Consider the following 144,179-nt stretch of genomic DNA (forward strand, 5'->3'; position numbering starts at 1 on the left):
GTTTTGAAGAGTATATTGGTCTCTTCACATTTTATATCATTTCCATCAATTATGCAACTTTCATGAGCCAAATCTTAATTTTTGAGTCCAACCGGATCCAAAACACAATTGTCCCACATTCTAATTATCCCATTTAAAAAAAGAGTAAAATTTAGTACCTTGGACAAGATACATGTGAAGATGTTTATGTTTGAGCCAAGGTGGAGATTGTTGTAAAGTGTCTCAAATTTTCTTTTGGACTTATTTCTATGTCTTTGATAGTTCCATATTTGAATGATATTTTGTAAAAAATTCCTTATTGTTGTCTATAGGTGGGATTTTATTATAGAAATAAGTTTATCCCCATATCAAATATTTGTAAGAAATTGGGAAAGAATATAGGAATATATTTTAAATGAAATTGTGAGTTCGAGTGTAGTTGAGACTCCTGGAATTTTTAAGTTCGAGGGTTATAATTACTGGTTTGAGTGTTTCACTCTTCTTGGAGATGTAGGCACAATGTTGAATCACATTAAGTCTTAGGTTCATGGATTATTGTTTCATTTAATTTTTTGTACAAGAGTAGGTGGTCCAGAATAACTGATCATCAAGCCACCTAGTAGCAACTTGTGCTTAGTGGCTCTTCTTACAAGTAGCAATATAGATGGAACAATATGAAAATTGAGCATGGCCAACAACCAACCATCAAGACAATGAAAACAGTAGCTGCCAGAACCAACAGATTACAGAATAACAAAGAAGATATGGTGTGAAAAATTAGCAAGTTGTCTGTATGCTTCTAGGTTAGTTAGAGTAGACAAGATTACAAGAGTAGACAAGATTACATGTAAATTTTGCCCATGTGATTTCATGTATGGGGCATAATCCCTGAAAATTTAGTAATAAAATCTGCAAAGAGTCTAATCCTCTTTACATATGGTGTTGCTTGTTGTAGTATAGGAGAAAAATGTCAATACCAGTATGCCATGCTGCAAAATCTCCATGAGGGCAAGATAGCCACCCTATAGCTCTGCATGCTTGTGTGTTTTATTGAAAGATGTCTTACACCAGTCCCCTTGAAATATCTTTGTGTCTCTGTCTGTGGTTCATGCAATCACCAACAGTACTTTCTATTCTGTGACTGTTTGATCTTCGTTATGGAATGTAGTGATGAATTTGAAGACTAACAGGATCAGAAAGGACAAATTTTTTTGGTGGGATTGGGGTGTTGGGGAGTTCTTAAGGTAGTTTTGATGCATGTTGGTGAGTTTTCATGGAGGAACATGGCAATGAGGGGATTATATAGCATTGACTAGAGCAGTGGTGCTTGATTTTTCTCTTAAAATCACTTCACCTACCATATTAAAAAATTGTGGTCTAGTGTAGTATTCTGGTTCCATGTCTCTAAACCTCTTCTTGTTGTCCTGATGAACAAGAAATTGCCAAGATGGAAGTCTCTGCAAGTAAACTTCTTGTGGCCTTCATCGCATTCTAAATCAATTATTAACTGACATTCTTTTGGAAGAATTTTCTGAAATGATACTGTACCAATCTAACATGAGCACAATTCATAAGGGTAAAACCCCCCCAACACCCTTCACACCTGCCTGCATTAGCAAGGATTAAAATGTTGAAGGCAAGACCCAGTTGGCTTGATTAACAAATGAATTATGTGGCACAAGAAATAGAAGTTTAAGACACTGATGAGCACTGAGCAGTTAGATATTATGTGGAGATAATAACAACAGAAAATGTTGATTAGCAACATTGAATTAAACAGAGAAGGAGTCTAAATTACAATAAATCAACAATTAAATCAACCTAAGTTAGAACTAGATGGTGTTTCATCCATACACAAAAGTGGAGCCACACACAATAAAGACTAGCAGAAGACAGGGCTTCATTTCAGCATCACAAAGAAGTGACCTGGGGTTCCTAATTCTGGAGAGGGGTCCAATACAAGGCTTAAAATGCAGCATCATGGAGAAGAAACCTGGTTTCTGATTCTGCTTGATCTCCTAACTGGAGTCACCACCTCTTCATCTCCACATCCCTTCAAAATCCAGCGCAAGAGCAACAACATATAAGAGACAATGTGGGTTATTGTGCTTCAAATGTTTGTAAATACTGAACGAAAGTAAAATACTTACATGCTTAATGTGAATTTTCTCATATGATGTAAAACTCCCATAAGATGGTGAACCCGTTGAGTATTCTGATGACGAAGCAAGGGACTCTCTTTTGTTGCTCTTCCTCAGCCCCCTTTCTTGGCTTTGAGCTTCACTTGCCCCCTTAGATCCTTTTTGGTTATAGGATGGTGAACCCATTGAGTATTCTGATGTAAAACTTGCCCCCTTTGATCCTCTTTTGCCATAGGATGTGCTCCTTTGGAAGCTGCTCATCTCAGATGGACATGACTCGCCAACCATATCAACTTCGGTTGGCCAATTCCTAGAAGACAGCCCTTGGTGAGTGTTCTCCACACTTGCTGTAGGGATAGGAGCCAGTTTCTTGGCCAGCAACTGATCCATGGGAATTGCAGCAGGACTCGGGGTAGGAGGTTTTTGTTGCTTTAGAAATATGAAAGCTGCAGCTACTGTTAGAATTAGAATGAGCAAAGAAATCCCCAAAACGTTAACAGCAGAGGATTTTTCTTTGAGTGACAGATATAGTTCCTTGAAGCTTTGTGAATTTGCTGTCCAAGCTTCTGATTCTGAGCTTTCAGGTTCGAAAACTGCTCCACTGGACTCAACTTCAGTATGGGAAATTAGTTTATTTTCTCCGTGGAGTTTCTCAGCTTGAGGCACTTCAGTCTTGATTTCAGAAACCTGTGGAACTTGAACTTCCTGTTCGTTTTCAGCTATGATACTCTGTGCCTCAGGGCCAACATGAGAAGCAACACTACTTTCCTCTTCAATCTGCTGCACTTCAACTTCAGCACGGGAAACCAGTTTATTTTCGCCCTGGAGTTTCTCAGCTTCAGGCACTTTTTCAGGCTCAATTTTAGAAACCTGTGAGACTTGAACTTCCTGCTCCTTTTCAGCTATGATACTCTGTGCCTCATGGTCAATATGAAAAGCAACACTACTTTCTTCTTCAGTCTGTTGCACTTCCGAATTATGGGGTTGTGCCTCATGGTCAATATGAAAAGCAACACTACTTTCCTCTTCAGTCTGTTGCCCTTCCGAATTATGGGGTTGTGCCTCATGGTCAATATGAAAAGCAACACTACTTTCCTCTTCAGTCTGTTGCACTTCCGAATTATGGGGTTCCGCGACTTCAGCTTGTAGAGGGAGATTTGCTTCTTCTAATTCTGTTTTACCCTGTGAGGCCTGCTCAAGCTCAGTATGAGAAGCAACGTGATATTCCTCTTGAATCTGTTCCAATTCTGAATTATCGGGTTCAATTACTTCAGCTTGCAAAGTCAGCTTAGCCTCTTCAAATTCTGGGTTAACTTGTGAAGCCTCTTCAACTTTTTCATATGCTTCAGTGACCATATTACCCTGCTCTTTCATTTGAACAATTCCAACCTCTAGCTCCTTCATAGGCCACTGCAAATTTTGTTGATTTTCCTTCACAAGGTATGCACCGCCCACAATATCTACTTGTGAATCTGTGAAGTTACCAAACCGCAAGAAACCCAATTCATTTGTTTCTTTTACAATGGGAATCATCTTGGAGAAATAAGACACTGTGTTAGCTGACCACAGCCTGAAGTTTCTAGTCAGCCCATCAAAATTTGTTCTTGCAAATTCAGCGAGCTCAGCTGGTTCATACAATTTAGTGAAGCTTGACTCTTCGCCGACAGAGGAATCAATGACTGAGATAATGAATGGAGAGTCAGTAATTGGTATACACAAACACCCAACTAACAGGAGCAACAGAACAAAAATGGGCTTCAATCTGAAAGAGGAATATGACTTGGACACCCCTTTTGCCTCAAGGGCCCTCCCATTAGAAGTGCGGATGTCAATGGGATTTGGTTCAGACACATTGGGTTCTTCTTGGGCTGTTTCTGTCAAAGCTGCTTCACTTTCTTCTACCTCTTCATTTTGTCCTTCCAGTTCAACGGAAGAAGAATCTTCAGATTGGGTATCTTCAGGGGTTTCAGTATCAGACAGGCTTTCAAAGATAAAGCTATCCTCAAGTCGCTTACATCCCCTCAAGCCGACCTCTTGTTTTTTGTTGAGTAACTTTTGAATTCTTGGGTTAGGCTTGTAGAGAAGGAACTGAGGCCTGGGTGAAAGATAGTTTGTTTTGGGATCATAGGGAGGAGGTGATGGATTAGCATAGTTTGTTTTGGGAACATAGGAAGGAAGTGAGGGATCACAGGGAGGAAGTGATGGATCAGCATCAAGTGGTGCCAGAATAGAAGTTGATGAAGGAGAAGGACTAGGCCTGGTCTTTGAACAATCATCAATACCAACACAGTCTGATCCCATGGTTATGGTCTCTGATAAGGATTCAGAGTCATTCTTGGATTTCAAAGGCACCGGAAAATCAAGGACTTCATCGCCTTTGGAAGCTTTGGAAGGAGAAGGAGCCACAGGACATTCCTTCCTTTTTCCGGGATCTACCATAGTTGAATCAGAGGAAGCTGACTTTGAATCAGAATCTTCAACCACTTCCTGGAGATTCAATGGACTAAGAGGACTTTTCCCATCTGAAAATGATGACAATGAAGTTCGAATCAGTTCGTTCCTCTCAAGCAACACTTTCTTTTTGGGAGAGGCAGCAATCTTGGAAGCAGCAGAGATAGTTGGGGACATGAAGTTCTTTGTACCCTTTGAAACAGCTGGTGATCTGATTCTCACTGGTTTTGCATTCTGATCTTTCTCATTCTCTTTCTCATATTGGTGTGGAGGAACACCACCTTCTTTTGCAATGGAGTATCTTCGTGGAAAATCTATGACAGTATCAAGAAACAAATCAGAGTTCTAATTCCACTACTGAAGCAAAAGAAAATAGGACATCTTTCAAATGCCACCCATGATAAAATTAGAAATTTCAAATGTCACACCCAATCTAACCCTTCCCATAATCAAACTAGATTTTTTTTTTTAATTTTCTTTTTCTCATTTTCTAAGCAACCAAACAGGCGGTGCTGTAAATTTAGAACAAAAAATAAATAAAGAAAGAAGAAAAAAACCCTTGAACCTGAAGGAAACTTTTCAGCTATAACCATACTAAAACTCTCCCCGGCCCCCATCCCACCACCCAAGATGAAGATCTTGTGAATGGATTTCCTCTGAAACTCCATCCACCAAATTTCTTTTATTTTCCCAGAAACCAAACAGGCAGTACAAGAAATCTTAGAATAAAAAAGACACTAAGAAGAAAAACCGAATTAAAACTACTACTATTCACAACAAAGAATGTCCAAAATTTTCCCGACAGACAAACATAAAGCACAGAATTTTAAACAAGAAAAGAAATTAATAAAAAGTAAAACACAAGAACCTGAAGGACCGTTAGCAGCTGTAGCAGGATTAAATCCTTTCGTGTTAGCGACAATTGAAGGCTTGGTGAAAAGAAATTTTAAACAAGAAAGCACAGAATTTTAAACAAGAAAAGAATAAAAAGAAAACACAAGAACCTGAAGGACTGTTAGCAGGTGTAGCAGGATTAACGCCTTTAGTGTTAGAGACAATCGAAGGGTTATTGAAAAGAAATTTTAAACAAGAAAAGAAATTAATAAGAAAAACCCAAGAACCTGAAGGACTGTTAGCAGGTGTAACAGGATTAAAGCCTCTCGGGTTAGCGACGATTGAAGGCTTGGTGAATGGATTTCCACTGAAACTCCTTCGGAGAGTATTGTTGATTTCTGAGTTTCTTGAATTGGGGTTTGATCTGCTTGTGACCGGCGAAGGTGAGGGAGACCCGTTTGAAGAAACAGCCATGGTTGGTGATTTCAGGATGGAATGAAGAGTCTTCAGAGAGCAAGAAGGCAGGAGGAGTTTGCTTGAGATCTTGAAGTGATTTGAGTTTTTGGATGCGTTTCTGCAGAGATTGTAACGGCTCGTTCTGGAGAGTTTGAAAATTTAAATAGTGTTTTTTTTCGACCGTTGGAGAAAAAAATATTCCCAAGATCAAGAAAGGTGCTGAAGCCGTTGGATCATTATGATCTGCCTATATTTCAAAACGGTAAATATTTTGGAGATGCAAATTTAGCCGTTGATGACTTTCACTCTTATGGAAAGTGGTGAGTTATGAATAGATTTATAATGATTTTTTTTTTTTAATGTTGGATATTTTACTCAACTTACCAAGTAAATAATATTTTTTTAGTTTTTAAAAATAAGAAATTGTTTCTAAAAATATATGACACTATTTACCTATTATTCTTTTAAAATATTAAAAAAAAACAAACCGAATTTTCACAAAATAAATAGAATTTGTTTTTACTTATATTTTTTTAAAAATAAAAATAAAAATAATTTAAAGCCCATAAAAAGCACATGAAATAGAATAGGATATCTTTCTCTTTATATATATATATATATATATATATATATATATATAAAATTCTTCACTAACCAATATTAAAAATTTTGGAATATGAAATAATACATTGAAATTTTGGTTGAAAATGAGTTATGACTTTGTTTTTCTTGTATGCATATTAAATTTTAAATCAAATAAGAACAAAGACGTAAATGCTTTAGATTCTTTAATAAATTTATTGATTTTAAGAATAATTTGAAATTAAAAAAACTTAATGAATTAGTTGTAGATAAGATCAAAACTACTCTAGAATACTTTTTTGTAATCGAATAGTACTAAATGTGAATATGTAATAAAAAAAAATTGATTTATTTAGATATAAAAATTTAGATATTGTTTATTTTTAAGTTCATTTTAAATAAAATATTACTGGTCAATGTTATTTTTAAATTATTATTATTTATTTTTAACAAAAAAAATTATGCATTAATGAATATGTTAATATCCATATTTTATCATATGTAGTAAAGTAATATATTTTTAATAAAAATATAATTTATGAATTTATTAAAAATATTAGTATTCATAGTCTATTAAAAGTGATTTATAATATTATAAAATTATTTTATTTCTAATAAGGCTTGAATTAAATTGAATTATTATAATATAAATTTAATTTATTTTTATTTATAAAAATCAAATTTTAAAACAATTAAAATCTATTTATCCAAAGGAGTTTTTTAATATTTTGAAAATGTTTTTTAAAAACAACTTATCAAACACCCTTATTTTAGAAAAGAACAAAAAATTAATTTTTGTTTTTTAACTTAAAAATAATTTTTAAAAACAAGTTTTTATTTTATAAAAAAAATCAAATGAGCCATAATTTTTTTTAAAAATTATCCTTCATCGTTTTTTCATATATATAAGTCTTTACTAAAAATATGTGATTATATATATATTTTAAAAATTTAATATGCGAGATTAAATATTTTGGTTCATATATATTATAATATATAGACATATTTATCATATAGTTTTTTAGGTGTGATTTCCAAACTTGGTAAATTTTTTATAAGGGTTTGCCTTTTATTTTAAAAATGTTTTTTATAATTTTAAAAATATTTTAATTTATTTTTGTTAAAAAATTTAGTATCATAAATTTCTTATATTAATTATTTATTTTGCATCTATTGTGATGTATAATATCTTATGTAAACAAGTTTAATTTAAGTTCAAAATTATAATGTTTTCATTTAAATATGTATTAATTTGTTAATTATCAAAATATAAAGAACTTATATACCATGTAAAAGAAAATACTATAAAGAAAAAGCAGACCCGATACATGTCGAACAACTTTTTTAGTGTTTTCTATTTATTAAGTCTAAAATCATAGTTGTTAATTATAATTTTAAATTAAACTTAAAATCATAATCGATGATTATAGTTTTAAACTTGTACTTAAAATTACTGTTATTAATTAGATTTTAATTTTTATCCCCAAGAAAAAGGGGAAATCCCAACCCACGTGGATTACCACGTGACGGAGAAACCTAATTTGAGAATTTTTTCCATTGGAGGGTTATTTGAGGGATTTTTATTTTTTATATAAAAAAATAAAAAATAGGTCACAGTGGTTTCAAGCCTAAGAAAAAACAGGCATATTCCTACACCCCACCTCCAGCCAAACAGACCCCTACTCAATCCTTAAACCCTTCCATCCTCAACGCCACTGGTAGCGTAAAGCCCCCACTGTCATCTCTATCTCCACCGTCTCTCTAGCCATGTCCTTGTTTCTCAGAGCCTTTCCTCTCATAGCTCTTCGCTCCAAACCCTTCCCTCTCTGCCGCACCATTTTCAAACTCAATCCAAAACTACTCCCGAACAGAACCATTTCCTATGCTTCTGCTTCTTTTTCAACAGAAACCCAAATTTCCGATCCCAAACCCTCCATAATCCTCAAGGACACTCTTCAATGGGTCAGCCGAACCGGATTTTGCGGCGAATTATCTGTTGACGATGTGGGCAAACGGGTCCGCATCTGTGGGTGGGTTGCGCTTCACCGTGTCCATGGAGGTCTCACTTTCCTCAATCTACGCGACCATACCGGTATCGTTCAGGTATCTGTCATCGCTTATCTGCGTAATGCTTTTGCTTTCCCGAAATTCAACTATTTGGGCATGAAATTGAAGTACTGTAATCATAATCTTCGTAATGGGGCAGTTCAACACATGTAATTTTATATTAGAATACATTAAAATGGTCTTTTTCCTCTAAGTTTGGCCTAAAAACTATATGAAATTGAGTCGGCCCGTATTGGTAAGAGTTGAATGGGAATTTTGGTTTAATGTTATTTGTTTTAAAGCCAGATTATTTTCATAGTTGTTAAGTGATGTTAATGTTATATAGTGGGACTGGTGCGTGAGGATTTGTTTGATATTCCTGGAAATTGGATGAGAATTTGTAAGAACACCCAAGAGGACATTGTTTTTGTAGGTTTTCTATATGAATTATTCCAATTCAAAAATTATTGTCAAAATGTGAATTTTATCATCATGAATTGATTTGATAGCACTTCTGTGTGATGTTAATGTTATTGATTGATTGATTTATTTGCTTTTAATTTTCATTATATTCCTAATAGTTCCCAAAACCCAACTTTGTCACCAATTGTGTTTGGTTGCTTGAAATGGGTATTGGGAATTTGGGCCTTGCTTGCTTAATATCCTAATGAATTTGGCCTTGTATTTAAATTCAAAGAAAATTCACAAAGGATTCTGCAGTAAATGCAGAAATTTAGAAACATCCAGTACCAGAACTTCAAGTCAAATATAATTTTATTCAACCAAATGCTGCTTTTGTTGATTTTATGTCCATTTTTTTTATTTATTGTTATATGATGTTTTGCATTGTTAATTCATAGGTTACAACCCTTCCCGATGAGTTCCCCAAAGCACATTCTACCGTGAATGAGTTGAGACTTGAGTATGTGATTGCTGTAGAAGGCATTGTTCGATCTCGGCCAAGTGAGTCAATCAATAAGAAAATGAGAACTGGCTTAATTGAGGTATATTTCATTTTAATATGTTATTATTTATTTTTGTTGAAGATTGCAATTTCTTTTTTCTTTTCTGTCTTGATTGTACATCTGACACTGATGCTATTTAAGTGAGATGCCAATTTTTGTTTTCCTCTCTTTCTTTAGTACCACCCTTTTTCAATAGTTTTGTTGTCTTATTTAAATGCTGTATGCGGCAAATGTCCAGTTCAAAAAATTCAGTATCTTTCCAGTGTAATCATTCATCAAGCATTTCAGGATTGGTTTGTTGGTCTTGCCTGAGCGCATGATTAGTGATTGCACCTGAAATTGGAAGTGATGGACAGGAGCCAGAACTTTTCAACACATGCTTGCCCCACCCACTTAAGATCAAACTCAGGCTAGTCTGAACCTTACAGATTCGTACTTCATCAATGCCTGTCAGAAAGAAAGAAGAAAAAGAAAAAGGTTTATAAGTATTCCATTGATGTATTCAGTGGATTTTGGTTGTTGAAAGGGAAAAAAAAGCTAATGCATTGACTTTTATTACAGTGTTATTTGATTCAATAATTCGGTCAGCAAGAGTTTTCAGTCCTAAGTAGTAAGTACCAGATCTACAGTCAGATCTAAAAGGAAACGGAACAAATAGAGAAGATAAGAAAAAGAATTAATCAAATAATGAATAATGATACATACCAGGTCTCCATCACCCATGGAAAAGAGATTTGAAGGAACAGCTTCTTCATTTTCAAGACAGAATTCTCCTCTTCCTTAAAGATGGGCCTATTCCTCTCCTTTCAAACACAGAGCATGTTAAAAATGGAGGAGCTTTCTTCCATCCATTCTTGTATCTCTTCCTACATAACAACTGTGTGAACTTGGAGTAAATTTTAATTGAACTATCATGAACCATGCCGCTCCATGCAAAGACAGACGTCCACAGCTTACTGATAACACCAAAATTGAGGATTAGGTGAGTTTCTAATTTGACATTTCTCAAGAACATAGAACACCAACTGCGAGTATTTCTTCTGGCATCTTGTTTAAGAATGGGTTACCTACCAAGGGTTTGTTGATATATAAAGAAACAAATGGGTCCTAGTTGCGCTAACTGTGGGGAGGACCCAGAGGATACTGATAATTATTATTATTATTTTTTAATTTTTCCAAATTTTAAGTTTGATATTGGAACATGGAATCTCATTAGAGAGATATGTGGCTTTTCCCTAATTCTGACAATATGGATGCTATTCATTGACAATTGACAATCATAGCTTAGAGACAATGAATTTAGAGGTGAAAAATTGCTAATATTCTTTTGGCTAATCTGGTGCAGTAGTGTTGGAATTAATTTCTAAAACAAAAATAATAATTATTATTTGTCATTAAAAAAATAACTTATATATAAAGACTAAGTTTAAGTTTAGATAAAGGCATTATTTGCAACATTAGGGACAACAAAAGGTCAACCTGGCTTGGCACAGACTGAATGGAAAAGAATAAGATCCTGGTTCCAGTGTTAGAAATCCCTGGTTGGAGGGAATGTATTCTTCTGGTTAACAATAAAAAAATTAATAAATTGACAGTTGAAGGGGCTCTAGTCATTCTATTTCTATGAGAAAATTAATCAAAGTTCATTACATTTCAAAGATGTATATTTGATTTAGTTTCCTTAATTGAATATGGATACTTAATAGTTCTAGTTTTATGGCTAAATTAATTCATTGTGCTTGAAAGATGTATATTAAGCTTTACAATGGGGATTTGTCTGTGTTCTATTGTTATATATTAAGTTTTGGTCCATAGTGTTTTTCCCCCCTCAAGTTTGGCATGTGCTTTATTACGGTTGCAATCATATAGCTAGTCTTTTATGCTTCTTTTTTATGCATGCCAGGTTGCTGTGGAGCATGTCCAAGTGTTGAATGCTGTGACATCTAAGTTGCCCTTCTTGGTTACCACTGCAGATGATGCGAAAGATACTGTTAAGGAGGAGATCCGTTTGAGGTAGCTTGCTTAAGATCGCTCTCATTAAATCACTCTCATCTAAGTTACTGTGACATAATTTATATTTGATACTCTGCTATCCTTATGCCTTCTAGTTTTCTTGTTAGTCAGGCCCAAAATAACACTTATTCTTATATTTCAAGATTCATGTGATTCTTCTTATCACTGATCCTAGTTTTCTAGCCCCCATTCTCAATGTTACTGCTTTAAATATGCTAGTACCTTATTCTTTGAAACACTTTTGATCAGACGTGTTAATGTCTTAATGACAAGAACCCTTATACAGGAGATCTTTGTAGCAGCTTTTCCATTTTACAATTATGCATACAGCTTCTTTAAAGATGGTAACGGTTATCAAGACCCTGGAGTTTGCTTCAGCCTTCAGGGTTACTGTGTATTAGTCATGTTCCTGCTATTTTTTGAATTCTTAATGTCCATTTTTTGATTTTAGCATATGCTGAAACTGTGGTATAGGCAATGAAATTGCCAAGGAGGGCTTTGATAATTGACGGGAAGCTTGTTGTTTGAGGGAATTGTTTTTTATGGATTCGCTTAACTGGTGTAAATTTTTCCTTTGATTATCAAAGTCCCTTGGTGGATTTCCCCAAGGGTGTCCTAAAGCTCCTCCATCAAGCATACTGCAGTCTATGGAACTAAAGGTGTCCGTTGGAGCAAAAATGTGAAGACCCTTAGAAGCCATGACCAGAACACTAGTAGAGAGATCCAATCTTTAGTGAAATAAATGCTGTAACTTTGGTCGTTTCCAAAAAAACTGTTGTGTGATAAAAAAGAAAAATCTCTAACTGATGTCTCTTTCTCCTTCAAGTTCACCAAAGTCGACATGTAATAAATTAACAAAGCTCAAAGTGGTGTATTTTCTCCTTCAAGCTTACCTATTATATTACCAAGTGAGTGTGATTTCCACTGGATATGCACAATGCTTTAGATAGTTCATGAAAGTGCATGCCATGATTCTTCTATCTATCAATCAATAACTGGCATGTGTTGCTGCATGATGAATGCTAAGAAGTTGGGTTTGTCTCAGCAATGATGAGTCAAGCTAGTGTTTCCAAATCCTGAAATGCTGCAGAGTTTTTTGAACATCATTTTGGTTGTCCTCACCAGTGCTTGCACAGTTGTGATTTAGTGTTTCATGTAAAAAAAAATAAGCTTATTGTTTTCTATATGAACCTGGTGGTTCACAAAGGATTTCAAAATTCTTTTCTGATTTTGTGATTTTTGGGTTTTTTCTTCTCCTCTCCAATTAATATGCGTTCTTGTAGCTTTATTAATTGAGATGATTCATATATATGTTTCTAGATACCGATGCCTTGACCTACGCCGGCAGCAAATGAATTCCAACATTATGCTAAGACATAGAGTGGTGAAACTCATTCGAAGATACCTAGAAGATATACATGGTTTTGTGGAGGTATTATCCTTTGCAGTTTTAATTACAGTTGAACTTCTTACTTCAAATATTATATTTTATAGGATTCACTTAAAATATTATTTGTTTGGATTTATGTTTAATTTTCATACTATATTTTGATCGTGACTTTTGTAGAGTAGATTGAGACTCCAATACTCTCTAGATCTACTCCAGAGGGTGCTCGGGATTATTTGGTGCCCTCAAGAGTTCAGGTACTTGACTTGTATCCATCTGCCTTTAAATTTGAGATTTTGCTCTTAATCCATTTCCAGTTGCATGTGATCAGGGATTTAGTATTTCTTTTCCTTTTTGAATTATGTTTTCTTGCAAGTTGAAAAATGAGACTCAACAAAATGCACAAATATAAGTCGCCGATACTTGTGACTGCACTTATCTGGTAGCTGCCTAAGTGGTTTATCGCCACATCATTGCATAAAAAGGGCCTTGTGGAGGTGGAAACTGTAATCACCCTAATTGGGCACAATGTGAATTCCATTAGGCTATGTGCTTATCTAGCACTTGTGGAATCGCATGTTCTCCTGCATTAACCATCTCAAATTTTTTATTTATGTTCTAAATGATTGGGTGGGCATAAAAAAGGGGCTGACTTATGCTATACTGACAACTATAATTGTACCTTGAACCATGATTTTTACTCCCTGCTTCCTGGAAAGTTTGTAGAGGACATAATGATTTGGTTTGGATTCCCCTGTTAGCAATATTGCTAGTATACAATCATATGTATGGGTTCACATGAATATTTTGTACATATATATTATGGGTTCACACATGTATATTTTGTGCATAAACACATAGTTAATTCATAAAACATATCATGTCTCGTTTTTCTGTTTTTCCATATTATATATCGTATTGTAATATGTATCATAAGTTCTTTTACATAATGCAAAAATAAATAGAGAAATATGCATACACATGTGAGATACATAAATACGTGGGAGGCATGAAGTATAAAGTAATATGTAACAAAATTCATGAAAACTAGAAGGATTTAAAGAGTTGAATTATGTCATATGATATGAAAACATTGATTACTAGAGTTTTGAAAAATTTAATTTAATAAAATATAAGTTTAATGCATAGGCTCATCACAAGGTGTATCAAAATAAACTTTTTGAATCTTTAGATATGATTTTTAGTTCCAAATTTTAACTAGGCATTGATACTTACATTATTGATATGTGCATCTTTATGTGTTATCTCCAAAGTTCTGACTTTTCGCGTTTATCATTATTCCTTTCTCAAAAAAAAAAAAAAAAAATGGAAAAAAAAACTTATAAAGCCTTTAGTCCTAACCATTGCACAATATGTCTGAGGAGTAAAGAATCAATTGATTATCTCTTTTTCTAAATTGTCCGAGACCGTGGGTTGTGGCACAAGTTATTTAGATTAGTCAGGTTAGGTTGGGTTCCTCTTAGAAGTATAAGTGAGTCAGTGACATGATGACCTCTCTTTTAGGGAGTTTGAGAGTACTCTCAAAGGTAGAGTACTTGGCATATTGCTCGTCTCATATTGATCTTGATGGTTTGGTGGCAAGCAATGTAAGAATTTTTGAGGACAAGTGGAGGATTTAAGAGATTAGATGGGATCTAATTTATTATATTCCTCTTTTTGGTCCTCTAATACTATAGCTTTTGAGGGCACTTTTCTTAGAGCTATACAATTTAATTGGGGTATGGTATGTAATTGAAAAGGTTAAAATGGAAGTTACTCCCTATTTAGGTTTCACCATTAGTGGGAAGTTAAATTTCAATTATTGTGCTTTGGGTAATTTTGGTCCGTTGGAGATTGGAGGGGTGATTAGAGACCATAGTGGTTTTGTGGTTAGAGGTTTTTCAAAAATTGTAGGAGAGGGTTTAGTCATTGAGACAAAGATTTTAGCCCTTTTAGAGGGCTTGCTACATGCTAGGGCTCTTAGCCTTTCTAACCTATATGTGGAAGAGGACTCTACTATTTTGATATCTTGGGTGGCTAAATTTGAGAGACGGTCTTGACCATACAATGAGTGGCTCTATTAAATTCTAGATGTTGCATGTACCTTGGATTGTTCTTTCTTTGTCTTCTTGTTTATTTAATAATGTCACTGATCTTTTGGTAAAGAGAGGAACAATGCATCAGGTTCATTTTATGGGGGATCTTTTACCCCTATAGAAGTGTCTAGTTGCTTTTCTTTGTACAGTTTCATGTGGTGCTCTTGTGATGTCTCTCTATGCTTAGAGAAGTTTTATCCATCTCTTCTTTTGATAAGATTTTGTATACTTCGGAAGGATTGTCAATCCTTCATTTGTACTTCTAAATTCATCTCAATGAATTTGTTCGTTTCTCATTAGAAGAAAGAGGAAAAAAACTGATATATTAAATAAAAGTTTTTATTTATCACTCATCATCATTTCCAATGTCAACATTGAAATCATATAAATGATGATTCCCAATATTCATTGTTCAAATAAATTTACATGGAACATTTTATGTATAGTTCGGTAACAAGAATATAGCTTGTCATGTAAGACTATTTTACTTTTCTCTCCCTTTTATGATCAATTTTTAATTTTAAAGTGTTTTGAACAATTTATGCAATAATTCTTCTAATCTTTTAAGGAAAAAGAATTTCAAATTTGATTTTTCTCATAAACTATGAAAGATAATTAAAATGCATGTATTGTTGTATCATGTATCATGTATTGTAGATGTGTCATAAGATATGCTTAAGACAAGATACTTGGCTGTACGAATCGATTTTCATTAAAGAAATTGTGTCATATGATTGTATCATATTGTTTATCATAAGTTTTAAACAACTATGTATATGCATGCGTAAACTGTAAATATACTTATACTTTGTTAATTTATGTAGTTTTGGCAATATATGTACCTAGATGCATGTGATTTAGTTTGGACATTCTTTTGGAATCTTGTTTTTTTTCATTTTTGTTTCTTTTTTATTTACTACATATGATGATATGGTGGTATAGTGTAGAAGAGTGGGCCCATGACACTTGGGGTTTGCTTTGTTGACGGTTAGAATAAATGCCTCACTATTAGGCTGGATTCCCCATTATTTAACCCAAAAAAGATAAAAAAACAAGAAAAAGAAAAGGAAAAAGATGATGTAGTGGTTGGATAAAGAAATGCATGCTTAGAAGGGTATGGATCTTCCTTTCTGAGGAGGTGTTATTGCCATAGATGGATGCTCAATATTTTCATGTTAAGTCTCTTAGTCTTGTAACAAAACGTTTGCATTCCTGGTTTTGTGTGAAGGAGAATGTTTTATTAGGAGATAAATCATCTATTATTTTGAAAACTTTTTCCTGGCTTGCAGGTCTGATTCACTCTAATGTGTATTTTGAAGCCAGGGACATTCTATGCTTTGCCCCAAAGTCCACAACTGTTTAAGCAAATGCTAATGGTCTCCGGCTTTGATAAATATTATCAAATAGCAAGGTAGTTTTTTTATTACAAGCTGTTTTTGCTGGATTCAGTCCTTGTATGCTTATTGCTTATTTCTACTGTGCTATGAGTTTTCTGCTTCCAGTGAAGATATAGCTCTACAGTATAGGTTATTTTCGTTTATAATGATTAATGAGTCAAGACGCCTATAAAAAAAAAACAAAATTAAAGTTTGCTTTTCTTTGTTTACAGATGTTTTCGAGATGAAGATCTTAGAGCAGATAGACAGCCTGAGTTCACACAGTTGGATATGGAATTGGCTTTCACTCCTTTGGAGGATATGCTGAGGCTCAATGAAGATTTGATAAGACAGGTTAGTATTTCTGGTGCAGGGCCATCAGAAGACCATTCTGTGGATTAAAGAAGAAGACATGTCATTGTGATTCATCTCATGCTTGATTTGGGCTGAGACAAGTTTGTGTCATTCCAGTTTAGCTCATTAGCATCTGAATATACACTTGAGCCCTGACTTGAAGTAGGTTTTTATGTGTGTGTCTGTGTGTGTGTGTGTTTCGGTGGTCTAGTTTAGTGCTTGTATAGCCAGAAAGCATTTTTTTGTATCTCACTATCCATGTATTCAATATTGCATGTTTCTTAATTTTACTTTGAATGTTCAGAATTCTGGTTTGAGGAACAGCCTCTTATTATCTGCACATTACAAAGCATGATGACAAAAATTGCAGGTTTTTCTAGAGATTAAGGGCATCCAACTACCCAACCCTTTCCCAAGGCTCACATATGCTGAAGCAATGAGTCGATATGGTTCTGATAGGCCAGATCTTCGTTTCGATCTTGAGTTGAGAGAGGTATTTATTTCTGTTAATTTATCTATTTACACTTCTGATAAAAAAAATTATTTAGACTTGACCATTTTTTTTTGGGTAAAAGAAGAAAATAGGACTGTGAGAGAATGCACGGCTTCTCTCATCTTCATTCATAATCCTAAAAACTTCTCTTGGCAGAACATAGACTATGTACTTATTTTAGTTATACTTTGTACTCATTTAGTTATCTATTGCTTTATCATGTGTTACTGATATTCGATTTATCCTATGTTTATTTCTTTCTCCTTTTGTTTTCTGATTGGTAGTGAATATCATTAGTCTTTTTTTTGTTGTGGTCCTAGATAATGTGAACATGGTTCAAAATTACGGTATTGGTCATTGATTCGGAAGGCACCGAGGAACATCGATCTTGGTAACTCGGATCAATATCAGATGATACTCAAAATATGCTAATTTAATATAATTGCTCAAAAATTCAAAAAAAAAAAAAAAAAAAATCAATATGATAAACAGTTATATTTTTATTAATTAATTATTAAAATATATTGAATGATATCTTCTTATATGAATTTTATCATTTTTTTTAATTATTTTTCTCAATTTGTAAGTAGAATAAACTCAATTAATTTATTAACCGTTTATATTTATAACCATATAAATATCCATGTTCTTACCTTTATGCCCATAGCCATATAAATATCCCCATTTATCTTCCGTAAATATTTTTGAAATCCTATCTTCAGCCCATACATCTAATCAGTAATGGACAATGCCAGATAATACTATGATATAATATCATATATATTATTGGTGTGTAAAAAAAATATCCAATTCCCATTCTTTTCCCAAATCTAAGTCCTCTTCTTCAGCTAAGGGTGAATCTTGTTTTAAAGCTTTCAAGGTCCATGAAGTACAACCAAAGATATCTATGCAAGAAAAACCAAGGCACCAATGAGATGTCGTCACCAGCAAACAATCTACATAACCATTCAAGATGTTGCCAATAGCAAAAAGGATTTGAAGACAATGATTGGAGGAAGAGGGAACATTGGTGTTGGATTGTCATTCAACTTTAAGTTGCTACAATAGTAGTAGCAGGCAACAAAGAAAGGTGATTTTGTGGATGAAAAAGAAGAAGAGAGGGATTTGTGATGTAACTTGGGGTGTTGGGGTCGAATTTGAAACTTCGTCTAGTCAAATGAGTTTTTTTTTTTTCTTCAAAAAATCGGTTGAGTTAGACGATTGAAGGCGAGTTAGTACCGTGTCAATATTCAATGTTGAAATTGTAACTTGGGTATCGAAATCATCTCGGACCTAGCTGAGGCGGGTATGACTTGGCTGAGTCGTACCAGACTTGGCCAGTATTTTGAACCTTGAATGTGAAGGTTTCTATATAATTTTATCACCTGTTATTCCCCTGTTATGGATCAACAACTATCTAGTAGTCATAATTGTCTTCCTCATTTAATTTAGATTTAAAGTTATTTGACTATCAAAAATATATTTTCAAAGTTACTTCATCTTGCTGAATTTAATCTTTCTTTTGTTCATGGATTAAGGAAATTCATTGTTTATTAAGTATTACTTAATTCTCTGTAGCAACCATACCTATAAAAAAAAAAAAAAAAAAAAAAAATTTCTGTAGCAACCATGAGTTTGCTGCTTAATTCCATTCAAGTATTATTTACATCCTATGTTGTCATGAGCTCACAGGTGAAGTTAGTCCATGCTAAGCCTTTTCCTGTCCGACTAGTATGAGTTCTGGCAATTTGCTTCCATAATTAACACCTAATCGTTCCTTTCTTTTTGAAAATTTATATTTAATTTTATTCCTTACTGTAGAACTATTCCATTAATTTATAAATAGCTAGGGGAACCTGAAGGTAGCATTTTCGCTTTCTAAGTTTGTTCCAATATCTGTTTTTGGGTCTTTCCAGTAGTTCAAATGGATGAATACCACATCTCAACCATGAGATTGTGATTTTAAGTCTGACATTTTTTTTTCTTCCTCTGTTTAAGTTTGAGGTATAAGCTATACTGTTGCATATTAATTACCAAATTGAGAGAATTTTTGTCATTCACCATAAAAAATTAGTTGATGTTGGATTATCAAATTCATGATTTAAATTATGTTTAATTTTATTAATTGGAACTGCAGGTGTCTGATGTTTTCTCAGAGACTACCTTCAAGGTGTTTGCAGATACTTTGGCAAGTGGGGGAATTATCAAAGTCTTATGTGTGCCTTCGGGCGCAAAACATTATTCAAACACGGCTCTTAAAAAGGGTGATATTTACAGTGAAGCAATCAAATCTGGAGCAAAGGGTTTGCCCTTCCTGAAGGTCTTGGATGATGGTAAAAAGTGGCAATGATGGCATTTTAGTTATTTTATTTATTTCTGTGGTGTTATTTGAGTAGATGTTGTGGTTCACCATTGATGGTTTTAGTGTTGCTTTATTTTAGGGGAAGTAGAAGGAATTCCTGCACTGGTATCAAGTTTGGATCCAACAAATAAAAAGCGGTTACTAAAACAATGCTCTGCAGGATCAGGTGATCTCATATTATTTGCAGTGGGTGACCATGCTTCAGTTAATAAAACTCTAGACAGACTTAGGGTATTTATAGCCCACGAACTGGGTTTGGTTGATCATGTAAGTTTGTATCCCACCTTCTACTTTGAAATGTGTATACGACACAGTTTTTTGCCCTGTGTCTGACATTACTTGCTTTTCCCTCTCTGATATATAGTCCAGGCATTCAATTCTGTGGGTGACCGATTTTCCAATGTTTGAGTGGAACAGTGCAGAGCAGAGGCTTGAGGTGTGTCTCATGTCCATATCATGTCACATGCAATTTTAGTAAAAGAAAAAAAAATTGTTACCGCCTATGAAAGAAACTTACTTGTCACTATGGACAACCTCTGCCTTATTTAAGGAATTAACTAAATACATCACTGCTATGTTAAACTGCTCAATTGATTGTCATTAGGGTAGATCTTGCCATTGTAAATTGTTAGGAAATTTTGTCTTCGTGCGGAAGTGCTGAGGTTTGTCACATGTCTATTATATCTCTTGCAATCTAGTGAGATCAGTGTTATGCATCTCTATGCATGAGAAATCTACAATTCATTCTTTTGCAAATATATGTTTGTTAATGATATTGATTGAGAGTATATTTGAACCGGTGTTTTACCTTGGAAACTGCGGGATTATAAATGAATATGTGAGAATGTTATGCTATCTAGATGTTGTAAAGTTAATCTATGTGATTCCATTTTCTTTTTTCACCAAAAAATTGTTCTATTATGCTATGAATCTTCTGTACCCTTATCGGGGAAATGACCATGTTGTCACTTTACCTAGTTAAGCTTTTATGTTACCTTCTGATGGGATCTGTTGCTATGTTAAAGAATTTAAGTATTGTGCTTCTGCCTTTGATATTTTGACCAATGGTATTAAATTATACTTGCTATTGTTAAATTGTTTTTATATGGAAAAAGAACTGTGTATGGCATTTTACCTGGCTCTTTTTTCTGCTATTAATTAGATAGGAGCTTTTCTGACAGGATGTTGGGGGAGGGATAGAGAGGTCTTTTTTTTAAGTTTGAATTTGAGTGCTAACAAGTTAAAATTTAGTGTAACTTGTCACAAGTCCTTTTCTTTAGTACATTTTTCTTATTTATGCATGCGTTTGGAGAGTAAATTTTCTTTTTCAGGCCTTGCATCACCCTTTCACTGCCCCAAATCCTGAAGATATGGAAGATCTTTCCTCAGCCCGTGCCTTAGCTTATGACATGGTTTACAATGGTGTTGAGGTATTTATATCCTTTCCTTTTGGTGCTCTTTTTCCAAATTTTTTTTCTGATAATCACCTGCAAGTTAGTAACCAATGTGTTGCATCACCTGCTTCTATGGTGTCGTTAGATTGGTGGAGGAAGTTTGAGAATTTTTAAGCGCGAAGTCCAAGAAAAGGTTTTGGAAATTGTTGGAATCTCACCTGAACAGGTGAGGGGGCCAAACCCCTATTTTTAATGTTTAGTTTGGTCTGCTTACATTTTGAAATTTATTTTGGCTTCTTTTTGCATGTTATGGGCCAGTGATATTTCTTGCTACACCACTATGCATTAAGCAACCATTTGTTACAGTCAAAACCTCCTAAAAAGGCCTCAAGCTTATGGAAAAGTTTTTTATTTTAAATAAAAAGAAAAGAAATAGAATAATCTCATATTTGAATAAATTGAAAATAGGAGATTGATTTGTTTGATTGTCATTTTTAAATGGAATTGCAATAATAAAATTTTCACCCCCAATCTGGGATTTGATCTAGTTATGGGTTGTTTAGTAGAAAAATGGAAGGGAGAAAATGGAAAAGAAAAGGATTGAGAATTTCTAGACTTTCTCTACAGCCCACACTGCTCTTATAATTTGTATGCCAAAAGGTAATGGGAAAATACAAATATCCTCTTTTATTTATTAATTAGCTAGACTCTCAACAGAAACACCAACTGATTTAGTGTATAGCTTAAATCTTTATTTGGTGATCTAGTTTAGTTGAAAACTTTTCAATGGATGGTCATGGGACTATTTTCCCTTGATTTGGGGGTTTGATGAACTAAGAATAAAGATTATGTGGGGTTGTTGGGGCTACATCATTCCTGAAAATCAGGGTTTTAATTATGCTTCATTTGAAACAAAAATTCTGGACTGCGGTTGACAGAAAACGTAATCCCAAAATCTGGTGTTTAATTTTGAAAGGAAGCAGGATTGCATGGGTTGGTATGTTTGGTTCCTTTTTTTTTTTTTTGATAAGTAAAAGCAATTGAATTAAGAAAGCCTAAAGAAGTAGACCTGAAAGTATACATGATGTATACAAGGCGATAAGGCCAAAAAGATAAGGAAAAGAAAAAAATCACCCCCTTACTTACATCCCAACCAATTAATGAAATCAAATAAAGGCCATGAGCTAAAATTAGGAACTACCACCATTGGAATCAACTCGTTTTTGTCTAGGTTGATTTTTAACCCTGATACCACTTCAAACCACATGAACACCGAACTCAAGACCTTCACATGCTCCTTGCTTGCATCACAAAAAACTAAGGTATCGTCAGCAAATAAAAGACGAGACACTGTCACACCCTCGCCTCCTCTCCCACTAGCCAAGAAGCCCTCTAGAACACCTCCTTGTAAAGCCCTCTTCAATATACAGGAAAACACCTCCATTGCTGAAATGAAAAGGAAAGGAGAAAGAGGATCTCCCTGTCATAGGCCTCTAGAACTTTGAAAAAAGCCTATTGGGGATCCATTAAACAAAATCGAGAAATGAGTTGAAGAAATATAGCCACCTCATCCAATGTACCCACTTAACCCCAAGCCCCATTTTTTCCATGATTGCTATTAAGAACCCCAATTCACATTATCATAAACCTTTTCAATGTCCATCTTGCAAATAATTCCACCTTTTCCGCTTTTTAGTCTTGAGTCAAAGGCTTCATTTTCTATAAGAACTGCATTCAACATTTGCCTACCTTCAACAAAGGCATGTTGGGAATTTGAAATCACTTTCCCCACCCCTCTTTTCAATCTATGTGCCAAAACTTTAGCTAAAAGCTTGTAAAGGCTCCCCACCAAGCTTATAGGGCCAAAATCCTTCAAATCATCTCTTCCCCCTTTCTTAGATATGAGAACAATAAAGGTGAAGTTTAAACTTCTCTCAAAGTGGCCTAATTCATGAAATTCAACGAAAAAGCCCCATTACTTCATGTTTGACTATATCCCAAAAAAATTGCCAAAAAAAACCAAAATGAACCCATCCAGTCCAGGGGCTTTATCCCCACTCAGAGAGTGCAGTCTGGATCTCTTCCTCAGAAAAAGCAACCTCAAGGAGTGCCGCCTCATCACTGTCCAAAGAGGATAAAGGCAACCCAATAATTCTCAGTCTCCTGTCCCAGTCTCTGACAACATATTCTGAAACGCGTTAACCACCCCCTCCTTTATCTCAGCCTCCTCAGTCAACTTCCTACCATCCACCATACCAGAAGACAAAAAATTCCTTCTTCTCCGGCATTAGCCATCTTATGAAAGAACTTTGAGTTTTTATCGTCTTATTTCAACCATAATTCTCTTGCCTCCAAGAGATCTCTTCCATGCCTGCCCACTTGCTGAAGTCCTCCACTGCGCATCTTCTAGCCTCAGATTCCTCTGAATAGAGACCAGTCTTTTTCTTTGGCCTTCCAAAAACCAATCCGACTGAGAGCCTTTAATTTACTAGCAAGAATATGACTGCAGGATCCCCTGAAATTATAGCCCATCCACCAATTCCTGACAAGTCTGTAAACCCCTCCACTTTCAGCCACATATTTTCAAAGTGCAAGGGAGTTTTTCTGCCTGTGATCCCTCCTCCATCCAGCAAAATAGGAGCATGATCAGAAGTGGGTTTAGGCAACAGGCATTGAAATAGGCCGCAAAAGTGACTCTCCTAGTCTTCTGAGACTAAGAAGTGACCACACCAAGTGAAGGAGCCCCCGGTGAGAGGCAAATCCCTCAACTGCAACTCGTCAATTACCTCTGAAAAATGCCTCATTGCCAGAGACATCTTCAAACCCTCTAGTGTACACACTTCCCCATTTCATAAATCTTCCTGATCCCAGACTTCTCACTACCAAAACGGACATGAGCTGGCTTTTTTGTCTCCTGCAAACAAATTAGGTCTGCCCTTTGCGATCTTAAAAGGGCCTTCACTGCCTTCCTCTTATCCTTATCATTATGTCAAGGGAGGATTCTAATTCACATCAATACACCTCGAAGACTCCCCAACATTTTTTCCACTCCTTTTTCCTGAACTGAAGAGGACTCTTAATTAATGGATCACTCTAGCTTTAACTCTCTCAAATCTGGACCTGAGGAAAAAAACTCTTTTTTTCCTCCAGGAGCAGTATCTTTGCCCCTTTTCTACATTCCAGTCCTGGTAACAGTGTCAAGATTTCGTTCTTGAAGCCCTCCAGCGGCAACCCCATGAATCTACTGAACGAGAGCAGTTTTCCAAAAGCATCGTTGGATAAGGCATCCTTAACCATACCTACCATGACTTTACCCCCAAAATTCACTTGGTGGGTTGGCCTCTGTACCTCCAAGCCATCTAACTGAACAATACGCAAAGGCCTTGGCTCAAGAACATCACCATCCACTGAAAAACCCCCGGATCCTCCCAACATAACAAGTGTCCCGCAGCTTTAACACTGGAGGGCAAAGAAGAAGGAGAAGATCCCACAGTCCCCAAAAGAGGAGTAAGCGGAGTTCTGACCTGGAAAGCGAGTGGTCTCCTCCATCAATACGTCATTCGTGGCGCCTGGACTCAAGGCTTCAGAAGCGTCTGGGGTTCGCAACTCAAGAGCAAGCCTGACGTCCTCCTTGGAAATAAGAGGAGGGGAATCGCGAAGTTTGACCTGAAGTGGATCACCGTCTGTCTATAAATCCAATCCCTCCCCCTGCATAATGACAGCATCTTTAGGTTGGTATGTTTGGTTCTATTATCTTAGTAGAATGCAGTAAGCTAGTTTCAAGTTATTTATTTACTTAATTAACCGATAGATGAGGAATCATAAACCTTTATATCCTTGAAATGTTAGTTTCATAGTTCTGTTTTAATATTCATGCTAAAAAGAACGAAAACAAAGGTGAAAAAAATGAAAATATTCTGAATTTCTAAATTTAGCATTCTGTGCTGGATTGTGTTGTGTTTTGATAATGAGTTTCAAACAATTCATCAGGAAGGCATTAGTATTTCTGGTCACCATGCTTTAGAATGTGCATTTATTGACATCCATCTGCCCTTGCTATACTGTACTATGACATGCATGTGATAATAATGAACAAAAACAGCTGCTCTTATGTTGGTTTAAAATTATTAGCTTTTGAAATTTGTACATTTTTTCTTCTCTGCCAAAAAAAGAAAAAAGAATTTCGTAGATTCTCATTTGGCAATTTCTTCTTTTGTCTCCAGGCTGAGGCAAAGTTTGGCTACCTTCTAGAGGCTCTGGACATGGGTGCTCCTCCACATGGTAAGAAACACATTCCCCTAGCCAGAGTATTGTTCTTAAGTGTAATGGACTAACAGATGCATGTCCCTTGCATAGTATGATTCCTTCTCACGAATAAATGTTCCATGTTTGTACAGAGGTGTGTATTGTCCACTGCAACAGGCACCCAAATAATAGAAAATGAAGCCATTAAATTGCAAAGTAGACATGGATATAGGGTGATGTAGAATATATGCACATCTTTTTCTGATGGAAGATAGAATTACAAAAGAAAGATTTTAGAGATGAAAAATGAAATGAAAGAAAAAAGTGAAGAAAAGTAGAAATAGGTTTAAATTTTCTAAATTTTTTTGGCATGCCTGTTCAAGTATTCCTATTTTTTCCTCTATTAAAAAATGAAGAATTTGAAAATATAGAAGTTCCAAAATATTTTTCATTGTGCTTTATTTTCTTTCATATTTTTCATAGTAGAATAAAGATAATTTGGAATATCTCCTACTTTCTTTTTACTCCTTTTCGTACTTTTTGTAATCCAAATGGAATCTTTAATAAATACTGAATAGCCTGGGAAAAGAAATGAGTTTGATCATTTCTGAGAGTTGTTGAACTTAAAGGCTATGTTTGGTTCCCAAAAAAATTGAAGGAAAATATAAAGGAAAGAAAATAAAGAGAAAAAGTATAAGGAAAGAAAAAGTGAAGGAAAATACAAAATAGATTTAAAGTCAATAAATTATTTTTATTTTTATATGTTACTTTAAACTTATTTCACTATCTTTTTGATAAAAAAATTAAATAATTTGAAAATGCATGAGTTTCTAATTAATTTTAAATATATTTAATTTTTTTTTTTTGGGAATTTGCCATAGATAACCAAACATGAGAAAATCATTTCCTTAATATTTTTTTTTCTTTCCTTAGTACATTCTGGAACCAAACATAACCAAACAAATGTTGTTGATGGTCTAGAAAACAGATTTTCCTTTTGAACATCTAGAATCCAAATGGTAAATTTCTATGGTTTTCCAATTTAAGTTCTAAAGCCAATGCCTCTCAGGAGATTGGATCTGGAAATAAAATTTGTTGATTTTTTCCATGTTCCTGGTATCTTGATATTTTACAGATTCAGGAAGGTTCTTTAATGTTATGGCACTTGTGGATTGCTGTATGGGTTGGATTTTTGAGGAGTGAGTTGGCTTTTTATTAACACTATGGATTGATCTGAATCTGATGCATTGACTGGTTAAGCATCATGGTCATGTACAACCATCTAGTTCATTTGCAGTCTGAGCGCCTGATTATTATCTCAATATTTGGAGTTATAGTTAAGTTGTTATTTTTTTTTCCTGGTGCAGGGGGGATAGCTTATGGACTGGATAGGTTGGTGATGCTATTGGCAGGTGCTAATTCCATCAGGGATGTTATAGCCTTCCCAAAAACCACAACTGCTCAGTGTGCCCTGACTAGGACACCCTCAGAGGTGGATCCTCAGCAACTAAAAGATCTTTCATATCAGACCCAATAGTTACTCATTTTGTTCATTTTCTTATCCATTTGCTAACTTAATTTGGTTGCCCATTTCATTAGTATTATTCATTCACTAGAAGATCATTCAACTCCAGGGCTGCATCCAATACAGTTTTGGTTCACAAGGTGTATAATTTGGAGAAAGATTTGTATTACATATGGATTTTGCTATTTATTTCTCATCATTATTGCATTAAAATTCCTGTCTTAATGCTTGTTTTTGAGATTCAATTGCCTCACTCAGCAGTGTCAATGTGGGGTTTGCTAATAGGGATGGTAATGAAGTGAGTTTTTTCAGATACCCATTTCACTTGTCTTTATTTGGATGGTTTTTAGAATATGATATATTACGGGTAGATTATGTAAATATATATATTTTGCCCATTCATATATATAATTCAATAAAAAATATTTTTATTTATTTATTTTTTATTATATTTATTTGTAAATTCTAACTTGATTATAATTTTTAAACTTATTTTTTGGATGGGGATAGTAATAAGTTTAAATGATTGAGACAGGATTGGGATCAGGGTGAGCCCCATCCTAGCTGCCAACAGAAAAATAAAAATAAATTGCAGGTCTCATCTTCATGAATAACATGAGTACAAGGCCTTAAACAGTTGGGACTCCCCTTATTGGTTAAGGTTCAACTTGGTCCAACATGTTAAAGGGTGGAAATTATTGATTGGACCTTAGGCCATGTTTGGTAAGGCAGAAATATGAAGGGTAGGTGAAAGAAATTTGAATTTTTTAATTTTATTTCTAGTAAGTCATCTAATGAGGACACTCTAGGGTGCTAAACATGTGAACTAAAATGTTGAGATTAATTATTTTGTTGAATTTCAGGCAAATATTTTTTAAAAGACCATTGCCAGAAATTTGCAACCTTTGTTGAAAAGTTGAATGAAATGTGCTAGTTTGTCTGTGTATACCTTACAATTCCACTTATTTATTTTTCATTTTCTCACTGCTCTAAAAGTTCTCTTATTTGAGATACTAAAAATTATTATTATTTTATTTAAGTACATCAATCCAACAATTGTACCGAGATTTGGTACTTTTTGAATAAAATATTCCATTTTTCATTTTAAGTGAACGGATGATTAAGAAAGAACTCCATAGATATTATTTGTGTATATGAAAGTACTTTTAAACTTTCTTTGTATATATTGATTGATGAATTAATACCTTATGTGAAAAGTGCTTGCTTTGTAGATTGAGACAAATTTATTTTTCTAAGATATTTCATTTCAAATTATTTCTTCGAATAACTAGTCATTGTTCTTGTGAGTTCTTCAAGAATTTTTAATAAGATGCAAATCATCCACATGTTTTGATTTTTTAATGAAAATGCATGGATAAATTTGATTATTTACACTTATTTATTTTTGAAAAATACTTAATAATAATATGAGAATTCTTCCCATGATCACTTCTAAGGCTAAGTGACAAACTAGTTTTTTTTTTTTTTTTTTGAACTTTTTAACATAAGATATGAAAAACTTCATCTTTATGATTTAAATAATAATGCTTAAGTACATTTAGGAAATCATTAAAAATAACATAATCAAAATATATTCTACCAAAACTAATTCCATATGTAAAAACTTTAAAGGTCTTGATATCAAATTATTTAAAATGGATTCTTTATTTACTTTTCCATTTAATATGCTCTACAATTTTTTTCCTACTTCAAAATTAATTTTTGGAAGATGTTTTATAAGTTCATTTTTATTGAGTTGTGTAATTAGTTCGTATTAGCATGTACTGATCTCTTATGCCATAATAAATTCTAAGCATGTATAGAAGGAAAAAAATATTTATCATGGTTATTATATATTTTTAATGTTTTAAATTTCATGACCAACAAAAATGATTGTCATTTTTAATATCATGCGAAAGTAGGCTAAAAAGTATGTAAAAATAACTTAAGAGGCATAAATCATATTAAGAGATCATTCTTTGTAACATGTATCATCACTCGGTAAGGACATTCGCAATTTTTTTTTTTTCCATTTTCAAAATTTTGAAATATTTTTTGCAAATTTATATTTTCTTCCTAATAAACTCCATTTTTTTGAAACATTTACTCCATCAACGAAGTTTAATCAAAGGATACGTATTCATCCATCTTTAATGATGTCTTAAAGTTCATAGCCCAAGGACAATAAAAGCCAAGTCTTTTATTTTTACAAAAACCATAATCAATTTCATTAAGAAGTAAAGGTAATATTTCTAAATTTGTCTTAAATTTGAATAGAAATAGATGCAAAAATGTGCATTTAAACTTTGGGTTTAAGATAAAAGTTCTAAATGACTTTTATTGAAACAATTATTTGAAAATAAAATTCAACTTAAAGAAAATAGATGTTAAATAAACATCTCAAGGGCCCATTTGAGATAGAGTTTTATTTTTATTTTTAACTACAAGTTGAATTGTAGAAGTTCTATTAAAATTAAAATTTTAGCAAAATAATCCAAAAATTAAAATTTTAGCAAAATAATCCAAAAAGGTACTGGCTCTAATTAAACTTAACAAATAAGTTTTAACTTCTAAGAAGTTAATCCAAATAAGGCCTAAGTTTATTTTATTAAAAAAAAAAAAACCTTAAGTCTATTTGATAAAAGGTTTAGCTTTAATATCGATTGTGGTTATGGTCTTTCCTAAGATAAATTTACATAAGAAATCATTGAAGAAGTGGTGTAAATTGGGTTATTGAAATCTTTTTCAATTTAAGCACAAATATTGACAATTAACAATAATGTGCCAAAAATTTAAAATAAAGAACATACAAATTAGAGTTTATCATGATTTGGCAAACCCACTTATATTCAAGTCTTTCAGTTCAATCCTAGCCTTGGAGATTGCTCCACTAATTCTAAGGCTATGTTTGGTTTCGAAAAAATTGAGGGACAAAAAATAGAGAAGAAAAGTTGAAGGAAAGAAAAAACAATGAAAAATAAATATTACATTTAAAGTCAATAAATTATTTTATATGTTTTATCAAATTAATATATAAAGATTAAATAATCTTAAAGTGAATAAATTTATAATTAACTTTAATTTGATTTGATTTGATTTTTTTTTTTTCGTATTTCTTTTGATAAAACCAAATATGAGAAAATCATTTTTCTTAACATTTTTTTTCTTTACTTAACATTTTCCAAGAACCAAACATAATCTAAGAGTCTTTAACCAAAGTTTTTCCTCTTTATACACTTTGTTTTTTAAGTATCCACGAACTTTTACAATTCTCAATGTCTCATACACCAACAATTCTCGAAATAGTTGAAGTTCTACCAAGAGATCTCTATGAAAGAATAGATTTACAAGAGAACAAATCTAACTCAAATGCATTCAATGAACTAAAGATTCTTAAAGGCTTGGGATCTCAAAGTTAATTATGATTTGCGAGTGTTAGGCAATTAATAAATGAGTCCCAATTACTTTGTTTACTGGTTCTAGAAAAGTATTAGTCACTAGGGAGTAGGGGCACTTCCATGAAGAAATGGTAGATGATCACATGGGGCTATGCACTGGCTATTACTAATAAATGTAGTTGTAAATGACATTAGGAGTCTAACAACACAATTAGTTGGGCATCTAATCGATCGGTGCTAGGCAAAGTATAGCAAGTCCATTTGGCATACTAAACTAAGACGGCCATTCGGTTGACCTATTTCCTCTCAATAGCTCTCATATGTGCTTTTTCATGAGCTCAAATCCTGATTAGTGGAATGGCTAGGGTTTGAGCATGTTTTAAAGCCCCTTTTTTCACTTAGAATGCCGTGGTTAATTCAAATTAAGTTCCCTTCAAATTTTTACCTTTTTAAAAAAAGAAAAAGAAAAACCTAGTTAAATATGATCAATATGAATATAAAAACAAATAAAATTTAATTTTTAAGATATAAATGAACCAAAATTTCATTATATGCATATATTTGTTACTCAATTACGAAGATGATATTCTCAATTATTTTATTTAATTTATAATTAGTTAATCAGTTTTTAAACTTCAAATTATTCTTAAAAATTACAATATTTATTAAAGAATTTAAAGTATTAATTATGTCTATTATTATTATTATTATTATTATTATTTAATTATATTCCTTATATATATATATTTAAATTATTTTAAAAAATTATTAAATTTATTGATAAATTCAATACAAAGTCTTATTTGATTAGAAATTCATTTTTTCTAATTAAAAAAAAACCAGAGGAATAATTCTCTATTTTACTTTATTTTTAAAAATTGTTTCTAAAAAACAACCAATTATAATGATATAAATTCTTAAAAACAATTTTGTTTTTAAATAAAAAACAAAGACAATAATTAAAATCACTAAATTCATTTATATTCAAGAGGGAATAGGAATGAATTTCATTCCCATTCCTTATTCCTGCATATCAAATATGCCAATAATGTTTTTGATTATATTATAAGGGGGTTATAGTTTTGGTATCCAAAATTATTAACTAATAAATCAAATATGCTCGATACATTTCCTATTTTTTGGCGTTTTGATAAATTATTAATTAAAAATGTTGGAAATTTTATATGAAATGTAACATACTTTATGTAATTGACAACACTTTTTAAAAATGTTAAAATGCAAGGAAGTGAAAAATTTTGGCTTCAAATTTTTAAAATTTTGAAAGGACTTTTAAGGATATATAGTAAACTTCTGCCTTTTGTAATAGAGTTCTTATATTTTATATAAGAATTTCAATTTTTAAAAATAAAAATAGAAAGAGTATCCAAACATCACCCTGGTTTTCAAATTATGAAATAAAAAATTAAATACAAGGAAAGCATTGGTAATTTAAGATATTGGTAGCAAACTTAGAAATATTGAAACCCTTTTTTATAATCATATTTTCTCATCAAACCTCTTTATTATAACATGCTAAATATAGTTAGGTTGTCAATTGTTTCTTACAAGTATACCTAATATGTTTAAATGTACTCATAATGTTTATGACCATACCATAAGAGACTAAGATTTTGGCATTCATGCTACTAGGAAAATAGTTAAATACAAAGATTGAATACTATACATTTGGTTCCAAAATTTACTAATTTTAGATAGCATTGATAACAAATGTAGAGAAACCCCTTTAATTACTCATATTTTTCTCCTCAATCTTCTTTATCATGAGATGACAAATATAGTTAGGTTGTCATTTGTTTTTAACAACTACAACTAAGATGTTTAAATATATTGGTTATCTTATGGCTATATTATAAGAAGCTAAGATTTAGGTATCTAAATAATTAGGTAAGTAATGAAATATTAGGAATGGGATATGACTTCAGATACTAGAGATAGTAATTTTAAAAATAATTCTTTAAACCCTTATCATAAGATGGTAATATCAATCGGTTGTCAATTTTTTTTTCCTTTTTTAACAAATACAAATAAGGTATCTAAATTTGAATTGCATTTATGGCTATATCACAAGAGATGAAGGTTCTAGTATCCAAAATTTTAAGTAAGAAATTTAATGTAGAGTATCCAAATTAATTGGTAAAACATTAATTATAAGGAATGCAATATAGATTTAAACAAATTTATGGGTCTTATCATGGTATTAAATAAGTGTATTTTTTCAGTATTTATTGCAAAGGTTCCGTTAATCAGGTAATGCCATGTGTGTAATTGATCTTATTTTGTACTCAATTTTTTTTTGTTTGTATCATATATAGGGATCTGATTACTTTGTACCTTAATTTTATCCCATGATACTTTAGTCTCATTTATTTATACCTTGATCTCATCATATTATATTTTAGTCTAGTATATTTGTACCTAGGTATCACTTCATTATACCTTCACTTCTTTTGTTGGCGCCCTTATCCCATATATTTGTAGTTTTGTTTGACAGTCCAAATTTTATTATATACTATTAGTGGCTCATATTAAAAAATTCAGTAGGTATTGAATGATACCTTAATATTTTTTCAAATTTAAAAAATGGAGAAATGTTTAAATACTCACGTATTTATACTCTTAACACCTTTGTCATAAGATGGTAGATATGGTTAGGCAGTCAATGACTTTTTTAACATACTGAAATGTTTAAATATATTTATAATGTTTATGGGTATACCATATATATAAGAGGCTAAAATTTTAGTATTCAAATTATTTACAACTATAAATTCGGGGAAAATATATATTTTTAAACACAAGATGTGGTAATTTAAGAGAGCATTGTCAGCAAATTTAGAGGGAAAGAAACCCTTTTAAATACCTGAATATTTCTCTACAAAATCGTTCAATCTTGATTATGAAATGCCTTGTGCTTTCTCTCGTTTTCTTCTCTGTGGGAAGAAGTAAGGGTAATAAGCAGGAGGCTGAGATGATGAAAACGGAGGAAGAAAGTACCTTGCAGGTTACTTTTTCTACACACCTCTTTGCTTCTCCCAGAAAGGCTAGTGAGCTCTGCACTCATTTTGATTCTGAAACCACAGTATTTGTCAACACACCAGCTGAAAAGGTATATTCCTTCGGCCACCCATGTTTAGAATCAATCATAGATTGGTTCTTCACTCAAAACCCTCTGCCAAAGTCTGGTGCAATATGGGGGTTTGAGGTTGGCCGCAGTGCTATCATCTTTGTGAGCTCCATATACAGCTCAAACAGAAGCTTCACCGGTTAGAAGCACAGAAAGAGTACAGTGAAGCATTTAGCCAATTGAGGAAAGCTTCTAGACACGATGTTTGAGCGGCCAGAGCAGATGAGGAACATGGCCAGGCAAACTGAAAAGTCTATGACCAAAACTTCAAATCCTCTTATGTTTTATTTATTTATTTTTTAATTTTTTTTAAAAAAAACTTTTTTTACCTCTAAATTCTATTAGAGTAGTTGCCTCAATGATCAGATTCATCATATACATGTCTTATTCAAAAACCCATGATGTACGAACCCATTTCTATTAGGAAAACTATGACTTCATTATAAAAAGCTGCCTAGTGTCCACAATGGAAGAAGTAGGCATGGTCAGAGATATGATGTGTGAAGCGTTTGATAATTTGATAACAGAAGTGTTTCATTCTATTACTTATTTTTAAAACTTTATAAAAGAATGTATGGTGAGTTATACAAGAAGATTTATAAAATTAAGGGAATCAAATATTGTTATATTTGATTGATTTTGATTTATGTAATTATTGATAGGAGCGGATTCCTACTCATTATGCATTTGATTTTGGATATCTCATTGATTATTTCTATTCTTTGTATCTCCTCGATCATTTCCCTTAATATGCATTTGATTCTATGTATCTCCTCACTTACTTACATTGTGTATCTTCTTGATTTTTTTCTTAATATACCTCTTTAAGTTGGAATAAGAAAGAATATGAATGTCTGGTTTGTCATGAAACATTGAAAAGACATCATTTCGCAAAGACTTAATAGAAATATTAGCAAGTTGAGAATGTGTGAGAATATGTGAGTAAAAAAAGTGCCCATAACAACCTTCTCTCTAATAGTGATAATCGAACTTGATGCATTTAGAATGAGAATGAAATGATGAACGGGCATATATGTACAACATTATATTAGCCTGCCTAAAATTGTTACCGGTATTTTGATATTTTGGTTTGAGAATTTTAATGCCCTATAGATATGAAGTCTCTTCCTCTTGAATTGAAATTTTCTCTATCCAAAATGAGTAAAAGTTTTAGAAATATTTTCTCCTCCTTTTGGTATAGTGAGTGATTGTTCATGTCCTTCAATAGTAGAAAGAATAAGGTGGTTTAGTAAGTATAGTAACTCAAATATTTTATTGTCTTTATTTAAGTTATGAGTAAATTGGAAACTTTGTCTTGGTTTGCAACTTTTGATTTGGGTAAGATTGTCACATATATTTTTGAATATTTTTTTAAATATTCTTTAAGAAACCATGACCTTTTATTTTTTATTTTTTATTTGAAAGTCATCAACCTATTTTTTTAGAGTTTTTTTCTTTCTTGACTACAATAGGGAGCAATTTCTATTGAAGAGAAGTCTATCTCATATATTGTTTTAACACAAAGAATCATGCTTAAAATGTCTTTTTCCTTGGATTCAAGAAGCCATGAGTGAGAAGCACCTCATTGTTGATCCATAGTTGGTTTTGTGGGATTGGACTTTTGCTTCCCTCATCAGCCTTAATTTCTTCTACAAGTTTTTCTCAACTTAAGATGATGGAGAACACTAAGGCCATGAATTAAGGAGGTGATTTGGTTTTACCATGATAGAGAATTTATGGTATTTAGCTTGATTGAAATTAAACTAGGTTATTGATGGAAAACTTAGATATTAAGGTTCATTCTCTCCTAGCTTTAATGCCATGAAGTTGGACAATTGATTTTCTTAAAAGTTTAGGGTTTGTTTGGTAATTGTTTTAAAAAACAGTTTCTTGTTCTCTAGAACAAAAAAGTAAGAAAGTATGTTTTGACAACTAGAATATGAAAACAATTTTCTTTTAGAAATAAGGGGCTTGTTTGACAACTATTTTCAAGAATAGTTTTCTTGATTTTTTTTCTTTCTAGAAAACAAAAAATAGGGTGTTTTCGAAGAACATCTTTTAGTGGTTTTATACTGTTTTCACTTGTTTTCTAAGGGTTATTTTAAAAAATTATTATACAAACATGTAAAATAATTAAAAATAAAACAATGGATATAAAAATTATTTTAAAACATATTTAAAAATATTAAAAACATATTAAAAATATTTTAGGTTTCCAAACAAACTTTTGATCTACAAAACATCATAAAATAGTTTTCAAAAGCTATTTTTTAGAATTTTTTTTAAAAATAATTGCTAAAAGGGCCAAAGGTGTTTTTAAATAACATCTTTTAGTTGTTTTAAGTTATTTTCACTTGTTTTTTTATGACTATTTTAAAAATAATTATACAAATATAGAGAATAACTAAAAATAAAGCATTGCATATAAAATTATCTTTAAAACATATTTGAAAGTATTGAAAACATGTTAAATTTCAAATTCTTAAACAGACATTTGTTCTAAAAAACATTAAAGAACAATTTTTAAAACCTATTCTCAAAAACTATTTTTTAGAACTATTTTAAAAAATAATTACCAAATAGGGCTTTAAACTTTTAGTATTTGAACCAATAATGTATATGATGCAACTTAGATATTGAGGTTCATGCCTTCTCTCCTATCTCTCTAATGGCACAAAGTTGGACAATCAATTTTCTTAAAAGTTTAAGCTTATAGGATTTGAGCCCACAATGTACATCATTCTCTCTAATACCCTTCATCACGTGGAGCCTATTTTCTTTTTAGGCTCATACGTGGGCTCAACAAAATGGGAAAATGAATATATGGTGAGGTTTGCATACATGACCTCCCATCAAACATACTGTGGTACCTTGTTGGATAATCAATTCTCCAAAGGTTTAAACTTATTGGATTTGGGCCTGCAATGTATATTATACTCTCTATAATGTGGAACATGAACTTATGAAATATAATTTCATTCTTTATATCATTAGTTAGAATAAAGGATGTTTTCTCATTATAAAAAAAGTGAATTGATAGGATAAATACAAATCCAATTCTTGTAAAAATAGCCTAGTATAAAAATGATTTTATTTGACTTTAATGTAGACTAGGAAAATGTTTTTTCTCTCACAAAGCTTTCAATGGATTCAATACATGTCCTACATCAAGGTAGTCCCTACTATATTGGGTTAATTATATATTTTCTTTTTATTTATTGAGAAATAGAACTAATTAATCCCAAGGATGGTACAAGGCCAGGAAACTCACAAACTTCGACAGAAGCCTTCTTTTCACATGATTATGAATCATAGTTAGATTTACTACTACGTGTGGTAGCTTGGATTTATTTTTATTTTTTTAATGAATAGTTAAGGTCAATGGTAAAGGTTTTAGATTCTAATTTAACCTTAGTTATTTTGTTCATTTTCTAGTTTGTGTACTAAATGGTGTCTTTTCATAGATTGATATGGAAACAACAAGTTGATGACAATATTCTCCATGTTGGGTGTATGATAATTGTCTAAATCATGATACACTCACATGACTAGCCCATAGGGCAATGTACTATGCATGGAATATATGCCCCATAATCGTACTTATGTTATCCTTACCTATCCACTGAATGTAGGTCATGCTTTATCAAATAAGATGGAGGTATCTCTTATTGGAGACTAAATTGTTGCAAAACTTGCTCTAATTAAGGCCACTCGATAATGTCAAAGCAGATAAAAGGTGACATCACCTACCAAATCTCTTGGTTTGCTATACATGTTGTTGGAAGATATGCAACCAAGCCTCCCATGTAAGGTTCCAAGACCTATAAATACTAACATTTACATTAATAATGTTAATGCTTAAATGGTTAACAATAATACATTACACGTGATATGTACTTAGTCATGGGTTTGTGCATCTAATTGGTCTCGATAAAATGTCAACACACGTGATGGGTTATGAACTCATGATAAGTGTATAGAGAATATTTAAATTACTCCATTCCATATCTCAAGATCAATTACGGTGCAAAATTAGCTTCCTAGGATTCTAGATCCTAAAAATGGAAGCATTAGATATAGCTAAAACTTTATAGGAGCTAAAGTTTAGTATTTTACCTCAAATTTGAATGCTCCTAGATGAAGACTATGCCAAATCCATAAAATGTCTCATAAACTTAGTAGTCTTCCTCTCAATGGCTTTTTCCAGATATTGTTATGGAGGGGTGGAAACCTTTTGGAGGATTGGTGGCTAGGTCTCTCTTTCTCTCTCTCTCTCTAAGTGAACAAGAAGAATGAACTGTTAAGAGCAATATTTTTAGAATTGGATCGGTCATTAAACATGAAAAGTTACCGATTCACGATTCAATGGTCGAACTAGTGGTTAAACCATGGTTGAATCAATGATGTCATAAATATATATTTTATATATTATTAAAATAAAAATAATTATAAGAAATTACAATATATGTAAATAATTAAAATTTTTAAATACATTTCATCATATAATCATCATTAATATTGATAACTTAAATTATGTTAAGAATAAAACAAAGATTTATTAAATTATTTGTATTTTCAATTTTATTAATATGTAACTTTTAATTATTAAAATAAATAAGATTTTATTATTTAAATTTTATTTGGATTTAAGTAGATATATATTTTACAATTTTGAAAATTATTAATTCTTTTATTTATATTATTTTGATATTTATTATAGATAAATCATAAATATTTGTATTCATTTTGTGTTTAATGTATATATAGTTTTTAAATGCTTTATGGTAGAAAGATGTAAGTATAAGAGGGTGGTCCATACCTTTGAACCTAGGTTCAAATTATGGCTTTTTACCCCTTACCAACTTATCCTAGTAGCCTAGACATGAAATTAGGTTACTGGTATGGGCTTTAAAGTGGGCCTTTGGGTTTGAAATCTTTGCATGCCTCATGTAAAAGAAAAATAAAGGCCAACCCATGACTGGGTGGACAAGTTCAATATCGGTTTAACTCATTTTAAGCCCAACATGGTGAATCAAATTAGATTAGGCTAACATTGGTCAAGAGTTAAGCCCTAACCCCTAAGGGAGTTTATATAGGCTTATAGTGGGCTTAAATGATTTAAGCCCATTATGGGCTTGGTTCGCTTGAACTAGCCCACCACATGGGTCTTAATTGGTTCATTTGTAAGTTAAATCAGTTTTTCAAAAGGTCCAGATTCTGACCTGTTTTTGACACTCGAAAGTGTTTTTGTAAAATATTAGCTCATGGATTTTAAAATTATTTTTGATATTTTTCCTATATAATAGACTTCTTCAATAACCCTTTAGGGTTTGGTTTCATTCAAAAATAATTTCTTAAGCTTAATATTTAATTTAATCTTGCTATGCCTTCTATGCTAATTTGAATCTATAGTTGTGATTTTTTCTTTGAAATTTGGGATAACCTATGCATGTTTAGGCTCTTTAGGTATTTTTCATATAATCTAGATACTTCAATTATATTGTACAATTTTTTGGTTTTATTTTATCTCACTTCTATGCTTGTTAATAAATTCAATCTTTGTACGACGCATTGTTCTATCTTATTTTTGAGCATTGATAAGTTTGATCAAATCTAGGATAAATAATATATGATTAGGCTCTTTGTACTATTGGTTTTGTAGGCACTCTGAGGATGTTTTGGAATTTTTTATTTATTTATATGATTTTATCAAATCTCTAATTATTTATTTCGGGTTTATTTTATAAATACGTGTTATGTCCATTTGTTGTATACCTTATATAATTGTTTTATTTTGGTCATCTTTTGCTGTTTTTGTTTTTATTTTTATTTTTATTATTGATTTGTATTATAGACATCTTATACATGTTAGATTAGCTCACCTTAATTTGTATTATATCTACCCATTTGCAATTTTATTGGGATTTATTTTGAGGTTGTATATATGCTATTAGTTCTGAACCACGTACATGTTTAGCATATATTTTAGTCCACCTTATCCATGTTAAACATCCCTTGCTTCTTGATTTGAATTGTATATTTGTTGTACATGTTTGATAGTTCTTGTTGTTATTTTATATCTCTTATTTTACTTGTGGACTAACCCTCTTCCGTATGAGGGTGTTGCCCCAATTTAGGGTACTTATTGAGGTACACTTCTTTTCCTTCTTGATTGTTTGATATGCACGCGTTGCCCTTTTTCTATGCTCTCATTCGATTATCTCCATAGCCTTATTCTTGGCTTTGTGTCTTGGTATCCATTGGTTTATTAATCAATTGCCTTAGTTCCCTCAACTTATTTAATAGAGACCCCATTAGGACTTAGAAGAGTGCTGCTATCTTATGATACCTTCTTAATAAGTAACCTAAACCTAGAACTTGGATTTGGTTATCATAGACATGCTTTTCCTTCCATGAGGAGTGACTCTTATGGTTTTATTTTTAATTTTGTTTTATTCTTTTAAAAATAAACAAAAATAAATGCTAACTCCAATTTTTTTCCAAAAATAAAAATTTTCACAATAAAAAGTGAGTCTCATAATTGAGTAGGGACACACGTAAAAAATGCGGGTCCATACTAAGTCCATGAATTGATTGAGAACAAATCATGTATTTGCAAGGAACTCATGATTTGAATCTTTCGTACAACCTCTAATGCATCTAAGTCATGTGCAGTGAAAAAATGCCATGCCAAAATGCTTATAAGTATAATGCATGAAACACAATAAATATGAAATGGGAAACTAAGATCTTATTATAAAATAATAAATCCAATAAATGTTACATCATGTTATGCTTTTAAGGACTTTATACTAATAGAAGGTATTCTTTTCTTAAGTTCCAAAGGATCAACTTGCCATGTCTTGTCTAATGATGCCTCATCTAGTAATCCTTGGTCTTCATCCAATAATCCTTGGGGTATATCAATAAGATCCTCAATTGGCAAATCATTGATCTCATCATGATCTAGGGAAATTGACCTCAGTTATTGGGATGACGTTTCTTGACATGAGTGAAAGTATTTATAAATATTTATTCATGACCTCATTATTTATTTAAGAGGACTTTCAAATTGAAACTAGCTAGATGTCAGACGTAAGTTATAACTCAATTGATTGATTAGGAAGTTGACTAAAAACTAACCATTAGAGTTTTTTTAGTGACTGTTTGAATATAGAAACCTTGATCGGTTGAGGTCCAACCTCAACCCCCCTTTCTCTGTTAACCACTAATCAAAACCACCCTCAACTGGTTGATTAAGGGGTCGACTGCTTTGGTTCATTAACAAAAAATGTAGAAAATTGTTGCACAAGTGACATTTAATGGTTTAGGTTGATTCAAATTAAAAACTTAGGATTGAAAAACCTTTATTAATGATGAAAAAACAAGTTAAACATGAGTTTTTATTCTATAATATTGGGTTGTGTAGCTTTTCTTTTATTTTTTATTTTTATTGATCAAATGTAATCTTGTTTTCTAAGGGTTGCTTGGATTGAATTGGTAGGGTGTTGCATGTGATTGTTTATTGATTAATTTTAGGCTTTTTGTTTAAAAAATAGATGACACACACACACACTCACACACATACATACATAACATACGTACGTACATACATAAATATTATATGATAGAATATATGACAATATGGTTTCACTTAATGCCAATAGTTTATATAAATTACATTCCATTAGTTTCATTTAATCCCATAATGTCAATAATTTATATATATTCTCAAATTATATATATATATATATATATATATATAATATAACGACATATATGATGGTAACAATTTGGTTTCACTTAATGCCAGTAGTTTATATAAATTACATTCCATTAGTTTCATTTAATACCATCATGCCAATAATTTATATATATACTCAATATTAATATGATGGTAACGATTTGGTCTCACTTAATGCCAATAATTTATATAAATTACATTCCATTAGTTTCATTATATATATATATATATATATATAATATGATGACATATATGACGGTAACAGTTTGGTTTCACTTAATGCCAATAATTTATATAAATTAGATTTCATTGGTTTCATTTAATATCAAAATGAGAACTGATGTGGTTTTATGACACTTGAAGATGAAGACCATCTAGAAGTAGATAATATGGGTACAGTGACATAAAATTTGTATAATATTGATTATAAGCCACATTGTGCAATAGTATAACATGAATTTAAATTTTGAAAGTATATACTCAATATTAATGTGACGGTAACATTATTTAGTTTGATTGAATGTTAATACTTTATTATAAAATAAAATTATAGTGACACTGGTTAATCATAGAATATGCATCGATAACAAAGTGAATATTGAACATTAATGGGAAGATAATTCCACAAAAGATGCCATGAGGTCCAAAGATACTTAAAAATGTTAACAATTATAGATACATTCTTTTCTTGCCTTTTTAATGTAGTAATTTTTTTTAAAAAAATATTTGTAATTATGTTTATGTGTTTATAGTTGAATTTAAAACACAAGTGATAACTTTTGAGGATATTGTTAGGACTTTTTTTTATTTTATTTTTATTTTTATATATTTGTAATATCCCATTTGATGAAATATGAATATGAATAAAGAAATTAAAATTTATTTATTTATTATTTTGGTGGTAAAGGGGTGGATTAAATTTTTTGGTTCTGAAAATTAGTCCGGGACAACAAGAACAGGATTTATTTATAAAGGGAGATGCATGATGACAAAGCCTTACCCTTTTTCCAAACCATATATGGCTGACCAAAATTGGGCAATATTTGTCTGCATAATTTGCATCCTTCCTATTTAGATAGATCTTCATAATCTTACAGAATCAGAGGAGAGATAAACATAATTTCATTTTTCCTTTTATTTATTCATTCTTGTTTTCAGACATAAGAAGTAATATTTAAACTAAAGGTTTACTATTTCCAATTAGATAGTAAAACTTTTATCACAAAAATAGAAAAAGTTTGATAATACATAAACTTATTTTCTAATCACTTATTATAAATACATAGGAATGACAATGTGGAGGGACGACAATGTGACAGGTTTTTAGAAAAAACCAGCCCCTTTCCACCTCTAATAGGATGAGTTCAGGATAAGTATAAACAGGTTGGGGGTAAGCATAGGAAAATTTAAATTGAGATGGGTTTGTAGCAAGTTCAAGTATGACTTTGTCTCACTCATGTTCACTTCCCCGCATACACACATACCAAATGAGAGGTATACACACAACGTGTGCTAAATGAGAAACACAAATATACCAAATGAGAGATATTGTGTTGTATTTTTTATGTTACTTTATTTCCCCATGGGGGCTATTTATTTCCTTTTTTGGAACTATCATGACTATCTTATATATAAAATTAATTTTGGCGACCTAGCCACTCAACTCATAGATTTCTAAAAGCCCAAGAAATCTAAATAAAACACACTTTAGAATTGGTTTAATGGTATTTGATAAGCATTGAGATACTTTTCCTTTTATGAGTTACAAACATTTGAAAACTAATTAAGAAAGCTAACACGAAGATGATCTGTAAATTTATTTCTTTCTTATGAAAAAGTGATGATAATTTCAATTTGGATTTGACTAATGATACAAAGAAAATTAACTTATCAAGTCATAGAGCTTCCTAATTCTTACAAATTCATCAAATCTAGATAAAAATACACTTATGGTATATGCTAAGGGTTATAGGCTTGCCTTTGATAAAAATATACTTATTGTATTGGATGGGAGTGGACGGATAGGTGTATAGATTACCTTTTGTCCTAATTTGAAAGAATAATTAATAATATGCTCATCTTTGAATTAGGAAGAGTTTATTTTGATATTGATTCGCTCCCATTCCTAGATTTCGCATTAATTTCTTTTTATAAAGTACAACAAAGATGTTTAAATACTGGTAATTTTTATGGCTATACCCTAAGGTTGAGATTTTGGTATCCATATTATTGGGTAAGTAATTTAAGTTCAAGGAATGAAATATAGACTGACACAAGAGGTAATAATCTTAGATAATATTGACAACAAATCTAGAGGTGGAGAAACCCTTTAAATCCTCACATATTAGTCCTCAAAAATCACTCAGTTTTGCCAAGAAAAAACCAGTACCATTTCCTTTTCCTCTCTTCTTTGATAGGCTAGGAAACAGCTTTCCTTTGTTCTGTATTCTTCTCCTTGATGGCTCCAACGAGGAAAAGTAAGGGTCGCCAAAAGGTTGAGATGACTAAAATGACAAAAGAAAGTAACTTACAAGTTACTTTCTCCAAACGCCGATCTGGCCTTTTTAAGAAGGCCAGTGAATTATGCACACTTTGTGGTGCTGAAATTGCTATAATAGTCTTCTCTCCTGGGAAAAAGATGTATTCCTTCGGCCATCCTGGTGTTGAATCAATTATAGATCGGTTTCTTACCGGGAACCCTTTACCCCACTCTGGTGCACTGCAGCTCTTTGAGGCTCATCGTAGTGCAAATGTTCGTGACCTTAATATGCAACTCACTCAAGTTCTCAACCAACTAGAGGGTGAGAAGAAGCGCGGAGAAGCACTTACACAGATGAAGAAGGCCAGCCAAGCACAATATTGGTGGGCAGCTCCGATTGAGGAGCTTAGCTTCGAACAACTCGAGCTTCTGAAGGTGTCGCTAGAAAATCTTAAAAGGAATGTTGAAATGCATGCAGACAAGCATATGATGGAGGCATCGAATCCTCTGACTTTTTTTCTTTCGAGTTCTGTTGGAGCAGGTGTGCCTTATGATGCGCACATTGCTGCATTTGATCCTCTTAACTTTAACTTTGGTTATGGGGGTCATTTGCACTAAGTTTGTAGTGTGGTTCAATGTACGTTTGTGTTTTATGTTAGTCATTTTTTTTTTGCCTTTTTTTTTAGTTAGGTATCGTTTGGCTAGATTTTTTGTTTTATTTTTTTTTAAAAATAGAGAATGATGGTGTAACGATCTACTCCCAATTGTATAGACGCGCTTTAAAGTTACAATCTTCTCTTTAGGTTTAGAATGAAATCTATACGGTTGTGAGTGAATTTCACCCCTAACTATGTAGATATGTTTTAAAGTTGTGAAGACTAACATGGTTAAGGGTGGGTTGTTACATATAGTAGCTTATATATATATATGTAAAAACTCTTTAAGACTTACCCTAAAATGATTTTTACAAACGGTTTGACAAAATCGAGCTACTAAAACATTTTTATTATCATTTTGTATTTTTTAAAAAATGAAAACAAAACATGTATCCAAACGGGAGTCACCTAAAAATTGAAGTTTGTATTAGTATTGTGTTTCCACACGAATAAAAGGATTTGTTTCATGTATTATTATTTTGACTTTGACATTATTAATAATTCTTTTTGTTGCTAATGGTGTAACTTGGGTGGGTAAAATTAGATAGAGGTTTACGTCTTTATAAGCAGAATGGATTAGTACTTATGGCTATAAATTCAACTTAGATAAATCCTATTAGTATGTACATATGGTTATAAACAATATCTAGCCCCTATCTATCTGGTTGGCAACTATGGATATAGACCATACTTGAATGCAATTTAGAACCTTTGCTTGAATGAAAAGTTGGTACTTCCTGTTATAAATTTAACTTGAACCCAACCCACATTGTTAAACTTACAGTTACAAAATGTACTTTAATCTATTCTGCAATAAGGTATAATTAGCTTAAGTAAGCAATTTGAAAATCAAAATTATAGAACATAAAAAATAAAAGAATGAAGGGCAGTCCATATTTAGATTATAATTCAAATAAAACCTATTTATAATCAAATGCAAGAGTTGTTTGAAATGGAAACAAGCAAAACCTATTTACATATTGTGTTTGTATAACATATTATATTAGGGGAAAAGTTTAATATAAGAAAATAAAACTGAATGAGGTTACAAGTGATATGTTAGTCTTCATAATTTTAAAACATATCTACATAGGGATTTTAATAAATCAACCATTTATAGTTTTTTAATATGACATATATAAATGTAAGGGATTTTCTTATTATGACTAAGGAAATATTTTATTATGAAATCTTTTTTTGGAATAGATATCCTTGACAATTATACAATTAGTTTCTTATATCGAATATTTCATATAATTAGGAAAATATATAAGAAAAGATTTTAATTTAGAGAAAAAATATCTTTTGAGTTTAATTGGGACTTTAGAATTTGAGAGTTATAGGATTGTAATCTCTTTTAGCTTATGGATGGAGGTTGTATGCCAAACCACATAAACTGTGGTGTGCTTAATTTTTGTATTTTTTGTTTTCAATATTTTATTTTATTCTTATTATTTTTATTATTCATTGTTGTGGTCTCCAAAACTTTATGAGGTTTTTCTAATCTCTTGAATTTTATTATGTCAAATCATGTGAACTGTGGTGTGCTCAATATTTTGTCTTGAATTGTTTTTCTAATCATCTATTATTATTATTATTATTATTATTATTATTATTATTATTATACCTATTATCCTAAAAAGAAAATTTAGAAAACCTTTCAAAGAAAAAATGACACACACAGGCAAGTGCAAAGAAGTAGAAAACTATTTAGTTTTTCCATAATCAAATGGTACATAAAAAAATGCATTATAGAGAAAGTTAGTGATACAAATGAAGACATCTAAATAATGGCAATATAAATAATTTATGAAGGAATCAAAGTTTTATCAGACAAATACATCTTGATTAGATAGTATTGATTGGATAGACTTCGATGCAGAATTGTGAGACAATAAGTTAAATGAAAAATCATATACACACAGATGCAGAATTATGAGACCAAATATGTTAGATGAAAAATCACATACACACGCAGATCTTTCACAACGTTCTCTTGTTGTGACAGCTATCAATAGGAAAACTCACTCAATTGTTAATTAGGTCATATGAGTGTAGATTAGAGAGGAAAGGAGACATAGCATTCTAATATTGTTTATATGGGTTGTTCTATGGTACCCACTCTTCATTTTGGGGGTACCTACCCACATTTGACCCCAATAAAAATATGACATGTGTAAAGTACATATCATTAAAAAATTTATAAAAACTTATCAAACCGGTAAAGATGACTTGTTGGTGAGAAATAATCACATGCATTTCATATATATCTAAATATTACAATTATTTATAATTTATTATTAAATATTAAATATAATTTGTTATTTAATGCATTACCTAACTCTATCTAAAAAAAGAAAATCTTACCTACTACTCTTATACTCTCATTATTCATATATAAAAAAAAGGATAGTAATTTAATATGAAAATTAAATAATTTCAACTACCAAATTACAAAATATGTAAGATGTATTTTGATGAATCAAATTTCAAGATCAAGTTCAAAACTTTTTGAGAGAGAAAATTTAAAATTTGTATTATATGAAGAAGATGAAGGATTTCAAGTGATTACAAGTGTCAAAGGTAATATTTGATATTTTTTTATCCAAATATAATTGTTGTAGGAAGAAATGTGATGTTAAATAATGATTTTAGAATTTTTTATGAGTTTATTATAAAATTTTGTTATCAAATTGTTATTAATAATTTTTTATAATTTTTTTTTTGTTCATAAATTAAATTTGAAGATGAAGCTTTATATGTCTTGAAGGATGTCAAGTGATTACAAGTGTTAAAAGGTAACATTTGATTTTTTTTTTCCCATTTACATATACCTATTGTAGGTAGAAATGTCATGTTAAATGACATTTAAATATGTAATGATTTATAATATCTAGATTTTTTAATTTTTTTCTGAGTTATTTTTAATCAAATTGAGAGCATTTAGTAATTTGTTATGAAATTGTCATCAATATTTTGTAAGAGATGATATGAACTTTCTAAGGGTGGGTACGAACTTTCTAAGGGAGGGTACGAACTTTCTAAGGGAGGGTACGAACTTTCTAAGGGAGGGTACGAACTTTCTAAGGGTGGGTACGAACTTTCTAAGGGAGGGTACGAACTTTCTAAGGGAGGGTACGAACTTTCTAAGGGTGGGTACGAACTTTCTAAGGGTGGGTACGAACTTTGTAAGGGAGGGTACGAACTTTCTAAGGGAGGGTACGCACTTTCTAAGGGAGGGTACGAACTTTCTAAGGGTGGGTACGAACTTTCTAAGGGAGGGTACGAACTTTCTAAGGGTGGGTACGAACTTTCTAAGGGAGGGCATGAACTTTCTAAGAACTTTATAAGGGAGGGTACGAACTTTCTAAGGGTGGGTACGAACTTTCTAAGGGAGGGTACGAACTTTCTAAGGGAGGGTACGAACTTTCTAAGGGAGGGTACGAACTTTCTAAGGGAGGGTACGAACTTTCTAAGGGAGGGTACGAACTTTCTAAGGGTGGGTACGAACTTTTAAGGGAGGGTACGAACTTTCTAAGGGTGGGTACGAACTTTCTAAGGGAGGGTACGAACTTTCTAAGGGTGGGTACGAACTTTCTAAGGGTGGGTACGAACTTTCTAAGGGAGGGTACGGACTTTCTAAGGGTGGGTACGAACTTTTTAAGGGAGGGTACGAACTTTGTAAGGGAGGGTACGAACTTTGTAAGGGAGGGTACGAACTTTGTAAGGGAGGGTACGAACTTTCTAAGGGTGGGTACGAACTTTCTAAGGAAGGGTACGAACTTTCTAAAGGAGGTACGAACTTTCTAAGGGAGGGTACGAACTTTCTAAGGGAGGGTACGAACTTTCTAAGGGTGGGTACGAACTTTCTAAGAGAGGGTACGAACTTTCTAAGGGTAGGTACGAACTTTCTAAGGGAGGGTACGAACTTTCTAAGGGAGGGTACGAACTTTCTAAGGGAGGGTACGAACTTTCTAAGCGTGGGTACGAACTTTCTAAGGAAGGGTACGAACTTTCTAAGGAAGGGTACGAACTTTCTAAGGGAGGGTACGAAATTTGTAAGGGAGGGTACGAACTTTCTAAGGGTGGGTACGAACTTTCTAAGGGAGGGTACGAACTTTCTACAAACTTTCTAAGAGAGGGTACGAACTTTCTAAGGGAGGGTACAAACTTTCTAAGGGAGGGTACGAAATTTCTAAGGAAGGGTACGAACTTTCTAAGCGTGGGTACGAACTTTCTAAGGGAGGGTACGAACTTTCTAAGGAAGGGTACGAACTTTCTAAGGGAGGGTACGAACTTTGTAAGGGAGGGTACGAACTTTCTAAGGGTGGGTACGAACTTTCTAAGGGAGGGTACGAACTTTCTACAAACTTTCTAAGGGAGGGTATGAACTTTCTAAGGGTGGGTACGAACTTTCTAAGAGTGGGTACGAACTTTGTAAGGGAGGGTACGAACTTTCTAAGGGAGGGTACGAACTTTCTAAGGGTGGGTACGAACTTTCTAAGGGTGGGTACGAACTTTCTAAGAGAGGGTACGAACTTTGTAAGAGTGGGTATGAACTAGATAATGTAATTTTCTAACTACTCTATCTTTTATATTTTAGTTTCTTCATAGATACGATGGACAAAGGCAAAGAAAAGGAATTTATCATTGATTTGAACGATGAAGACTTTGATTACCAATATGATAGCATTGTTAAAACTGAGTCTGATGAAGAGGCCATTCTAGTTTCGGACAAGATTTTTAATGATTTAACTATTGAAGATATATGGAAGATGAAGTTAGCTCAGTAGAAGAGGCAGAAGAATTTTATAATTTATTTGCTAAAGTTACCGGATTCAGTGTTAGAAAGGATGATGTGAAACGAGATAAAAATCAAAATATAGTATCTCGTAAGTGGGTTTGTTCGAAAGAAGGATATCGACATAGAGTGTGTTTAGAAAATGAAAATGGAAAACGAGAACCTAAGGCAATAACTCGAGTTGGTTGTGAGGCAACATTTCGGATTGGGTTTAACAAACAAATGAACAAGTGGGTTGTGAAAGAGTTTATGGCTGATCATAATCATCCTTTGGTGGAACAAAAAAATGTCCAATTCCTTCGATCCCATAGGGTCATTAAAAATGCAGATAAAGCTCAATTGAATGCAATGCGAGGTGTTGGCATAGGAACTAGCCAAATTATGGATTACATGGTGCAACAATCAGGTGGATATAACAATGTTGGCTTCACAAAAAAAGATCTATATAACCATGTTGATGCTGATCGTAGAGTTCATCTAAGAGATGGTGATGCAGAGGGTGCTTTAGCTTATTTGTGTGGAAAGTTTGAAATGGATTCATCATTTTATTACAAGTACAATGTTGATGAAGACAACCATCTAGCAAACCTGTTTTGGGCAGATTCTACTAGTAAATTGGATTACAGTTGTTTTGGAGATGTGTTAGCATTTGATACAACTTATCGGACTAATGCTTATAAAAAACCGTTGGTCATATTAGTTGGCATTAACCATCACCATCAAACTATAGTGTTTGGATCTGCATTATTGGTAGATGAGAGTCTTAGCACTTATACTTGGGTCTTGGAGACTTTTTTGGACGCAATGAATAACAAGAAGCCTCTTTTTGTTATTACTGATGGGGATAAAGCAATGCGTAAAGCCATCAAGAGGATATTTCCAGACTCTTGTCATCGATTATGTGCTTGGCATATTCAACGCAATGCATTCACTAATGTCCATGTCAAAGATTTTACTAATCATTTTTCTAAGTGCATGTTCATGGAAGGCACCGTTGAAGAATTTGAATGTGCATGGAATGACATGTTGGAAATGTTTAATCTTCATGGACATAAGTGGGTGACAGATATATATGCTAAGCGTTCTAGATGGGCAGAGGCTTAGGGGGCATTTCTTTGCTGGTATGAAAAGCACACAAAGGTGTGAGAACATGAATGCATACTTGAATTGTTTCCTTAAAACTCGTTTGAAGCTGTTTGAGTTTGTCAAGCATTTTGATAGAGCACTCTCACGTATTCGTCATAATGAGGCAAAGGCAGAGTTTGAGACACACCATTCTTCAGCCGTTCTAACAACCAAACTCTATGCACTTGAGAAATATGCAGGGACTGTTTTCACAAGGCAATCTTTTCTAAAATTTAGGGATGAGATGAAGAATGCAGAATTGTTTTTCTCTGTCAGTACAGAAAATCATGGAGGTTATCGTGTCCATACATTGACCAAGTTTAGAAGCCCTGACAAGATTTGGAAAGTATGTTATGGTAATAGTGATCGGTCTATGAAATGTACTTGTATGATGTTTGAGTCAGTTGGTTTTCCATGTCCCCACATGATTGTTGTAATGAAGATAGAACACCTTGAAGAAATACCTGAGACTTGTATTATGAAAAGGTGGTCTAAGTTAGCAAAAGAAACGGTCTAAGTTCATCATGACAATGAAAGTCAAGGTGATGCGACTAACATCATACGATATGGTGCACTCAGCTCTATGTGCTCACGGATGTCTTATTTCACATCTCAATCGAAAAAAGCTTTTAAAGAGGCTAGATGTGAAATACAAAGACTCACTTGTCAAATGGAAGAACTTTGTAAAAATTCAGTGGAAGAAAGTGAACGAGAAGATTTGAAAGCTACAAAACACCATGTTCGAGATCCTATCATTGTGAAGACGAAAGGTAATCCGGGTAACTTAAAAGGCAAATTTAAGAAACCAAGGCATTGTGGGAAATGTAAGAAAGTATGACACACTGTTCGAAAATGCCCAGAGTTCGTCAACACTCACAATGCATTTATCAACATTGAAGATTCAATTGAAGATATGGTATGTTCAAACACACATTCACTAAATTCATTAATTATTCACTTTATAGTAATTTTTATTTGATTAAATTGGTTGAAATAAAAAATTGAATTCTTTATATTAATACAGGGGGACATGCCTTCATTACTAAATCACAACATGGAAGGTGGATCAAGACACGGGACAAATGAATTTTCTCAAAATGTAAGTTTAACATTTTTTAAGTAATTTTTATTATGATGTGAAAAATATTACTTATTAGAGTAATTGAAAAATTAAATCATATTACAGACAACACTTGGCACATTTCAAAATGGTCCAGAAACAAGCTTAAATGATTCATGGCTCGGGTTACATCCACCAAATTACTTCACAAACCAAGTAAGAGTCATAGAATAAATTATTTACACCACATATCATATATCTATATATTGACAGAAGTTCCTTAACATTTAGTATTTAATCATATTTCAAAATATTATGTATAATTGTAAATATTTTCAATGTAGGTCACCATGAACCACTTTACATCCGGAATTTCGGGAGCAAGTTCTACATATCATAACCAATGAGTTGTACTACAATGCAAAAAATTATGTACAAAAAAAAAATCAACTCTTGATTGTATTCTATACTCTTCTTCTCTTTATTTTTGCATGATTCTGAACTTTATCTAATATTATAGCTTTCTCACTATTTTCATCATCAAGAAGTAATTCGATTGCCAATTTGTGTCTTATAGCTGTAGAGTCCCAATGGGAAGGGGTTGAACTTGAGTCCATGAAATCGGATCTTCGCATATGATTAATGACATGGACTCCACAATCCCACCTAACAAATGAAATGAGCAAACATTTATCTAGTTCGTACATACAAATATTATCTTGAACACATTATCTTGAACACATTAGTACATGCTACCAAGAGTCCATGAAACAATTATGCTTGCTTACCCATTGGCTTGCACATCTACCCATGTAGGTCTTTCAATGGGAACACTTGATAAATTCTTTAGATGCCCATTGAGATTAAAAAAATGTGCACACTCTTCAACCTAATATTCATATCGTTATATCTTTTAGCAAAATAAAACATGCTATTTAACAACTAACATTAAAAAGTAATAAAATTCATTAAAATATAAGACATACCACAGTTCTCATAGATGAAGTTCGCATGTCATCCCTTTCTATTGATGGTAATGAATCCAATATATGAATATTATGTTGATGAAGATTTATAACACACAAATACCAATGATCCTGACATGTATCGTGCATCGGGATGTATATCTAAACAAAACACACATTTTAGCATTGATAATTATTTACAACTATGCTATGAATCCAACTTCAAATATGTACCTTATTGCAATCATTCATTTCATCCATGTGTTTGATAATATGTGTGAACATCTTGGTAGCAGTTGCCAATTTTCGACCACCATGTAAGATTATTTGCTATGCAAAAAAAAAAAAAACATATATATATATCACAATATTTATTAGGTTTATTTTTTTTCTTTAATAAGAAATATAATGGATGAACATATTCTTTAATAAGAAATATAATGGATGAACATACCGCAAATGTGGTGGGTAAGTAGCATCTGGTAGGTCATATTCCTTTGAATTTGTTCTCAAAACTATTAAGTTGGCATGCAAATACATTTATGATCTAAAAATGAAACACAAAAAAGTTAACAATGTTAATTATGTAATAGAATTAATAAGAATTGGGTTTATCCTTGTATTACTCACCACATCGAGTAATTCTTGTCTAGGCCCTAAAGTCAAGAAATCTGCTCGACTTGCATGCTCATATTGAAAATTAACAAGAAGTTCACTGCAAAATATAAGATATTTAATAAGTATAACTTTTAAAACATGACATACATAAAGTATAGTCAAAATAATTGGTTTACACACCTTTTGTCCAATGAAACATCAAACACATAAGCAACAACTAGAGACTCAAGTGTACTCAAGGAATGTGAATCCTCCACGTTCGGCAAAATGGACATGGGGATTATCTATATTGAAAACATCTCTAACAAACATTAGTTATCGTTCACTATATTATTAAGTATTTTAAAAATACTACACCAATGAAGTAACATATTACCTCTAATACCTTTTGTGATCCAACAACTATGCTTGGGAATCTCTTAGGCTTTGGCATCTTATTGGATTGATGAATGTAGGGTGACACCTGATTCATGCCCAATTGGTGTCTCAGCTGATTCGTGTTCAGCTGGTGCTCCTTGATTGAGGGAGTAATCAACAAAATTTATTATCTATAACACCATACACTAGGGTAGCAAAGAAAAAGCTACTATAGTATAGTGGCTCTAGGGTCGTTCACTGGGAATGATTAACAAGCAATCAATGATACCAATTCCAAGTGAATTGGCCTTGTTTCATTTCAAGGTTAGCTTAAGAAGTAAAACACAAACTTTGATTGGTAAAGGTTTAGACTTAAACTAACTAACTTAACAGAAGTTTGGAATAATTTAGGAAGAAAAGCATTCCTTGGAGATTTAGGTTCACTAGGGTGGTTCCTCATGCAAAAGACACGGCTTTGGTCAGATGGTTCATTTCCTCGCATTAGAGATTCAACATATAGTCAATTCTCTAACCGGTGATGTATAGAGACTCCTTCAATTAGATTTCACTTTAATTCTCTCACTGATGCAACTTGCAATGGTTTAAGCCTCTCACTAAGCATTAACCATTCAAGGTGATCTTTAACCTTGGATTACCCGTCAAAAGCTCGCAAGAGATAACTAATGGATGTCTCCTAGGAGTCCAAAAGCTTACCAAGTGTTGGCTATTCTAGAAAATCCTACCCTGAAGTCACCTACCAGAGGCTCGCAAGGGGTAAACTAGTGCATTTCCATGGTTGGAAATCACTTGCCTTACCAAGTGTTGGCCCAGGTGACTCCAAGGTGTTTTAAGTTAACTAAAAACATAGAAATCATTGAAGGATTTCACTTCCTCTTCATTACTAGCTAAAACCACAAAGCTTTGCATTCTTGCACTTGGAACCTTCCCCGACAACCTTAGCTCCAAGGAATTAGAGATTTAGTTACTCATTCTCTGGGGAAAACTCCTCAGAGAATTCATAACTTAGAAATAAAATGAAAATACAAAGTGAGAAGGTAAGGCAGTAGAAAGAAAATAGACTTTACTTGCTTACCCAAATGTTTACAGAAGGAACTCCTCTCTGAGAACAGGCTCCCGAGAGGTATATATATCAACATAATATAAAACTAATTATTACAAAGATATTTAGTCTTTTTACTAACTTAAAAACTAAGGAATCATGTAATTGGTGGTTTACAAGGAGTATTTTGGGATTTAAACAACAAAAATCTAATGGAAAATATCTCCCAATGTCGGTAGCAAATATCGGGAGGCTTCAGGAACCATTTCGCAGGAGAAAAATGGTGTCTGCGAAATTTTGCAGACACCCAAGAGGGCTGCGAAATTATTTCGCAACACCAAGCTATCTTCACAAGGCTGCGAAGTTGGCTTCCACCTTGAGGTTCCCAGCTCCCTTCTCGCGGCATGGTTCGTGCATCGTCAGAAGGAGAAACACCTTACTGTACAAAAATGCTGCGAAATCACTTCGCAACAAAAGGGTGATTTCGCAACACTTTGCAAAATGCTTCCTTCAGCTCAGAGTGATTGGCTTGTAATGGCTGCAACTTCTTCGTTTCAACTCCGAATTGCACACCGTTTGAAGCATTGGATTGTTGACTTCCTGAGCTTTGAAATGGTATATATCATGCATCATTTGGACTTCAGAAAGTGCTCCAAAAGTGGCTGCTACGACTGTTATCAAGAATAGGCTTCATGGCAGATTCTCTTTGCTTTTTCTCCTTGCAATCCGGATTCACTCTTGGCAAATGACTTCTAAGCTTTGCCCAAGATTCCTCATAGCTCTCCTCAGCCTTGACTTGCTTTGGTGATCAAAATACTAACAAAAACACCAAAACTTACACAAAGTGATCAAAATTGCTTTAAAGGATCCTTAACATGCCAATTGAGTTAAAAGGCCTAAACTACTACTCAAAAGTGTTTAAAAGGATTAATTATAGGCTATCAAATAGCACTTTTTGAGTAGTAATCAACACCTTGAATTTACTAGGCTTGCGTTCCATTGTTGATCGTGTTTTCTTCAATTGACATGGGAGCACCACCAATGAACTTAGTTGTTCTTCTTGTTTTTCAACATATGGAACATCAACATTAACCTATCACGTATTTGAAAATTAGTATATATATATATATATATAGAACTTTGTAAAAAACTAGGTCTTCATAATATGCAAATACCTTTTCATCGTGACATTGATTGTTGACAATGGGAGAAACATGTAACTCCATGTCACCACATGAGTCATTCTCACTCAATCTCTCTTCTACGACAACATTGCTCATAGGAAAAAACAAACGTTTCAATTCCATATATTTTTCTTCAAATTCTCTAAAAGTTGATTCTTTACAACTTTCATCCATATTAGAAACATTTGTTTGTAGCACAAATTTTTTCAACTTCTCAAAAGCTTCCTCCATACCCATCAAACTTTTTTCTTCAACCTAGTAACAAATAAAAATTTCCAATATCATGAAAAAAAAGTTTGAGATGAATAAACTAATGTATATAAATATAGTATGAAAAAGTACCTTATGCCCTTCTTCTTGTTGTTCATGAACTTTTGCATCTTGTTTATCACCATCTTCTACATTTCTCATATCATTATCTTTATGATCACTTGTTATCTCATCTTTCTCAACCACCTTCATTTTTTCATCATTTTCATTTTCTGCACCATTATTTTGCTCTATATCCACACTTTGCCCAATTTTTATAATCCATATCATGACCTATAATTTATCCATAAACTTTATTATAATTGCAACATCACATAAACAAATAAGTTTTTCAGTTAGTAAATGTATCTTACCTTTGGATCATCATAACCTCCAAGTGTTTTGATTTTACGTTTCATCCTAGAAACCTCATCATCTCCCCATTCATTTATACGAGGGCTATATGCATTAAAACGTAAGTTCATACCCTTCTTTGTGGAAATGTGGTCTAGGTAGAAAATCTGCAAGAAATAAATTCCAAAATAAGTATAGAGTTGAATATATCACAAATCTATTATTGTTAAAAATATCATAATATATCAACTTTGTTAAAAGTGTATTACCATTAGAAAAAATAAACATCTAGAAATCCCACTGCTTCGTTTCTTGGATTTAAAGTCGTTTATGCCTCGTACAAGGAAGAAGAATACTATTTGAGCCCAATTTATCTTCTTTATTGATGCGGTGTCTTGAAGGAGATGGAGGAAGGAAGGCTTGACACTAACTTTCATCGTTGGACATAACAAGGCACCCAAAACAAATAATACAAAACGAATTTTAAATTCATCCCCACATTTCTTTTCTTGTCGTATTTGGTTTTCTAACATCAACAATGGCAATTTTTCCTTCCCATCACAATACATGTTGTATAAATCATTTCGTTTACTTGTGCATCTCTCTATATCTACCTCCACTCCCTTAGCCTTTAAGCCCAAAATTAACTCAATATCCATTGGGGATAATTTAATGGAAGTGTTATGCACACTTAATGTGCATGAAAGAGTGTCAAAATTCTCTACCAACCAATGACATAAACTATGATCAAGTTTAGTACATCGCAATCCTAAAATACCTCCAAACCCTATTTCTTGTATGACGGCCTTTTGATTAGGTTGCAAGTGTTGAAGTAGTTTATACACCCGATCAGGCGAACAACGCATGTGAAGATATGACTGGAAGTCATAAATATACATAAGCATATATATTTTAAATTGAAAGGAAATATTATCATAATTTAAAAACATAAATTTCGAATTTCTTACCTTTGATGCATTTTTTGAGTTTCGACCCTTTTGTATTATATATTCATGAGGGCATTTTTTAGACTTCTCTATGAACTCTTTTTTTTCTCCATTTGAAAGGGATTGCCACTTTTTCCCAATCTCTTTTCGCAACTGTAATATTAAATTAGTTAGTTATCATATAGAGTATAAAGGTTGACTAAAAAACATATTATGCAAATATTCATTTCTTTTCTTACATCATTATTTATTATCAATTCCTTGTTATCTTTTTTTCTTGCCAGTACTTGTTCTTGATTGCAAAAAACATCACATAAAAATGATTATATTTTCAACATATGAATAAATATCCAAAATGAATTAACTATATATGTATATATATTCTTACAAATAATAAAGCCATGAACCCATAGGAAGTTTTGGGTTTGAAGGGGGATCATTCTCCTCAAATGATTGTTTGCTCCTGTTTAAAACTCAACATTATGAATGTAATTTACAACTAATTAAAACTATGTACTATATTCAAATAATTAAGTGACAAATATAAAATCTTACATATTTGGCTTTCTAAGTCAAGATGCAGTAAGACTGCTCAAAATAAGATAAACTCCTCTTATATTAAGCAACTGTGTAGCCTGCAACATAGTGAGCATACCGATAAGAATTAAGTTTTGAATTTGACAACAATGAGTTTGAAAATATTTGTAACAAAATGGAGTTTTTTTCTAAAAATATTAATCATTATTTAATCATTAGATCGATGAGTTAAACTAATTAAAATAAATTTAAATTATCAAATAAAAATAATTTATTTACTTTAAATCTTTTTTTCTTTTTTTTTTATCTTATCTTTTTTACATAGCATAGCAAAAAGGCATTTTTTAAGATTATATCAATTAATTTATAATTTTTTTAAATATAATAATGTCCAAATGTTTTAAGCTCTTTTATCATTCTTTTCATCTCCTTAGGATCTTGTTTCATTGTATGGTTTAGTCGCATTTTGTAATTTCCAAATTTCATTACAAGTCCTCTAAGCTTCGTAGCTGAAAGTCTACCATACTTTTCTTTTAACGCTTCCCACATTTCATGAGAAGTTTGATATACCTCATACTCAATCATAAGATCATCTTGCATACAACTTAATAACGTTATGCGAGCTAAAGAATTTTTTTTGTGAGAGATGCCACATCAACAAAATAAATATATATGTCATGTCTGGCATATCAAATTATTTACATGTTATGTACAAAACATAAAAAAATGTAATAAATAGAAGGAAAACTAATCTTCTCCCTTGAAATTAAAAGAAACAATGTTAGGATTATACACAGTGTCTTCTATAACTCTAGAAGTTGTTTTCAATAACCATAACCCTCTAAGATTTTTATGCCTACTAGAATTTGAAAATCTTGCATTTCGCAAGTTAGGAGAAATAGAAAGCACTGTTGTTCGTCTGATGGCATTCTTCACGAAGCATGTTTCCCAGTGTTCCTTGAAAATAGCTACTAGGTCATCAAAAGACCTATTTGTGAAACCATGAGACCCTTCTTGAATGGATTCCCATATATTTTCAAGAATTTTTTTCTCAGGTTCTGTTAATGACATTTGTAGAATATGCATTTTACGGTTTGACTCTAAGATATATTCCTCTTCGAAACGTTTGAACATATTAGCCACATGATCCACATGTTCATTTGTAGAATGGCTAGGGTCCCTCTTGTAGTTCAAGATTGTATCCAAACGCGGCCAAGGTCCACTACCCCTTAGTACTTTCCTAGTTCTCCTCAATCGTACCATTTTGCACCTGATCAAAAGAATTTAATTTAATTTTAATGAGTAACATATACTCATACTTTAATTAAATATTTGAACAAATGAAATTTTAATTAGAAACACACAATTATAAAAACAAAAGGTCTTTTATTGTCCCTCAAATTTTTATTATTATTTTATACACAAGTCAACATTCATAATTTCAAATAAACAATATAACACTAATAAATGGTATTTTATATCATATCAAGGTACTTTATTTGAGATTTAGGTTCGAATCCATGTTGCATTATTATTTCTAACACTAAAAGGTTCAAAAGTCTAAAATTTTATTACATTTTAAATGAAAAATAAAATTAATTTATATAAAATATTTTATTTGAGATTTAGGTTCAAATCCATGTTGCATTATTATTTTTAACACTAAAAGGTTCAAAAGTTTAGAATTTTATTACATTTTAAATGAAAAATAAAATTAATTTATATAAAATATTTTATTTGAGATTTAGGTTCAAATCCAAGTTGCATTATTATTTCTAACACTCAAAAGTCTAGAATTTTATTATATTTTAAATGAAAAATAAAATTAATTTATATAAAATATTTTATTTGATATTTAATTTCTAAAATTTTATTAAAAATATGTGATAACAATTTTTTCTATTAACATTAATGTATTTAAATAATTAAAATTATTAATAATTTATCTTATTAAATTAATTTTAATTCATAAAATATCGGTAATAAAATTCGAAAGTTCAATTTATATAAAATATTTTATTTGAGATTTAGGTTCAAATCCATGTTGTATTATTATTTCTAACACTCAAAAGTCTAGAATTTTATTATATTAAATGAAAAATAAAATTAATTTATATAAAATATTTTATTTGATATTTAATTTCTAAAATTTTATTAAAAATATGTGATAACAATTTTTTCTATTAACATTAATGTATTTAAATAATTAAAATTATTAATAATTTATCTTATCAAATTATTTTTAATTCATAAAATATCAGTAATAAAATTCGAAAGTTCAATGGTAAAGATTTAATCAAAATATAAATGGATAATTACTATTGGTAATGATTTAAACAAAATATAAATGGATAATTACTAATGGTAGTGATTTAATCAAAATATAAATGGATAATTATTAATTATTTAAAAATATGTGATAACAATTTTTTCTATTAACATTAATATATTTAAATAATTAAAATTATTAATAATTTATCTTATCAAATTATTTTTAATTCATAAAATATCAGTAATAAAATTGGAAAGTTCAATGCTAAAGATTTAATCAAAATATATGGATAATTACTATTGGTAATGATTTAAACAAAATATAAATGGATAATTACTAATGGTACTAATTTAATCAAAATATAAATGGATAATTATTAATTATTTATATACAAAGATAAATTCCTAAAATGCCCTATTCTAATTTTACTAATGGTAGTGATTCTCACACTCGGGGATGGGGCGTCAAAGAAGGCCTTTTCTCCTCCAGACCGAGAATCCCTAAAAAGCCTCCAGACCAAGAATCCCTAAAAAAGCTCCAGCCAACCACTCTCAATCCTCCAAGAATCCTTAAAAAAGCTCCAGCCGGCCACTCTCAATCCTCGCATGTACTAATTTAATCATGTTATCATTTTTTTTTCAATACCCATTTCTCAACAAAATCCATCCCCCATTTTTGGATTTGTTTGAGGTGTTTTTTTTGCTTTTGTGCCATTCGATTTAAATTTCATGAACCCTAAATCCACGATTTTTTAGCCAGGTTGAAAAACACAACCTTTGCCTGTAAATCATGACCAGATTACCAAATAGTATCTTTTGTTTTTTTTTAAAAAAATTGGACAGATTTTCTATCCTTGTGCGCGGCTTGGACCGGTAGGAAATATAGGGAAATTTCCAAAAAAAAAATCAGTAAAAATACCAAAATTTTACTGTATCATGTTTGTGCGTGGCCTGGACTGGTAGGAAATATTGGGAAATTTTCCAAAAACTTGGTAAAAATATAGTCTTTCTCAGAAATATTGCCGGAAATTTTTGACATTTCAATGAGTGAAGTACCTGTTCTGGGCGAGTTGCCTGCAGGGGGAGATTGGTTTCGGATCTGCCAAAGCCCACCTGATTCTTTTCTTGCTGATTTCTCCTCTCTGATTTCTCCTTCAAAATCCCTACTCAGCTCACTCTCTCTGTAAATGTTCATTTCACCCGAAAATTCCATCTCCACACCCTCAAATTGCTGAAGCTTAACTCTCTAAAATCCGGGAAAGTTGTAATGCCCATCAAACTAATAGTTCATCTTTCCGAAAATAGGCGTCAAGTGTAATACTCATCAGATAAATTTTTGTCTTTAGACAAGATTAAGCAAGATAGAAGCAGGAAATCAGGTGACCGGCAACTTGCTGTTATTTTTTTATATATTTTTAAATTTTTTTTAAAATATATAAACCAATTGGACGGTCCAGATTGAACCATTTTCATCCAATGGTCAAAATTGTTTTTTGGGTAGGTACCGAAGTGGTACTGTAGAATTTTCCTTGTTTATATATAGAATCTACCTATTATAAAAATCTAGGCTTACACTAAAAAAATTACATTAAGTAATTGGGTCATGGCTTGTAAGGTGCACCAAACCCAATTTCAAATTATGATCACAAATAACTAATTGGACTTCTAGGTAAATAGTTAAGTTATAGTTCAATTTGTTTTCGCCAAAAAAAAAAAAAAACTTGATAAATGATCACATAAAATACAAAATTCTAACATTATTCAATGTAAAACTAAACAAAAATAAGAGCATGAATCATTCAAAAAAAAAAAAAAAACCCCAACCCACTCTAAATCAAGCAAAAACAACATACAAAAGAGCCTAGCCAAATGAGTTTTATGCTCTTAGAGAAAAAAAAAACACAAAAGATGAAGCTTCTACAAAATAAAAAAGGATGAAGTTTCCACAAAAGAAAGAAGGATTAATAATAATTCAAACTAAGAGATAAACTTCATAATTTATATTGCATTTCTCATTACACCATCTCTTAATACAATCTTATAATACTAGGTCTAAACAATCTCAATCTGCAACTTGAAAATAAAATCAAACAAAAAATAAAAAGTAAAACACAAGTTGTATATAAAAATTTATGAAAAAGAAAAGAAAAGAAAATAGAAGAAAATAGAAGAAAAGAAGACAACTCATCCCACAAAACAAAACGAGAAAAAAAAGAACGGACCCATAATTTGTTTTAACCTTCATAGTTTTTTGACAATCATAAGGAGCCTTAAAGCTCTTATAACTTTCAAATTATTCTTCATGGTAGATTCTACAATGTGAAATTGCATAATTCAATTAAAAATTATCCCCAAAAGCAACAAAACATCTTTCATAAATTTCATTTAGTTTTTTAAGCTTCCTCTCGATTTTCCTTTAATTTCTCCCTCTCTTTGTCTTGGACTTTTATTTTATTATTATTATTATTATTTGTTCAAAAGTGAGAAATGTGTACATATCCACTTGGACTTTCTCAAGACCTAATTTGAGAAAATTAAGGCTTCAAGGCTTTGACTCCATACAAATATTGATGTTAGACTTATGATATTAGAACGTCTCACAATCTATAACTACCAATAAGGCTATGCTTTTAATTTGTAACAACTATCTTCATTTTATTATTCAAATTCACATACCATTCAGTTTTAAAAGAAGAACATTTTAATTTTTTTCTAAAATTTTTGTAATTGTTGCGAAGGTTATCCCTTTCAAAGTTGAAAAATCATGTAATACCATAATAATAATAAAAAAAACACAAACCTTAATTACCTTATAAAAAATTTGTCAAATTAATAAATTTAAAAATAGGATGATAGAGAAATGTAAGGATCAAGATCTATATGATTTATCAATTAGGTTATTACATGTACTCTACTTGGTCATTTTAACATGATGTTTTGTAGCACTAATGAGAAATACTTTATTTTTATCTTAGCTAGTTTGAGTCAATCCTAAAAATATAATAATTATTAAGATTTTTTGGATGATATAAGATAATAATAATTGGAATAGAATTTATTGTTTAGCAATTCTAATTTCATATTGGCAAACCCTACAGTTTGATTTGGTTTCCTTATCACTTATTATTACTAAAGCTCAAAGGGAATATGGAAATACTTGAGACAACTTGAAAAGTAGTTTTCTCTTAAACTAAGTATCATGTACTATATATCCTCTTTCTGATTTACAAATATGAGATCATACAATTAGAAGTGTTAACATGTAAAATTGCACATTTACACAAAAGAAAAATATCAAAGTTCTGAAGCACTGTACTCAACCATAAAACTTGGTTCCATCTTAGAAACCATAAATTGATTTCTTAAAGCATATAGGACAAGGAGCATAGTTATTCAATATGACTAACACTGTAGCATCTCTATATGTCAAGGGCATTATATTGATTAAGAAATTTTTAATTGATTCCTAGGCTATCACATAAAGTAATCCAAGCACTACTACGAACAAGATGAACTTATCCTAGGGCTATACCACCTCCCACTAAACCAACCCTTCCAAATATATATAAATTGCTATAGAATAATTGTTAAAATAAATATATATAAATATAGAGTGATTGTGAATAAGGAAGATCACACAGATAAATCTTATAAGACCCTTTCAATTAGGGTTCTAAAAATAAGGATACAATGAGTGTAAAATTGTTTCAGTACATTTGAATTACATTCAATATTTTCTCAACCACCTTGAAATGAGATATTAGCAAAAGATACTTGAAAATAATGATAGAAATATAACTTAGCATTCAAATAACTCTTAATTTTAGGAATACCTTATCCGCTTGTTTGAAATGAGAAAATTAGAAGAAAAGAGAGAAGTAAAGAAAGATAGCATACGACTTTTATTGCATGCAAAAACTATATTCCTATAAAGTTCACATGTCTTTAAGTAGTCTTCAAGGTTTTAAGTAACTTGAGAAATTGGTTTCAATATAATGAGTTTCAACAGAAATAGAATGTCATGCATTACATGTAGAGTAGCTGTAATTAATTGGTTTACTCTAACAGTCCCCCCTTAAACTTGGTTTGAACCTTGGGTGACACTAAGTTTGTCACACATGCTAAGAAATTGAAAACTTGGCATAGCTTTGGTGAATATATTAGATAGTTGTGCTGAAGAAGGGATATGACATTTGTGAACTTACTTATGAAGGACTTTTTCATAAACAAAGTAGATATTAGTTTCAGTATGCTTTATGCGTGCATGGAGAATTGGTTTAGCTTAAAGGTGGACGATGCTAAGGTTGTGGCACTAGATAATCAGAGTTGTTGATGAAGTAATGTGATGTTTATGAAGACGAGATTGTAGCCAAGAGATCTTGATGACTAATGTAGCAACACTACAATATTCAACTTTGGTGGATGACATGGAGATGCTATTTTGTTTATGAGAGAATGCTAAGAAATAAGGTTGGGTTCAACAAAGAGGCAATAGTTGGAGGTGGAGTGGCGATCATAGATTTTGGAGGCCTAGTCAGCATGACAAAGGATTCTTTTAACAACCTTCCAATGAGCAACAAGAGGAGTTTGCATAAATTGACAAACATGATTCATACTACAGGTGATTTCAAGGCATGTAATGATGACATATTGGAAGGCAGTTCTTTGCTAGAGTTGAGTATCAGAGAAGGAAGCACTACCAAATTTGGGTTTGATTGATGATACCAAGAAAATTAACTTAAACCATCCAAGTCATAGACCTTTCTAATTCTTACAAATTCATTAGGTCTAGATAAAAATACACTTATGGTATTAGAAAAAGGTTTATAGGCTTTGCTTTATGATAAAAATATACACGGTATTGGAGAAGAGTGGATAGATAGGTGTATAGATTACCTTTTATCCTAATTTGAAAGAATAATAATATGCTCATCTTTGAATTAGGAAGAGTTTATTTTGATACTGATTTTGTCTAATTCCTAGATTTTTCTATTAATTTCTTTTTATAAAGTACAAGTAAGATGCTTAAATGTTGGTAATGTTTATGGCTATACCCTAAGGTTGAGATTTTGGTATCCAAATTATTAGCTAAGTAATTTAAGTACTAGGAATGAAATATAGACCATGACATAAGAGGTAATAATCTTAGACAATATTGACAATAAATCTAGAGGTGGAGAAACCCTTTAAATCCTCACATATTAGTCCTCAAAATCACTCAATCTTGTCAAGAAAGAACTAGTATCATTTCCCCTTTTTTCCTTTCTTTGTTCTGTATTCTTCTCCTTTATGGCTCCAATGAGGAAAAGTAAGGGTCGCCAAAAGTTTGAGATGACTAAAATGACAAAAGAAAGTAACTTACAAGTTACTTTTTCTAGACGCCGATTTGCCCCTTTTAAGAAGACCCGTGAATTATGCACACTTTGTGGTGCTGAAACTGTTATGATTATCTTCTCTCTTGGAAAAAAGGTGTATTCCTTCGGCCAATCTAGTATCGAATCAATTATAGACTAGTTCCTTACATGGAACCGTTTGCCCAACTTTGATGCACTGCAGCTCTTGGAGGCTCATCATAGTGCAAATGTTTGTGACCTTAATATGCAACTCACTCAAGTGCTCAACCAACTAGAGTGTGAGAAGATCGCGGTGAAGCACTTATAGTGATGAGGGAGGCCAACCAGACACGCGCGGTATCGGTGGGTAGCTTAGCTTCGAATAGCTCAAGCTTCTAAAGGTATTGCTAGAAAATCTTAAAAAGAATGTTGTAATGCATGCAGACAAGCATATGATGGAGGCGCCAAATCTTGCAACCTTTTTTCCTTCGAGTTCTATTAAAGCAAGTGTGCCTTATGATGTATAGATTGCTAGATTCAATTCTCATAACTTTAACTTTGATTATGCGGTTCATTTGCTCTAAGTTTATTTACTTAGGTATGGTTTAGATAAATTTTTTGTTTTGTGTTTTTAAAACTAGAGAATCATAGTAACTTCTATATATACGTAAGAATTCTTTGAGACTTATCTTAAATTGATTTTTACAAACAATTTAAAGAATCGAGCTACTAAAATTTTTTTATTACCTCATATTTTAAAAATTTTAGAAATAGTTTTCAAAGAGATAAAGTAAGTTGATATTTTTCATATGAGTTATTATATTTTATTTAGAAGTTATTATTATTTTATATTTTTTTTTTAAAAGAAAAAAAAAATATCCAATTGGGTAGTTACTTATTTGTTTATTTTTATGTTTCTTATTTAGTACTAGTTGTATCCGGGCGCTCTCATGTCTTCCAACAAAAATTGAAGTTTGTATTGGTATTTTGTTTCCACATGAATAAAAGGATTTGTTTCATGTATTATTATTTTGACTTTGACATTATTAATATATATATATATTGCAAATGGTATATCTTGGGTGGGTGAAATTAGAGAGAGTTTTACATTTTCATAAGAAGAATGAATTAGGATTAGTACTTATGGTTATAAACTCAACTTAGCTCAATCCTGTTGGTATGCACATATGGTTATAAATAATATCTAACTCATATCTATGTGGTTGGCAATTATAGATATATACTCTACTTTAATGCAATTCACATGCTTGGGAATTGTGATAAATTTATAACCTTCGCTTGAATGAAATCCACAAAGTTGGTACCCTACTCACATTGTCAAATATAATATAAATAGAATTGCAAAATGCATATGAAAAATTTGTTTGTTGTTCATATATGGTGATCACAATTATAATTTGTCCACTTGATTTATGAGAGCAAATATTTATAAAATTAGAAATTTAGAATGTTTTGCAAATCCTAGTATAGAAGTTTTAAAAAGTTTTGAAAGAGTTTTTTCTCTTTAGACTTATTTTATTTGTGTTCTTAAAATTTAACTATTAGAAGGATACTTTTTCTTTTCCCTATGGTAAATGATAATCTTATTTGATTTGCATAGAGAAATGCAAGTTTTAGAAAATTATAATTTTTTTTTTTATATATATTTTCCCTTTTAGACACCTTGTTTTAGTTAGATATTTTTTAAAACAATTTTTTGGGAAGTAATACTTTTGCTTTTTATATATTTTAATATTTGATTACTTATTATAAGATTTTTTTAAGGTGATTTGTTTATCTCTAACTCCTCAAAAGAGGGAGGGAGATTGATTTGTTTATGCCATTTTGCTTCTCAATCTTCTAAAAAGAACAAAGGAAATTCTTTTCATTGTAATAAGTTCATATTATTTTTAGTTTCAACTTATAAACTTATGTCCATCAAATGTATTAGTCTTTTTAAAAGCCAAATAATAAAATCTATACATCAATTAAATTAATTAGTACTTCTTATAGCATTTTTAATATTTTCATTTTTGATATTCCAATTTAGTTTTATGGTTATGTATGAAAATTCTGAGAATTAAAAGAAACATAATATTATATGTTAATATATATATATATATAAGCTATTGAATATGAAATTACAAATAAAAATTATGAAATTTAAAACTATGCTATAGTGTCTTATGTTTATAATAATGTCATAAGAAATTGAATATATTGAAATTCGAAGGAAATTGCAAACTTTATGAGGTTTTTTTTTGAATTACCTAGATGATTTGATTTAACTTTGCTACAAATAGCGTGGAATACTCCATTATAACAAATAACATATTATTTATTTATTTATTTTTATTTATATTTTCTTGGTTGAAAGAAGGGTATTATTTTATGGAACTTTGAGCTCTACCTTTTATGTAGAATATATGAGCTATACAACGAATTAATTAGGCTATTATATTCTAAAGGGGAAAAGCCAAGAGATTAAAATAAATCCCACCGCATAAAACCAACATGAGAATGTTGGAGATCTTAACAAACATTTTCATTTCAAGGGAACAAATTTCAAAATTATAGATAAACTTCATAATTTATATTGCATTTCTCATTATATATGTACACACAAATTTCGTGAAGTTCCACAATATAAGCAAAACAATAGGAAAAATAATACAAATACTTTTTATTTATTTATTAAAATGAAATAATTGTGGAGTATAATCTCAGTGTTAATATCTTTTACAAAAGAATATTTTCCCTCTAATTCTTTTACTTTGATCACTTTTTGAAAGTAGATGATGAAAGTGTTTTCTTAATTTTGAAAGTCAAATGAGGGCCTAGAGTGATTTATTCTTGAATAACTTTTTCAAAAAACGAAGAACACATGTGTAGTTCTTCTATGATCTTTTGAACTTAATTGGAAAGAGATTTTGTAAAACCTTTTATTATTTGTGAAGGCTCTTTTCTTGTGTAGAGTTGTGTTGCCGATCAATATGAAGTCCCGTTCATTGAAGAAAGTCACTATTATTTATAGATGAAATTAGAGAGTTAAATTTAGAATCCCTAATATTTAGTTGTTAAATTAAAAAAATTTGGCTTCTTGATTTTAGTAACTTGTCTCCTTCATTAATGAATTTGACAACAAAAAATATTTATTTTTTAATTCTCTTTTGACTTTAACAGGAAGATTTGTTTCTTTTAGAATTTTGTCAACGAAAGAATATTTATTTATTTTTAATTCTTTTTTTATTGCAATTGGAAGACTTGATTTTATTTGTAAGACTAAATTTTGTAGCCTTCCAAATTTTGTCATGTGTCACCATTTGAATATATGACATGTGTCAAATGTGTGCGACCCATCACTTGTTGAGCTCAAATTTTGTTGAATTGGGAAGCAACATTTTTTTATGACCAATTTAGTTATAATTTGATTCATTAAAAGATTTTGATGTCTGTAAATGCCCTCACTTCAAGGCATATCACGTACATGCCTTACCATGTATACAAGATGGGTCTTGAAGTTACCCTTCATTCTTCTTTAATTTTTTATTTTTATTTTTTTTAGGCAATGTACGAAATTTAATCTCATGCAGGTCAAAAGCATCATGTAGTTTAGGCTTGTGCTTTTAGGAGCATCGCTTGTCTTGATTTTGATCCAAGGATAGTAAATGCATGTTGTTGGAACAAAGTATAAATGAGGGTTGGAGATAACTTATTTTCAACCAAACCAAACTTGTGAAGGTTTTTTCTTAAGTATTTTAAAGAATAAAAGAAAGTCCTTTGAATTGGTTTACATTTTTAGTCTTGAAGATGGATGAATGACACTGTGATATTCTTCTATAGTCTTGTTAAAGAATGTGTTCGACTTAAACTTGATTTCAATCCAAAGGAGGTAAACACGTGTTTTTGGAGCCAAGTTTAATCGAGAGTCAATGATAACTTGATCTTAAGTAAACTTATCATTTCCTTGAGTGTTTTGAAGAACCAGACTTTATCTTCTTTGGCTTTGAAGGTGGATGAATGACACTTTTGTATCATGTTTAATATTCTTCCATGAGCTTGTTGAAGAATATTTGTAGTTTGATCCTATCTTTTGAAGCTTGATTTTTGGATTTGATTTTTGAGTTGCATATTCCTTATGAGGATGCCTCATGCTGAAGAAAAACACTTACATAGAGAGAAGTTAGAGATTTTAATTTAGAATATCCAAATTTGACTTCTTTAATGTAAAAAGTTTGTTTATATGTTTAAGAAGTTTTCAATGAAAGATTTTTATTTTTATTTTTTATTTCTTCCTTTGGCATAAGTTTGATTTTATTATTATTATTACAATATAAGTTCTTGTAAGTTATGAGCAATATGAAGTTTAGGCTCATGCTTTAAGAAACTCACTACTCTTCAACCAACTATTGTATTGGACATTTGAAGTGTATCCATAGGCTTCACCTTGTCTTTTGTTTGAACATTTGCAATAACACCTTGTTTAAATTATCCAGACTCTTAACTTATGAGTAGTTTTATCCAGTCTTGCGTACTTGAAGGAAAAACCATTTTTTTTGTTGTTGGAGCATAATAGAGTGCTGAGGTTTGAAAATAATTATAGTGAAATTTGATGTTGCATTCTTTTCATCCTCATTGGTGATGTTTTTGCTCCCAATAGTATCATCTTTAAGTTCTTCAATGTATATGCTTTTACTTGCATTTGTTTCTACAACAAACTCTATGTCATGTGCTCATGCAACCAACTCTTCAAAGGTGTGGGGTCACATCCTTTTGAGGATGTATAGAAAACCCCAATGCATGCGTTGTATGCATATCTCCACAACTGACACCTCAAATAATCTAACCTTGTAGTCAAGGCTTAAGGAATGCCAATGATTGATATAGTCCAAAACCGACTTGTCTTTCCATTGCTTAGTATTTGTAAGCTCCATCATGCTTATATTTGATTACTACTCAAAAAGTGCTATTTGATAGCCTATAATTAATCCTTTTAAACACTTTTGAGTAGTAGTTTAGGCCTTTTAACTCAATTGGCATGTTAAGGATCCTTTAAAGCAATTTTGATCACTTTGTGTAAGTTTTGGTGTTTTTGTTAGTATTTTGATCACCAAAGCAAGTCAAGAATGAGGAGAGCTATGAGGAATCTTGGGCAAAGCTTAGAATTCAATTGCCAAGAGTGATTCCGGATTGCAAGGAGAAAAAGCAAAGAGAATCTGCCATGAAGCCTATTCTTGATGACAGTCGTAGCAGCCACTTTTGGAGCACTTTCTGAAGTCCAAATGATTCATGCTATATACCATTTCAAAGCTCAGGAAGTCAACAATCCAATGCTTCAAACGGTGCGCGATTCAGAGTTGAAACGAAGAAGTTGCAGCCATTACAAGCAGATCACTCCAAAGTGTTGCGGAATCAGCCATTTGTTGCGAGAATTTCGCAGCACTTTTGTACAGTAAGGTGTTTCTCCTTCTGACGATTCACGAACCATGCCGCGAGAAGGGAGCTGGAAACCTCAAGATGGAAGCCAACTTTGCAGCCTAGTGAAGATAGCTCGGTGTTGCGAAATAATTTCGCAGCCCTCTTGGGTGTCTGCGAAATTTCGCAGACCTCATTTTTTACCTGCGAAATGGCTCCTGAAGCCTCCCGAAGCTTGCTACTGACATTGGGAGATATTTTCCATTAGATTTTTGTTGTCTAAATCCCAAAATACTCCTTGTAAACGACCAATTACATGATTCCTTAGTTTTGAAGTTAGTAAAAAGACCAAATATCTTTGTAAAAATTAGTTTTATATTGGTTTGATATATATACCTCTCGGGAGCCTGTTCTCGAGGAGGAGTTCCTTCTGTAACCGTTTGGTAAGCAAGTAAAGTCTATTTTTCTTTCTACTGCCTTACCTTCTCACTTTGTATTTTCATTTTATTTCTAAGTTATGAATTCTCTGAGGAGTTTTCCCCAGAGAATGAGTAACTAAACCTCCAATTCCTTGGAGCTAAGGTTGCCGGGGAAGGTTCCAAGTGCAAGAATGCAAAGCTTTGTGGTTTTAGCTAGTAATGAAGAGGAAGTGAAATCCTTCAATGATTTCTATGTTTTTAGTTAACTTAAAACACCTTAGAGTCACCTGGGCCAACACTTGGTAAGGCAAGTGATTTCCAACCATGGAAATGCACTAGTTTACCCCTTGCGAGCCTCTGGGAGGTGACTTCAAGGTAGGATTTTCTAGAATTACCAACACTTGGTAAGCTTTTGGACTCTTAGGAGACATCCATTAGTTATCTCTTGCGAGTTTGTGAAGGGAAGTCCAAGGTTAAAGATCACCTTGAATGGTAAGTGCTCGTGAGAGGCATGAACCATTGCAAGTTGCATCAGTGAGAGAATTAAAGTGAAATCTAATTGAAGGAGTCTTTGTACATCACCGGTTAGAGAATTGACTCTAAGTTGAATCTCTAATGCGAGGAAATGAACCATCTGACCAGAGCCGTGTCTTTTGCATGAGGAACCACCCCGGTGAACCTAAATCTCCAAGGAATGTTTTTCTTCCTAAATTATTCCAAACTTCTGTTTAGTTAGTTAGTTTAAGTCTCAACCTTTACCAATCAAAATTTGTGTTTTATTTCTTAAGCTAACCGTGAAATGAAACAAGACCAATTCACTTGGAATTGGTATCCTTGATTGCTTGTTAATCATTCCCAATGAAAGATCCTAGAGCCACTATACTATAGTAGCTTTGTATTTGCTACCCTAGTGTATGGTGTTATAGGTATAAATTTTGTTGATCATTTCCTCAATCAAGGAGCACCAGCTGAACACAAATCAGCTGAGACACCAATTGGGCATGAGTCAAATGGCGCCGTTGCCGGGGAATGAGTGTCAAGTTCATTGTGATACCATTGTTGAGCACTTGTGATTTTCATCACAAGTTGGTAAAGTTTCTTTCACTTTACTAATTTTCATTCTTTCTTTGTTTATTTACAATCTAAGTTTATCTTTTAAAATTTAGTCTAGTTTAATTTTGTTGTTGTAGCCCTGTTTTTCTTGTTGTCCTCTGTTTTTATTTAAGTTGCAGATAGATACTAGTTGTGTATGCCAAAGTGGATACGAGACATTGGAGGTAGGCTTGTTAAGTGTGATACACCTCAGAAAGGAGAATTTGAAGTAATCTTGAATATCATGGAGGCTGCACCTGAAGATCAGCATAGTCACCAAGGTTGTCAAGACAATCTCAATGAATTCAGATCAATGAGGGATCGTATGCATCCACCTCGTATGAGTGCACCATCATGTATAGTGCCCCCTACAGAGCAACTAGTGATCAGACCATATCTTGTTCCACTTCTACCAACTTTCCATGGGATGGAAAGTGAGAATCCGTATGCACACATCAAGGAATTTGAAGATGTTTGTAATACATTCCAAGAGGGAGGAGCTTCAATTGATTTGATGAGGCTTAAGTTATTTCCTTTCACTTTAAAGGATAAGGCCAAAATTTGGCTTAATTCTTTAAGGCCAAGGAGTATTCGCTCTTGGACTGATTTACAAGCTGAATTCCTCAAGAAATTTTTTCCTACTCATAGAACAAATGGCTTGAAAAGGCAAATTTCAAACTTCTCAGCTAAAGAGAATGAGAAATTCTATGAGTGTTGGGAAAGATACATGGAAGCTATAAATGCTTGCCCTCACCATGGCTTTGATACTTGGCTATTGGTGAGCTATTTTTATGATGGTATGTCCTCCTCAATGAAGCAACTCCTCGAGACAATGTGTGGAGGAGATTTCATGAGCAAAAATCCAGAGGAAGCTATGGATTTCTTGAGCTATGTAGCTGATGTTTCAAGGGGATGGGATGAACCAACTAAAGGAGAAGTGGGAAAGATGAAGTCTCAGTTGAATGCTTACAATGCAAAGGCTGGGATGTATAATTTGAAAGAAGATGATGACATGAAAGCAAAGTTGGCAGCTATGACAAGAAGATTGGAGGAGCTGGAGCTGAAAAGAATACATGAAGTGCAAGCTGTTGCTGAAGCACCAGTGCAAGTGAAGTTGTGTCCCAATTGTCAATCATTTGAACATTTGGTGGAGGAATGCCTGCAATTTCAGTTGAAAGGGAAATGTATAGAGATCAAGCAAATGTTGTTGGACAATTTAGGCCCAATAACAATGCTCCTTATGGAAATACCTACAATTCAAGTTGGATGAATCATCCAAATTTCTCATGGAAGGCCAGAGCAACTCAATACCAACAGCCGGATCCACCATCTCAGCAATCTTCAAGTATTGAACAAATAATAGCCAATCTCAGCAAGGTAGTGGGAGATTTTGTGGGAAAGCAAGAAGCCACCAATGCTCGAGTTGATCAAAGAATGGATAGAATGGAGAATGTGTTGAACAAAAGAATGGATGGAATGCAAAATGATATGAACCAAAAGTTTGATAACATCCAATATTCAATTTCAAGGCTTACAAATTTGAATACACTGCAAGAAAAAAGAAGATTTCCTTCTCAACCTCACCAAAATCCCAAAGGTGTCCATGAAGTGGAAAGCCATGAAGGAGAATCATCACAGGTGAAAGATGTAAAGGCTTTAATCACTCTAAGGAGTGGTAAGAAAATTGAGCAGCCAACACCCAAGCCACATGTTGAGAAAGAAGAAGAGATGAAGAAAGGGAAGGAAATGGAAGATAAAGAGAGTGAGATCAGTGAAGAAAAGAAGGACTCTGATGCAACAATCAAAGCAATTCCAGAGAAAGAGCTTTTGAAGGAAGAAATGCTGAAGAAATCAACTTCTCCACCTTTTCCTCAAGCATTACATGGGAAAAAGAGGGTTAGAAATGCAGCTGAAATCCTTGAAGTCTTGAGGCAAGTGAAAGTTAATATTCCACTGCTGGATATGATCAAACAAGTTCCAACATATGCAAAATTCCTTAAGGACTTGTGTACTATCAAAAGAGGGTTGATTGTAAACAAGAAAGCCTTCTTGACTGAGCAAGTAAGTGCAATCTTACAATGCAAGTCTCCTTTGAAGTACAAAGACCCTGGAAGTCCTACCATTTCAGTCATGATTGGAGGAAAGGTAGTGGAGAAAGCCTTGCTAGATTTGGGAGCAAGTGTGAATTTGCTTCCATATTCTGTCTACAAGCAACTGGGACTTGGAGAGTTGAAGCCAACAACAATCACTTTATCTCTGGCAGATAGATCAGTGAAAATTCCAAGAGGGGTAATTGAGGATGTATTGGTTCAAGTAGATAATTTCTACTATCCAGTAGATTTTATTGTTCTTGATACAGATCCTACTGTAAAGGAAGCTAATTTAGTTCCTATCATCCTTGGAAGGCCATTTCTTGCAACTTCAAATGCAATCATTAATTGTAGAAATGGGCTTATGCAACTCACTTTTGGTAATATGACACTGGATCTCAATATTTTCTATATGTCTAAAAAGCAAATCACTCCGGAAGAAGAAGAAGGTCCAGAAGAGTTATGTATAATTGATACTTTGGTGGAGAAGCACTGCAATCAACATATGCAAGAAAAGTTGAATGAAAGTCTTGAGGATATTGAGGAAGGTTTTTCTGAATCTCCTATTGGGCTTGCTACTCTACAAAGTTGGAAAAAAGATAGAAGGAATTCTACCTTTGTTCAATGAAGAAGAGGAGGCAGCTGTTGAAGAAGAAATTCCAAAACTCAATCTGAAGCCTTTACCTGTGGAGCTGAAATATACATATCTTGAAGAAAATAATCAATGTCCTGTTGTGATATCTTCATCTCTGACCCATCATCAAGAGAATTGTTTAATGGAAGTTCTCAGGAGGTGTAAGAAGGCAATAGGATGGCAAATATCTGATTTGAAAGGTATTAGTCCTTTAGTTTGTACTCATCATATATATATGGAGGAGGAAGCAAAGCCAATTCGTCAATTTCAAAGAAGGTTGAATCCTCATCTACAAGAGGTGGTGCGAGCTGAGGTGCTGAAGCTACTTCAAGCAGGAATCATTTACCCTATTTCTGATAGCCCTTGGGTGAGTCCTACTCAAGTGGTACCAAAGAAGTCAGGGATCACAGTGATTCAAAATGAAAAAGGGGAAGAAATTACTACACGCCTCACTTCAGGTTGGAGGGTGTGTATTGATTATAGAAAGCTGAATGCTGTCACTAGGAAGGATCATTTTCCATTGCCATTTATTGACCAAGTGCTGGAGAGAGTCTCTGGACATCCATTCTATTGTTTCTTGGATGGGTATTCAGTATTTTCAAATTGAAATTGATTTGGCAGATCAGGAAAAAACCACTTTTACATGTCCATTTGGAACATTTGCTTATAGAAGAATGCCTTTTAGTTTATGCAATGCACCTGCTACATTTCAAAGATGTATGTTGAGTATTTTCAGTGATATGGTGGAGAGAATTATGGAGGTTTTCATGGATGACATCACCATATATGGAGGTACATTTGAGGAATGCTTGGTTAATTTGGAAGCAGTTCTTCATAGATGCATTGAAAAAGATCTGGTGCTGAATTGGGAGAAATGCCATTTTATGGTACGTCAAGGAATTGTCCTTGGCCATATCATCTCTGAAAGAGACATTGAAGTTGATAAAGCAAAGGTGGAGCTTATTGCCAAATTACCATCTCCAACAACTGTGAAAGGAGTAAGGCAGTTCCTTGGCCATGCAGGGTTCTATAGGAGGTTTATAAAAGGTTTTTCAAGTCTTTCAAAACCTCTTTGTGAGCTGTTAGCTAAGGATACTAAGTTTATATGGGATGAAAGGTGTCAGCATAGCTTTGATCAACTGAAGAAGTTTTTAACAACAACTCCAATAGTGAGAGCCCCTAACTGGCAATTACCTTTTGAATTGATGTGTGATGCCAGTGACTTTGCTATAGGAGCTGTGCTTGGCCAAAGAGAAGATGGGAAGCCCTATGTGATTTACTATGCAAGTAAAACACTAAATGAAGCTCAGAGGAACTACACAACTACAGAGAAAGAATTGTTAGCTGTGGTATTTGCTTTGGATAAATTTCGAGCTTATTTAGTGGGGTCTTTCATCATTGTGTTTACTGACCATTCAGCCTTGAAGTATTTATTGACAAAGCAAGATGCCAAAGCAAGGTTGATTAGATGGATTCTTTTGTTACAAGAATTCGATCTGCAAATCAAAGATAAGAAAGGAGTGGAGAATGTAGTAGCTGACCACTTGTCAAGGTTAGTTATAGCACATAATTCCCATCCCTTGCCTATCAATGATGATTTTCCTGAAGAATCACTCATGTTCCTAGTGAAAACTCCTTGGTATGCTCATATTGCTAATTATTTAGTAACTGGTGAAATTCCAAGTGAGTGGAATGCACAGGACAGGAAGCACTTCTTCGCCAAAATTCATGCTTATTATTGGGAAGAGCCCTTTCTCTTTAAGTATTGTGCAGATCAGATTATTAGGAAGTGTGTCCCTGAAGATGAGCAGCAAGGGATTCTATCTCATTGTCATGAGAATGCATGTGGAGGCCACTTTGCCTCTCAGAAAACAGCCATGAAGGTATTGTAATCAGGGTTTACTTGGCCCTCTCTTTTCAAAGATGCTCACATCATGTGTAGGACTTGTGATAGATGCCAAAGGCTTGGAAAGCTAACAAAAAGAAATCAAATGCCTATGAACCCCATTCTGATAGTTGAATTATTTGATGTATGGGGCATTGACTTCATGGGACCTTTCCCAATGTCTTTTGGTAATTCTTACATTTTGGTGGGGGTAGATTATGTTTCTAAGTGGGTTGAGGCAATCCCCTGTAAACAAAATGATCACAGGGTGGTTCTCAAGTTTCTTAAAGAGAACATTTTCTCAAGATTTGGAGTGCCCAAAGCCATAATCAGTGATGGAGGAGCTCATTTTTGCAACAAACCTTTTGAAGCTCTGTTATCCAAGTATGGAGTGAAGCATAAGGTGGCCACACCTTATCATCCTCAGACTTCTGGCCAAGTTGAGCTAGCTAACAGGGAAATAAAGAACATCTTGATGAAAGTGGTGAATTCCAACAGAAAGGATTGGTCTATTAGGCTTCATGACTCATTGTGGGCATATAGAACAGCTTATAAGACTATTCTTGGGATGTCTCCCTATCGTCTTGTCTATGGCAAAGCTTGCCATCTCCCTGTGGAAGTTGAATACAAAGCTTGGTGGGCAATAAAGAAGCTGAATATGGACTTGATCAAGGCAGGAGAAAAGAGATTTCTAGACCTTAATGAGATGGAGGAATTAAGAAATAATGCTTATATCAATTCCAAAGTTGCAAAACAGAGGATGAAGAAGTGGCATGATCAACTCATCTCCAACAAGGAATTTCAGGAAGGGCAAAAAGTTTTGATGTATGACACAAGACTCCATATCTTTCCTGGGAAGCTCAAGTTAAGGTGGATTGGTCCATTTGTTATTCACCGAGTATATTCCAATGGAGTGGTGGACTTATTGAATTCCAATGGCAAGGATAGCTTTAGAGTCAATGGATATCGTCTCAAGCCATTCATGGAGCCATTCAAACCAGAAAAGGAGGCAATCAACCTCTTTGAACCTCAAAAAGCCTAAGTGAAATGGGTTTGCTGGACGTGGTTTAACCACAGTCCAAAATTTTTGTAAATTTTGTAAATTTTCAAGTTGTTTCCATACTTTTGATCTTAGTTTTTGATCTTAAATCATGTTTTTAGGTGTGTTTTAATTGTTTTAAATGATCCCAGGTGGAAGAAATTTCAAGGGGATTGAAAAGAAAAAAAATCGGGCCGAAATTGGAGCCGAAACAGAGCAAAAACAGGGGAAAAACAGAGCTTTGCGAAATTTCGCAGGGTGAAGGAAACTTCTGCGAAATCGGCATTTTGTTGCCAAACCATTCCGCAACACTGTAGAAGTCTCTGCGAGTGTATTTCGCAGCTGCGAAAGTGAATTTGGCACACGAGTGCCACTTCGCAGTACAGTAGCATCCATTTCGCAGCTGCGAAACCCATTGCGAAGTGGAAAAGCATGATTTTGCACCAAAAGTCCCATTCCGCAGGGTATTTCGCAATTGGCACACGAGTGCCACTTCGCAGCACAGTAACATCAATTTCGCAGCTGCGAAACTCATTGCGAAGTTGCTGCGAAAATGGCAAGTTGCTGCGAAATTGGCGTTTTGTTGCGAAACTTAAACTGATCCTTGGGCTTCCGTTTTTCCTATTTATACCGGTCAAAAGTGCTGCGAAAAGGGTTTCAAAAATCAGAGTATCATTCTCGCAGCCCCTTCGTCTTCTTCGCCAAGCCGCGCTGTCCGTGTCTCCGGTCATCTTCTCCGTTCAGCAACGTCGGCCAACGATCGATATCCCAAAATGGCACGAACGCGAGGGGCAAAGTCTTCATCCCCTTCGAACCGCAAAAGGAGTTTGCGAAAGGAGCCAAGTCCAGGTTCTGTTCCAGAACCTGCTCCAAAGCCTTCGCCGTCGAGACCAAATCCTTCTCCAGTGAAGCCGGCGCCACCAAAGCCGCCGGCAAGGCGATATTTAACAAGGTCAGGCGGTCGGCCATTGAAGAAGAAACCCAGGGTTGAGAGCTCAGAACTAATTGATTTGACTGAGCAATCCCCAGAGCAATCCCCAAATCCATCACCGGTTCAATCTCCGGTATCTTCACCAAATCCTTCACCGGTTCAAACTCCAGTGCCGTCACCGATTCCATCACCGAGTCCCCTGCCAATTCCATCGCCGGTACCATCTCCGGCACCCCAAGAAAAAGCTCAGGAGCCTCAAGCGCCAATTCCAGAGCCCCAAATTGCAGCTGAAGCACCTCTGGAAGAAGTGATCCGAAGGCCAATGCTGCCCCAGCCCCCAATCGAAGGGAACCTGGACTGTCGAACATGGGCATTCCATTCTGAGCTTTGCTTCGATTTAGCAGCATTCAGAGTGAGGCCAGAGCTTGCCCAATCATTCCAGCTGCTGAGGAGATATCATATGGAGCATCTGCTAGCTCCAAGGGACTTTTTCTATCCTCGGATAGCCACGGATTTCTACCAGTCCATGACAACCAAAGAGGTAAGAAATCCAACTCTGATCCATTTCACAATTGATGGGAGACATGGTATTTTGGGAGCAAGACATATTGTAGAAGCCCTGCAAATTCCTTTTGAGCCAACCCAATTCGACAATTTTAAAGCTTGGGCAAATCCTACTGAGTTAGAGATGGTTCGCACCCTAACTAGAGGAGCTGCAAATCGATCACATTTGCTGAGGGGGGAGCTACCTCCAGTTATGTTTTTGATTGATGCCTTTTTGAGGCATAATATCTATCCCCTGCAGCATTGGACCCAAAGAAGGGGAGTTCTCCTGGAAGCCCTGTACAAAATGTCAGAAGGATTCTTCTTTGGGCCTCATCATCTGATCATGGCAGCCCTTCTCTACTTTGAGGAGAAGGTTCACAAGAAGAAGCTTCAAAGAGCAAATTGCATTCCACTCCTCTTCCCACGGCTGCTATGCCAAATTTTGGAACATCTAGGATACCCGGCTGAGCCTCAGCTGGAGAAAAAGAGAATATGCCGAGAGCCCTTCACTCTTGATAAATGGAATAATATGATGGCCTACAAAGTTGATCAGCCTGGGCAGCCTCAACCAGTTGCAAGGAGAGCTTCCACAAGGCACAGACTAGAGGATATCACAGTTGCCACTCCACCAACTACCCCAGCTGCACCTGCCCCATCACAGCCATCCACATCAGCTGAGCCGAGGATGGCCATTCCTATATCCGAATATCGAGAGCTGTGCCGTGCATTGGAGACTCTTACAGCTTCTCAGAGCAATCTTGCTCAGGAGTTGGCAGCCATCAAAGCATGCCAGGAGCAGATGTTAGCCTCTCAGGCTCAACAAGCTGCCATCCTAAGGCAGCTTCAAGTCCATTTCGATCTGCCACAAGCTGTAGAGCCCTCCATTTTTACTCCTCCAGAGCCACACTCTCAGCCTTCAGAGTCTCATCCTCCAGAGCCCGAAGCCCCAGCTGATCCACCTACAGAGGAGGCAGATCCTTCTGCCTAGCACCACCACCCCATTAATCAGACATTATATATTTGCTGTTTATGTTTTTATGCATGTTTGTTTTTTTTTTTGTTGAAAAGAAATCCCAGTATTTTGGTACTATATATGGGATTCCTTGTGTTACTTGTCCTTAGCATTGTAATCAAATGAACTCAAAGTAATACAAGTTGACTATTTCTTGTTAAAAGTTAGCATTAAGTTCTCCTTATTTACTTTTCTCACATATTCTATTCTTTTTGAAACATGTGGTTTTCCCCAATCAATATTCGAATTTGATATCAGCATGGAGGTACCACTTCCTCCCTTTTATTACAGTCACTCAAATCACATTGAGGACAATGCTCAGTTCGGTTGGGGGGATGAGGAAGGAAGTATGCTAAATCTTTTTGGTATTGCAATTATATTGGTTAATTAGTTGTAGTTTTTACTTTTTACTCTTGTTACTCTATTCTCCATGAATTTTGAGGAAAAATTTTCAAATTAAACCAAGAGAAATTGAACTGTTGTTTTTCACTTAACTTAGAGTATGAATTATGCTTACTAAAGTGGTTCAATTGTTGAAACTTCTACTGAAATTGAATTTAGTTCTTCCACTTTAAGCTATCCACACACTGTGCACATTAGTTTCCGATTATAAGATGAAAAGCTATTTCCCTCTTGACTTAGGATAATTTTGGGACTTGGTATATTTGACCTCATTTGATAAAAATTGAAACACCCTGCAAAAGGCCAATGAGCCTTTGAAATAAAGAAAGTTGTTTGCTTGCCTTGAAACCCGAGCAAGGTCTGAGGGGCATGTGGTGAAAGCCTTTAAAGCCTGGTGCCCTAAGCCTTAATTGGTTGGGAGACACCGACCTCAATGCTCGTTACAAGGGTGAATAGGTAGAGTTAGCATATGGTAGATGCTTGGGTATTAGAAATTCATTCTTAAAAGTCTGGGGAAAAATCAGAGGAGTTAGTGGTTGAAAGATCCTTAAAACTTGGTGCCCTAAACCTTAATTGGTTGGGAGTCATCGATGGACCCCCATTACATGGACAAGTCAGAAAGAGTACCCCATAAAGCTACCTTAAAAAAAAAAAAAAAAAAAAAAAAAAAAAAAAAAAAAAAAAAAAAAAAAAAAGATGAAAGTGTGTTCTTTTCTTATTGATTTTGATCAGTTTGCTAAAGTGTTGAAAAGAGATAGGTTGGGGGGTGAGACTAGTTTAGCATATTATTCTCGGAAGCTAAGGAGCCAATACACATAGATTTTTGTGGAAGATTGAAGTTTAGTTCTTAGAAAGTGAAATGATTTTAAAACTTCAGTTTGCATAATGCACTCCCTTGATTGACAGTGTTTAGCATAGTTTGTTATGACTCTTGTTGAGATTTGGGTTTGTATTTCTTTAATGATTCATGTGAGAATTAGATCATCATGCCACTTGAGAATTATTTTCCTTTAGCATGATGTTGTAAATTTTAGATTAGTTTGCTTTTTATTTTCATTTTTCTCTCCTATATTGCTAAGGGACTAGCAATATGTCGGTTGGGGGGAGTGATTACTACTCAAAAAGTGCTATTTGATAGCCTATAATTAATCCTTTTAAACACTTTTGAGTAGTAGTTTAGGCCTTTTAACTCAATTGGCATGTTAAGGATCCTTTAAAGCAATTTTGATCACTTTGTGTAAGTTTTGGTGTTTTTGTTAGTATTTTGATCACCAAAGCAAGTCAAGAATGATGAGAGCTATGAGGAATCTTGGGCAAAGCTTAGAATTCAATTGCCAAGAGTGATTCCGGATTGCAAGGAGAAAAAGCAAAGAGAATCTGCCATGAAGCCTATTCTTGATGACAGTCGTAGCAGCCACTTTTGGAGCACTTTATGAAGTCCAAATGATGCATGCTATATACCATTTCAAAGCTCAGGAAGTCAACAATCCAATGCTTCAAACGGTGCATGATTCGGAGTTGAAACGAAGAAGTTGCAGCCATTACAAGCAGATCACTCCAAAGTGTTGCGGAATCAGCCATTTGTTGCGAGAATTTCGCAGCACTTTTGTACAGTAAGGTGTTTCTCCTTCTGACGATTCACGAACCATGCCGCGAGAAGGGAGCTGGAAACCTCAAGATGGAAGCCAACTTTGCAGCCTAGTGAAGATAGCTCGGTGTTGCGAAATAATTTCGCAGCCCTCTTGGGTGTCTGCGAAATTTCGCAGACCTCATTTTTTACCTGCAAAATGGCTCCTGAAGCCTCCCGAAGCTTGCTACCGACATTGGGAGATATTTTCCATTAGATTTTTGTTGTCTAAATCCCAAAATACTCCTTGTAAACGACCAATTACATGATTCCTTAGTTTTGAAGTTAGTAAAAAGACCAAATATCTTTGTAAAAATTAGTTTTATATTGGTTTGATATATATACCTCTCGGGAGCCTGTTCTCGAGGAGGAGTTCCTTCTGTAACCGTTTGGTAAGCAAGTAAAGTCTATTTTTCTTTCTACTGCCTTACCTTCTCACTTTGTATTTTCATTTTATTTCTAAGTTATGAATTCTCTGAGGAGTTTTCCCCAGAGAATGAGTAACTAAACCTCCAATTCCTTGGAGCTAAGGTTGCCGGGGAAGGTTCCAAGTGCAAGAATGCATAGCTTTGTGGTTTTAGCTAGTAATGAAGAGGAAGTGAAATCCTTCAATGATTTCTATGTTTTTAGTTAACTTAAAACACCTTAGAGTCACCTGGGCCAACACTTGGTAAGGCAAGTGATTTCCAACCATGGAAATGCACTAGTTTACCCCTTGCGAGCCTCTGGGAGGTGACTTCAAGGTAGGATTTTCTAGAATTACCAACACTTGGTAAGCTTTTGGACTCTTAGGAGACATCCATTAGTTATCTCTTGCGAGTTTGTGAAGGGAAGTCCAAGGTTAAAGATCACCTTGAATGGTAAGTGCTCGTGAGAGGCATGAACCATTGCAAGTTGCATCAGTGAGAGAATTAAAGTGAAATCTAATTGAAGGAGTCTTTGTACATCACCGGTTAGAGAATTGACTCTAAGTTGAATCTCTAATGCGAGGAAATGAACCATCTGACCAGAGCCGTGTCTTTTGCATGAGGAACCACCCCGGTGAACCTAAATCTCCAAGGAATGTTTTTCTTCCTAAATTATTCCAAACTTCTGTTTAGTTAGTTAGTTTAAGTCTCAACCTTTACCAATCAAAATTTGTGTTTTATTTCTTAAGCTAACCGTGAAATGAAACAAGACCAATTCACTTGGAATTGGTATCCTTGATTGCTTGTTAATCATTCCCAGTGAACGATCCTAGAGCCACTATACTATAGTAGCTTTGTATTTGCTACCCTAGTGTATGGTGTTATAGGTATAAATTTTGTTGATCACTTCCTCAATCAAGGAGCACCAACTGAACACAAATCAGCTGAGACACCAATTGGGCATGAGTCAATATTTTGTTGGGTGTTACAAAAGCGGTTGAGGAATTTTTGCTCCATTTTGTCCCAACTATTAATACACCTAAGTGAAAGGTCAGTGTACTAATCAAAGACATTCCTTTAAAAGGATAAAACAAATTGTTTAACCAAGAGGTCACCCTCTGTACCTACATTGTTATAAGTTTTGATGAAATGGACAACGTGTTGCTTCAAATCTCCTTTTTCATCGAATGAAAGGAAATTTGGAGGTTAATAGCCCATAGACATATATAGGTTATGAATCTTCTTGGTATAAGGCTTAAAGTACATGAGTGTACTTTGTAAGAGTCTGCCATAATGCACTCAAATGGTGTTAGTTATTATTGTTAGAGATTTATTTTTAATATTATTTACTTATTTATTTGGAAACTCCATTATTTGTTTTTTGGAAGTTTGTTGCTTGATCGAGTCCTTAGTCATTTGTTTAGTGGTTACAAGAAAGTAACTTTTTCTTTGCCTAGTTTACAGGAGTTGAGGTTAATGTCTTAGTGTGGTAGACTTAGTTGTTTTCTGTTCTACATGTACTGCCTATTTATAGGCCATTATTTTATTAGATGAATAACAGAGAGAGCTTTACAAATTGCATATGTTTCCTTTTCTTTTTTACTTTGTATCAATTATGTCCTAAAGTGGTTGGACAAATAGTGATGCCACCAAGGTGGATTCAATGGTTTGCCTCCCATTTGCACCGACTTAGACGCATGTGGTGCACAACTTGAGTCTTTTTAGATGTCATCATCTTAGGAGTGATCAATTTCTTAGAGAAAAAAATGAGAGATAGAGAGGTCCCATTGGGCATGCTAGAAATTTATCCACCCAAATTTCGTGAAGTCTTGCAATGTAAGCAAAATAATAGAAAAAATAAAGCACACAATTTTTTATTTATTAAAATTAAACAACTGTGGGATACAATCTCTATGTTAATATTCTTTACAAAAAAATATTTTTTCTTTGATTCTTTCACTTAAATCATAATTTGAAAGTAGATGATGAAAGTGTTTTCTTGATTTTGAAAGTTAATCGAGGGCTTAGAGTGGTTTATTCCAAAATGACTTTATCAAAAGGTGAAGAACATGTGTGTAGTTCTACTAGAATCTCTCAAACTTGGAAGGACATTTTGTGAAGCTTTTTATTCTTTGTGAAGCCTCTTTTCCTATGTAGAGTTGCATTGACAATCAATCTGAAGTCCCCTTCATTAAAGGAAGTCCCCAATATTTATAGATGAAACTAGGAAATTAAATTTGGAATCCCTAAGAATTAATTTCTTAATTCAAAGAATTTGGTTCCTTGATTTCGATAATTTGTCTTTTACATTAAGAAAATTTGCCAACAAGAGAATATTTATATTTTAATTCTCTTTTGACTTTAATTGGAAGTTTTGTTTCATTTAGAAATTTGTTGATGAGAGAATATTTATCTTTTTTTCGTTCTCTTTTCACTTTAATTGGAAGATTTGATTTTATTTGCAAGATTAAATTTTGTAGCCTTCCAAATTTTGCCATGTGCCAAATTTGTGTGACCTATCACTCATTAGGCCCAAATTTTATTGAATTGGAAAGCCACATTTTTTAAGACTAATTTAGTACTAATTTAATTCACTAAAAAAATTTTGAAGTCTACAATACCATGTCTTAATACAATCTTATAACACTATAGGTCTATACAATCTCAATGTGCAACTTGAAAACAAAATCAAACAAAAAATAAAAAGTAAAACACAAACTATATATAAAAATTCATGTAACTTCAAATTTCACAAAAAAGGAAAGAAAAGAAAAGAAATAAAATAAGAGAACTCATCCCACAAAAAAAAACCCATTATTATTATTATTATTATTATTATTATTAACTTTAATAAAGTTCTTATAGCTTTCAAATTCTTCTTCATGGCAGATTCTACAATGTGAAATTGTATAATTCAATTAGAAATCATCCCTAAAAGCAATACAACATCTCTCATAAATTTCATCTAGTTTTTTAAACGTCCTCTCAATTTTCCTTTATTTTCTCTCCCTCATTCTCTTGGACTTTAAATAAAAGAAAGAAGACTTATAACTTCAAAAAACTACAATTTGTATTATTGTTATCATTATTATTTATTTAGATGTGAGAAATGTGTACATGGACTTTCTTGAGACCTAATTTGAGAAAATTAAAGCTTCAAGGCTTTGATTCCATGCACATATATTGATGTTAGAGTTACGATGTTAGAACGTCTCAAAACCTATATCTATCAATGAGGCCATGTTTTTAATTTGTAATAGTTATCTTCATTTTATTATTAAAAGAATAATATTTTAAATTTTTCCTAAATTTTTTCTAATTGTTGCATATGTTTTCCTTCTTGAAGTAGAAAAATCATGTAAAACCACAACTAAAAATAACACAAACCTTAATTACCTTCTAATATATATATATATATATATATATATATATATATATATATATATATAATTAATAAATTTTGAAAATGGGTCAATAGAGAAATACAAGGATTAAGATCCATATGATTTATTAATTAGGAGATTACATGTGCTCTACTTGGTCACTTTAACATGATGTTTTGTAGCACTAATGAGAAACACTTTATTGTTATCCTAGTTTGAATCAACCCTAAAAATATAATAGCTATTAAGATTTGTCAAATGATATAAGATAATATTTGGAATAGAATTTATTGTTTAGAAATTTTAATTTCATATGGGCCAACCTTACCACTTGATTTGGTTTCCTTATCACCTATTATTACTAAGCCTAAAAGGGAATTTGGAAATACATGAGACAACTTGAAAAGTAATTTACTCTTAAACTAAGCATAATGTACTATATATCCTCTCCCTGGTTTACAAATATGAGATCAATATGTGAAATTGCACATTTACACAAGAAAAATATCAAAGTTTTGAAACACTATACCGAACCATAAAGCTTGGTTGCATCTTAGAAACCATAAGTTGTTTTCTTAAAGCATTTAGGACAAGGAGCATAGCTATTCAATATGACTAACACCGTAGCAATCCTATAGGTCAAGTGCATTCTATTAACTAAGAAATTTTTAACTGCTTCCTAGGCTCTCATGAAAAGCAATCCAAGTACTACTATGAACAAGATGACCTTATCCTAGGGTTATACCTCCTCTCACTGAACCAACCCTTCCAAATGTATGTAAAGTGCTATAGAATAATTGTTAAAATAAATATATACAAATATAGAGTAATCATGAATAAGGAAGACTACAAAAATAAATCCTATTACACCATTTCAATTAGGGTTCTAAAAATAAGGATACCATGAGTGTAAACTATTGCAGTACATTTGAATTACATTCAATACATTCTCAACTACCTTGAAATGGGCTATTAGCAAGAGATACTTAAAAATAATGATAGAAATATGACTTAGCATTCAAATAATTCTTAATTTAAGGAATACCTTATCCTCCGAAGGCTAATGCAAATCCTACGACAATATATATACAGTTCAAATGACTAAAAAGCAAGTTGGATAATATTTATATTAAAATTCCAACCACATATGATTTTTTATATTGAAATTAATGCAACTAATAAAAGCCAAAAATTAGTATGACAAACAATCATCTAACATCTAAATTCTAAGAAAATATTGAAAATCTAGACATGAAATCAAAGTAAAAACATAAGTAGCCCTCCATTTATAGCATTAATAATCCAAAAATGAACTCAACAAAGAACAACAGTTCTCTTTAAAAATTATACAATTTAGACTTTCATGAATAAAAAGATACTAATTTTTTTTCAAAAATAATGATTTAACTTTAAATGAAATCCTTTTTTTTTTTTTTTAGAATATATACTAATCTTCCCTTGCGAAATAAAACCCAACTCCCTGTAATAGGAAAGCAGGCAATAAATGAACTACTGATTTATCTACCCATTTATCCCATGTTCCATGGATTAGGAATTAACTTTTAACACCAACAAAAATGTTATTCCAACATTTTAACACAATTGTCACTACTTGAAAAATAGATCTAATGAATTTTGTTTTAACATTCTACGAACTAGGAGATTGATAGTTGAAATTATTATTTTAGTATCCACCACATCATTAGTATAATGGTACCGTAAAAAACTAAACTATATATTATCATGATTTGATTAATGGAACAAATGACTAATTTTCTAGTGTTCTAGTGAAGATTTGACTACAACAATAACACCATTGCTATAATGCAATATTTTAATGCATTGTTATTCCAAATGCAACCATTATTCCACAGTAGTAGTATTTGGCTTAATATTATAATATAGTATAAGTTATTCCAAAGATGTAACAATCTATTCCTAACTGTGCAAATATTGTCCGCTTTAAGCTAAAGGGTCCTTCTAGTTTTAAAATGTGTTTACTTGATTTAAGAGGGGAGCATAATTATATAACACCATAAACTTTCTCCCTTATCCAATGTGAGATATCACAATAACCCTCCTATGTAGACACAACATCCTCGTTGTGTTACATGGGATTGTAGGGTCAAATATAGAGATATCCCTTACGAGGCTAAACAAACCATCACAACAAGGTTAGAGATTGACTCTGATATTACTTTGACACACCCAAGACCCACTCCAAGGATGTGACGATCATTTTACACCTTAAGCCCAAAGGCTTAAAGTGTGAATTGACCTAAACCAAAGTTACCAATTACCAAATTTCTATTTGGAGTAGTAAAACAAAATTCTATAATCCTTAAATCTCAACTTTAAAACTAATACATTAACCAAAATGTTATTATCCAAACTACTTTTAACTCAACAATTCAAATAGTTATTAAATTCTAACTTTTAAACAATGTTCAAAAATAAAGTTTAAAGCAAAATCCTAATAATAACAAAATCTCATCCTAACAATCACTCCTCACCACCTGAATTGAGAGTATTTGAAAAATAGTCAACAAAGAAGAATGAAGTTAAATTCCAATAAGGAATATTAATACAATTTTATAGATCAAACATTTTTAATTTTGATTAAAAATAGGAGATACACAATGTATAATTTTTTTCATAAAAACTTTTGAGTTCAAACATGTTAACACATTCAAAACTTTTCAACCAATTATTTTCATATTCATGTCAAAACAATTTCGATCATATCAAATCTAAATCAAATATATTCAAAATATTTTTAGTTACCAAATATCAAATGGTGCCCAGTTAGGTGAGATTTTATAAATGGGTGGCTAACCTCAAATTTGTTATTTTTAAGATGGATGGAGCCAAATACTACTAATACTAGTAACCTTTAACCAAACCCCTATAGCTGAGGTTCAAAGAAATTACATTTCCCATTATATATAAAGGTCAACTATTATATCTCATTGTTAATAATAATAATAATAATAATAATAATAATAATAATAATTTTAATCCTTGTATAGAAGCAAAAACAACATTTTTTTCATAATTCAAAATAACATATAAAAGAAATGTTTTTTTTAATTACAAAATTTATATTAATTTCCCTTACCTTAAAGAAGCACTAAAAAATACTTGAAGAAATTAATCCTAAAAAGTTACCTTAACAATTGCAGTGAGCATGGATCAAACACGTGACCTTCAGATCTTTAGTCTGACACTGTTCCAACTAAGCTATCCTCGCTATTGTGATATCCAACATTGAATAGGGGAAAAAGTTCTTGATTCTATATAAGTATGGTCCCCACTTAAATCAAGTAACACATTTTAAAGCTGTGAGGGCCCTTAGGCCCAGAGCGAACAATATCTACACAATTGGGAGCGGGTCATTACAAATGGTATCAAAGATGATTCTCGACCCCAATGTGGGGGTTTGTTTGGCCCATGAGGGGTGTCTATCTATTCGTCTCCGCAATCCCATGGGACACTATGAGGATGTTATGTTTGCATGAGAGAGGGAGTGATTGTGATATCTCATATCAAATAGGGGAGAAAGTTCCTGAAACTATATGAGTATAGTCCCCTCTTAAACCAAGTTGATGTGTTTTAAAGCCATGAGGGCCCCTTGGACCCATAATGAACAATATTTACATGATTGGGAGCAAATTGTTACAAATTAAAGAGATGAGGAATAAGTTGACTCAATATTCCAACTATTTTATTCGTGCAATTATATTATTTATAGTATTAATTTGTTGTAATTTGTATTCCAAATGCACTTGTATTCTATTTGTATTATGAAGCATAATAAATTTATGTCTTTTTCATCATAAGAAGAGAACTTAGCATGTACACATTATTCAACTAGGTGGAATACCATTATTTGGGATGCCATCAGATTCCTCTTATAGGATCAAATAACAAACCTTATTGTCGTAAGGAGGGATAGTTTTTTGCTACAACATGGGATTTATCCTCTACTTTGTCATCCCAATATATGTATCAAATATTTTATAATCACTGATTTCCTAATCACTTGTTATTACAATATATGCAAGTATTGAATTGATTCATACTTCAGTCCATGATATTTTAAGCTTAGATTAGATTATTTGAGAACATTTAGGGTTTATTTGCTAGTGAAACATGTATTATTTTTATTTTGGAAAAAAAATGTAAATGAAAATTACATACAAAACATATCTAGTAACATATTGTCAAATGCTTTTTGAAAACTTACAAAATGGACTGATTTTCAACATTTCCATTTTTGAAACAAATTAAAAAAACCATTTTCATTTACTCTTACCAAATGGGCCATCAAATCTAACTCAAAATAGTTTGTATGTTTGCTTGAATATTTTTTGTTTTTTTGTATTAATATTAATAAAAATAAAGTTAAACTAGTCTATTCAATTTATTATTTAGCCAAAAAAAAAAAATCCCAATTTCTATCTCCTTGGTATCTTGGAGCTACTGTGAAATATGGCAAATAATGCTCCCTCACTTCGATAGTAAAAAATAAATAACTAGTCTCAACATCTTCCTCGTGTAAAAACCTCATGTTATACCCCTTTACCTTCAATGTGTACAACTTATACCCTATTGATCTTTCGTCAAACTAAAATATGATTAGATTTAAGTCGTCCAACCAATAAATTTTGAATTCAATATCTCCATATCTCGATTGATGAAAATGTAATATCCCACACCGGATAAGGAAATAAGTTTCTTAACATTAGATATATACTAAATTTCTCTTAATGATATAAATATGTTTTAAATACATAAGGATCCATTGGACTCAAAGAATCGTGTTTGCAAAAAGTTCCCATCATACATTATTTATCTGGTGAGCTTCTCTTAAGTATTATGTAAATGTTTTAAAGGGGTGAAGACCTGGTGGACTTAGAGTGGATATTTAGAATAAAATCTCAATAAATAAATATTTGATAAATTAATAATCTAGTTTAAATAATAATTTTTTTTTGATTCCAACTTGGCCTAGTATACTAAATTAATAACATTATTAAGTACATAGGATAATAATATTTTAGAAATCCTTAAGAACTCAAGGAAATATAAATTAGAGCTTGTTTGACAGTAATTGTAAGAAGTGGTTCTAACCTTTCTAATATTTAAAATTTTTTATCATTCAAGTATTAAAAAGTCTAGAAACGTTTTCTAAAATCAATGTCAAATACACTTTTAATGATTAATGAAGTCTATAAAAAAATAACAAATAAAAATTCATAATAAAAGAACTTTTTACAACTTTTATTTTTTTCTCAATTCATCTCTTTCTTGGGACCATCACACAATTGAAACTTGTTATATCTTTTAGGACATAAGTTTTGGCACCATATCTTTCCCTTTCAGGAATCTTTCTGTCATTTACAATTAATAATCATCTCTCTTATTTTAGAGTGTCTTAAGCTTTTATGTATTAATTTTTTTTATCACATCCATTGTTTTTAGATTTATAAGCTATATACATATATATGATAACCAAACAGATTCTAACCTAACCTCCTCTCCCACAGTTGTAACTGAACAACCATGTAACAACCCCAAACCAACTCATCCAACCACCTCACCTAGCTTATAAATACCCACACCGGTGTACTCTGAAGATAATAATACAATTCTTCTTCTTCTTCCTTTTGTATTTTCTGACCTGTGTAACCACTTCTATCATGGTATCAGAGCCAGCTTTGTTTTCTTGATTTTTTTTTTTCAAGATGCCATCATCTACTCACTCTTCTGATCTTCATTTACCTTCTTCTTCAACCTCCAGCCCCGTTTCTTTATCCCTCAACCATGCCCTCCCAATCAAACTTGATCGTAACAACTACATTCTCTGGAAAACCCAGATGGAAAATGTAGTTTACGCTAATGGCTTTGAAGAATATATCGACGGCACTAAGCCATGCCCGCCTCAAGAGCTCCATACTGGCGAACTCAATCCTGACTTTGTGCAATGGAGACGTTTCGATCGCATGGTTCTTAGCTGGTTGTATTCCACGTTAACACCAGATATTATGGGCCAAATCGTTGGGTTTCAGACCTCCCATGATGCTTGGATGGCTCTACACAAAATCTTTTCTGCCTCATCCAAGGCTCGTATTCTATAGCTTCGTCTTGAGTTTCAGACAACAAAGAAAGGGGCTGATCCTATGCTAGAATACATTCTCAAGATTAAGACTATTTCTGATAATCTTGCTGCCATTGGGGAGCCTGTTAAGGAAACTGATCATATCCTGCAACTTCTTGGAGGACTGGGTTCTGAATACAACTCTATTGTGGCCTCCTTAACAGCCCGTGAAGATGATCTTTCTCTTCACTCCGTCCACAGTATTCTACTTACCCATGAGCAACGCTTAAACCATCAGCATACCTCATCTGCAGACCTGCCATTTGCGGCTGCCCACATAGCTGCTGCCCCTTCCACCCAACATCCCAGACCTCATCACCCCAGATTCCAATCTCCTCAACCCCGATTCCAATCTCATTACTCAGGAAATCACCAGCATGTCCCATTTTCTCATACCAGACCCCATAACAGACCTCATAACAGACCTGCTAACAGATCCTCCTCATCTGCTCCTCACAGACCTCCTCACCTTCCTACTCGCCCTCAATGCCAATTGTGTGGTAAATTTGGACATACCGTTGTAAAATGTTATCACCGTTTTGACATCACCTATCAAGGAACCAGTGGTGTATCTTCTTCACAAGACTCTTCTCCATTACAAGCCATGCTTGCTGCAGCACCAAATCATCAAGATTCTTGGTTCTTTGACACTGGAGCTACCCACCATCTCAGTCATTCTGCTCAAACTCTCTCTAATGTTCAACCGTACTCAGGTGCTGATCAGGTCACCATTGGTGATGGTCATTCCTTACCCATCCTAAACACAGGTAATAAATCCTTTTTCTTTCATTCCAAGGTCTTTTGCTTAAATCAAGTTCTTCATGTTCCTCAACTCTCCACTAACCTCATCAGTGTTTCCAAATTTTGCACTGATAATGCTGTCTTTTTTGAGTTTCATTCAACCCATTTCTTTGTCAAAGATCAGGTCACCAAGCAGACACTTCTCAAGGGATGGCTTAGGGATGGTCTGTATGAGTTTCCTTCTTCATCATCTACTCATGCTTTTGTGTCTACCAGCTCCGTTTCTGCTCTCACTCCTGGTGCAATTTGGCATTCCAGACTTGGACACCCAGCAGCTCCTATTCTTTCCAAGGCTTTAGCCTCTTGTAATCCTTCTGTTTCATTTCAGATTAATAAAATTGCTCCATGTAAAATTTGTCCACTGGCTAAGTCTCATTCTTTACCTTATTCTTTGTCATCTTCTCATGCATCCCAACCCTTAGCTCTTATTCACACTGACTTATGGGGTCCTGCTCCTTCTCCTTCCACATCAGGTGCACGGTATTTTCTTCTTTTCATTGATGATTATTCCAGGTATACCTGGATTTATTTTCTCTCCACTAAGGACCAGGCCCTCTCCACTTTCATTACCTTTAGAAAAATGATTGAAAACCAGTTAAATTCCACCATAAAATGCATTCAATCTGATAATGGTGGGGAATTCATAGCATTTAAACCTTACCTTGAAGCTCATGGAATTGTTCATCAGTTTTCGTGTCCACATACACCCCAACAAAATGGTCGGGCAGAAAGGAAAATCCGCCATCTTGTTGAAACAGGCATGGCCCTTCTGGCTCAAAGCTTCCTACCTTCAAAGTATTGGTCATTTGCCTTTCAAACATCAGTCTATCTCATCAATCTCCTACCAGCTAAACTCCTCAATTTTCAATCTCCTCTACAAGTTATTTTTCATAAAATTCCAAACTATCATCATCTCAGAGTTTTCGGCTGCTTGTGTTTTCCCTCCTTAAGACCTTATAATCACCACAAACTCTCCTATAGATCTACTGCTTGTGTGTTTCTTGGCTATGCCTCAGCTCACAAAGGTTACATTTGTCTTGATGTCTCCACTAGTCGTCTATACATATCCAGAGATGTTCTCTTTCATGAATCCTCGTTTCCATTTCAGTCAATACCTGCTCATTCACCCTCACCACAGCACACTCCTCTCACGTCTGCCTTAATAAATCCACCCCTCTTATCTACATCTTCACCCTCAACTGTGTCATTTCCTGTTCCTACTTCAAGTACCAATTGCACCTCCACTTCAGATTCTCTTCCACCACTACTTCAGGTCCCATTTGCACCCACTCCTTCTCCTACACCTTCCTCTTCTCCTTCACCCCTCAACACCCACCCTATGGTGACCAGGGCAAAATCTGGAATTCATAAGAAAAAGAGCTTTCTCATACAGACAACAAGTGAGCCTCACACTTACAGTCAGGCATCTAAGAGTGAATCTTGGGTTCAGGCTATGCAACATGAATATCAAGCTCTTCTTCGCAACCACACTTGGAGTTTAGTTCCTCCTCCGCCCTCAGCACACATTGTTGGTTGCCGTTGGATATACAAGTTAAAATATCTCCCTAATGGCTCAGTAGAAAGGCATAAAGCTAGGCTGGTTGCTCAAGGCTTCACCCAGACTCCGGGAGTGGATTACTTTGACACCTTTAGTCCAGTTGTGAAGCCCTGCACCATACGCCTCATCCTTGCCTTGGCAGTTTCCTTTCAATGGCCAATTCGTCAATTAGATGTGGAGAATGCCTTCCTTAATGGGGACCTTCAAGAGGAGGTTTTTATGGCTCAGCCTCAAGGGTTTGTCCACCCCCAATATCCTCACTATGTTTGCAAATTACACAAGGCTCTTTATGGCCTGAAACAGGCCCCTAGAGCTTGGTTTCAAAAGCTTCGAGTTGCATTGGTTGATTATGGCTTTCAGTCATCTCGGGCAGACACTTCTCTATTCACTCACCATACCGCTTCTGACATTCTTATTCTTCTTGTATATGTGGATGATATCTTGGTTACTGGTAGTAATCCCAAGTTGGTTTCCCATTTCATTTCCTATCTCCATGAAAAATTTGCCCTCAGAGATCTTGGCCCTTTATCATATTTTTTGGGCATTCAGGCTCAACAACAGGGCTCGGTTTTGCATCTCAATCAACAAAAATATATTGCTGACTTACTTCACCGCACTCAGATGGAGGCTTCTAAACCAGCCCCTACACCCGGCAGCCTTGGACGCACACTGTCTCAGTCTGATGGTGTTCCTCTCCCAGATCCCTCAGAATATCGTCGTATAGTGGGAGCTTTACAGTATGTCACTCTCACTCGGCCTGATATTGCTTTTGCCGTTAACAAAGCTTGTCAGTTCATGGCCAAGCCCTCTGATGTTCACTGGTTGGCTGTCAAACGCATTCTTCGTTATTTAAAGGGCACCATCTCTCTTGGTCTTCATTTTCAAACTTCCACTTCTATGGAGCTTCAGGGATATAGTGATGCTGACTGGGCCTCCTGTCCAGATGATCGCCGAAGCACCAGTGGATATTGTGTCTTCCTCGGCTCAAATCTCATCTCATGGTCCTCCTCCAAAACAACGCTTAGTCTCCAAGAGCAGTGCTGAATCTGAATACCGAGGATTAGTCTCTCTCACGGCTGAGCTAGTATGGATTCAGTCTCTTCTTCAGGAGCTTTGCTTGCCCACTTCTCCACCAGTCTTATGGTGTGATAATCAAAGTGCAGCTCATCTTGCTGCAAATCCGGTTTTTCATTCTCGTTCCAAACATATCGAATTAGACTTGCACTTTATCAGGGAAAAGGTGTTGCGACAAGAGCTTCAAATCTGCTATGTGCCGTCCACTGATCAACTTGCTGATATTTTAACCAAACATTTGCCTATTTCCCAATTTTGTAGCTTACGAAGCAAGCTCACAGTCACCTCCCCGCCTATGAGCTTGAGGGGGGATGATAACCAAACAGATTCTAACCTAACCTCCTCTCCCACAGTTGTAACTGAACAACCATGTAACAACCCCAAACCAACTCATCCAACCACCTCACCTAGCTTATAAATACCCACACCGGTGTACTCTGAAGATAATAATACAATTCTTCTTCTTCTTCCTTTTGTATTTTCTGACCTGTGTAACCACTTCTATCAATATATATATATATATATATATATATTCTCTAAATTAATAAATTATTCATGTATCGATAAATCAATAATCTTGCTAAAATAACAATTTCTCTTGACCCCAAGTATATTATTTTACACTGATTTTACTATATATGGGACACAGTGGGTCATTTTTTGAAAACATGTACACAAACACATTTTGCTTTGGAGGAAACAATTATTAAGAAGTTAAAATTATTAAAAGTAATACATTGTAGACATGGGACTGAAACAACTTAAAACACACTTGCTATGAATCCACACCTGAAAGTTATTTCACATTCTCCTTCTGTTTTAGCCTTTCTACTCTTTCTAAAATCTTAGTTTTTTGGGTAAAATCTTTCATGTTAGGCAAAGCTCTAGAAGCTTTTGAACTTGGAATCCTTGTGTTGCTTCTTTTACCCATTTTCATCATATATAGGAATTGTGACCATCTTATGTTTTATTGGAGACATATATCAAGAAAATTAACTTTGACTATCTATGCTACTGATCTCCTATATTTTATAAGTACATGAAATTTTGACGAACTTTACACTTTATAATTGGTTCAATGGTATTAGCTAGGCAGTGAGTGGTGCTACCTTTGATAGGTTAAGAAATGAAAAATAGGTTTTATGGAGGCTAACACGAGGATGATGTCTGGTTTTATTTCTACTAAATGCATATCTTGTACATTTTATTTCTTAATCTACTTCTTTCCCAAGAAGACAGATGGTCTTAGATTTCTTTGAACAAGAAAATTCACATTGAGCATCTAAGTACAATGCTCCCTGATATTCAAAAGGTCATATAATCTAGATAAAAATACACTTGCCTTAATGGATAAGGACGCATGTTTTTGCCTTGGATAATATACTGTTATGGTATTAGATGGGGTTTGAAAAAAAGGAGTAACAATCTCCTTTTGTCCTAGTATGGAAGAATAATTTGCAATATGTCCATCTTTGAATTACAAAGAATCTGTTTTGATATTGAGTTGCTCCTATTGGGAGATTTACTCATTTTTTTTCTTTTTCTTTTTTATAAAGAATGCAAGTTATTTGGACATGGCAACTCACTTCCTTTATTTTGATCATGTTTTATGCAAGTGAAGATTATAAAGTACCCTTCCATTGCACCCTTAGGATGACTTCTAAAGATGGAATTTGAGCGTCTATTCTGAATCCAATGGGTCATCATAATTTAATATACACAGATTATCAACTTATTAGGCAAAGCCCAAATGGTCATTAGATGGTCAACAATATATAGTAAGGTTGTCAATTGATTTTTGACAACTACAACTAAGATATTTAAATGTTAGTATCCCTTGCACCTATGCCATAAGAGGATCAGATTTTGGAATCCAAATTTTTAGGCAAGTAATTAAATATAAGATTGAAATATAGATTTTGACAGACCAGGTAATAATTTCAAACAACATTGGCAACAAATTCAAAGATAGAGAAACCCTTCCATCCCTTTTAAATACTCCCATATTCTCCTCAAAAATCACTCAATCTTTTCAAAAGGTGATTTGTTCTTGTTCTTTTCTCTTCTTTGATCATACCCCAGAAAAGAATAGTGCTTTGTTTCATATATATTCTTGTCTTGATGGCTACAGTGAGGAAAAGCAAGGGTCGCCAAAGGGTGGAGATGGCCAAAATGACTAAAGAAAGTAATTTACAGGTTACTTTCTCCAAACGCCGATCCGGCCTTTTCAAGAAGGCTAGTGAATTATGCACACTTTGCGGTGTTGAAATCGCCATAGTAGTCTTCTCTCCTGGAAAAAAGGTGTATTCCTTTGGCCATCCTTGCGTGGAATCCATCATAGATAGATTCCTCACTAGAAACCCTTTGCCCAACTCTAGTGCACTGCAACTCTTTGAGGCTCACCGCAGTGCAAATGTTCGGGACCTTAACCTGCAACTTACTCAAGTGCTCAACCAACTAGAGATCGAGAAGAAGCGTGGCGAAGCGCTTACACAGATGAGGAAGGCCAGCCAAGCACAGTGCTGGTGGGCAGCTTCCATTGAGGAGCTCAGCTTTGAGCGGCTGGAGCTTCTGAAGGTGTCGCTGGAAAATCTTAAAAAGAACGTGGCGTTGCAGGTGGACAAGCTTATGATTGAGGCGTCGAATCCTCCAACATTTTTCCCCTCCAATTCTGTGGGAGCAGTTGTGCCTTATGATTCGCAGGTTGCTGGATTTGGCCCTCGTAGCTATGATTTTGGCTATGGGGGTGGTCGTTTGTTTTGAGTTTATTATGTGTCAATATTTGTGTTTTGTGTTGCTTGTAATGGTTTTTTGTTGCGGATCTCCTATTTTAGCTTTGGTTTTGTTGTCTATCATTTTTATAGTCTTTCCTACGTCATGTAATGAAAATTGAAGTTTACGTTGTGATGTTGCGTTCTCCATGATAGCAAAAGGATTTGCTTTTGTTTCGTTATGTTTGCTTTGAAATATTTCATTTTATACCAAAATAATTAATTATGATTCTATTTTTGTAATAAAAATTGAAGTTTATATTGGGCATTCCCTATGCTTTCATTATGATACTAAAATAATTAGTTATAATTATATTGTATTTTTCTTGTTCATATAAATATGAATCAGATCGATTAAATTTTGGAGATCGAGATTTTATATCTTTGCAAGGAGGAGGTGCTTATTATACATAGTTAATTTAGTTAAGGTTACAATATTATATGTAAATAATTTATTAAGTATAAGAATTATTTTTATGAAAGCACTCAATTTCATATATTAATTTATTGAGAACGAAAATTAGTTATTAACCGATGATATAACATTTATGTGGTTGAGCTAACATGTTAAGAAATTAAAATAATAATATATTATTTTGGCTTAACTCATTTCTTGATAGTAATCATGTAGGAAAAAAAAAGCAATAAAAACCTATCTTCACAAGAAAATATCGGTGTTAACAAGAAGCCTACATTGACCATGTGTTAGCAAGAAGACCTATATCAATGTTAACCCGCATTGACCACTCTGGGACATTAACATATTCCTATGGTGATAATAGGATGTTGTCAATGTATCTTAAGCCTATGTTAACATCTTGATCAATGACAGTAACCTTTGCTAATAATATAAGCCAATATTGATAGTGAAATACTCTCTATTAAGCCCTTCTTCCTTGTATAAATCCACATGATTAGTTCTCACCATTATAACTTAAATTGAATTACGTAGTCAAACTATACATCCATAAACTCTACTTGAATCTATACCATGTACTAGGGGATCAATAAGCTCAGGTCATATTCAATTTGAAAATCTAAATTATAGAATAGAAAAATTAAAAGAATCAAAGGTTCATATTTAGAGTAAAATTCAAACCAAACCCTAGAACTATGAGTGAAGATGCATGAATATTCTAAAATGTTAACAAATAACAACAAGCCTTGGAACTTTTTTTTTTTTTTTTAATTTTAATAAAATGAAGGAATTTTTTTTTTTTTTTTTTTTTGTATTGTATTTGTAGGGCAGATTGCTTGAAATGTATATTTTAGAAAATAACATCACTTTGCTCACGAACAATTGAGTGTACTTAATCTTTTCTAGATTGACCCACTCAAAATTTGTTTAATTTTGCACTGTTGGTAGTTCAAAGTTGACAAATTTATTTTCTTCCTCTCATGTTATAGTAGTAAACTTTGTCAACTCAATTTATGAGAACAAATATCTATGGGAATAGAAATTTAGAATGTTGTTTACATGTGTTTCATGGTATAAAATATTTAGTAGGTTACCATAGGGTTATCTTTTTGTTGCAAATTTATTTTATTTATGTCCTTAAATTTTAATTAGCTGTTGGAAGAACCCTAACACTCAATGATAAATGATAATCTCATTGGATATGCTATTTTTAAAAAGTTGCAATTTTTTGTAAAAGTTCTATATCATCCTTTTATTTAGAATTTTCTTTGACAAGTTTTGGTATAGTAATGAATTTTTATTTTTCCTTTTTTGTTTTGTTAATTATTTGATTCTCTATTAGGACATTTCTCTAGGTAATGGGTTTTATATCTTAATTTCATACATAAAAGAGGTTAATTTGTATGTTAATTTATGTCATTTTTCTTCTCAATCTTCGAAAATGCATACAAGTAAAGCCATTTTTTTTTTTAATATATAGCTTTTCTTACGTAACATACTACATAATGCTATAATTTTTTTTTTCAGTTCCATTTAATTAAATTATCTTCTTTAAAAATAGTAGTCTTTTGAAAAACCGATAATAAAATCATTATTACTAGTAAATATGCAATTTGGAAAAACTTATTTTATTTTAAAAAAAAGAGAAAATAATTGTAACTTTTACATAAAATGTAGGGACTTTTATTGAAATAATAGAGAATTATTCTAGAAAGATGATGAATTTCAAATTCTGTTTAAAACATATGATAATTAAAAAAATTTACTATCTCAAATTTTAAAATTTGATAGCAATTTCTAAGATTATAATATATATGCCTCTTCCTTTTATATAAAAGTTAATTCTTTCATTTTATATAGAAGTAACTATATACAAATTTTTATTCAAAAGAAAAGTGGATCCAAATGACATGTAAGTTAATGAATTGGTATTTCTAATCCTCTTTCTCTCATTATTATTTTTCATTGTCATTGGTGTCTAGCTAGCTTTCCAAAATCTCTTGCTCCCTTAAGGTTATGTTTGGTTCCCAAAAAATGAGGCAAAGAAAACAAAAAGGAAAAGTAGAAAGAAAAAATAATTAAAGGAAAATAAAAATTAGGTTGAAACTTAATAAATTATTTTTTCATGCTTTTTCAGACTCATTTTACTTATTTCCCTCTATTATATAAGGATTAAATAATTTTAAAATATATATATATATATATATATATATATATATATATATATATATATTTATTTATTTATTTATAAATTTTAATTATATTTGATTTTGTTTTGTACTTTTCATGGAAAAACCAAATATAAGAAAACCATTTTCCTTGGCACTTTTTTTCTTTCCTTAGTACTTTCCTAGAACCAAACATAGAAAAGGAAAAAAAAAAATTGAAAGTAATATTTAATTACAAACTTTATGGATTTTAAAATAATATTCTATTATTTATGTACTTTTCTTTCAAAATTTCCAAGAACTAAAAGGAAAATAAGGTTACTAAATTTATTAAAACAAATTAGTAATATTGTAGTATTAGATTGAGGTGAGTAGGGTTCATTTATAACTTGGTGTATTATTCCATGTTCTTCACAAAAAATAAAAAAGGTATATCTTCCCAACCCTAATTAGAGGTGTATGAGAATCACAAACATCATTATGTATCAATTCTAGAACTTGTATACTTTCAATAAAGACTTAAAGCTTTGTGAGAAAATAAAGGCTAATCTTAAATGAGAAAAACACCCAAGAGGGGGGTGAATTGGGTTTTCAAAATCTTTTTCAACACAACAAATTCAAGCACAATAGAAGCAAATATAAAGAGAATAGAGTTAGAGAACTCAAACTCAGATTTTATAGTGATTCGACACTTCCTTGCCTACGTCCACTCTTCTCAATCTCCTAACCGAGTGAGGGTTCCTTATCTTGAAACTTCAACTAAGCTTCTAATCTCCTTTACATTTGGATTATGGCTTTAATAGGTTCTTACACAATCTCTTCAAGATTCAACTCACTTGAAGGCTCTAACACTCAATTTACAAGAACGATCTTCTCTCAACCTAGCTCAATAATGGCTCAAATACAAATCAAAGCTAGGATGACTCACAAGGTTGCACTAAAGGATATGCAAGTGAAGATTTAATGCACCAAGAAAGAAATGAGAGCTTTTAAGGCAAGAACCAGTGGGTAGACAATTAAATGTAAGTGTTCTCTATATCATAAATGAAGTGGAGCTCTCAATTTATAGGTTTCTAACCTCGGGAGCCAAGAAAAACAAAAAGTAACTTCAACCAGTTGAGTTGGGGGTCGACCGGTTCACTAGCCATTAAAGCATTTAATGTTTTGGCAGGTTATCGTTGCTTCAATAGGACCTCGATCGAAGGTCGACCAGGAAGGAGGATACCTCAACCGAGAAGGGAAGGCTACTGGATGAGAGAAAGAGAGTGTTTTTAGCACTCCTAGATCGGACAAGGGGAACCGGTTGACCAGTACCCTGGCCGGTTGGCCAGTGCCTCAACCGATTCGGCCTTTTGGCCTCGAAAACCTATCTTTTTCTGTTATTTTCATTTCTAATACTCAGGCAAGGTCTTTAGGTAAACAAATATGCCAATTTTGAAACGTTTTGCCTAAGGTACATTTGATAAAACTCGGGTTTTAATGAAATTGTAATTTTAAAGAATAACCGAGTTTTCAAAGATGCATGAAATGATATGTAAAACGTAAGTGCACCCATGCATTCATCTTACATTTGTTTCCTATGATTGAAGGTCTTCCAAATGTCTTGATCTTGTATCCATTAGGTCCTTTGATGAATTTTCAAATTAGTACCTGAGATTCTTTACAATTCAAACCAATTAGTAACTTAACCATGGTTTGTTATCATCAAAACTTGATTAGGAGAACCCTTGGGCCAACACTTTGGTATGCTACTTGGTTTGTACACATACTTCATACCTATACTTAAAATTTATATTACTTTTAGGAATAATTAACGTCCATTTTTCTGTTAATTTTCTTAAAGTTTGTCTTAATACTTTATGCCCAACATAAAAAATAAAAATAAAAAAACTCAAAGATTGAAGGTACAATAATAATTTTATTTACTTACAAAACATGGTTTAATTTAAATAAATCTTCATTGACATGTGCTTTTTCAAAAAGAATATTATTTTTAGTTATTCTAACTATGTTAGATTCCAATTTTTATTGAATTAAAAAAAATGTGGCATTAAAATAGCCAAAGTCCAATCCATGTACTACTCTAGGTCTTCATTGCATTGTTTCAGTATAGAAGTATGGCTAATCAACCCCTACTTGATCTCTTCTACTTTAGTACTCAAATCCATTGATCCTCAACCTCTCCATATGAATTCCTTCTCTTTTTAGATCATTCAATATCCTAGTTTTTTTTAGCCTTTATCTTCAAAGATAAAATCTTCTTAGCCAACATGAATCTTGGGGATCCCTTCATGGTAGCTATCTCACTATTTTTTTTCGACCAACTCCCATAAAGCCCATTTTCTTCCACTACATGTCCTGAAGTTAGAATAAAGTTTTCCTCTCTCCCAAGCCACCACAATTGAAAAAGTTTAGGGCGTACCTGAAAGTTATCATAGTTAACCAACTTTGCAAAGCAAATCTAGCTATTGGCCCATGTAAGATGAATTTTGATGTTCATTGTCTTTGTAAATATGCATTCCAAAAGGGCAAACCAATAACTAAAGACATAATGCTTAGAGCCTATAAATGATATAACTTTTTACTCTAGTTTTTCATAACACAACACAACTTTAAAAATATGCTATCTTGTACTGGCATTTTTTTTTATCATGTTAGTTTTCATATGAAAAAGGGGTTTGGCTTAAATAATTAGTAGAATTTTAATGAATGCCACTGTTAAGAAATCCAATCCTTAATAAAACTTAAGAACTTATCAAACATACACCAATAAGATTTGAATACAATTTATCAAGAACAAACACTAGAAAACAAATCTACACACTAGAAATTTACTATGGTTTAGCTCAAGATGAACTTATACCCACCATTTAAGATCATCTCCTAGTTCCACTAATTCAAATAACCCATTACACCCTCAAGAAATACTCACAATTTTAAAAAGCTACTGGAGTATTGTTGATCAATGAGTTAAAAAGGTACCAAATACCAATTGAAACAATCACTTGAAGATTCTAAAAGTAATTGGACATTATTACCTATTGTCTGCATATCAAACATCTTTCTTGAGTGTAAACTCATGTTGATATTGGTGGTATACAAAAACTTTCCTCTCCATTTCTGTCTTTGTCTAACTCTCTCTTCCAATCCATAAATTTTTTGGAAAATGTTCATTCTAGATGTAAAAACTAATTCCTAACAAGTTAGTTAAATTATAATCAATTTAGGCTGACGTGGATTATTAGTTTGAAACATAACTCTTCATAATCTCCACCTTAGTTCAAACTTCATATGTGTAACTCTCTGAGATGACTCAAACATCAGCTACAAGACTTCAATCATTCGAAGCAATTTTATATATTGCCTAAAGTTGTTCAAATGTAGAACTTTTGTAGCCATGTTTATAGGATTGTCTTCAATGGAAACTTTCTCTAGTTTCACTTCTCTTGAACTCACCATGTTTATGATAAAATGATACATCACATTCATGTGTTTAGTCCTATCACAAAATGATGGATTTTTACAAAGCTATATGCCCCTTTAATTGTTAGAATACACCACCATTTCCCTTTCTTACATTCAAGTCTCTCAATAACCCTTACAACCAAAGAGCTTCTTTCATAACTTCTATAGTAGCAACATATTATGACTTGATTTGTTGTTGACAGTGTAACTTTCAACTTATAGGACCTCCACAAAGAATAAAAACATAGCCTGTAGTTGATCTCCTTTTGTCTAAATCTTCTGCAAAATCATGATGTACAAACCTTTCTACTTCTATTCTCCTTGATAATGATCCAAAATTAAATTCCACATCAAGTGATCCTTTAACACCCTTGAGTAACCACTTTACTCATTCCCAATGCTTCCTGTCAGGATTGACCATATATCTCTCAACATACTTACAACATAAGTCATATTTAGCCTTGAACAGACCATTGTATACATTAAAGATCCAATGGCATTGACATATGGTACCAAAGCCATATCCTTCTTTTGATCATCAGTACTTGGACAATGAGCCACTGACAACTTAAAATGACTTGCTAGGGGTACAAAGTTGGTTTCGCCTCAGCCATTAAGAATCTTTGTACACCTTCTCAAGATACCCCTTCTATGACAATCTTAGTTTCCTTTTGTTCCTATTCCTCACTATTTTCATTCCAAGTATCTTCCTAGTAGCTCCTAACTCTTTTATGTCAAATTTAGCTTTCAACTTTTCCTTTAATTCCTAAATTTCTTGCTTGCTTTCACTAGCCAATAACATATCATCTACATAGATGATTAAGAACATCTTCAAACATCCACCGAAGAATTTATAATAAAAACAACCATCAAAACTACTCTTATTAAATCTTATCTTTAATACATAAGTGTTATACTTTTTATACTAGTAACAAGATGATTGCTTAAGCCATATAAGGACTTCTTTAACAAGCACACCATATGTTTTTTCCAAGCATTTCAAAACCTTCAAGTTGAGTCATTAGAATCTCTCTCTAGATCTCCATGAAGAAAAACAATTTTAACATCTAGCTGTTTCGTTTCCTAATCAAGTTGTGCTACCAAAGCCATCAATATTCTAATGGAGGTGTGTTTAACAACGAGTAAAAATACCCATATATAATCCACCCCTTTCTTTTAAGTATACCCTCTAGCTACAAGTCTAGCTTTATACCTCATAGGCTCATTTTTAGTTGCACTTATTTTTCCTTTTAAAGATTCATTTACAAGTAACAAGCCTCTGATTTTCTTTTCTAGCTACTAACACCTAAGTTTGGTTCCTCTAAAGAAAATCATGCTCTTCTGTCATGGCAGTAAGCCATTTACTTGAGTCCTTGTTGTTTATTACTTTAGTATAAGTGAGACTCATTTTCATCACATTCCAAAGTTGTCATAAGAGCATAATCTTGTAGATCAACATGCCCAAACCTTTTAGGACGCTTTGTTTTTCCTCTTTCTTTATTTCTCAAGAGCTAATAATCTATAACACTTCTCTACATACTAGGAACTCTTTCAAAATCAGTGTGTTCCACTATATCTTGTACTTCTACATCTTTACCACCTTCTTGACTAGTAGGAAATTCTTAATCTTCTTTAACATGTTAGGTTGGAGGCTCCACCTCAAACTCAAAATACTCTTGATCAAATTGAAATTTGTCTTCTGTATTTTCACTTGAATTTTCTCCACCTACATTGTTAGTCTTTGCATACATTTCATTTTCATTAATTAAATGATACATCTTTGCTAACAATTATCTTTACACCAAGTACATCTGTAACCCATAACCTATAGCCTTTGACTTCCTCAAGGTACCATATAAAAACACACTTAAAAACCCTTGGTTCAAGATTTCCCTCACTCTCATTTGCATAGGCGCATAGTACATCCAAAAACCTTGAGATAGCCATAACTGGATGGTTTTCCTTCCCAAACTTCCTCAGGTGTTTTAAACCCTATAGCACTGGATGGAATCCTATTAATGAGATAACATGTTGTTGTAATACCCTCTCCCCAAGAATACTTTGAAAAGTTAGAACCATATAACATACATCACACCCTATTTAGTAAGGTTCTATTCATTCATTCTAGTACTAGACCATTTTGTTGAGTAGTCTTTCTTACTATTGTGTCTTATAATCCAATTTTCTCTACACAAATTATCGAATTTTACACACACATGCATAGTTTTTATGAATCAAGAATACACTCACAAGGATTACCTATTTTCCCCCATAAAACACACACACACAGACATGCACATATACACATACAAATAGACTACCTATTTTCCCCTTAAAACACACATACATACACACACATGTGCATGTACACACATAATTTCTATAAATCAAGAGTACACTCACAAGCCTCCTCAAGGTAGGACAGTCAAACTTTCCCTTTATTAAAATGACATAAAGTTTACACACATAGTTTCTACAAATGAAGAGTACGCTCACAAGCCTCCTCATGTTAGGAAAGTCAAACCCTTTATTAAAATGACATAAATTTTACACATACATAGTTTCTACAAATGAAGAGTACGCTCACAAGCCTCCTCATGTTAGGAAAGTCAAACTTACCCTTTATTAAAATGACATAAATTTTGTGCACATACATAGGTTTTATAAATCAAGAGTATACTCACAAAGCTCTGCATGGTAGTGAAATCAAACTCACCTTTTATTAAAATAGCTTAAATTATACTAAACACTAAAGCCACCCACACAAGTGCGCATACACGCTGGCGCGTGCACACATACATATATAGACACACAAGCATGTGGTTCCTATGAATCAAGAATATACTCATAAAAGCTTCTCATGGTAGGAAAGTCATAAATTTTGTGGAACACCAAAGCCACTCATAGTTTTTATGAATCAAGAATATGCTCACAATCTAAAACATATACACAATCCAATGTGGATGAAAACAAATCATACAAATCGAAAACTGAAGAAATTTAGGATCGGCTATTACCTCCAGCCATTGGTGTTTGATTTATTATACTCACTATTTTGCTGCAAGTTTTGGCTTTTCCAAACTCTAATATCTCACAGAAGATAGTGTAGTACTGAAGAAAATCTTAAGAGACGAGTTCGGGGACCAAAATGATATATTTAAAGTTGTGGCTTCCCATCAAAACCATGTCGTTTCCGTTGCCACCATTTCAAAACAGTTGTGGGTTACGTTCCTGGACTGTAGGGAATGTGGAAGACTTGGTTAGAGTTGTTGAACCACCTCAGATAAACTCCCACAACTAATGGAGATTGATACCCATTTTGTGAAACAGGTCTTGTGGGTGTTGTGGGCATATAACAGAAATGACATTCTCCCACTTGGTCCACACCTTTAACCTAATGTCTCATGTTAATCCATCAATTATCCGCATTAAGTAACAAATACATGAATCATGGTGATAAGTCCTCTATATAATGAGTGTTACCTTCCATGTATTACAGTGTATTTATTTCTTAACATTATACTTTATGTGGCAATATTACTTAATGAATAAACCCTATATTCATTCTTGGTCCAATGAAGTTAAATTTTCTCAAAATTACATAAAGGTGCACATCAATATGAGAAAACATCATAATAAGAGTTTGTACAATAGAAACTACATAAGAGAACTAAGTCCCATGTTCACTACATGACCCTTGAATTTCAACGGTGGCATGCCCTTAGTAAAAGGATTAACGATCATCAATTAAGTGCTAATGTGCTCAATAACCACTTTTTTTTCTTTAACACGTTCTCTAATGGCTAGATACTTAATGCCGACATGCTTGCTTTGAATTCCACTTTTATTGTTCTTTGCCATAAAGACAACAGTTGAATTCTAGCAATATATACTCAATGGTCTAGATATAGAATCCATAATTCTAAGCCCGGAAATGAAACTCTTAAGCCATACACCATGCGAAGTAGCCTCAAAACAGGATATGAACTCAGTTTCCATAGTAGAAGTTACAGTCAAGGTCTACTTAACGCTCCTCCAAGATATAGCTCCACCGGCCAATATAAAAATGTATCAAGATGTTGATTTATGCGAATCAACACAACCAACAAAGTCTGAATCTGAGTTGCCAACAACCTCTAAATTGCTTGTCCGTCTGTACATAAGCTTGTAGTCTTTGGTTCCTTGAAGATATCTCATCACTTTCTTTGCAGTGCTCTAGTGGTCCAAACCTTGGTTACTCTAATATCGTCCTAACATTCTAAGCGAAAATGCAATGGTAGGCTTTGTGCAGACTTGAGCATACATCAAACTTCCGACTGCAAAAGCATATGGAATGTTCTTCATCTATTCCCTCTCAAGATCGTTTTTCAGGCATTGGTTCAAATTGAACTTATCACCCTTCACTATGTGAGAAACACTAGGTGAACAATCGTTCATCTGAAATCTCTCTAAAACTTTATTGATATAGGTTTCCTGAGATAGACTTAAGATACCTCGAAATCTGTCTCTATGGATCTTAATGCCAATGACATAAGATGTCTCACCCATATCATTCATGTCAAAATTTTTAGAAAGGAATTGTTTCACCTCATGAAGTAAACCCTTATCATTGGTTGCAAGTAAGATGTCATCCACATATGAAATAAGAAAATAGAATTTACTCCCACTAACCTTAAGGTGTATGCATTGATCCATAACATTTCTACAAAACCATATAAAGAAATTACATTATGGAATTTTAAATAACATTGGCGGGATGCTTATTTTAAACTATCTATAGATTTCTTGAGCTTGCAAACCAATTGCTCACTATCACTAGAGGGAAATCCTTTAGGTTGTTTCATGTAAACCTCCTCCTCTAGCTCTCCATTAAGAAATGTAGTTTTCACATCCATTTGTTGCAACTCCAAATCATAGTGGGCTACTAATGCCAATATAATGCATAAGGAATCTTTCTTAGACACAGGAGAGAAGGTCTCTATGTAATCGATTCCTTCTTTCTATGTGAACCCCTTTGCAACAAGTCTGGCCTTGAATATTTCAATGTTGCTTAATGAGTCTTTTTTTTGTCTTAAAGACCCATTTACAACCAATGGTTTTTTCACAATTGGGCAACTTAACAAAGTCCCAAACATCGTTGCATCTCATGGAACTCATCTCATCCCTCATGGAATTGTACCACAATTATCATTCTTTGCAATTCATGACTTGTGAAAAAGATTTGGGATCATTTTCGGCTCCTATATTGTAGTCAGATTCTTGTAGATACACTACATAATCACTAGGAATTGTTGACCTCTTCGAGTAGACCTTTTTAAGGTTGCACCATTATCTTATAGGGAAATATGAGGTTCAACTTGTTGTTCAGAAGTGTCAGACAACTCCTGATCAACTTGATCTACTGAAATATTGTCAACAGCTTGTGGAACTTTAATGACTGGTTGGTCTTCAGTGATTGGTTGAACTTCAGCAATTGTTTGTTCTACACCTGTTTGAACTTGAGAAGTGTTATGAACAACAAACAATTTATCACTCGAAGTGGAAGGTTGTGACTCTGTATTATCAATATTAGAAACTATGTTTTTGAATTGATCGCTCCCACTAACCAAGTCATATTCAAGAAATTTAGCATTTCTTGATTCCACAATCCTAGTGTTGTGAGATGGATAGTAAAATTTGTACCCCTTAGACCTTTTAGCATATCTAATGAAATACCCACTTAACTTGGGTCCAGTTTCTTTTCTTGTGGATTATAAATTCTCACTTCAGATGAGCATCCCCAAACGTGCATATGTCGTAAACTCGGTTTCCAACATTTCCATTACTCAAATGTCGTCTTTGGGACGACCTTGGTTGGAACTCGGTTTAATATATACATTGTTGTCTTAAGTGCTTCAGTCCATAAGAATCTAGAAAGTTTTGAGCTGCTCAGCATACTCCTCACCATGTCCAATAAAGTTTGGTTTTTTTCTCTTTGCTACACCATTTTGGTTTGGAGAACCAGACATGGTGTATTAGGCAACAATCCCATGCTCTTGAAGAAACTTCATAAATGGCCCAGGTGCTTGTCCAGCTTCCATGTATCTACCATAATATTCTCCACCTCTATCTGATCTCATAATCTTAATTTGTTTACCGCATTGTTTCTCTACTTTTGCCTTGAAAACCTTAAAGGCATCTAATGCTTCCTTTTTTTTGTGAAGCATGTAGAGATACATGTATTGTAAGTAATCATCTATGAAAGAGATGGAGTATTTCTAACCATGAGAGTCCATGTCTAGACTACATATATTAGTATGTATGATCTCTAATAAGGCAAAACTCCTAGTAGCACATTTCTTTGACTTGTTGGTTTGCTTTTCTTAAATACAGTCCACACAAGTCTCAAAGTTAGTAAAGTCTAGAGTACTAAGTACCCCATCATTTACCAATCTTTTGATTCTATCTATGGAGATATGACCTAATCTCCGATGCCATAATATAGAGGAATCCTCATTTACAACACATCTCTGAATGCCAATTTGGACATGTAATGAATTATAAGTGGTATCATTTTGTAAGAATATGTGATAAAGACCATCGGACAAAATACCATTCCTAACACAATAAGATTTATAAGTCAAACTAAAAGATGTTTCTGAAAAATGAAAGGAATATCCAAAATGTACAAGTCTAAAAACTAAAATCAAGTTTCATGAGAAACTTGGTACATAGAAGGTCCTTTTCAATTCTAAAATAAAACCACCATCTAAGGTTAAATAACACGTCCTTATTGCTTCCACATGCGAGCCCATCTTGTTTCCAGATAAGATGAATTGCTTACTTCTCACTAGCTTCCTTAGGTTTGGCATACCCTACAAGAAATTTGAAATGTGGATTGTAGATCTAGAATCAATCCACCATGTGTTGGTATTTACGTTAACCATATTAGATTCATAATAAACAAACGAGGTAGGGTTACCTTTCTTTTCAAACCATTTTTGGAATTTTAGACATTGTTTCTTCACATGTCCTTTCTTTTTATAGAAGAAACATTTTTTGTCTTTCTTAATGTCAACTTAGGGAGGAATTTGATGCTTCCTTTTCTGACTGGCCTGAGATTTTCCTTTTTTTTGCGTTACCAGCATGACACTTTCTCTTTGCTCTATCATTAACCTTTCTTCCTCTTGAACACACATGGTCATCAATTCATTGATAGACCACTTATCCTTATGTGTTTTGTAAGAGATTTTGAAAGGTCCATACTGAAGCGGAAGAGTGTTGAGGATAAAGTACACCAATAAGGATTAAGACATTTCTACCTCGAGCTTTTTCAATTGAGCCACTACATCTTTCATTTCTATGATGTGTTTGTGTACACCTTTTATACCGGTGAGTTTCAGGGATGTGAACTTCACAATAGGGTGCTCGCCAAAGCTTTATCTGAAGTGACGAATTGCTCACCAATAACCTTTAGCAATTCGCAGACATTCTCGTGTTGCTCGATTGAACCACGTATACCAACACTAATCTTAGTCTTAATATACATCACACTAAGGCGATTAGATTTCTCCTAACCTTCGTACAATAGAATTTGATCAGGTGTGCTGGTATCAATGATCTTAGGTGGTTCATCTTTCCTAATGGCATAGTCTATGTCCATGCACTCTAATTGAAGAAGAACTCTTTCCTTCCAAATCTTAAAGTTATCTCCCTTAAGTTCGGGGACCTCATAACAAATATCAGAAATACTAGGTAAAACTATGCAAAAAGATTACAAGCTTATTAATATTTGAGGCTTTAAATAAATACATGTTTTACCAATGTAAAACATGCTTAAATTTTAATCTAATTTTATTAAAAATTGTCTGTGGGTTAAATCTCTAATTCAATCAGATTCATTATCTTTATGATAGATTTTATCAAACTATTTTTATTGAATTCATACTTTTAATGTTTATTATGATTATAGTTTGATATCTTCTATCTTTAAACTTTATGATAAACTATTAAATTAATTCTTCCTAACTCATGTGTAGGAAAAACTAATTTGAATATTTTATCCTAATTAATTATATAAACATAATAAAATCTCTGTAGGGTAAAATCATTATATTTATATAATTAATTACAATTAATGTTAATTATATGATCGTTATCCACTTAATATATAATTTTATATAATTAAAGATGTTGTGGCTACTCCTTAATTATTTAAAATTATATGGTACACTAGACATTAAAAACTATATTTTAGGCTCTGCATAATACCTAAGAATAATTATGCAGTAACATAATAGGCAACCACAAAATTGTTTATGAATTATTCATAACTTAATTGTTCACCCTAAATAATTATTTTAATTAATTTGTGAACATTTTATGAATCTTAATGTGCTAAATAATTTTAACTAAAATTATATGTTATAACTATAATTTATCTAGCACAATTTAGGTAATATTGCATGCAAATAAGGCTATAAATTTACATATACAATAACTTAAATAAATTGTACCAACATAATATTGGCATGAATAATACAAACATACAAATTAGCAAAAATTAACCATATTTGCATGTATAAAATCCACATAATAAATTTTGCACATTTTTTTTTTTAAATTGGAGTTTCCAACACTGAACTTTCATGACCCTTAATGTGTTCAGGGTCATCTTTAGGCTTTCAACAAATAAGCTCTTTTATATTAACATCTCATTTTCTAATTGTGAATTGGGTTTTGAGTAATGAAATATTAATCCATGTCATTTCTAAATAATTTTGAACAATGAATAAGAGAATAATCTTTGCAAATTGCAGTTCTTCTAAACATTATGGAGGACACGTCTACAATTTCACCACCAGATTCGAATCTCCTAATGCCCCAACAACACTTCCCAATCCTCTAGCTCCGCCCAATTCGCTATAGCCTGCCGCATTGGGCCCTCTTGAGTTGGCAAAAACATAAGGACCACCCAATCCAGCACCACTCAACGAAGATGGCAAGGATAAGTTCAGAGGATGGTGATAAAAAACTTGAAGGCATTCCAACAAAACTCGGTGGCAACCTATACAATGAAGACCCATCTCTAGTAACTCTCCAAAACAACAAAATAGATAAAGGGTGTTTTTAGAAAACCCCTACATCATCTTCAACCATAGATAGGTCAATTTCAACCCGACTGAAACTTAGTTAGTTTTTTTTTTTAATGCCAAAACTGATATTTAAAATAAAATGGTTGAATATTATATAAATCCCATTGGCATAAAAAAAATAAAAAAAATAAAAAACTTTGGACAGTGGAGTGAATGTTAGAAATTAAATTCCAAAAACAACAAAATAATACCAAGGTAGAGGCAAAAAAGATGCTTTGATACCAAATGTAAAACATACACACAATCTAATGTGGATGAAAAAAAATCATACAAATCGAAAACTGAAGAAATTTAGGATCGGCTATTACCTCCAACCATTGGTGTTTGATTTATTATACTCACTATTTTGCTGCAAATTTTGGCTCTTCCAAACTCTAATCTCTCACAAAAGATGGTGCAGTACTGAAGAAAATCTTAAGAGACGAGTTCAGAGACCAAAATGATATATTTAGAGTTGTGGCTTCCCATCAAAACCACGTCATTGTCATTGCCACCATTTCAAAACAGTTGTGGGTCACATTCTTGGACTGTAGGGAATGTGGAAGACTTGGTTAGAGCTGTTGGACCACCTCAGATAAACTCCCACAGCTAATGAAGATTGATACCCATTTTGTGAAATGGGTCTTGCGGGTGTTGTGGGCGTGTAATAGAAATAACACACAAAACTCTCTCTAGTAAAAAAATCACACACACACACACATATAGTTTCTATGAATCAAGAATGTGCTCCTGAAATTGCAACTCATCATTTATTAAAATGTCCTAAATTTCACTAAACATGATCAAAGCAAACACAATTAATATATATGAACCAAGAATATAATCACAAACTCCTCATGGTAAGAAAGCCAAACTCACTCTCTATTAAAATGACTTAATTTCATTAAACACCAATGCCTATTTCTCTATTCCTATGTCTAAAGTCGCCAAGACCATTTCCATTGAATAGTTAAGCATTAAATATGAAAGTACCTTTTTTTTATAGGGTGAAGTGAATATCCTATCCCATATTGCCTGGGAGGAGAAATTTCTACACTTGTAATACGAGACTCATTTAGTATTTCTTGATGTATTGATTTAAAGCTCTAAAGACAAATAAGTCCACAACAATAATATTTACATAGATAATTTTAATGGTATCAGAGCTAATATTAGGTTAAAAAAGTGTGAAGTGTAGTCCATGAATCTCATGTGCTATAAGAAGAATGTTCATGTCCATATATAGGGAAAGGCGAACTTGATATCCTATATCATCAACACTTACAAGGCTCATTTCATTTGTTATATATACATTTTAAATATGTAAGAGCCATGGGGCCTAATGTGGAAAATATGTGCACAAGTTGTCATACTTTCTTATCTTTTCCTTGTCTTCCGACTTTATAACAACTTAAACAAGAGACCCCAAAGAAAAGTCCCTTGGAATTTAAATAGCTCCCAATTAGGGTAAGGGTCTAATGAGGACATCATCCTTCAAAAATCCATATAAATTATATCTCTTATCTTACGTCATCAAAATCTAAACCAATTTTAGACTTTCTCGATGTCATCTCACAAGATTAAGGGTATGCTACTACAATACAATTAAGTGAAACAAATCATCATTCAAATCAAACTAAAATAATTTAAATAACCAATTTATGTGTTAACCAATCGAAGAGGTCATACCATCAAATTAAGGCACAAAATCTAATAATCTAGTGATTAAAATTAATTATAGAATCAAGATAATATAGGAAATCTCTATTGGATTGTGAAGTTTGAATTAGTTATGTTGCACTATGCAAGGAATGTCAGGGGTTAAGCTCCTTGTTGATCTATTTGGGATCAAGTTACGTAGACAATTTATATATATATTGAATGATTAGTTTGCCCTTATTGTATTTTAACCATCTTATGATTTAAAGTTTCATTTTTTAGAGAGAGAAAAAATCAAAGTGTGCCTATAATTATGAGAAGCCTTTATTTTTACAACTTTTCATCTTCATTTGATTAGTAGATTCTTGAGTGTTACTGCACCCCGTAAATGTACAGACCATATTAATCACTTATTAGAACTAGGTTAAAATATCTTGTCTTTCGTTATTTTTGCTCATGTATCTGTGTAATTGGGTTAATAGTCTCTTCAAAACAAAAGAAATGATAATGTGTGAAATTATGCACCAATTTACATGTTGAAGCCATAACTCATAAAAATCACTTGAATACGGAATTAATATTTACTACAAGAAGATTTCACTCAAATCAAAACTCAATAAGATAAAGCCAATTATAAAAGTACCTTCAATTATCTCAAATGTCCTCATTTAAGCAAATTAAGTAAAAAAAAAAAAATACATACATTGAAAGATTGTCTTCCCTGTTTGTCTAATTGGGCTTGAAGTTTCTTTTTATTTATTTATTTATTTATTTATTTTTATTTTTTTTATGCATATTATGATGTGTCTCTTTTTCCTTCCTTTTTTTTTTTTTTTTTTCTTAAAACAAATTATTTTGTTTAGATGTGAGTGGTTTTGAAGCTATTTTACTACCAAAAATATAGAGAATGAAGTGATATCGTTTTTCTCCTCCATAAAGAAAGTTACATTTGAATGAAAATTCTATTTTAGGATGTTTAATTAGTCGAGATGTAAATGGAAGTTTAGGATGGAAGAGATGTTTTTCATGTGAATTAGTAAAACTTAGGTAAGTATTTTTTAGGTCCTTGGAGCCAATTATATGATTATCCATGGATGGTGTCCATGGAATTATTAATTCATTGGTGACAGCAAGAATTATCAATGAAAGGAGGCAACTCCGTGAGTTAATAGAAGTGGTATTATGTAGGAATGGCAACGGGCGGGTTTGGGATGGGTCACCCCTATCCCATTCCCGTCCCAATTAGATTTAGTTATTTCCCAACCCGTCCCAAACCCGGGGCGGGGCGGGGCGGGGCATTCCCGTCCCCGTTATAGGGTTAAAATTAAAATTAAAATCCCATCCCCGGCCTGTCCCTACCCGGGTATGTGTTTTCGGGGCGGGGCTGGGCTGGGCTGGGTTGGAATCCATAGCCTGCTATGCCTGCCCTGTACCTCACCCTTGTGATAAACAATCCAACCAACATGAGCAATGTCCATCAAAACAACTGAATCTTCCCAAGCATGACAGCATAAAATAGAAAAATCAAAATCTGAAATCACACCCACAGATCCAGCCCATATAACCAGTCAAGTTTCTACTTAGAAAAAAAATCCAAAACAAGAAAGGGAAAGCAAAACTAAAGAAATTAGACAAACTAATTCAAACTACCAAAACTAGTTGTTCTGTATTTGTCAGCACAGATAAATTGCCAATAAAAGGCTTGATGATGATGAACAAAAAACCAAATGCCCATTACAAGCTATTCAAATCCAGATTATTTCTGGAAGCAAGTTCAAGGAATAATACAAAAATTTATAAGTATGGCATCCACCTTAGCCTGTTTCTCAAACATTGATGTGGGCCTAAAACATTCATGTATAAACACCTCAGAAGCAGAAGCATCCACAGCTCCAGAAACATTGCTTTGGACAGATTGCGACACTGCACTTTGAATTATGCACCGATCAGTGTTCCCATTGAACTCCAAAGGCAACACAGATGATTCCATTCTTTCACAACAATGATTGACCTCAGAAGAACAATATGAAGTATCTCTACTTTAGTATGTGAGAAATAGGTGGATGAAAAACTTTGAATATCTAAGAGAGCTTTCAATGCAAGTTATACGTACTAGAAGAGCCTTGTTCAGAGGTCCTGCATATAAACAAGAGGAATTCATTGTTATAACCTTGAACAATCATAATAAACATGAAGAAAAATAGGAGACTTACATCAGCAAAATGCATAGATAATTTGGTAATAAACTAATTAGTTTTACAGACCCAAAACTTACAACCTATGGTAGGATTACAAATTCCCCAGTTCAGAAGAACAGTAGTTGGCACACATCTACACAGAATTCTTTATAGTCTCTAAGACTGCAATCTAAGTGAAGTTACTTGTAATAGGGTGGTAATCAGGTAGATAGGTAGATCCAACTGAGGATAAAAACCTATGATTTAGCATTCAAACAATATAAAAAGTGAAGCATGTTGCTGAAACCTAATAGAACAAAATGGAATCACTACAGAAGCAATAGTTCCTCCTGTAATCCTAATGGTAAGTAATGTGGAAGACAAGCTAATATATTATTTCTAAAGTACAGTCCAAATGTTGAAACCTTTGATTCAACATCCTTCATAATCTTTAGTCAAATAAAATTCCTCAATTGTTTCCACTGCATATAATTGGGACTTGATTTAACAAAATTATCATTCAAACAGTGTCAGAATAAAGGTTTAAAAAAACTAATTGGCTTTTATTCATGTCAGACTCTCAATAATAAATGACAATATCATCTTATTTAGTGAAAAAAAAAAACTAAATGACAACAACAATAAAGAAGGGAAGTTTCAAGTTTGAGTTCCAGTAGGAACAAAAAAAATGGTAAGTATCAAAAAAAGGGAAAAACAATATAACTTGACTGCTGAAATTTCAAGCAAGAAAGCACAAATGTTTATGAATAATACATGAAAAGTCAATAGTGCATTACACAAGACCAACATACTTGAGAGCCAATTCAGTGTGTTGAAGTTTGTAATAGAACACAGCAAGATCTCCATAACTCTTCATCGTGTCTGGATGATCAAGTCCTAGTTCTAGAAATAGTTTAACAGAACATTGAGAAAGACAACAAATTTATTATTCTATAATAGAGAAGATTCCATGAACACCAAGACAAAATGGACTCGTAATGGACCTGATTGAAGTCCCCCGTATGATACAAAACTACAACAAGGAGGCTGTAAGCTCCTGCTGTCATTCGATGGTAGGGACCACAAACTGCGACCAGCTTTGCTAGAGCCTGCAAAAACCACAAAAATACAAAAGGTAGCATATTAATTAATTTACCAATGAAGAGGACCATACAATGCTCCAATAGCTCCAGCAAGAGCAGTGTATACATCAACACCACTGCAAATACAGTGTCAGGTATATGATACAAGCTTTTAGGGCTTCTTTCATTGGTTGGGACCATTAGATGCCTACCTTGAAGAAAGATGTCGGGCTGCAGCTGTGGAGCAATTCATCTCATGTTCTGCATGCAGAATGAAAAGAATGTCTAGCACTCGAGCTAGTCGAGGATTGGGCTTGTAAGACCTATTGCTTCTGCAAATTTGCAAAGAGAGAATCCAATTAGATATCAAGATGCCCAAAAAAACCCCTAAAATGGAGCTCCCAGCAGCATTATACATACATGTATAAGGCATTTTTATTATGGCATGCCTCCCCAGGGATGGACATGGACAAAGTAGTAGCATGGAGGATATCTCTCAACCCCATCCCAAAATGAAACTGTTTCTTTACCATAACAAATTGGCTAGGGAATGAACTCGATTTATTTGTTCACTTCATTCTCTTTATAAGTGCATCATTGCCACCATGTGAAGCAAATGGAGCAAACATGGGCTACAAATGCTCCTATTTGGCTCTCAAATCCAGATATTTGGTATCTTTTTTTTTTTTTTCAAGATATCTCAATTCCAGCAACAGTTTCGTTAGATATCTTACAACTATCATCCCACTTTTTTCCAATCCAATTCCCCCATCGGCGCAAACCCCAGTAGACAAACTAGTAAAAGCAAATAATAAATTGTTGTGTCATTCTCCTGGGTGAGGGTGCATAGAGAGTGTCCTCTCCCTCGAAAGAATGCAACTTTTATCCATTTTTCCATATTGCAGTTTTCTTTGTTCCATGGTGTTCTGTGTGCTACATACATGATCATGGTATGATTGTCACTAATGCTCCTTCACAAAACAGAGCCATTGGTGAAATTTAATTTTATGGGTATGTATAAATGAAATTGCGAAGATTCTTAATAGCTGCAAATGACAAGGTTAGATTAAGTTTCCTTGGCTTATTCACCCAGAAGTCACAGAGCACAGCTCTGAAGTTCAGAAAACTAGAAAATTAAAGGATTCCACCATTTTTAAAACCTAAAGAAGAAAGCCTGAAATCTTACAAAAGATCTTGCCATCACCAATCTCTCCAGTCCTTGCCACCTCATTGATCTTGTCAATTACTGCTTCAACCTAAGATAGGAATGGAAAGATTTGAAGAGTGGTACAGCAATGGAAACAGTGTGAATCTTCTTGTTTATAAGGCCATTTAGACTGTTTTAGTTTTAAATATACCTGGTCTTTGCTCACCACAATCTCCATTTTAACTTTAGCAACAAATTTGTCCTCAGAAAATTCAGAGCCTGCAGCATGACAAACAAGAACAAAATAGTAAAGATAGCATAGGCACCAAAGAAGAGACTACCAAAGAAAGAGAAGGAAGAAATTGTAGAAAAATAAACTAAACCATGTATCAAATTTTCCCCTCCCCAAATTGAACCCAACACCCAAACCCTAGATCTTCAAAACCGAAAAAGGAAAAAAATTTTCATGTCACACAAACTGCATTTCTTTTCCATTTATTTGAATAGTTTTCAGCAACTAAGCCAAAGAGGAAAGGGGTTCATAGGTACGGTTATTCAACTTAGGTGGGTGGAAAGGGACAAGGAGGAATGGGGTATAGATATAAATTGTAATCAGCTATTTTTTCTATTATGCAATATCCAACACATGAAAAATGAAATACTTGACACCTCCACAAAGCAAGAACTTACCTGCCTGTCTTTCAGGCGAACCGCCTTGAGCACCAAAGCCTCGGACATCAGAAACAGTAACACCACGAATACCCATTTTCAGCAAAGCCTATAATTATTTTTTTTATTTACAAAAGGCCACAAATTAGAACCAGTATGTGAATCCACAACAACATAAGTATTCAAGTATTTATGTTGCACATCTTACAAGTAGCACTACCATAAAAGTAGTATGTAAGCATTTATGTTATACATTTGATTCTATTTCACTGTTTTGAATTGAGAGTTTAGTACATATGACACTTTGGAGGAGTTCATCATACAGAGAAGAAAACATGGTCATATATAGTAAGAAGTCACTAACTGCAGATTTTTTCTTTTTCCACAAAGATACTGCATATGAGTGTTTAGGTTGATTCCCATTCCCTAACAAATAATAGGACAATCTGCAGCATGAAATTTTGAAATAACAAACAATTGAACAATCTGCAGTATCTCTTGGGACAAAAATTCGGAGTACTCATGCAACTTTGAAATCGAGCAAAGTTCTACAAACTAATAGCCAGGGAACAATTCTAGTTTATTCAGCCTGGAATAGGATCCTCCTAAATTAGAGACAAAGAGAATTCCCCAAATTCTACCTGTATATAAATAAGTGAGGACCAAAGATATCAAACAAAACATACAATGAATCTAGGATATATAAGAAGTTCTCTGAGTAAGAAAAACTGCTGGAAGGGAGAATTGGAGGTCTTCCTGCCATCCTCAAATAAGCTGCTGCTGCAATTGTGGGTGCCTGAAAAATATAGCAACAACTTTTGTTTAAATATTGGCATGCAACAAAAATAATTAACCTCCAAATCTTTACATGTAGGTCTGCTATATTTATAAATGTATGGACATGAAGTACAAAACTAAAGTTTAACAGCAGGATCCTGATTCAACCAGTTTAATATACTAAGAGAAATTTAAAAGAAAAGAAAGAAAAGGAAATAAACAAAACCTTCCCAAGTACGCGTGCTATTTGTTTACCAGTAGTTCGATTTACCATCACATTTACTAGTGCATCTTGGACGATGCGTTCAGACTCAGCATCCAGTGTACTTGTTGCTTCATCAAGAAGAAGGATTCGTGAGTTCTTCAAAATGGCTCTTGCAATTGCAATTTTTTGCTTCTGTCCCCCAGATAGCTGAGTTCCATGTTCACCCACCATTGTGTCAAGCCCCTGTATACACACCACAACCATTCCAAATATTGCAAGCCTTTATAAGGAAAGAAGAATTGTTTCTCTATTTAACAAACAGAAGATTTGTAACTTTTTCTAGCATGCTGAATATGAAGGAATTTCACCATAATAAAAGGAGAAAGAAAGAAAATAGGCTTACCTTGGGCAGTTTGACAACCTACTATATATCTTTGTGAGAGGGAGAGGGTGCTTACTTAGCATGAAACAGGAGACTATCCTACTATATATCCATCCACAAAGAGAGAGATCTCCACCCAAATGCCCCAAAAGATCAACCATAGCTCAGCTGCACCCCCAGCCAAGATGGGTGATTATCAGGGTTGAGCTGCAATCATCCAAAGGAACTGACTGGCTGCAACCTAGCGTCTCATCTATAACATTTCCTTACAAGGACTCTACCTTGCAAGTCTTGAACTTGATTGTAAAGAATGTGGTTCTTAGTTACAACCATGGTAATTAACATCATAGAAGACATGCCAAAATATAATATCCAAAATTAAAATAAATCCATAAGCTTAACAACATTGAAAAAAAATAAAAAAAAAAAGACATTACAAAGAAATTGTTAGCAAAAAAGAAAGAAAAAATGTCTCTAACATCATCTTAAGTAAAAAATCTAAAGTACAAGTAAATCATCATTTTCATCCATCATTGTGAGTTGGGGTTGTGAGTCATGAATTGATGAATCACCTAGTAAAAAAAAAACACCAAAAAAATTATTAGAAAACTTTACTAAATATTTTAATAAAAAACAATTCATAAAATTGATAATTATGTAAATCGGTTACCTTCCTTTTCCTTCCATAACCAACTTTGAGCACACATTAAGGCCTCCAAAGTATCTGGATGAAGCCTACTGCGATGTTTTGATACCACCCTACCACCCGTGCTAAAGGCTGACTCAGATGCAACTGTAGATACCAGAATAGCATAGATATCACGAACAATCATCTGCAAAGTCGGATACTTTATACCATTTGTCTTCCACCAACTTAAAACATCAAAATTTGAATTCCTTGGCAGAATAGACTCCTCTAAGTAATAATCTAACTCCGACTTCGTATGACTTTCTCCAATGGTACTATGAACAAATAAGTCAAACTTTGAAAGAGGATCTTGTTCATTATAGTTTAACTCCAAAAGAGTTGAACCTGATGAAGTACCATAGGATGAAGTTTTTTGCCCCAAATTAGATTTTGATTGATACTCAGAAAGCAACTCATAACACATTCCACGGATTTTTTCTATCTCATTTGAAGCTTCAGACCCATACATTAGTGGAAAGTAAAACTCTAAAATCTTTATCTTGTATCTTGGGTCAAATATAGCTGCTATTGCCATCACAATATGACACCCACTCCAATACTTGTCAAACTTTTGCAACATACTTGATGCCATCGTTTTCACAACATCATTTGAGCATATCAACCAATCATACAATGCCTCTTTGATTTCGCACACTTTGATGAAGAAAGTATTTGCAGTGGGATAATTTCGTCCTGAGAACAACTCTGTTATGTTGTAAAACAATTTCAATCTTCCACATATTTCCTTTGCCATATTCCATTCTTCCTCTGTTGGCACAACCATGTAGTATTTTTCACGTTGCTTCAAACGTGGGAACACATCTTTATATGTTATAGCAATTGATAACATCAAGTATGTGGAATTCCATCGTGTCTTACAATCAAGACTTAACTTCTTATTGCATGGAATACGCAATTGGCGAGCTACATCTTCAAACTTTTCCATTCTTGATGGGGTTGCTGACCAATATGCAACACTCTCACGAATTTTTTCAATTTCTACTTCAATGACATCCAAACCTTCCTTAACAATTAAGTTCAACACATGTGCCGCACATCGCATGTGGAAAATTTTTCCATTCAATAAGAGTGAATCACTCAAACATAATTTCTCCACCAAGATATTGATCATTCCGTCATTACTTGAGCAATTATCAACAGTGACTGCAGAAACTTTTCTATCCATATTCCAATCCAACAAGAAATCCATTAATACATCTGAAAGAACTTCTTTTGTGTGTGGAGGAGGCACATAAACAAACCTAAATTAAGAATAAAAAATATCATTAACACAAACAATATCATTAAAGGATCAAATAAAAAAACACTTTGGAAGTTAAAAAAAAATAACATAACTAACCTTACAATATGATGGTGTAGTAACCAAGACTCATCAATGTAATGTACAGTGATAGCCATGTAGCCTTTCTTTTGATTTGATGTCCACATATCAGTTGTGATAGCAACTCTACTTTGAAGTTTCTCTAAGTAGCTAATCATCTTATCTTTCTCAACCTCATAAATCTTCATTATATCACCCTTAATCGTATTGCGGGAAACCATCTTAAACAAGGGTTGGAGACTAGTAGCAAAATCTTTAAACCCCACATGGTCAACGATTGAAAGTGGGTACTCATGCAATATAATTGCACGTGCAAGCTTCTCTCTTGACATTTCTTGATCAAAGGTAAAACCACCAATTTGAACTTTTCCATGACCTTTTCTCTCTACTGCCAATAATTGTTGCCTAATATCAACATTTCTTCGTTTCATGCACCTATCTATGTGTACATGTAAGTGTTTTGTCCCATTCTTGCTATTGACCTTAAGCTTTCCCTTACAATGCTTACAAATAGCATAATCTTGTCCATCTTCTATGATTTTATCAAAATCATTCCAAACAACCGAAGTCAACTTTCTTCTTTTAGATACCAAGGTTCCATCAGTAGTTGAAGTACTGCCTGTAATTGGAGTTGAACCCGCACTTGGCATGGAAAAGTTTTCCCCTTCTTCTGATGTCATTTTTCTTAATGAACAAATAAAGTCTATAAGTAAAACATTCAAACCTAAATTAATAACCTAAAGCTTGGATAGGGCTTGAAGCAAGAGTTTAAAAGGCAAGATTGTATTTAGGTTAACCTCCAAGAATTGCAAGATGTCAACATAGTTTCCATTAATAGGAAAATAAATGTAATAGAAAAGCATCGAGGGCAGTGCAACCGAAAGACACATGCAATTTATATGGACAGCCCACAGCAAGTGAGAAGAAAATAAGAAGAAAATAAAAAAAACAGAAAACAAAGTAAAACAAAAGCAAACAAAGAATATTCTAAAAAGTAATAACCAGAAAGCAAAACAAAACCTTGAAATTAGGAATATTTAACCAATATCAAAACTATTAACGGACAAAATTTGAAAATCAAATTCTCTAAAGACAAAAGAATTTTACGGAAGAATAATTCTATATTGAATGGCACAATATGGAGACCACTAGCACAAAACACATACAGCTGAAAAATATTGAATAGGATTTAACATGGAAGCAAAAGTGGCAGTTTCATAAAAATTAAACAAGGGCAAATGACTCATTTGTAATAGTTACTAGTAAAAAGCACATGAATATTAGTGTCATTAGATTGTATCTTAGTGTGATACGCACTAGAAATGGGTTCATTGATGGAATGCATAGTACATGTTCAGAGGGAAAAGAAGCACTAGTTAGAGAAATTTAACTTAATCAAACCCAAACAAGGTAGAGTTGAGACTAAAATGGTCTTACAACCAACCCTCTTTGACATATCCCAATTAAGTTAAATATTCAATGGAGTACCCCCAAAAATTGAAGAGGGAGAAGGATGAATAGAAATCTATCAAATACCAAATGTATTCTAAGGTCCTCCATTTATCCAAAAAAAGATTCTCACATTCCCCTCCCTCCAAACCATCCAAAAAAATGCAAGATAAACTATACACCGAAGTTCCCTTTATCTAGAAGTTCCCAGCATCTTTATTATTTATTTATTTTTTCCTTCCTAATTTGACCTTCAACCCAGCAGCAGCCTAAAAAGGGAAGACAAAACGTCTGAGCTATCCCAGCTACTCAATCTCTACACCGAAAAAAAAAAGGTTGTGATGTCATCAGCATATAATACACGTGAGGTAACACTCACCCCTTGGTCTCATAAAAGCCAACCCAGCAGAGATGTGTGCCCCCATCCAACCAAGAACACACACACAAAAACAAAAACAAAAAAAAAAAAAAAAAAAAAAAAGCGCAAAAAGACTGTTATAAATTTACTTCTTGTTTTCTAGTTCTTATCCATACCAGCATGCCATCAGTATGTTCAGTTGCCTATTATTAACATTTATTAAATGTGCAAAGCCTGAAAGTAACAATGTACTTGCACTAGGATTATTTAGACAAAACACCAACAGATTCAGACATAGCTCTCTCTAAGAATCACTTTCATTGATTTTGTCCTGTAAGTTTAAGTTTCCGTTGGTACCTACAACATGTCCCTCAATTTGTTATGTAGCCCACAATGTGGTTTCAATTTACTTTGTGTTTTCTAGTCCTTATCCATACTGGTAGCATATACTATATTTCTATGTGTCCCAGTTCTCTGTTCCCTCCTATTTTCCCTCAAATTCTTCAATAAATCAAACATTCTTTAACCCAAGCCTTTCAAGTTCCCAATACCTTCCATGCAGTAGGTAATACTTTACCGTCCAACATAGCAGCATGCCATCAGTATGTTCAGTGGCCTATTATAACATTTGTTAAATGTGCAAAGCTTGGAAGTAACAATGTACTTGCACTACAATGTTAACCAATTTAGACAAAACACCAACAGATTCAGAGGCTAAAAAAATACAACTATGTCCTAAATTTTTTTTACAAATTACTGACAAATCCAGGGACGTTAATTACTAACAAAGAGTTCAAATGATCAGATTGCTGCCAATCAAGGCAACTATGCTTATTCAAAGCTATTCCAATCCACCCATAAAAGTTTATATTAGTTGCATCAAATTCCTAGCCATCAAATACCAACTTCAAAGTATATCTTCTCTCACACACATATATATAACATAATAATAACAATAAAGTAGAGTTAATGCCATTATTCCCCCAACATGCCACGATATAGCAAATAAGATTAAATCTTTGTTCTTCCTTCTTCTCCTCTGGAATTACAGGCATACGGTGTATACAGTTAATTAAATTAAAATTATAAAGCCAAATTACTTACCCAAACGAGCTTATGCCAATCTATCAGAAATTGAGAATTCCACATATCAACCTTGAAATCATGGATATTTTAGAATAAAAGAGGAATGATTTTTTCCACGTATGAAATTATAACACCAATCTCAATGAATATTTCAAATCATCCATCAGATGGTGCCACACCGTTTTCGGTCAAGACTTCAAATGATCCACTCCGAAAGATTGTATCCTCTTTTAAAGTCCAATCTGAAAGCATTCAATCAATAAAAAGAATGGTTCGTGTTGAAAGGGAAAAAGAGTAAACATTCAATCTGACAAGTTCATATAATCAATAAAAAAATTAAAAAAAAAGGTTTCGTATCAATAAAAAAGACTGCTTAGCCCCTATTAAGATTCGCAAGAAACGGATTCAAAACCCTAAATAGCAACCCGAAAACTAATAGAAAAAAAAATTCTTCAATAATCTAAAACTGGAAATGGAAAAATCCTAAATCTCGTATCTCTTGCCCGAATTAGAAACGGAATACAACACCAAATCAAGGCATCATTCAACCAAAAAATCAACAAAAAATCTTACCGGTTTGTAGATACGTGAAGATAATAGCTGTGATTCTTGATTTCTTGTGAATATGGGATAAACAAGGATGAATCGAGAGGAAATGGATTTTCGAATGGATTATCTGATGGATTTCTCCATTGAGTGGGAGGAAAAACCCTAGCGTCGACAGGAACGAGATCTAAGAGTCTAAGAGAAGAAGACCTAAAATGAGGAGAGGAAACTAATATTTATACGTGGGGGGTAAAATAGTAATTTCATATTCGGGGCGGGGCGGGGCGGGTCAAATTATAACTACACCCGACCCCGCCCCGAACCCGATTCGGGTTTTTAAATAAATCCTGAACCCGGCCCATCCCCGATTGGCATGTTCTTATACCCGTCCCAATAGGGGCGGGTCGGGGCGGGTGACCCGGGAAACCCGCGAAATTGCCATTCCCAGTATTATGCACATGATGGTGTTTGTATAATTCTTTTTAAGTATTTTTTTTTCCTTCCATTTTTCTTCCAATAACCAAAGAAAGGGAATTATTGATTTTAAGCATTTATTTTTCTTCTTAGTTTTTCTAAATAACCAAAAATAACAAATATGTGTATTTTCCTTTCTTTATCTTTTTCATCTTTCTCCTACTTTTCTATTCCCACATAGTTATGGAGATTTAATCATGAATAACATTACTCTTTTTTTTTTGTATTTTTAAGGAGACAAGCTCTACAGCCTAACACATACATACATGTATATTTGTACAAACAACCACAATCTGATATCTATATACTCCAAACTTCTCACCAAAATCCAAATTTTTAAATGACATTCGTTTTTTATTGGAAAGTTCTAAGATATATTATAAAAGAGTGAATGTCCTTTCTAATGAATTTCAGATTAAATGTAATGAAAATGTGTCATTGAATCTTAAGGTAGCAAGGATTTGAAGTTATTCCAAGAAATTAATATCACTTTACTTTATATACAACATAAAATCCTCTTAATATGTTTATACATTTATCTCAAAATATTTTTCCTTTCATAACTTTGTTATCTATGAAATTTATTTCTAATCTATTCAAAAATGTTCTAATAGAAGTGGAATTATGCATATGAATGATGTTGTTTGTCTAATTTTTTTAAAGTATTTTTTTCCTTCCATTTTTCTTTTAATAACCAAATAAAGGGAATTATTGATTTTAATAATTTATTTTACTTTCTTAGTTTTTCTAAATAAATAAAAACAAAAAGGATGTGTATTTTTCTTTCTTTATCATTTTCATTTTTTTTTCTTTTGACTTTTTTTGTTTCGGAGATTTAATCATGAATAACATTACTCTTTTATGTATTTTTAAGAAGACAAACTCTACACTCTAATACATACATACATGTATATTTGTAGAAACTACCACAATTTGCCTCCATGATCATCATTCATATATATAAACTTCTCACCAATATCCAAATGTTTGAATGATTTTTGTTTTTATATTGAAAATATTCTAAGATATCTTATAAAAGAGTGAATGTCCTTTCAAATGAATTTTTGATAAAAAGTAACAAAAATATGCGGTCGATTATGAAAGTTGTCAAGAAGTTGAAATCATTCCAAGATAGATCACTTTACTTTATATGCAACACGAAAACATCTCACAACGTGTTTTTACATTTATCTCAAAATATTTTTCCTTTCATAACTTTGTTATGATGAAATTTTTTCCAATATATTAAAAAATGTTCCCTTCCTTTTGAATAACATTGTATGATTTGAATGTGTATGATTCGCAAACTTGGGCTTGCTGCTTAGATATATATAAGTATTTGATTTTTCATATTAGGAAACACATGGCCTATGCTTAATGACACTAAGGTCAATTTGTTCTATACACGTGATGTATCCTATGTGACTAAAGAGTTCATCAATAGAGAAATGTCAACCAGGTAATCAATTGGAATTTCTCGTCATAAATACTGTGACAAACACGCAAAAGAACATGTTGACTTTTTACTTGCAAATGTAAATGCATGCTAATAAAAATTTTCAATAAAATTTTAGTGAAGAATTAAGACATTTGGTCAGTTTAAGAAGTAATTCAGAAAGTTAGTAGAGAGGTATCTTCTTCCTTTTTTAATAATGCCAACCAAGGAAACTTTAATTCACATAATGTTCATACTTTGAAAGGATTAAATTTTTCTAACTGCTAAATCAATTATTAATTGCATGTGATGAAAAAAAAATTAAATTGTGTGATTTAGTACTCTAAAGGCATAGGTTTGAGGCCACTATAAATACCTTGTCTCCTCCTCAAACCTTCACAATTACCCAAGCCAAAGAGAATAAGCCTTTTTGTTTTCTCTTTCATCCAACATTCTTTCTCCTATGCTTCTAGCTATGGTGAAGAAGCCAAGCAAGGGCCGCCAGAAGATCGAAATCTCAAAAATACCCAAGAAAAATCATCTACAAGTCACCTTCTCTAAAAGAAGGTCCGGGCTCTTCAAGAAAGCTAGTGAGCTTTGCACTCTCTGTGGGGCAAATGTGGCTATCATAGTTTTTTCCCCGGCAGGGAAGGTGTTCTCCTTTGGGCACCCCGATGTTGAGTCCATCGTCGATCGGTTCTTCACGTGCAACCCTATACCCGAACCCAATGGTCTTCACCTAATCGAAGCTCATCGGAATGCTAGTGTCCGTGAGCTCAACCTGCAACTCACACAAGTTCTTAATCAACTAGAAGCTGAGAAAAAGAGAGGAGAAATACTTAGCCAAATGAGAAGAGCAAGCCAAACTCAATGCTGGTGGGAAGCCCCCATCAACGAGCTGAGTATGCCAGAGCTTGAACAGCTGAAGGTTTCCATGGAGGAACTAAAGAAGGTCGTACTGAGTCAAGGTGACAAGCTTTTGATGGAGGCTGCTAATCCTTCGCCTTTCTACATGATCAATGGTAGCTCTGCAATGGTTGATCACTTCGAGATTGAGAGGAAACCTAGTGAGATTCATGGTAATGTTCATAATTTTGGTTATGGACAGGGGTTCTTCTGAATCATTTTGTCTTGGATGTTTCTGCCTGGCAACTCCCTAGCTAGTTAATAATATTCCTATTTATTTATAGTTTTTACTTTTCAGTTATGACTGAAAATGTATATATAATATAATAAATTTCCATTTAATGTTGAGCTTTAATATCTAAGTGATCATATCATATATATATATGTGTTATCTTATGGGAATATACTATTGTCTATTGAAGGAGAATTGGAATACGAGACATCCTTTTTACCATATTGAGAAGATAACATGATACAATCATTCATTTATATTTTATTTTCTCATCTAATTGATCATATAAAAAAAAATAATAAAATAATAAATTCTTTCATTAAAAATTGATTTATCTAATATTTAGGTAATGTTTGCTTTTTTTAACTTGATTCTAAATAAAACTTAAAACTAAATAGTATTTAATAGTAATTAAGTTATTTTTTTAATATTTTATTTATATTAAGTATTATTAAGAAGTAAAAAAAAAAAAAACTTCCTTTTAGCATTCAAAAAAACTTAAATATTTTAACTTTTCCTATTTAATAAAAAAAATAAAGAATTAAGTTATAAGTTAACAAAAAATAGAAAAACAAATAATCCAAAATATGAAATCAAATTGTTTTTAACAAAAAGTTAAAAAAGACAAAAACCACCTTAGATAATTTCTTTATTATTTTCAAAGTTAGATGATTGTTTGCTTACTTTTAAGCTTTAAAATAGAAAAATGTGTGATTGTACCTCATCGTAATCCAATCACTTTTGCTTGAAGACTATATCAAAATTCTTTGCACAAATACATTAAACGATCTTAACAAAAATAATAATAATAATAATATAATTAATAATAATAATAATTATTATTATTATTATTATTATTATTATTATGACAAATCAAAACTTTTGTTCATGCTCCCGTGAATTAGCAGGAAGTTTTTGATGATCACAAAATTAATAACAATAAGGATGGTTGACTTTTCCTTGTCTGAAATGCTTTTTCTACAGATAATGTTATATATTCTCTATTAATCATTTTAATTCCCATTTAATTTTTTTAAATTCAACTTTATAGCATTGCAACAGTTTTTTGGAGTAGCTGACATTTTTCTTTGAATGATAGAAACGGCCAGAAAATTAATCCACAAAATATCCTTCCATTAAGAGGTTAAGATATTTATTTAATTATTCCTAGGAGGAGAGTAATTAGATGCAATGAAAGAAATTCAATATTATTATGGTACATTAAAACTATGATGATGACACCAATGTAGATTCACATGCTATCCATAATCAATTGAATTTTTAGTCCGATTAATAGGTACCAAAGAGCATCCTAGAACTTCTCTTTTAGTCCTCCTTTCTTACACATAGTTATACTTTAGATTGGTTTCTTGTCATTTTTGTAATTAAATGATAAGAAAGTAATTTCTTAAATTTGGATATGAAAAATGGTAAATAAAAAATATTATGGAAAAGAAATAGGAAATTCCTAAGAATTTTCTTCCGTTGTTGCCTTTAAAAATAAGTTGAGAAAAATCTAACGCTTAGTAACTATCTTCATTCCCTCAATTTTTCTTTCTACATATAACCAAGGGGGGAAATGTTTCACCTTTCATTTTTCCACCTTATTTTTTTCATAATTTTTTCTAAAATCAAACCGAATCTAAACAATAATGGAAAGTAAAAACTATCTAACAAAAAATTAGGGGTACAACTTGGATAGGTTGCCCTGACCCAATTTGAACCCAACTTGACGTTTGATTGGACTTGAACAATCATTTTCAATACTTTGATTGGACTTGAGTTAAGTTTTTTCAACCCCAAACTCAATTTAGGTTAGGCTTGGACTAAGGTGTGGATAATTCGAGCCTAACTCGAATCTAATTTAATGTTTTTATAATAATTAAGATACATTTTATCCAACATAATAATATTCATTTTCTTTTTCTATTTTTAAGAATAAATATCAAATTATATTATATTCAAGATTTGAAAAATTGAATTTCTTCATTGAAATATAGGCGAAAAATTGACGAAAAAACAGTTATCAAGGATGGCTGAAACAAAATTGGCCACCAATAATCGATCAAGTGAAAAATCACCAGAATGTCAGAAAAATTGTCGATATATTGGTAAAATTTCGGTTTTGGAGCAAAAAATCAAAGAAAAATTGGGTGTGGGAGCAACACACTCGTGGCTTAGTGCGGTTTGAGAAAATTGGTGATATTTCAAAATAATCAATATTTTTCCGAAATAATCGGCGATTTTTTGAAAGTTTTTTATATATAAATATATATATTTATCCTTTTTTATTTTTTTAATTATTCATTTTTAATTTCTATTTTATTTTAAATTTATATTATTATTTTATTATTATCATTTTATTTTTAACCACTTTTCATATTTATCTCACTAATCCTATTTTTAAAAATTATTATCACTTCACTCTTAATTTTTTTTCTTTATCCTTTTAATTTTAAATATTTTTATTTAAAATATTAAAAATATAATTTTACTCAAAAATTGTTACAATATAAAAAAAAATTAATGAAGTACTAATATTTTATAAATTAAAATTAATTTGATAAGATAAATTATTAGTAATTTTAATTATTTAAATAAATTAATGTTAATAGAAAAACTTGTCACCACATATTTGTAATAAAATTTTAGAAATTAAATCTCAAATAAAATATTTTATATAAATCAATTTAATTTTTATTTAAAATGTAATAAAACATGTTTTAATAAAAGTGTTTTTAAAATTTTAAAATAAATGAATATAAATATATTAAAGGAATTTAAGCTAAATTTTGATAAATATTATCTTTAATTGTAATTATGTCAATCACACTTATAAAATAATTTTAATACGTGTATTCTTACTTATTTTATCATTTTTTAAAAGTTTTCAAGTATTTTCATGAATTTTAAATTATTTCTGTTCTATTAATATTTTTATTAAAATATCTAGCAACATTTCTTCGATGTATCTATAAAATTCAAATACCAATATGTCCGTATTTACCAATATTTAAACTTTGATTATATCATACATTTTTCATTTAAATATATATATATATATATATATATATATATATATATATATATATATATATATATATATATATATATATTCTTTTGTTATTATCTTAAAATTTTGTCGTATTTAATATTATAAATGAATTTTGAATTATCTAACCCGAACAATCCAAATCTAACTCAACCAACCTGAGTTTAACTTATACAACCTAAATTCAATCAGAGCTTAGAAAAATGAAGTTGAGTTAGACTTACGTTTTGAGTACATCGGGTAAGAGTTCTGGTTGAGTTGAGTTTGGATTGATTGTTTCTTAAATCAAATTGGGCTTAGTTAGTTATCAACCTGACCAATCCACCCAAATTGCAGCCTTGAAAGAAATAAACACTCTTGACTAAAATACTCTTTTGAACATAGATCATAAAAAAGCAATGCTACATACTTTATTACATGGTGATTAGAGAATTTAATCTTGTACTAACAAAATCGGGCAAAAAAGAATTATATAAAAATACACATTAAAAAGATATTTTTCTTTTTGCATAGCTTGACCTTTTCCGTTACTGTGTTACTCAAACGATTTCATCTTGTAATAATTGCACCATATCAGCACCCAAAAAAAAAAAAAAACTGCCTTTTTATGCTTCTATTGATCTATATCCATAAAATATTTATCTCCATTTGATGATTTTCATAATTTGTGTAAAGGGCTCTTTTATAGTACAAAAATTCTGTATGGAAATTTACAGCTTTTGTTTCCATTCTTTGGTGCTTCAAAGTTGACAACAATAAGCTCATACAAAACCATAACTCCAATTAGTCTAATGTGAGATTTAGTGCCAAAATCATTGAAGAATTAAATTAATCAAGAACATGACAATATGTGATTGATAATGTTGTTTGGCAATAAAAACATTAGTCCCATAGTGTTGGTTCATAAAAATGGCTAGAGCTGAACAAAACTTGAAAAGAACAAAATTTTAAACAATGAGTAATGGAATCCTAATTCTTTCCATGGGCAACAAAACTTATTAGGTTACATAATATTTTTTAGATATTAATCAAACTTATTAGAACAAACTTATTGGGAAGATATTAATCAAATGTTAATTTAGATATGTTTTTCATTTGCTTAGATTTTCAACATCTCATGGTTGAATTGGCCATTGAAAATATGACTTCCCTATTGAGTGCTTTCATAGTGAGGAGACTCAGAGTTGTATACTTGCTTTCATGACCATTGTGTTGAGATTGAGGGCTGATAGAGCACTAATACGTATAATTAGTTAGGGCCTTTTTTATTTTTTCAGTTGCCATGCAGCTGCCAACTGTACAGTTTGTTACCACAAACTCTCTTATAAATAAAGTGTTGTCCAGACTATGTTTTTTTAAGCTGGTTCTTTCTTCATTTCTTCTCTCCGAAATTTCTATTTTAAACCTAAACTCCATTTTGGTATCAAAGCCAGTGATATCCAACCATGTTGACCTTTCCTCCTACTCCTGCAAGCAATTCCAACACCACCACAAATAATACTCAAAACCCAACTCCACAAATAACCCAAATGACCTTACCTTCACCTTCCCTTCCCTTTCTCAACTCCTCTCTATCAAATTGGACAAGACGAATCTGCTGCTATGGAAGAATCAACTTCTCAACGTGATTATAGCAAATGGGCTAGAAGATTTCATCGTTCCACCTAAATATCTCAATGCAACTCCTAGACAAGTAAATCCCAAATTTGTGCAATGGGAGCGTCTAAATCAATTGGTAATGTGACATCCCATATCAAATAGGGAATAAAGTTTCTAACGCTATATATGTATAGGCTCCTTTTAACCAAGTAGATGCGTTTTAAAGCCATAAGGACCCCTTTGGACCCAAAGCAGACAATATCTACATGGTTGGGTGCGGGTCGTTACAAATGATATCAGAGTTGATCCCTGACCCCGGTGTGGGGGTTTGTTTAGTCCTGTAAAAGGTGTTTGTCTGTTTGGCCCCACAATCCCGTAGGACACAACGAGGACGTTATGTTTGTATGGGGGAGTGTGTTATTGGAGAACCCCTATCCTACATAAATAAGCTCATTCGGATTCTAGAGGGATTACCTAAAGAGTGTGACAGTTTTGTCACTTCTATTCACAACAGATCTTAGAGACCTTCTCTTCAAGAGGTTCATAGCTTACTGCACACTTATGAGTACAAGCCTTCTCAGCGGTCTGTGGACCAAAACTTGAATTTTCCTCAAGCTAATGTCACTACCTATCCAGGAAACAAGAAAAACTAGAAAAATCATTACCAGCATTATCCCAAACAACCACAAATGCCTAACTCCTTTCCATACTCACATCAAACCACCCAGTATAATCACTCTCCGCACCCTCGCCCAAATAGCTTCCTATGTTTATTGGGCAAACGCCCAATACCACTTCTTCTTTTCAGTCTTGCCAACCAAGTTACAATAACCCCAGACCTCAATGTCAAATTTGTGGGAAATCCGGTCATATTGCCCTTAATTGCTATCACAGGACAAACCTGAATTATCACCCACCAGTTTTCCCAAATGCAGCAGCCTTCAATCCAAATGGTCCTGGCTGAACGAGTTCTCCAATCTCAGCAATGCTCACTACTTATGTTGCACCAACAGGTCTTTCCTCTCAATCATTTGACAATTCTTGGTATATGTATTCAAGGGCCACACACCATTTTACCCCTGAATTTGGGCACATGACTAACGCAATGTAGTACTCAGGTGGTGATCGTGCTCTGGTAGGCAATGGTAAGCAAATTGGTATATCTCATATTGGTCATGCTCTGTTACATAGTCCTATGAAACCCATACATTTAAATCATGTGATTCACTTAAAGTTTGTCAGTTTTGCTGGTATACTCGGTCGGACATCCGTTTTGTTGTGAACAAAGTTTGTCAGTTCATGCCTTCCCCTACTACAGTTCAATTGAAGGTTGTTAAACGCATCTTGTGGTATCTCAAGAGCACTATTGGTCATGGAATTTCGTTCCAACGTTCGTCTGGCCTATCTCGCCTATCTCTTACATGTTTTACTGATGCTAATTAGGCTAGCTACCCCGATGACATGAAGAGTACTAGTGACCATAATTGCTTTTTTGGCTCAAATCTCATCTTGAGGTCATCCTCAAAGCAACATATTGTTTCACGGTCTAGTGTAGATTCAGAATATCGCGGTCTCACTAATGCAGTTACTAAGTTAATCTGGATTGAAGCACTTCTTACTTAACTTCATCTTTCCCTTCCTTAGCCCCCTGATTTGCTATGTGATAATCTCAGTCGCTGCTAATCCTATTCTCTATGCTCAAACCAAACACATTGAAATTGATTTTCATTTTATTCGAGAACATGTTGTCAACAAGTCTCTTCAAGTTCATTTCACTCCATCAAAGGAACAACTGGCTAACATATTTACCAAGCCCTTTCCTACACAACACTTCCAAAGTCTCAACAAGCTGACAGTCCTTCCCAGCCCTATCAGCTTGCAGGGGGGTGATAAAGCACTAATAAATGTAATTAGTTAGGGCCTTCTCTACTTTTTCAGTTGCCTTGCTCCTATCAGCTGTTCAGTTTGTTACCACAAACTCTCTTATAAATAAAGTGTTGTCTAGACTTTGTTTTTTGAGCTGATTCTTTCTTCATCTCTTCTCTCTGAAATTCCTGTTTTAAACCTAAACTCCATTTAGGGAGAGCTCTCTCTCAAGTCCTTTCAGGATACCATCTTTCCATGCACTTTTCGCTTGTCATTGGGAGTTGTTGGCTTCTCTGCCTGGGGTTGCTTATCCCCTTTATGTCTGGATGTTCTATATGAACGTCCACTAAGTTGCTATCTCTCCACGTTTCTATTTATGGGCATGCTATTCTTGTGACTGCCCTATTCATCCATCGTGCACTACATATGCCTACCCTGTTGAGTCCCTACCTCATTCCTCTGTCGAGGTTCGAGGGCTGACTCATTCTGAGCTCGTTGATATTCCTATTAGCCTTTATGGAGAAGCTCACAATCTTCTAATTTTTATTCCTTTTGACTGCTTTCATCAAGCCAGCCTGGGTCTTAGCGACGTTCCTTACATACACTTTTTATATATGTGCTATCCCATCATACCCAGATCCGTCCATTGGTAGCCCGCTTCATTCACGCTATTCTGTCTGATAATCTGATAGACATAGCTCAGGTCATTCTAGATATGATGGCCATCCATCATGAGCTTACTTGGCTTGAGAGCTTGCCGTTTGCCTTGATCATATCTCAGATCTTATTGGGACCAACTTCAACATACGACAGGATCTCAGTGTGTCTAGTCTGCGTGCTCCCGTTGATGAGAGCTCGTGATCCAAACATGTGAGCCACACTTGAGGATCGTTGGTGGCCCCTTAATGATGAGGAGGATGAGATTAAGGTAGTCAAGCAGGGAGACGAGAGCTCAAGTCCCTGAACTCGTGGGTGAGGTAGCCATGGTTATACTAACTCTTCCCACTCTATTACTCACCCGTTTGTGTCGTTTGATGGCTTAACTCTCTAGCAGCTTCTAGACTCGATTGATTAGCTGCATTTTTGTGCTGATGCTCATTTTGACCGCGCGGATTCACATATTGATTGTCTTCAGCCTCATTTGGATGCACACATTGATGAGTTATATGATCATGCACAACATATGGATGGTCACCTTGCCTCCATTTTCACTTGAATTTCATCCTAGGCTACCTCGAGTTCTACACCTCCTCCTGCGAAACCTGACTGCTAGACTCGAATGTTTACTTTTTGTTTATTTTGGTTTAGTGTTTTATGTAACTCAGTTATTTTTCTTTTTTCACTGTGGTCTGAATGTACTTACATTTTAGTTATCTTTTGCATCCAGAACTGAGCATATATGCTTTATTTTGCCCATCTTGCAGTTACTGCTTTGTTAGTTTTGTGACACAAAGGGAGCTAGAGATATTTTTAAGGATAGTTATATTGGACATGTATCTTGATTATCGTATTATGATCTATTGTTTCCATTGTTATAGTATTTTTCCCACACATTGCTTTACTTGAGTTTTTGTTTAGTTTATTTGTGTTGATCACAAATTGTGTTTGTTGGATGTATTTGTAGTGCCAGCGAAAGCTTTGATGTCAACGATGTTAGTTCAAGAACACAAAGATAAAACAATCACACATACGGTACACGAGGTTTTAACGTGGTTCGGCCAACCATGCCTACGTCCACGGATGAGAGAGAATAATTTCACTATACAATAGAGAATATTACAGAGGATAAAACCAGATACAACTATTGGGTTCCCGAAACATCCCATGTTTCCCCACTCCTTGTATCCATACCTTACTACGAGCCCTCTCGCTCCACCAGGTACCTCCCGTTCTTCCTCACATCTCTATCCACCTCGTATAGTCTCTATAGGCCCATCTCCATCTCATGAATTTTTCCCTTCATGACCTAGAATATTTATAGAGATATTTCTAACAACCTTCCTTATTCTATAAGGAAGTCTAATATTACAATAATATATCAACCTAGAAATATTCTATATAATATTCTTTACAAAAAAAAGGAATCTATACTAATTAGGAATTTGAGACACTTCCTAACAGTATTATGGTCCTTGTATATTATATTTTGGGATATTTGGTTTAGATGAGTATTCTTGAGAGATTGGTAAACTTCATTAGCATTGAGGGGCTTACGTAATATCTATATTTTCTCACACAATTGCTAAAAAGAAAGATTTTTAGTGCATCAAGTTGCTTAGCTTAAGTTGATAATTTTGTTTCATTCCTGCTAACTTATCACTTTTCTAATGTACTATGTTTTACCCTCCCTTAAAGACTCAAGATGTAAACTTTCAAAATCATTCGTCCAATTTATCTTTTTGGTGACCCTTGTCTTCTAACACGTTCAATATGATAAATAACCCTCCTCTAGTTTGACAGTCGAAAAAGCAATACTAACTTAGAGGAGGAATTGATACCATAGCCACCTTCGGCCACCATTTTTTCGATCAATCAACAGTTGCCACCATTCTTGCCACTTTAGTCACCAATCGAAATCATTTACTGTCACTTCTAGAAAATTCTAGAAATCAGCATTATCTTTAATGCGAATAAGCAATTCTCACCATACCTTCTTCATGGCCCTTGTACACGAATTAAGTTATGCCTCATCTTACTGACATAACAAGAGAACCCTCTCCAAATCGCCATTAGCACCCTATATGAGGGAATGTCACATCCTTTCCTTGATAACCTCTTTGGCAAAGTGGGAAAGAGAAAGGGGCGAGAGCTTATGTGTTAAGGCTTGTTTTTTTTCATTTTTTATTTTTGTGGGGGGTAGCTTAGAATTGGCTCTTAAGGTTTAATGTTTATTTTGAGCTTTTATGTTTAGGCCTCTAATGCTTTAAGTTATGTTTGAGGAACCTGGGCCATTAGTCTTACGTTTTATTTTGGGCATTTGCTTTGTCTTAGTTAGTGTGCTGTTTGGGCTACTACTTTTGGCTTTCCAAGTTGTTTAACATTTAGTATGCCATGTGCTTGGTTATGAGTTGAATATTTTGATGAGATTCACAATATTATTTTGATTTATGTTTCTTTTATAACTATCTTTCAATTATCGTTGCCTGTATAAGATTTTATGGGAAAGAAAAACAAGAAGCTAGCTAGCTAGCTAGAGAAATAGCAAGGAAGAAGCTAGCAAATAAGGGAAGCTTAAAGAAAGGATGGAGATGAAATAAAACAAATAAGACCAAGAGTTCAGTGTTAATGTTTCTAGACATAGAAAAACCCAACTAAAGGAAACATGGTAACATCTACTAGTCACCAAGAAAATATTCAAAGTATATGGGATTTTCAAGCATCATTGGCACTGTCAGAGCTAACTTAAACACAAGGGATACAATCATTTCTCAAACACAAATTATGGGTGTAAGGGGCTAAGGCTAAAGTGTTTAGGCATATTTGCTCGGGTAGCTTGGAATTGGCCATGTTAAATCCTCTTTTGGGGCCTATATACGTGAGCATCTTGTGTTTAAATTATGTGATCTTTGACAAGCATGGAACATTAGTCTTGGGTTTTGTTTTGGGTTATTTGTCTTTTTTCATTTAGTGTGCTATTTAGGCTACTATTTTTGGGCTTTCTTGGTTGTCTAATATTTAGTATGGAATGAGCTTTGTTATGAGTAGAATATTTTGTTGAGATATTTGCTTACAATATTTTGATGTATTTTTCTACAAGAACTGTCTTTAAATCGGAGTTGCATGTATAATATTTCTATGAGCTACATTTTTGTTTAGTGAATAGAGGAAACCATAGAAACGTGTTTGTTGGGTAGGAACTAGATAGGAACAAGTAGAATTGCTAAAAGTACTAGCTAGTACAAGTAACATTTGAAATATGATGAAAAAACTTAGAACACCCAAAATATTTTATTTGATTGCTTTCCAATTCCAACATAACTTAAAATTTATAAGATCACTTACCTCATTCTCTTATATTAGTTGTAGCATCTTCTAGCTTTACTAACAGCCACATGAGGGTTACACAGTTGACTTAAAAATGTTGTTTACCTTAACCATTGAGAATCTTTGAGATTCTATTGCATTTTTTTTATTTTTTATTTTTGTCAAAAGAAGGAATTTCAGATTGCTTGTATGGAGTAGTAAAAATTATGATTTTTCTCCTAAGTTTTTTTTTTTTGAATTGGAAGAAAATATTTCTTATAATTATAGAAGAAAGAGAGTATATAGAAATGATGACCTATTCTTCAAGCTTCAAAAAAAGATTTGCAAGCAAAAGTTCCAATGTATCTAACAAAAATGTAAGCCTAGAACACCATAGGTAGAATACCTATAAGGAAGAAAGTCCCTGAAAAATGTTTTCCATGACTATGATCCTCTTCTACCAAACTAATCCATACCTTGTTGGTAAGCATACGAATCCAAGGAAAAGAGCAATCCATATTTGTAATCATATGTTTAGAGAAGTGAATAGTTTAGCAAATGCCATTACTAAATTAAACAAGGTTTGAATATCTATTCCTCTTGTAATTGATAAATGTGATGATTTTTTCTGAGACTTTTGTTGTATTTGTAAGAAAGTTCCTAAGGATGCTTATTTAGTTAGATGATATAAGTTCCTGGTTTATCAATATTATATTTTATTTTACCAAAAAAAAACTCCGGTCACTATTCTCCAATAGCAAGCATGAAGTGAAGATTTTGACTTAGGAGGACCTTTAAAATTCTAAATAAAATTGAAGTAAGGATTGATAAATATATAGATTCTACCGGAGTAATAGGGCTAAGGACACAAACAATTATAAAAAAAGAGATAATTAATAGATAAATATTAAGAGAAATTCATTGTTTCTTCCATCACTCCATTTCAACAATATATCATACAACTTCTTATAAATAGCTATGTTTAAAAAAATAGAAACTCCTAATAACAAAAAAAATATGAAATCTTCTAATATTCAATTATTCAAATACAAAAAACAAGAATCTACCCGTTAAATTAAAAAATACTCTAATTGACTTTTAGAACTCAAATCAAATAAATTCTTTTATAAACTTCCCAAACACGAGTTTATTTTCTAACATGCTTCTTTAAACTTTTGTGATTTCAAGTAACATTTTTTACCTTTTAAAATTTTCAAACTCGAGAAGCTTAACAGAATGATCAATAATGCAATCAATGAAGAATTTACAAATTTCAATTGCACTTCCTTTTTCATGATGTACTCTCAAATACAATGATATCTTTTATTGAAGTGTTTGGTTCAATCTTGGAACACCGGATTCTTTGACAGCGTAATCACCAATTTGTTATCCACATAGATCATCATTGTTTTCTTTTTATGGTAAATTAAGCTCATTCAACAAATTATTGAGCTAAAGTGCATGACAAATGCATAATGTCGCAAAAAAAGAAAAGAATAAAAATAAATAACTTCTTCACAAGTTAAAAGTGTTACAATAGGTTCCTTTTTTGAAGTCCAAGTGAATGTATCATCTCTCATTAAAAACACAAAAAAAAAAAATGGTGGTGCTCTTTTGATCATCAAAGTTTTCACCTCAGTCACTATCACTATATCCAACAAGCTTAAAATATTAAAAGAAAAAAATTAGTCATAATCAAAGGTACCTATGATATATAATGAAAATCTTTTTTAGCATTCAAACGAGTCATTCTTAGTGATTTCATATAATGGCTAACACAATCTAACCCCAACAAGAATGTCTAGTCATGTACAAGTCACATATCATAGGCTTCCAACAAAGTTCTACCTTCTCTTCATGTTTTGATAGTTTAACTCCATATTCTTTTGGTATGTTTACTGAATTGCACATATTCATGATAAACTTATTAGGAATCTTTTTCGCATAATCTTCTTGAGAAATAAAAAATACACTCTTTGGATTGCTTCAATTTTATGCCAAGGTTGTATGGCATAATTAGAACAATGTTGGTTGTCCCAAATACTTGAACCATTACTTCTTTGAACTCATTAAATTAACACAATGGAATTATTTCCAATAAAAATCAAATCATTCACATACAAAAAAATAAGTAATATATCGATTTTATAACATAACCCATATGGGTTGTTCCAAATACATTTTTTCTTCAAGATTCTCATTCAAATTAAAATTTGATTCACATTCATTTGAAAAGTTTTCCAATTATTTTGTTCTACCAAAAAGAGTATTAATCTTATAGTTTTGAAACAAACAACATGAGAAAATAAATTGTCATAGTTGATGCTTCATTGTTGCTTGTGCCCTCAACCACCAATCTTACTTTGATCAACCTCATTTTCAGTATACCTATCTTACTATAATTGTTTTTTACTTTTTTCAAGAGATTTTGTCTCCTATGTATCATTCTCTTTTGTTGTTTTAATTAATTATCATCTATAGAATCTTTTCATCTTTTATCTTGCATTGCTTCTTCAAAACCTATTGATTCACAATATACAAAAAGAAAAAAAAGTTCAATTACTTTGATTTTTTGTTATCTTATAAAGTTCTTGTAGACTGTTGGAATATTGTGTCTTTTCACTTAAGCATTCCAATGAACATAATATTACTGAAATTTAATAAGTTGATGGAAATAGTGATAAAGGTGGAGTATTTGTAACAATCTTTTGTAAGTCTTCTCTTGTCTATTCTTTGTCTTCAAAGGCAGAAAGAATATCATAGTTCCCTTTCTTGGGCACATTGAATCTATGTTTCTTCATTAACTTAATATTTCTATTAATAATGATATTTTCATTGTTTAGATTACACAACTTCTAACTTAAGTCATATCCTAAAATATATCATTCACTCTTGTCGTCTTACTTTGATCACTTTCAATTCAACACATGAGCATAAGCAATGCTTCCAAGTACTCCTAAGAGTGAAATATTGACTTTCTTCTATTCCAAGGTCATTGTGATTGATGTATTATTCCATGTACTTTTACTAGGAGAATAGTTTGATAAATTAATTAACCACACAATTTATTGCTTCTGCTTAAAATTATTTAGGCATGTTCTTAATTTTCTATATACTTTTGTTTCTTCTTTCAACCACTTCATTTTATCAATTGAAACCATTAAAAGGCTGATGAATCCCATAATGTTTAGGATATTTTTAAAATTATTTTAATGTAACTTCAACTCATGTATTAGATCTTATTGCATTTCTATTGTAGTCACTTTTAATTCTATAAATGCGTTAAATTTTTAAAAAATACTACATACCTTATATTTTTCTTTCAAAAATTACATTTAGGGTTTTTTACTTATAGAATCATCAATAAAGAATGAATAAAAATACTTGCAACCAAAAGAGTTTGGATGAATTGATTTATATATATATATATATATATATATATATATATATATATATAGTTCACATAATTTATTTGGATGATCAATAAGGATTATCCTTTAACCATTTTTCACTCAAGTACAATTTAAGTTTTCCAAAATTAAGATGTTTCAATCTCAAGTACCACAGAATGTAAGAGGGATCATTGAAACAATGTTTTAGCATTTGACAAAATCGAAATTTATTATTCAAAAAGAAGATTTTATTTCTTTTCATGGTTCCATTAGCAATGAAATTAGCATATTGATCTCATTT

At 33.0% G+C, this 144,179-nt stretch overlaps 7 protein-coding genes, 1 long non-coding RNA gene and 1 pseudogene across 8 annotated transcripts; 6 read left to right on the plus strand and 3 right to left on the minus strand.

Annotated features, from left to right (window-relative positions):
- Positions 1-1,718: 1,718 nt before the first annotated feature.
- LOC104878843 (uncharacterized) lies at positions 1,719-6,006 on the minus strand. Its single transcript, XM_010649712.3, has 3 exons — positions 5,693-6,006; positions 2,130-4,885; positions 1,719-2,032 (listed from the first exon to the last, which is right to left on the minus strand). Exons 1-3 carry the CDS (start codon positions 5,877-5,879, stop codon positions 1,958-1,960), a joined length of 3,018 nt encoding a protein of 1,005 aa, XP_010648014.1. The 5' UTR covers positions 5,880-6,006; the 3' UTR covers positions 1,719-1,957.
- Positions 6,007-8,076: 2,070 nt separating this feature from the next.
- On the plus strand, positions 8,077-26,924 carry LOC100241273 (aspartyl-tRNA synthetase-like). Its single transcript, XM_002271322.4, has 15 exons — positions 8,077-8,546; positions 9,350-9,493; positions 11,358-11,467; positions 12,788-12,899; positions 13,040-13,111; positions 16,270-16,361; positions 16,560-16,680; positions 17,051-17,173; positions 19,311-19,506; positions 19,615-19,802; positions 19,900-19,971; positions 20,867-20,965; positions 21,075-21,155; positions 25,153-25,210; positions 26,542-26,924. The coding sequence occupies exons 1-15, from the start codon at positions 8,211-8,213 to the stop codon at positions 26,709-26,711; spliced, it is 1,974 nt and encodes a 657-aa protein (XP_002271358.1). The 5' UTR covers positions 8,077-8,210; the 3' UTR covers positions 26,712-26,924.
- Positions 26,925-43,444: 16,520 nt separating this feature from the next.
- On the plus strand, positions 43,445-44,083 carry LOC100251544 (agamous-like MADS-box protein AGL62). Its single transcript, XM_002271254.1, has one exon. It carries the CDS (start codon positions 43,445-43,447, stop codon positions 44,081-44,083), a length of 639 nt encoding a protein of 212 aa, XP_002271290.1.
- A 5,187-nt stretch (positions 44,084-49,270) lies between these two features.
- On the plus strand, positions 49,271-50,026 carry LOC104878849 (protein FAR1-RELATED SEQUENCE 5-like). The gene has a single exon (XM_010649729.3). It carries the CDS (start codon positions 49,271-49,273, stop codon positions 50,024-50,026), a length of 756 nt encoding a protein of 251 aa, XP_010648031.3.
- Positions 50,027-64,938: 14,912 nt separating this feature from the next.
- On the plus strand, positions 64,939-65,509 carry LOC132253425 (agamous-like MADS-box protein AGL62; annotated as a pseudogene).
- Positions 65,510-97,578: 32,069 nt separating this feature from the next.
- Positions 97,579-98,220, plus strand: LOC100249782 (agamous-like MADS-box protein AGL62). The gene has a single exon (XM_002271073.1). It carries the CDS (start codon positions 97,579-97,581, stop codon positions 98,218-98,220), a length of 642 nt encoding a protein of 213 aa, XP_002271109.1.
- Positions 98,221-119,303: 21,083 nt separating this feature from the next.
- On the minus strand, positions 119,304-124,398 carry LOC100260017 (putative AC transposase). Its single transcript, XM_010649711.3, has 6 exons — positions 123,539-124,398; positions 122,161-123,440; positions 121,130-122,062; positions 120,148-120,922; positions 119,669-119,736; positions 119,304-119,566 (listed from the first exon to the last, which is right to left on the minus strand). Exons 1-3 carry the CDS (start codon positions 124,198-124,200, stop codon positions 121,989-121,991), a joined length of 2,016 nt encoding a protein of 671 aa, XP_010648013.2. The 5' UTR covers positions 124,201-124,398; the 3' UTR covers positions 119,304-119,566; positions 119,669-119,736; positions 120,148-120,922; positions 121,130-121,988.
- Positions 124,399-126,431: 2,033 nt separating this feature from the next.
- Positions 126,432-127,139, minus strand: LOC132253564 (uncharacterized). The gene is made up of 2 exons (XR_009465402.1): positions 126,987-127,139; positions 126,432-126,655 (listed from the first exon to the last, which is right to left on the minus strand). It is a non-coding gene; the product is annotated as an uncharacterized LOC132253564 (long non-coding RNA).
- Positions 127,140-129,343: 2,204 nt separating this feature from the next.
- LOC100242931 (agamous-like MADS-box protein AGL62) lies at positions 129,344-129,988 on the plus strand. Its single transcript, XM_002270928.1, has one exon. The coding sequence runs from the start codon at positions 129,344-129,346 to the stop codon at positions 129,986-129,988; it is 645 nt and encodes a 214-aa protein (XP_002270964.1).
- The last annotated feature ends 14,191 nt before the right edge of the window (positions 129,989-144,179 follow it).

Source organism: Vitis vinifera, chromosome 3 (assembly GCF_030704535.1).
Source record: "Vitis vinifera cultivar Pinot Noir 40024 chromosome 3, ASM3070453v1".
NCBI classification, from domain to species: domain Eukaryota; kingdom Viridiplantae; phylum Streptophyta; class Magnoliopsida; order Vitales; family Vitaceae; genus Vitis; species Vitis vinifera.

What these genes read in the sequence shown, in the direction of transcription:
- LOC104878843 (XM_010649712.3), bottom strand. Translation starts at nt 5,879, where the DNA reads ATGGCTGTTTCTTCAAACGGGTCTCCCTCACCTTCGCCGGTCACAAGC. An exon ending in ACCTGCTAACAGTCCTTCAG is followed by an intron (nt 4,886 to 5,692) that starts GTTCTTGGGTTT and finishes ATACTGTCATAG; the next exon opens with ATTTTCCACGAAGATACTCC. An exon ending in AGAAAATTCACATTAAGCAT is followed by an intron (nt 2,033 to 2,129) that starts GTAAGTATTTTA and finishes TGGATTTTGAAG; the next exon opens with GGATGTGGAGATGAAGAGGT.
- LOC100241273 (XM_002271322.4), top strand. Translation starts at nt 8,211, where the DNA reads ATGTCCTTGTTTCTCAGAGCCTTTCCTCTCATAGCTCTTCGCTCCAAA. An exon ending in TGGTTTACAATGGTGTTGAG is followed by an intron (nt 20,966 to 21,074) that starts GTATTTATATCC and finishes TGGTGTCGTTAG; the next exon opens with ATTGGTGGAGGAAGTTTGAG. An exon ending in TTGGAATCTCACCTGAACAG is followed by an intron (nt 21,156 to 25,152) that starts GTGAGGGGGCCA and finishes TTTTGTCTCCAG; the next exon opens with GCTGAGGCAAAGTTTGGCTA.
- LOC100251544 (XM_002271254.1), top strand. Translation starts at nt 43,445, where the DNA reads ATGGCTCCAACGAGGAAAAGTAAGGGTCGCCAAAAGGTTGAGATGACT.
- LOC104878849 (XM_010649729.3), top strand. Translation starts at nt 49,271, where the DNA reads ATGCGAGGTGTTGGCATAGGAACTAGCCAAATTATGGATTACATGGTG.
- LOC100249782 (XM_002271073.1), top strand. Translation starts at nt 97,579, where the DNA reads ATGGCTACAGTGAGGAAAAGCAAGGGTCGCCAAAGGGTGGAGATGGCC.
- LOC100260017 (XM_010649711.3), bottom strand. Translation starts at nt 124,200, where the DNA reads ATGACATCAGAAGAAGGGGAAAACTTTTCCATGCCAAGTGCGGGTTCA. An exon ending in CTACACCATCATATTGTAAG is followed by an intron (nt 123,441 to 123,538) that starts GTTAGTTATGTT and finishes TTCTTAATTTAG; the next exon opens with GTTTGTTTATGTGCCTCCTC. An exon ending in GTTATGGAAGGAAAAGGAAG is followed by an intron (nt 122,063 to 122,160) that starts GTAACCGATTTA and finishes TTTTTTTACTAG; the next exon opens with GTGATTCATCAATTCATGAC.
- LOC100242931 (XM_002270928.1), top strand. Translation starts at nt 129,344, where the DNA reads ATGGTGAAGAAGCCAAGCAAGGGCCGCCAGAAGATCGAAATCTCAAAA.